This window comes from Pteronotus mesoamericanus, unplaced genomic scaffold (assembly GCF_021234165.1).
Source record: "Pteronotus mesoamericanus isolate MK-2021 breed Mesoamerican mustached bat unplaced genomic scaffold, CSHL_Meso_final contig_182, whole genome shotgun sequence".
NCBI classification, from domain to species: domain Eukaryota; kingdom Metazoa; phylum Chordata; class Mammalia; order Chiroptera; family Mormoopidae; genus Pteronotus; species Pteronotus mesoamericanus.
Window position 1 is genome coordinate 3,843,730 of NW_026555078.1, and position 139,700 is coordinate 3,983,429.

The window sequence follows — 139,700 nt, forward strand, 5'->3', positions numbered from 1 at the left end:
TAAGAACCAGGTCAAAAGCAAGGACAGTTTGTTCTTTTTGTTGGTAAACATTTCCATTGATTTATAAAGTTGCCTTTGGAAACAAAGTAATAAATATGCAGTTACAAACTCTCAAAGCAGTGTTCCTTCCAGCTTTTGGTCTGGAAAGAGATGGCTTCACGGGTGGGGTGGAGAATTACCCAGGGAGAGCGATGGCTAGCGTGCCTGGATCTTAACAGATCACACACTGTGCCTGACTTAACGATTTTTTGATTTTATGATAGTACAAAAGCGATACACACATTCAGTAGAAACTGTACTTCAGACTTTGAATTCTGATCTTTTCCCGGGCTAGTGAAACATGGTGAGATACCCTGTTGTGATACCAGGCGGCAGCCCCAAGCCGCAGCTCCAGGTCAGCCCTGCGTTCAGGGGGACCACCCATGTTCTGCAGTGGACCGTCGCCAGCACTTTTTGGATACTGTATTTTGTTTTCTCATCGCATGATGTCTACCAAACACTCATCTATGTCTCCTGGTGAGAAGAGGAAGACCATTTTTGAGACAGAACTCCAGGTAATTGCCCACCTGTAGGTTAAGTGTTCTGAGCACATGTGAGGTAGGTTAGACTAAACTCTGATGTTCAGCTGGTTAGGTGTATTAAATGTATTTTCTACTTAAAATATTTTGAACTTCAAGGGTTTTGGGGGGCATAACCTATCTTAAGACGAGTGGCATCTGTACTTACAGTTCCACCAAAGCCTGCCTGCCGCCCCCCTCCAGTCTTTCCCTTAGAGAAAGTGCTGTGGCTCGCCTCTCGTGGGCACTGAGTCTAAGCCGATAGACTCTACTGGGAAGGGGGCCCCAGGTGAGCGCTGGTGGGCCCGAAGCCTGGAAGCACAGCACAGGCGAGCCTCAGAGGGGTCTCTCCAGCGAGTCTGCCAAAGAGAAAACTGCTTTTGTGCATGGCACATGGGCTGCGCGTGCGGAGAAGCTGCTTGCGCTGGGCCTGAGAGCCCGGCCGGGGCTCGGGGCTCGGGGCCCATCCCACAGCCTTCAGAGCGGCCGGGGTGCTCAGGCCCGTGCCTGCGCTCACGCTCTTCCATCTGGGAGTGGGGATGCTGACACAAGCTCTGCAGCACGCTCCGCCCGCCTTCCACTGTGCGTTCCCAGAGCCCAGCACTCCTGCCCGGAGCAGGGCGCGACACTGGACTGATACAGAGAGAAGGGTCAGATTTATGTTCCTGTGGAAAAGTGACAGAGTCAGTTATCTTGGGCCCTTGGGTTCAAATTCCAGCCAACGGCAGGATGGGAATGTGGGTCCCTGCCAGGAACTGGAGCACCCTGACATGACCTGTGTGCCCCAGGACATGGAGCGGTCTGCTCCCCAGCCCCTGTGTGTGGTCGCCGTCGGCGGACCTGCCGGGCAGCACCAGTAGACACTAATAAATCCCTGCAGAATAGAACCTGTGAGAAGGCCTTTGACAAAGTACCCCATGGGGCAGTCCCACTGCCCTGTGTCCTCCATTTCCTCCCGCAGAGGGGGGAACCTTGCTGGCAGTGCCCCGGCCCCACCGGGGCTCCGTGAGGTCCTGAGGCAGCACGGCGAGGTTACTAGGGGGCACATCCCGGCGGATGAATGAGGAGGCTGCCAGCCGGGGCTCTGACTCCCAGGCAGTTTCTGTAACAGAGGTCTCCCTCGGTGCCAGTTTCTTCGGCTTGCCTCCGTTCTTTCCCAGCTACCTTCTCGCCAGCCCGTGAACCGAGCAGGAGTGGAAACAGGGAAAGAAGAAAAAAGACCACCTTGCGGAACTTGTCTGCTCAGCTGGCCTCTGGCTGCACGTGCCGCTGTCTCCACCTGAGTGATTCTACTGCAGGGTCCGTTGGGGATGAGTGTACAGCCTCTGGGTCCCAGCTGCTAATTCTTCTGGAGCAGTTGTCCAAGCGGGGCTGGCGGCAGGACCCTGAAGGGCCAGACAGGCAGTCCTGGCCCTGAGAGGGAGAGGGAGCCCCAGCAGCTGGAACGTCCTGCTGAAGTCCCCTTTCTAGGCTTTGGCATAAAAGTCCCTTCTCTTCTTCTTCAGTTGGGGGTAAGAATGCAGTCCTGCTGGGAATGTTGAGAGCCACACTGAACCGCCCACCCTCAGGCCGGCCTCAGCGGGCCAGTGCTTCGTCCAGCCAGCCATCAGAGTCCAGTCCAACAGTTGATTGGACTTGATTCTTTTTTAGAGAACCGTAAGTCACTTAAGACAGTTGACCTTGAGCTCTTCCTCCCTTACAGAGAGGCACTGCCCACGGTGAAAAGAAACCAGAGGGCCCTGGCTTATTTGTTTACAACAACAGAACGTCAGTGCGGCAGAAACTCCTCCAGATGACGAACAGGCCCAGGGAGGGGAGGCGACCTACCCGAGGTCTCGAGGCACTTGGAGCAGAGCCAGGTGCCTCTGCCCAATATTGCCCAACTACCACAGTCCGTAATTGGTAAGCCTCATTCTTACCAGGGACTGTGCCCAAAAGGCTGTGTGTTCTGTTTTCTAACTACAGTCTAAATCGCTTAAAAAATGGAAAAGCCGTAAAGTTCCATTCAGAACGCAGTCCCCGTTAGGTGACAGGCTCCACTTCATGGCCTAAAATTAATCGCGTTTATCAGCGGCATAAAGGATGTTGTAGTGGGACGTTTTATAGAGCAGGTAAACGGAAGGGCTGGCAGCCTCGGGGAACACGTGGTGGTTCAGGGCCGTGTCCGCCTCGTCCACGTACTCCACCTGCAGGGCGATGTTCAGCGCCTGAGACAGGGCCGTGATCTGGATGTGGTCACACTCCGTGGCCATCGGCTCCACTTCCTGCCAAGGCCAAAATGGGAAAAAAAGCAGTTTAGGAAGGAGGCCTAGCAAGGACCAGCGAGAAGGCCAACCCTGGCTTTTGTGGTCCTGGGTCAAAGCATGTCAGCCACGGAGCTTCTGTTGATGGCCGCCAGGCTGGCGTGAGGCCTGGCGCCAGATCCCGTGCAAATCGCCGGGTGTTTAAATGTTGGCGACTAACCTATACGTCATAAACAAAACCCATCTTGGGGCATATGTGACTCCTCAATTATGTCAACGGTCTAGTCCAAGCCCCTATTTCTCAGATGGGAAATCTAAGGCCCAGAGAGAGAATCGACTTGCCCAAAGCCACACAGTGCTGGCGGTTCAGGTAGGGTGCATCTGGCCGGCTTCTCTGTGCTCTTGGAATTGCAAATACAGAGTCCTGTCCAAGTGCCCTGGCTGGGGATGCTGGTGCTAAAGGCTCCCAAGGAGAGGGAGGGGCAGAGCCCAGGGCTGGCGCCCCGTCCCCAAAGCACGAGGCCCCGGGGACCTACGTGAGTGCAGAAGTCCTTGATGTCCATCTCCTCGTCGATGAAGTGTCGGAAGAAGTCCGCGCGGTTCTTGATGAAGGCTGAGGTGAGCAGGCGCAGGAACTGCACGATTCTGTCGGAGGCGCTCTGGTCGTTGAACACCCTCAGCAGGCTGGACACAGAGCCGTCCTTCTCCACCAGCTCCACCACACTGTAAAACTGGCCCCCGCGGCGTCAGCCAGGGCAGGCGCGGGCCAGGTGCACGCTGCCCCACCCCCTGCCCTGGGACTCCCTCCAGCGCATTTTCAATTTTCAATCCTCAAGTCAAGGTGCCAGAATCAATCAGATCCCACCAAAGCTAAATAAGAGGGTTAGACATACTCCGTAGCGAGTGACTTAGCTCAGAGTCATGTTTAGGGAACAGCAGTTGGGGTCTCCCTCCATCACTATCAGGCTAAAATGCCCCCCACCACTACTGGGATCTGGGAGAGGGGTGGAGAGGAATTGGGGGGAAGGAGGCTGGGCAGGAGTTCCCAGCTTGAGAGCCACCCTAAGGAGGTGCCTCCTCCCACAAGGAGGGCAGGGCTCTGGCCTCCCCCGCCATCCCCCACATCCCCCAAGCAGGAAGTCCTTCCCTAGCTGGGAGGAGCAAGTGAGGCCCAAGCAGAGCTGGGGGCTGTGAAGGGGGTCTGGCCAGCGCCCCCGCTCCTGTCTGCTCTGCCAGCGTGAAAGGACCTGGTTCCCCGGCCGCCACACCCAGGTAACTCACAGCATTGAAGAAGTTTCGGAACGTGTGCTCCTCGAAGCCGGCAGCCAGGAGGTCATTGGGGGTCTGCAGGACACGCTCTTTGAACCTAAAGGGGTAGGCTGATGCTTAGTGGGAAACACAAGGAGCGCTGCTGTGATTGTCAACAGTCATCCCACTGTGGCCAGCTGTCCCCAGCACAATGACAAGGTGGGCGTCACAGGTGAAGGACTTGTCTGCCTTTCAAAGCACTTCCACATGGACCACACACTGACTTGTTCTGCCCTCACCAGGACATGGGCATCACACCCATTTCACAGAGAAGGAAGTGAGGTGACCACTGCCTGCTCTGGACAAAGGTCTCGGCTCTGCCCCTCCTCCCTGTTCCCATGGTTCGTGACCATCTCCGGCCTGGGCCACGCTTAGCCTTTCCTTGCTCCTGGTCCCTTCTGCACAGGGACCTCCGAGTGACCTGCCACAGTCTTCTGCCTCGGCACGGTGTGCAGGAAGGGCCCTTGCCTAGCTCGCCAGCCTCATAGCTTCCCTCCTGCCCAGCGGCCACGCGCCACGCGCTGTTTCCCCTCTTAGCAACACAGCCAGGGGGAGGGTCTGTCTGCACTCACAAGGACTAATTATTAAGCTTTCAAGAATTCAGCCATCCAGGTTAGAAACATGGCCATTATTTAAAAATCAAGTTATGTAAACTTTTAATTAAATTATACTAAGTGTGTTTCGGCCCGAACAGCTGGGAATGGCACTGTGCTGGGAGTCCCAGTCCCTTTGTCACGTTGCTCTCAGGCCCTGGGCTGCAGGCTCCCCTCTGCGGGTGGGTGTGAGGTGCCTCCCCGCGGGGTGCTGTGAGGATCTCTGGTCACTGTGTGAGGCCGTGATATGAACAGCTCCACTCCCCCTCGCCCCGGCTCTCCTGTCCCCACGCCCCACCCAGCCACGACCCCGAAACCTCCGCAGCATTCCCAGAGCCGTTCCTCACCAACGGCTGCCGACCCCGCCGTGCCAAGCACTGGGGACACAGCGATGAGTGAGACACGGGCAAGCACGCAGGCCAGGACTCACGCCCCTGCAGCGTGAGGGAGAAGCAGAGCGGCATGGGGCCTGGGAGCGCAGGCTCTCGGTGCGACCCTGGGCAGGTCATTTAACCTTTCTGAAGCTCAGCTTACTCACCTGTAAAATGGGGTTAACGCCAGCCTCGCTCATCCCGCTGCCGCCGCCCACCCCTACCTGGGTGGCTCAGACATTTCAGACGAGGCATCGCCGACATGGCGCTCCCCACCTCCCCAAGCCTCTCTGCGGCAAGTGGCTTCTCTGTCCTGGTGAGTGTCAGGCCAAAGACCCGGCAGTCATCCTGGGCGCCCCCCTCTACTCATTCCACACACCACGCCACGCTGTGAGGGGATCCTGCCGGCACCGCCTCCACAGGTATTTGGAGTGGGACCACCTCTCCTCTCCTCCGGGTCTCTCCCTGCATGCTCCCCTGCTGCGCCCACCCGGTTCTGAAATTTAAGATCCTTAGGCAGCCCCACGTGACCTGCCCGCCTTCCCTCTCCAACGCTCCCTGCCGCGGACAACCCTGCCGCCTTCCCTGCCGACCCTTTCCCCACACGCATCGCCCTTCAACACGTCAAATGCTGCCCTCCCTCGTTAGGGCGCCAGCCCTGCAGGCAGTGTCTTTCGCGTCTCGTGTTCACTGCTGCATCCCCAGGGCTCCAACAGGAGCCGCACGCCCCTGTTGGGCGAGACTCAGGGAGGGCAGGGGTGAAGGTGAACAGAGCGGGCAGGGCTGGGACCGAGACACGGGGTGAGCTGGGCTAGCATCACCCTGCTGAGTCGAGACAACGCCCTGAACTATGCCAAGTTATCCAACTTCCGCTGCTGGGCAAACAGGCGCAGCGTGGTCAGGTAACTTGCCCGAGGTCACACAGCAAGTAAGCAAGAGAGTGAGGCCTGACCTCCGAGCGCAGGGCCTCTGCAAGTGACAATTGTGGGGGGCGCGGGTGGTGGGGAAGACCCACTCACCATGCTGCCTCGACTTGCAGGCTGCAGGAAGGTGGGGAGGGGAGTGACCTGAGACCGCTGACTCTCTGTCAAAGGGGCTCAGCCAGCCTGTCATTCAGGAAGTGAAATGAACGACTCATTCAAAAATACAGAACAGGTGGCTTAATCTCTACCCGCTGGGAGAGAGAATGTATTTGGAACAGGAGATGACGGCCTTCACCTAGCGGCTCTCACCCCGGCCTGACTCCCCCAGCCCCCAAGGAGATACCTGGCGATGTCTGGAGACATTTTTGATTGTCACGACTTGGGGAAGGGGGGTCTAGTCGGCATCTAGTTGGTGGAAGCAAGGGACGCTGCTAAACGTCCTACAAGCGCAGGACAGGGGACAGCCCCAGGACAAGAGCGATCCCGCCCAAAATGTCAGCAGTGCCACCTTGGAGAAAGCTGCCTTAGCAAAGGATTTCTGACACCACGCTCCACAGATCAAGCCTGAGTGCTCAGTGACTGTTAGGTCACTGGTTCCATCCCCAGCCACGTGTGGCTCTCCCTCCTCCACCACGGCAGGCAGCTAGGCACCGCCGGGCATCAACCCCGCTGCCAGCTCCCTCCCTGGGTTAAGCAGGCTGTGCCAAGGAAAAAACCCTCAAGGAACATCAGCACCGAGGTCACAGAGAACACAGCCTCTGAGCCAGGGAGCCCACTCTCCGCCCCACTCACTTGAGGATCTCTCTGCTCTTCCCCAGCAGAGACTCCAGGTAGGAATAGCCCAGGGCCCGGTAGAAGCAGTTCCCGTCCCCCTTGGTCTTGCGGATTGCGGTGAACATTTTGCTGAGTTCCTGTGGGGAGACCAGGAAATGTGGACGATGTCTTCAGCGACAGCCCCTCCTGTCGTGTCCTGCCAGGGCTGGTCCGCCACCACCCCAGGTAACACCGGCTCCCCCCGAAGTCTGCCTGCCCTGCACTGTCTCCCAGCTCTCCTTCATCCCACAAATAGGAAGGAACGCCAGGAGAGTCCTTGTGTCCGGCACTGGGTGGTGACCGGGGGCCCCGGCCCTGCCCTGGGGTGCCCTGCGCTCTTGCAGGGGAAGACACAGAGGAGACCTCGACATGGGGGACAGCGGAAGTCCGGGGGTGGCCCCGGGGCTGACTGGGAGCAATGGCTTCAACACCAGGCTTCCCGAGAGGAGCAGGAGGGGCGTGCACGGTGGGGCGGGCCACACGAGCGGAGGCAGTGATGGGTTCTGCATTGCGGGCCGGCCGGGAGGGTGGCCTCCGTCCTAGGAAGCAGCCTGGCCCATCCTTCAAATATTCCTCAAAAGGCACGGCCCCCTCCCCACCCCCCGCTGTCAATGTCCCTCTGAAATGGCCCCGAGTCCCCTTTGCTGCCTCCCCCATGAGGCTCCAGGTCTGACAGCAGAGGTGGTTTCCAGGAGGTCACGGAGTCCCTCCTCACCCCAGACGAGAGGGCTCGGAGCTGCGGGGCCCACGGAGGCAGGCCGGCAGGGATGGCCGAGAGCCCCCAGGGACATGGCTGCCAGTGCGCCGCCCGGCCCCGGCCCGGCCCTGCCCACGTGCAGAGAGAAGCAGACGCCTGCCGCGCCAGACCCCTGTTCCGGGAGCTGTCCCTGCTCTGTTCCGGCAAACCCCTTCCCGGATCCCCGCGGGCAGGGCTCTCCCTCCAGAGCGGTTACGGTGCTGCCCAAAGCCCAGCCTGCTCATGCACTAGCTGCAGGACCGCGGGCCTGCTGGTTAACTTCCATGCCTCAGATTCCTCAGCTGGAAATGCAGGTGATAAAAGTACTGACCTGCAATGTTGTAATGAGGCTTCAGGAAGTAAATAAAGCACTTAGGATAGTGCCTGGCATCAAAATTTTCTTTCATTTTTTGCAACGAAAGGATTTCTCACTAAGGCAAATGCCCAACATCGAAATATTCTGGGAGCCCTTTAATTTGGTTAGAACCTGGTCCAAATGCTAAGCCTTTTAGCCTTCACACTGGCACCGCCTCCTCTGCTCCCAACTCCAGCCCGTCTCATCCAGGACCCTGTCCTCCGGACCCTCTGCCTCACCTGGATTTTCCTCTGGTAAATCCTGTTTTCAGGATGATCCCGGAGAATTGAGAGAATGTCACATTTTTCTGATATCAGGTTGAAAGATGTTTCACTCTGAAAGACAAAGAAGCAAAGCTGTGACAATTTCAAAAGCAAGCGATGGCCTTCACCAAGTACAAAGCCTCGGAACTGCTAGTTACCCGACACAGTGACTGTTGGCTTCCCACAAAAGGCACGTGTGGTGTCACCAGGCCCCTGCACCCCACGCTCCCTGGGCAGGGTCCGGTCGGCCCCATCGAGGACCGGGACCATCCTCTAACTGCCGAGTTGATTCATTTTATAGAATATAATGCCTCAACCCTAGTGGGCCTTCGTGCTGGCGTGTGGTTTGTCCCTTTGTCTCCCCGGTCCTTCCCATCTCTCCCTTACATTCCTCCTTATCGTCATCCAGCGGCTCGCGATCATCCAGCGAGCCCCAAGCCCAGGTTAGAAACGCAGAGGGTAACACCAGCTGGATACACCCTCTACTGGTGGGAGTTCACATTGCAGCCCAGCTCAGCGTCTAGGTCAATTCCAACCAGAGGGACTATTAGCCACCTGGCCCAGAGTCCGGGCCTCAGGAGAGCCGAGAAGTCATCTGGCAGGGAGCAGGTGACAGCAGAGCCAGGGAAAGTGCAGGGGCCCTCTCTGACCGAATAGGCGAGCCCCCACTGGCCATGTCTCTGCCTCCTGCTTTTCCTGCCCAGACTCGGGGCTCAGACAATTGGGAGATGCACCTGCACCTCCAATGCCTCCCCAGGAACGGCTCTGATTGCAGCACAAAAATAATGTAATTGAATTGGTGTTAAAGCCACTGGTAGTTAAGAGTTTAAAATAGGTGGCCCTGGTACCTGCACGTAGCCCAAGGAGACAATTCTCGCACATTTTTGCTAATGGAAATCAGTTTTCGTTATTTTATTGCCGTCGTTTTTGACAGGCTGCCCCCCACCACAAGGGCCTTTCCAGGGCAGCCTCTCAGGCTCCTGACTGGCTAGACAATGACTTCAGCCCAAGACCCCTGCACTCACATCAGGGACTTTTTATTTTTAATCCTCACCCAGGGACATTTTTCCCCATTGTTTTTAGAGGATAAGGAAGGGAGGGAGAGAAAAAGGGAGAAAGAGAAGCCTCAATGTGAGAGAGAAGCGTTGACTGATTGCCTCCCATACACGCCCAGACCAGGGTCCGGAGCGGGACCAGGGATTAACCCGCAACCCAGGCACGTGCCCTGACCAGGAATCGAACCCGCACCCTTGGTTACAGGATGACACTCCAACCACCTGAGGCACACCAGGCAGGGCTCACAGCGGAGCCTTGATGTTACAAAACGTTTTCCAGCTGGACAAATGTGTCTGGATTTTTGACGACTAGATTTCTGTAGAGCTCACCACCAGAAGCACTAAGTGACTTCAAGGGTAACCCCTGTCTCCTCATCAGACAGATGCCAAACTTCTATCTGACACCGAGCTCGTGCAGCCCCGACTCCTGTACCCAGTATCCAGGACAGAGGAGAGGCGCTACAACTAAGAGAAAGCATTTCTGGGAGGCCTGGATGCCCCTACCCATCAAAGCCACATGGGCCTCTCTTGGCACAGGGCGGCTTGTCAAACCCTCTGAGACCTTCTGTTCACCTGGCTGATTCCCCAGGGCCCAACCCAGGGCATGGAGTGTAGCAGGGGATGAGATGTTTGTTGAGTGAATGAATAAAAGCTGCCTGCTCTCTGCACCCACTCACCTTCCAGGCAGAGACTCCACCTGGCCCTTGCATACGTCTCATTGTCACCACCTGACGGCTCCTCAACAGCCAGGCCTCGGGCCCACTCCTCTGCCCACCAGCCTTGTCAATACACCCTTGGTGGACCTGCGCGTGTCCTCCAGCCCGGGCTCCAAGGTGCCGGGGGGTCTCCCACGGGCGCCCAGGGCCCCAGCGGGCAGGGCCGGCCCTCGGCCAGCCCAGCCTCCCTTGGAGGCTCCTCGGCAGGACTAGCCTGGGCTGTGAGTCACCTCGTTAAACAGGCCCAGCCGCCTCGAAGCCACTCACGGCGTGGCCTCACCTCCAGCTACCGACTCCTTCACGGCGGGGGCCAGGTCCTCCAGCCTCACCCACCAGCAGGGCAGGGCCCAGGACCTGGTCAGTGTCCTCTCCCAGAAGGTCCCCATCATTTCCAGAGGCTCCCAGGGGCTCCAGCCCTGGCCTCACCTGCCTGAGGCTGGGGTCTCCAGGGGGGTCTCCAGGGGGGTCTCCAGGGGGGGCTGGTCCAGGGGCTGAAAGGAAATGCCCTTTCAAATGTCTACTTGAGGGCGTGATGTGTGGTGTACAAATATGTGGAATGATTAAAACATTTTTACTGAGGTGAGTAATCAAAAATGTTTGGAGGCCAAAGATTTAGGAAAGCCCTAGAGCCCCGAATTAGTTTCCTCTGGCTGTGTAACAAACTAGCACAACCCGGGGACTGGAAACAGCATAGATGTTGTGTTTCTGGAGGCTCGGGACGCATTTCCTTACCTTTTTCAGTTTCTGGAGGCGGCCTGCATTCCTCGGGTCGTGAGCGCTTCCTTCCGCCCTCACGGCTCCTTCCCCCTCTGACCCTCCTGCCTTTCCCCTTAGGGCCCCCCCTCTGCCCCCGACGCCCCACAGTGACATCACTGGCCCACCAGGGAACTTCAGGGCCTCTCCGCATCTCGCGACCCTTAACTTCATCACGCCTGCAAAGTCTCTGTTGCCATGTGAGGCGCCCTAGTCACAGGTTCCAGGGATCAGGATGGGGACACCTTCAGAGGGCTGTCACTCAGCCCATCATCCAAATGCCCCTTCTCTGCTGTTTAGCTGAGAAAATAGGGAAGAGCCTGCACCTGGGTCCCCACATGCCTTGGGTCACAGTAATTGGCTGGCCTGACAGAGACCCTGAACTCAGACACTGGCCCCCTCTCATTTGATGCCTGAGCTTGCGCAGCACCCTACTGATGGACCCTCAGACCTTGTCTCTGGCTCTGGCCTCTCCCTGGAGACCTGGCCTCCAGCGGCCACCAGCCGCCGGCCTGCCTGACCAGTGTCCCCAGGTCACTGTGCCCCTGGCTGCTCTCTCACTCCTCCCCTGCTCCTCTCCCCGGTGTCCCCAGCTCTCCCAAAGGCCCTCCAGCCAGAGACCCAGAAGTGCCCTTTTCCCTCCTTCCCTTCCCCCATCAGCTCTGCTCCTGGGCCCCATCTGAGCTGCCACCATCTCCACGCCCCACGGAGGCTGCAACAGGGTCCCCAACGGACCCCTGGCTTCTACTCCTGCTGCCATCCCACCCCTCCTGCATAGCAGCAGGGCCAGGCGCCCCATGGGCAAACCCACCGAAGGCCCGCCCTTCCGCGACACTGTTCCCTCAACCTGGGAAGGATGGCCCCCAGGCTCACGCCGCCTGGCCTCGCCCACCTCTCTCCCTGAGCTCCAGCCACACGACCCTCTCTGAGTTCCTCCGCCAAGACGCACACACTCCCACCTCAGAGCATCTGCACCTGCTGTTGCCGCTGCCTCTTCACGTGGCTCAGGTGATGTCACCTCCACGGGAAGGCCTTCCCTGACCACCCCACCCCTACTGCTTTGACTTGTTTCATTTCTTCTGAGCACTCCCTGGCATGTAGGGTCTCTCCCTGACTTGCAGACAGTCTGTCTCCCTCCGCTAGACTGTCAGCTCTATAAGGGGCCTAGTCATGCCTGCCTGTCATGACTAGATCTCCAAAGCCTGGTGCCCAGTTATGCTCCAAAACAGCGGGATGACTGAGTAAATGGACGAGCTGGCCTCAGACCACAGCCACTGCCGGTCCTTGGTCCACTGCTTTGCCAGAGAGATCATCGAAGTTGACCATCTCTCATTTGTCAAAGATCCGGTATGCCTCTCCCCATCAGCAGAATAGAACCCAATCCCATGGCGCAGCATGTGAAGCCCCTCACAGCTTCTGACCCCACCAACTTTTCTAGACTCCACTCTCCTGCCTCCCCCCAGCCCCCTGCACCCACACAGACCGTCACCCTTTCCTAGAATGTTCTGTTCTCAACCAGACTTCCAGGCCTTCAAGCATGCTGTCCCACCCTGCCTGGCGTGCACCCTTCCCCTGACCCTTCCTGAAGGACACGCCCTTCCACAGCGGGGTCCAGAACCCTCCTCGGTGAAGCCTGGCTCGCCCTCCCCACCCTCCCTCGGAGGGTGCCGGCTTCCCGCTGTGCCCCCTCCCTGGAGCTCTCGGCCAGGCCTCTCAGGCCACGACTAGTGGCTCAGGAATTGCTTGTGCCCAGCTGTGTCTGGACCAACAGTCATTTGGCTCCTAAGAGAGGGCAGACCCTGTCTTTCCCATCAGTGCCCAGCACGGGGTCTGACTAGAATGCTTGCTGGGGTCTTGTTTGATAAATGACAGAACAAAGCCACCAAAGGGCCCTGTGGTGTACTGTTCACTACCAATACTCCTTCCTTCACCCAACGTTAAATGCACTGGGAGGGAGCCTGAGACCCCTCGCTACCTGCAGCCCCTGCTAGTGGCAGCTCCTGGCCTGGTCCTCATCCCAGCCCCTGTCTTCCCAAAGGACTCTGTGTCTTCTCCCTGGGGCCCTTCCTCCAGCTGAGCCCACGACTTTGAAATGGGAAAGGAAAGGAGGGGCTGTGTTTTCCGAAGGCTCTGTCCTCTGTGCACCGCACACACCGACCACCGCACACACCACGCAGCCCAGGGCCCGCCACGGTGCCTAGCAAACGCAGGTGCTCAGTAAGTGCCGAGTGAATGGAAGAGAACAGGCGCTGCGCAGCCTGGGCCCCCGTGACTTGGGACACTCGGGGGCCTTGGAGACGTCCTACTCAGTGGGTTGATCACTTCATCCCTTTCCAGGCACCCGAGCCCCCCAGTCACCAGGTGAGGATCTGCTGCTACTGACCCGCCTGCCCTTGGCATCTGGTCTCATGGGCTCTGGGCAGACGGGGTGCGTGTGTGTGGGGGAGGTGATCAGAGGTCTCACGGTGCAGCGCAAAGACCGGATGATGGGTTTCCAGCCCCCACTATCCCTGCTGTTTTCTCAGCTATCCAGTGGTGGCCAGAAGGAATGCCAGTGTCCAACTCCAGGGGGGCTAAACCCACTATTACCCCATCTCAGGCCACCCCTAGGGGGCGGTGCAGAAATACCTGGGTGCCCCTCCAGGAGCAGCAGAGGGAGGTAAGCCCTTGGGCACTGGGTAGAAGCAGGAAGCTGGTGCTCCCAGATGCCCCCGTGGCCTCAGGCACACCCCAGCAAAAAGCCGGTTCGTCCTGGGCAGCTCTGGCTCAGGTGGCCTGGCCGCTCGTGCCACGCCACACCCAGAACCTGTCGGGCCGTGACCCGGCTTTGACCCATGACCCTGCCCCGCAGCACCCGGCAGTGGCGGCCCATTTCCATGCCCAGACACGGGAGGGAGGAGGCCGAGCACGAAGAACCAGGTACCTGTGTGCACCTGTTTCCAGGACTGTTACCAGAGGAAAGGCCGCATCACCTCATGCAGTCCTCACAGCAGCCCATTGTGCAAATGAGCAGCGTCGTTTTAGGGAGGGGACTGGATGGACCAAAGCCTCTCAGCTGCCCAAGGGGTGGAGTGACATGTGAACACAGGCTGTGTGACTCCAAGCCACCATAAGGGTCACCCGCCCTTACACGCTACAGGTGCCCTGGAAGAGGGGTCAGGGCGAAGGGTTTCAGGCAGTCATCGCAGCCAGTCCCCTGAGGATTGCTGGGCCCCTCCCCCAAGTGGGGAAGGCCTGCTGATGCAACACAAATGGCACTGGACTGTGAGTGTGGAGGCCTGGGTTCAAATCCCAGGGCTACCACAACCAGTCCCAGTCCCCTTCCTGTCTGTGCCTCAGTTTCCCCCTCTGCTCAAGCCCTAGGCTTGGCTCTACTCAGTGGGTCTCTGGAGCCCTTTCTGCTCAGGCAGGACTCTGAACCAGGGGTTCCTCTAGTCTTTGCTTTGCCCTGACTGCTAACTCACTGCCTCACAACTTGAGACAGCCTCTCTCCCTGACTCCTAACTCCAAACACCTTCTGAGGATGATGGACAGAGGGAACGTTTAGTGACCCAGCCACCTCTGCACCTCATAGGGTTCACTCGCGGTGCTTGGAAGAGCGGTAGGGTCTCTGATGGCTGAGCTGCCAGACTGGGGGTTCCTTAACAAAGAGGGGGCAACCCTTAACCCTGGAGCCTCCCCCTGTCCTGGTCCTGTTTGAGGGCACCTACCTTGCGCCGGCCGGGCGGCACCCTTGGGACGCCTGAGAGGAACGCTCTGGGAGCAGGGGTAGGGGGGAGGGTGGTCATGGGGGCCCGGCTGGGTCCCCTTTGCTGTGCATCCATGGGGGGCGGCAGAGAGCGTCCCGGGCCCTGCAGGGCCTTCAGAGGAAGGAAGGGAGTCTCCAGCATCCCTCCGGACTCAGTGTTCCCGGGGGTCCGAAAGCCACTGGTCCAGCGCTGGGAGCTGAGCCTCGCGCCCGACCCCAGTCCCGCAAGTGCACGTGCGCCACGGCGGCGACCCCGCCTACCTCGCCCCCTCTCTGCCCCCCCTTCTGCCCTCCTCGCGCCTCCCCCCACGACCACTGACCATAGTGACCGGAGCTGTTGGTCCAGGTCCCGCCCCAGCGAGGAGCGATCCGGTGCGGGAGGGCGCCGCGGGAGCCACTGGCTGGCTTCGCCGTTGGGTTGGGCTGCGGGGGCTTCGAGGGCGTGGGGGCCAGTGGAAGAGAATGCACCCGACCGCTCCGAAAACCAGAGGCGAGACCTCCACTGTGTCCCAGCAAGACACACGCTCCGCGATTGACGCCTGAGGCGGGCAATCAGAGGCCGGAGCACTAAACGTCACAGAAAGTGGGTGGGACTTCACGCGCCTTCAGCCTATGCTTTAGGGTCCATTTGACAGGGTACCGCCCCCTTTTAAAGACACAGAAACCTTTTAACTAACGAAGGAGTTAGAGCGATGTGGAAAGAAAGATCTTCATTAGTAAAGGCTGTAAGGCTTTTGACCAAAAACTGCAAATGGAGGTCTTCTGAAAGCTTAGTTGGCCCTCATTAATTCATAAACAAGGTCATCAATTATAGCTTACTCAAAATCAGAGGACAGACACGTAGGGAACACGTGTTCAAAACATTAACCGCCTGCCCTTGCATAGCTTCTAAATACTATTTTATCCCATTCCAACTCATGAATCAGTAGGTTGCCAGGCACTCAATTAATGTTTGTTGAATAAATGAATTTCTAGGATGGCTGATTCTGGGCCTGTGGAATTACGTGGCTACATAGGAGGCGCAGACGTGAACCAGGTTTGGTGACTCACCTGGCCAGCTTGTTATTACTGCACATCAAACAGAGGAATGTGTGTCATTTAAACATTTATTCCCCAGCCCTTGAGGGGCATCAGGTGGGGAGAGAAGGTGTGCGGGGAAGGGGACTACAGTGCATTGCATGCACCATTTTTACAGGTATTAATGCTTCCAGGAGCAGGTATTAAGCAATTTCCCGCTCCAGTCTCACCGCCCTGCCCCAGCACCAGACTGGACTCCAGGGCAAACAAACACCATGCCTTCCAAGTGCATCTATTTGAGGTGGGGAGTGTGGGTTCAATGGAGGCTCAAGGAGCAATAACACTAATAGCTAATTTTTACAGAGCACCTACTGTGTATCAGGCACTGTTCTAAACTCTCAACCTATAATATCTTTCTTAATTTTCTCACCTCTGCTTTATTGGAGGCAATTCACACAGCACACAGTGGGAGTCGATCTCAGGCAGCCTGACTCCAGAGCCGGTTTTGAAATCATCGAGCATGTGACCGCAGGGACCCCCGGGGGCAGGACCACACTCCCCTCATCCTCATTTGGGAGAGCTTCAGCGTTTTGTGTCTTACAGCCTCAGAAGCCAGAGGGACGACATAAGCAGCCCGAGCCGCTCAGCTAGGAAGCGGCCCAGCTGGGCTGGATCCCCGGACTTTCGTCTCCTCGTCTAGCTCTCACTCCAGGCTTCACGTGATGGAGGAGTGCCTGAGTCAGATGTGGTCACCTGGGGCGCAGGTGAGGGGTCTGCTGGGGAGAGACAGGGAGGGCTCATGGGGGCATTGCCTGGGCCCTGGTCTTAGGCTTAGCCCTGGTCACACCCGCATCCGAGGGTTAGAGGTCCACAGGAGGAGGACCGTGAGTGAACTGGGGCTTCTAGGAACCCTGAGCTGGATCGCACTAAGCCCTGAGCTCGCGGCCCACTTTCCTCCCTGCCACAGGCTGCACCAGCTCCAAACGGAGCCCACGTTGCTGTGTGGAAGGAGCCCTGGGCCAGTTTGCGGCAACGCCGTGCCCCAGGCTGGGCTGGCTCTGCCACTCAGCGTTGTGTGGCCTCGACTGACTTCCACGCCCTCTCTGACCTTGAGCCTGGACTCTTGCCTGTAGTTCATGACTCACAGCTACGCTACCTTCAGCCTGTAGCACCAACTCAAAGGAGACAGACGCCGGGCCTGGCTCCTGGGCTGTGCAACCCCAGGCAAGCCTTTGACCTCTCTGAGCCTCCATTTCCTCTTACGCACAGTGGTGTTAGTCCCTCTCACAGGGTTGGTATGAAGGCTGCATCAGTGAGGACAAGCTCAGCAAGGTTCCTGGCACACAGCAAGTGTCCCATGCATGTCACCTCTTGTTCTTAGAGTTCTTTTTACTATCAAGCCATTTCCAGTTACAGTGACAGTTGTCCCACAGGGAGTCATGGACTCGAGTTAATGTCCCTGCTCAGCCACCCGCAGCTCTGTGACCTTGGATGAGCCACATAACCGTTCTGCGCTACAGCTTCCCCCTTTGTAGTACGGAGCTAGGAAAGCATTGCTTTCTAGCTCATGGTTGCAGGGAGGACTCGGTGAGTACAGTGGTCTGTAAGCAACATTCTGAGCCACCATGGGGACAGACCTCAGGAGCCTAACTCTTTTGATTCACTCACATGCGCCCACTCATCCAATACAGAACACTTGCTCTGTGTGAGGCCCCGGAGAGTTAGGGGCCCAGGAGATGAAGCTCCTGCCTTCACTTCCCCTCCCACAGTGCAGCTGGGGACCCAGAGCTCCCTGTCTCTGGGTTCTGAGCAAAGCATTTTAGTTGGTACTGAATTGTGCAGAGGACCCAAGCAGCTGGCAGCGAGAGATAAGTGAGCTGTGGCACCAAAGCACATGGGAACCTTGCAGCACCTTCCAGAGATGCCTAGTAGGAACAATGGGGGACATACCAGGGCCAGGCAGTTCAGGTTTGAAGACATATGAGATGTTCCTATGGGCTGGCCATGTTTACAACCTCCGAGCCCGGGCCCCAAAGTAGCCTGGCCGTTCCGGGGCCAAGAGCAGGGCTGGACAGGGCATGGCCCCCTGGTGAGGGGCTAGGAGGCAGGCCGGGATGCCCAGCGCCTTCAGAGCTGGGGCCGCAGCAAGGAAGCCTCTTTCAGATGTTTCCTGTCATTCCTGTCTGGCCAACTTCCTTCCCTGGAGAAGGAAACTCAGGCTGGGACACCATGTTGTACAGCCAGAGACGAATGACGGAGACCCATTCAAAGAGTGGGGCCACATGCAAGGAAGCAGCGTTGCCAACCAAACTTGAAGACAACAGGCAGAGGGCCAAGAACCTGGTCTTCGGCGGCGTGAAGACATCCCCGTCGGTGAAGGCCTTGAAAATTAGTTTTGTTCTTGGGGACACCAATGGTTAGGATCAGTGAGAGTCCAAGAAGAGTTAGCTTCCAATTAACTTTTCCCATTTCTGAATAAAGCACTTTCTCTGGTTATAAAGTTTAAGCATGCTCATTACAGGAACTTTGGAAAATATACAAGAGCATAAGGAAAGATAAAAAATTGGGGTTCCACAGTGCAGAGCTAACCACTGATAACTAACCACTGTGGTTAACAGAGATAACACTGCTGACAGGTCCATCAGGTGGGCAGGTCCCCAAACGCTGGCAGTTCTTGGGTTGGAGAGAGCATGGAATTTGGCGCGCTGGTGTGTCAGACAGCTATCGCTGTGACGCCGCAGGACAGACAAGCTTAGGCTTCCCTGGCTCACAAGGATAAGTGTTTATTTCTCCCCCAGGTCAGCGGGTTGGCTGAGAACGGAATGGTTCCGGTGGACCTATGTGTCAGGTGGGACCTCATCTGCTTCACGTGGCTCATTCCTCTGGATACAGGGGCTTCCTGTTTCGTGACTCGGCTTGTGGTGGCAAAGCCCCACTGCACGATGATGTCTTAAGCCTCTGCTCGAGTCATAATCCACTGCCATCCTAGTGGCCAAAGCAAGTCACATGGCCCATCAAAGGTTAAGAAGGGGCAATGAATACTCTGCCCACCAGGGGCCTCTGGCAAGAATGTGGATGTGGATGCCACACGGGCTGGGGACTTGGGACCACTACTTCGATCTGCCTCGCCAGGCGGATCTGAAGTTCCCGCACTTCTCCCCAGGGCCAGGGTCCTCCCACCTGGAAGTGCTGCTTTAGGGCAGTTCCCTCTTCTCTTTTATATACATGATTTTTACCACATTGGATTTGTAGTCTGCTTTTTCATTTTTTCTTTTTTAGAGTAAGTTTTTAACGATTTGGAATCAATTCAGCTCACTTTGGTTCATGTCCCCAGCCCCATTGCACTATGTATTCCTACATTTAAATAGCATCAACACGATAGAGCAGCGATCATAAAGCGAAGAAATGGAACTTGACTTATTTCAGTTAAGCCATCCTATGTAGACAATTGGCTATTTTAACTTCTGCTTAAATTTTTTTTAATTTTATTTTATTTTTCAATTACAGTTGACATTCAATATTATTTTATATTAGTTTCGGGTGTGCAACATAGTGGTTAGACATTTATGTAATTTCAAAGGGATTCCCCCTCAAATCTATTTTGTAACTACCAATTGGTACTTCTTCATCGTCTACTTTTCTAAAATCCCCACTTTTTTCACTTAGCTTTACATCCTATTTTTCTTTTTTCTATTTTTTGGACTTGTAAATTATGGATGAAGAATTATAAAATCACGAAGTTTGGGCATCATTTATTGAATTCTTCCTCTGAGATACTTAGGTTGTTTCTAGTTTGGCTACTATAAACTACACTGTGGTGGACATCTTTGTACAGCCACTTCGTTGCATCTGCAACAAATAATTCTTGCTGTTTCAGCTCCAGGCCCCACCCTACTCTAATAACAGGAGCTTGACTTCCCTTTGGGGGAACTACACCTGTCCCTTTCTTTCAGTCCATGAAGTGCGTGCGGCATACCCCACTGGCTCCAGGAGAACGGCCTCTAGCCAGGAAAGATATTCTACTCACTAAAACTCAAACAAAAATCTGAGCCAGGCCTGGCCAATCAGAGTGTGGAACCCCCCTAGTTACAGAGATTGGTTAGAATAGACACGGTAGGTTAGGTCTGACCAATCAGGGATTTATTTAAAAGGAGGCACATGACCCAAGGTAGCCCGATCAGAATGAACTCTGGGACTTGCCCAGGACTTACTGGGAAAAGAGATTCTCTTTTCCTCCGACTTTGTTAGATGGAATATCGTTTACATTGAGCCTGAGAATAAAGCCAACGTGTAGAGAGCAGAGCCCAGAGACGAAGACAGATTGGATTCTGTTGACACTGGGCTCCTGAGGAAGCTGTGGCTGAAGCTGGAATCCTGGCCTTTCAATTTGAAAATCCAGTGCAGCCCTGGCTGGCGTGGCTCATGTGTGTCTCAGTGGATATAGCGCAGGCCTGGGTTGGGGGTTGAGTTGCTAGGGGAGGCAACCAACGGATATCAAGGTTTCTCTCCCTCTCTTTCTCCCTCCCTTCTCCCTCTCTAAAAATAAAGTCTTTAAAAAAAAAAAAAATCCAATTCCTTCTCTTTTTGGCTTAAGCCCAGTTGAGTTCAGCTTTCTGCCATTTGGAACCAAACAGCTCTGGTTTTAAACTTAAGTTTCTTAATCTAGAATTACTGAGCCAAAGGACATCAAGATTTTTTAAGCCTCTAGAGACCTTTTATCAAATTTCTTTCCAGAGAGTTGATTATGCAAAGAACACCACAGTGTAGGAAAGCCTAAATTACAAGCAGTAGTATTTTAGCTTAAACATCTGAGATGGGCAGAAATTATATGGTTTAGTTTTATTTTTAGTGAGCTGAAATATTTCTCATGTTTATAGACTATTTTTACTTATTTTATGATTTGCTTAATATGAACAACTCATGTCAAAAAGTGTTCCTTTTCTAATTTCTCAATATGTCCCCCCAGTTTATGGCCCTAAAATATTTTCACGTGTTCTGAGGTAGATGTATTTTTTGTGTGTGTGGTCATATTATTTTCAGGCGTCACTTCTGTTGCTTTCATGATTCCGAAGTCCCTCCCGACTGAAGACCAGGTAAATATGGACCAGGCTTTCTTTTTGACATTTAGACACCTGTTATATTTCTCACCCGGCGCTTGGAGACCCATCTGCATCAGAACCACCTGGGAGCTTGTTCGATAGTCGACTGATAGCCAGGCAGGCCATTGATGCACCAAGGATCTGTTCTGATTATCCTGGTTCCCAAGGGGTGACAAAACCTCTGAACTTGGCCTACAAATGCACAACAGGTGCACAGCAGGCAGATGGCAGGAGACAGGACGAGAGCCTGCTCCCCATAGAGCGCTGGCAGGCAAAGCTGCAAAGCCCACGAGCCGTGCCCTGGGCCCATGGGGGGTATTACATGCAATACACTGCAGGAGGTTAGACAGGCTATATGGAGTGGGGGTGGCCCTCCCAGAACGCCAGGTCCAGCCCCATCTTGCAGGTGGGGACCTGAAGTCCAGGTAGGGGTGGGGAATATGCTCCAGGAAGGTCAGACACCCGGCTTAGGCATTTAGGATTTGCCATGACTCTAAAGCAGTGGTTCTCAAAGTGTTGTCCTGGGACGGGCAGCATCGGCATCACCTGGGGTCTTGTTGGGTCAGAAGCCCTTGGGGTGGGCCCCACGCTGTGCTGGGACAAACCTTCCTGAAGTTCACACCGAAGAATCATCGGCCTAACGTGCACCCACATTACAGGGAGGTGAATGGGATACTTAGATCTCTCTGGAAAGCTGATGTAGACTGAATATTCATGCCCCCCGACCCCCCAATCCTAACCTCTGATGTGACCATGGAGACTTTGGGAGGCGAAGAGATCCTGAGGGTCCTGCTCTCATGAAAGGGATTGGTGCCCTGACAAAAGAGACCCCAGAAAGCTCCCTCGTCCCTTCCACCACGCGAGGACACAGCAAAAGGACGGGCATCTGCGAACTGGGAAGAAAGCTCTCACCAGACATTGACCTTGATCTTGGACTCCCAGCCTGCAGAACTGTGAGAAATAAGTGTCTGTTGGTGAAGCCGCCCAGTCTACAGTCTTTTGTTACAGCAGTTCTCATGGACTCCCTCACGTGCGACTGAAGTCCAAACCTCGTAGCCTGGCCTTCGGGACCCCACGACGGTTTCCCAGCCCAACTCCTCAGGCTTCCCCTCCGGTTCCCCATCCCGCAGCCAAACTGGACATCCTCACCTCCATGTCTCCTCCCCTTTCTTCAGCCCTCCCCAGTCTCCTCCTTCCGAAGTCTGACTCAAGCCCCACCCGAGAAGCCTTCTTTGCCACAAAGGCCTGTGAGATCAGAAACTCAAAACAATGATCCCTCCTCAGATCCCCTTTGTTTCAACTGCTCTTAAGACTTGATCACACCCTGGCTGGTGTGGCTCCGTGGATTGAACGCTGGCCTGACAATCCAAAGCTTTCAGTTGGATTCCCAGGCAGGCACACGCCTGGGTTGCGGATGTGCACCCTGTCTTCCTCCCTCCCTTCCCCTCTCTTTCAAAAAATAAAAATAATCTTAAAAAAAAAAAAGAAAGAAAAGAAAAAGACATGACCACACTCAGCCATCTTTATTATATTTAGCTCCCTAATCAGCTCGGTGCCAAGACCTACTCGCCCTCCGAGCCCCACCGTCCCCTTCCCCACAGCCCCTGGATACGGCAGACCCTCGCTGTTAGGTGGCTGAATAGCAGCATCCATCTCTTTGAAAGTAATCTGCTCACTCCACACAGTCTGCAGCTCGATGGTTGCCCTTACCTTTGAACTATTACCTAGATCAAGGAACATGGGCAGATCTCCAGAGACAAGTTCTTTTCACAGCTGCGGTGGTTGCTAGGATGATTCTACCCCAGGGACACAATAAAACCAAACCAGTGCCTTCCACGCAGACCAAACTTTTCCAGCCTTGACCTGGAATGCCAGTCTGGAGAAGGGACTCCCTTAGATGTCCTCTCACCCAATTTCACAGGCAGGAAAACCAGCTCGTAGAAGGGCTTCGCCTTGTCAAGGCCTCCCTAAAAGTAGCGTTCAGTTCAGGCGCGCTGGGACCCTCAGAGGTGGGCAGAAGGCACCTACTTGGTAGTCACCTTCTGGGACCAGGGATGAAATGCACCCCCCAAATTCCGTGCCCCACCCCGGTCCGCTGTGTGCAAGGCGAGCTCCCGTACCTCCCACAGCTCCAGGTGGCTATTTACGAGAGCTCCTGGGACTCAGACACTCCCTGTAGCCAGACAGCCTTCCAAAGCTCCTCGGTCTCAGAGGGACCCCCCGATGACAGAAAGGGAGGCCTGGCTCCTGGTAGCAGGCCTGGCAGCTGCCTCCCACACAGGAACCCTCCTTCGATCCCGTGGCTCCAGGGTGACCTCACCTTAATCCCTGCCAATCCCCCAGTATGGGGAGCTGCGCCTCGCCCTCTCCCTGCCCCCAGGCTGGCTCCCGCCCACTCGGGGGAGCTGGCACTGAGAAAAGAAGGCCCAACGGGTTGGAGATGCTCGGGTTGGTCGTGATGTGGGCGGGGTCTGAGTGCCACCCACTGGGTCAGCTCAGGTGCAGCCTCCTCAAGTCCAGGTGCCGGGAAAGGGCGTCCTTGGGGTTAAACCTTGGCTCCTTGGACGTTTCTCAAAGGGTCTGGGGTGCTGTCTGCACTGCTGGCCCTCGTGGCTGTCCCCTGACTGGCATGTCCTGGGGTCCATGAGCAGTGAGATAAATTTCACAGTCTCCATTTTGTCCAACATAAATTCCTGGGGGAAAAATATAAATCTCTCATCTGGCCATTCCTTAGATCCTTCATGCCACTTCCCAGGGAGCAAGGCACCATCAAAATCTGCCTACATCTCCTTCAGCTTTCACAAGGGCCCTGAAGTGGACGTGCGATCGGTGACGATGGGCCCATGAGTCAGCCTAGGTCAGAGAGGTTAAGTGGCTTGCCCGAAGCTGCACAGCCCCGTGGCGGCAGAGCAAGAGGACTCAGAGTCTAGATTCTCACGTGGCTTCTTGGGCGTGATTGCCTCTGACCACGGCTTCCTCCGTGAAGCACACCCTGGCCGCCCTCGCCGCCCTCTCTGAGCAGCGTTCGTTTCTTGAAGACAGATGGCCCTTTTTCACCCCCTGCCTCCAGCCATTTATCTAGCACGGTGCTGAGCACAGGCAGGTGACTCTCAACCTAGGCTGAGCGATTATTACAGGAGGCCGTTGGGACCCCCTGACATCGCTGTGGAATTTCTTCCTTTTTCTCGGGAAGACGGTGAAATGAGTACACTGTGACTGTTTAGACAAATGCGCCCTCATTCAAAATTGCATCATTCCTATCGCAACCTGGAGGAGTTAAGCCCCAGCGGATGCCACAGTGCACTGCCACAGAGTGGCCCCGATGCTGCCTGTGATGTTCTTATGAGAAGCCCTTCCCGACCAGGCCGCGGGCTTGCTCCCTGTTGACGGCTGCTACTGGACAGCGCTGGGTGCAGAGGAGCTAGGGACGCTGTCTGAATGTCCCCGCTGAGCCTGCCTCAAGTGAGGAAAGCGAGTCATGCCCTGGGAGGAAGCCAGGGCTGAAGAGGCAGGCGGGGAGGGCAGCGAGGCCAGGTCCTCGAGGTGCTGCTGGCCCTCGGGCCACACCACGCCTGAGACCCAGCCACCAAACGCCCACACGCCATGCGAGGCGTATATGCCTGTTAGGAGAGTCTAACAACCTCAGAAAAGAAGGACAAAGTTGTAGGACTCACTCCTTCTGATTTCAGAACTTACCACAAAGCTACAGTAGTCAAGACAGTGTGGTACCGGCGTGAGGACAGACAACTGGATCAATGGAATAGAATGGAGAGACCAGGAATAAAACTTCACACTTGTGGCCAATTAATTTTTGGCAGAGGTGAGGAGACAATTCAATGGAGAAAAAATAGTTTTTTTCAACACATGGCATAAGGACTACAAATTCTTATGCAAAAGAATGAAACTGAATTCCTTTCTTATAAGATATATAAAAATTAATTAAAAACAGACCATAAACCTAAGTATTAGAGCAAAAACTATAAACGTCTTACCCAAAAACTTAGGTGTAAGTCTTCATGACCTTGGATTAGGCAGACAATAGGCTTTTAGACATGATACCTAAAGCACAAGCAACCAAATAAAAAACAGCTACACTGAATTTCATAAAAACTATCAATTTTCTGCTTCAAAGGACACCATCAATATGAGAAGACAGTCCACGGAATGAGAGAAAATCTTTTCAAATTATCTAGTGTAGGAGGGACTTGTGTCCAGAATAGATAAAGGATTCTTACAACTCTACAATAAAGACAAATGATCCAATTTAAAAATGAGCAAAGGATCTGAATAGATATTTCTTCAAAGAAGCTATACAAATAATCAATGAACACTTTATGAAAAAGTACTCGATGTTTAGTCCTCAGGAAAATGCAAGTCAAAATCACCATGAGGTACGATTTCAAATCCATCAGGATGGCTTAATTATAAAACACAGACAATACTAAGTGCTGACAAGGAAATAGGGAAATTGGAAGACTCATACATTGACCATAAGCTTGTAAAATTATGTAGCCACTTTGGAAAACAGTATGACAGTTCCTCAAAATGTTAAACATAGAATTACCACATGACTCAAATTCCACTCCTAAGTATATACCCAAAATAATTGAAATGATATGTCCATATAAAAACGTGTCCATGAATGTTTAAAACAGCATTATTCATAATAGTTAAAATATGGAAACAACTCAATTGTCCATCAGCTGATGAACAGATAAACAAATGTGGTCTATGCAAGACAATGGGCTATTATTCAGTCATTTACAGGAGTGAAGTATCCATTCATGCTACCATACGGATGGAACTTGAAGACAAATTTGGGAAGTGAAAGAAGCCAGGTGCAAAATGTATTTTGGGGGGTGATGAAAATGTTCAGCAGTTGGATACTAATGATGGTTGTGCAATTCTGTACTGAACACACTGAAGTGTGAAGAGTTATGGTATATGAATTATATCACAATAGAACTATTATTAAAAATGTAAAAAGACATGCTCTGCTGCCAGCAGGTGCCGATCTGATCACATGCTCTCTGTTACCGCGGCATCTGCATTGTGAATGACAGGGTTTGGTCCCCAGGAGGCGCAGCGAGAAGGGAAAGCTCCGTGGACTTAAGTTTAAATGGAGGACCCTGCGCAGAAGCTCCCTTGGTCACTGAAATGCTCCCTGCCCCCAGCATATGCGCGTGGAAATGAGTGATGTCTTCCGTAGGCATTTTAGTGTGTGTGTTTGCAGGCGTGTCAGTGTATGGTGTGTGTATTGTTAGGTGTGCAGAGAGCACATGTGAATGTCTTTATGAGTGTGTACACTGTGTGTGTATGAGTGTGATGTGCCAGGGAGGGGTTACGCATAAAGACCAGGCAGGACAGGAATTCCTTGACACCCATCTCCAACCTTGCACCTAATAGGTGCTCATTACAAGCTGTTGAGAGACTAATAGAGCCCTCGAGACCCATCGCACCGGTGCCTGTGCAGTCGTGGAGAGAGGGGCTTGTGGGGAGCTAAACACGAAAGCACTGTGGGCCGAGGCCCGGGACAGGCTGAGGTTGGGGCCAGCCTGGGAGGCAGAGGGTCGTCACCTGAATCAGGTCCAGCTTGGAGAAGAGGCCCATGCTCTTGGGCACAACACGGGTGGAGGAGCAGCACTGCTGGGCCATGCTGTTGATGGCCTTTTGCACGTAGTTGAGCAGCTGGTTCTGCAGGAGAAAGAAGAAGGGGAGGAGCGGGGAGGAGACAGAGCAGGTGGAAGAGGAGGAGGAGGAAGAGGGTGGGGAGGTGGTGGCTCAGGCTCTCTCCCAGCATCCCCTGGTTCCCTGGCCCCAGCTCACTCAGGTCAGGCATCCTGGAGCCAGGAGCCACCTTCTCGTCCTGGGCTGTGCTCCACTCCCGAAGGGGCTCTGGTCAGCCCCTCCCCCTCAGGGCCTGCGGTCCTACCTGGGGCAGGGGCTGGGAAGGGGCGGGGAGGAGCTCAGTGCTCCTCACTTCAGACAGCGCCAGAGGACCGGACTTCAGGCCTCCGGGGTGGGGCTGGGCCGCTGCAGCCTTGCTTCCCACCTTAAAAAGACCCAGAAGGGGCTCTAGACACAGTTGCCCATCTACTCCCTGTCTAAGGTCCTTGACTGGAGGTCAGCAGCCTACAGACTCCAACTTTCATGTCTTCCAAATTAGGATCCCACAGGGCCGGGGAAGGTCTTAGCGCACCCTGCCCAGGCGGGCTGTGCCCAGAGCAGCCCTGTGCCCCAGAGCCCCCTCTGTGTCCTGCCAGCAGCGCCTGAGGCTGCAGGGCCCAGTTTCTTGTTATGGTGAGGGCTGGGGCCTCGGGGGGCGGTGGTCAGAGGGTGACTAGTTCACATCTCCAAAGCCAGGAAGAAGCAGCTCGAGAGCTTGAGCTCAGAAATCCTGGCCCTTGGTCATGAACGTCAACCACAGCTCACACTTCTGAGCATCAATTTCCTCATCTGTGAAACAGGTGTGGGTAAGAATCGAGACCTAGTTAGGAGAGCCTATTCTGGGTTAGGCCGAAATGCTCCCTGGTAATGAATTACCGAAGATAGTGTACAACAGCCACTCACTTAAATGTTATTGTTTTATTATTAATCACAAGCATGATAGAAGGACTGAGTTAGCACCCAGCACACGCCAGGCCCTGGGACAGGCCAAGGGACCCAGCTCCGGTTCTTGGTAGAGCTGGGTCCTTAGCTCTCTGTGGCCTCTGTTTTCCTATCTGTAAAGTGACACTCGCCCGTCTTAGAGAAGCCTTTTGGAAGCTAACAGTCAGCATGGCGAGCAAGTGGGTAAGTGGCGGGGGGAGGGGTTGGGGGGTGAGGAGACAGCAGCCCCTGGCTCCTGGCCCCGCCCCTGGGCCAGCACACTGGACTCACGTGACAGCTGCCTGTGTCTTCCTGGTAGGTGACATCTTGTTCTGACTGCCCCTGCTGCCTCTGCCCGTGGTGGCACCTCTTCTGCAGCTGACACAGCTGGATCTTGAGTCTCTATGGTGAGAAAGGCCGGGTCACTTGGGTGCAGCAAGCCTGCCTAGGTCCCCAGAAGCTCGCAGCCCAGGGTGGTCCACGTGATGTTGGGGGCGGGAGATGGGGAAATTCTGGGAGGTCAAGGCCATTCCAAGCACAGGCGAGGCAGCAGAGGACACATCCAGGCCGGCTGGGGTTAGAACCCCGCCTCAGCTCGCAAAGCGCCTTTTTCCTCATCACAACCAGAGCCACCATCTGTGCCCTCCTGGCCTCAAGGCCAGGACACCGGGGACAAGGTTGTGAAGGGCCTTCTGTGTGCATGGCCACAAGGCTGTGCTGAGCACAGTCCCACCCCCAGGCCCCATGGGGTGTCTTCAGAAGACAGGACATACACAAGTGTCTTCACTTCTCTGAGCCTTAGTTTCCTCACCTTGGAAATGGCAAGAACAGTTTGGCTGGGACTAAGGGGCAAAATTTAAGGGGGCTTCAAAAAAAATCTCAGCAATTAAGATAAATAATACTTTAATGCAATTTTTAAAAAAATCAAAGTTAATGCAGAAACAGTCCATGATGAACAAAATAGTAACATTTTAAATAAAGATGGAACCTAACTGCACTAACGCACTCCCCTCGGCTCAGCCCTTGGAATAGAAGCACCTACCAGAAGGTGCTGGGGTGAGATTGAAATGAGGTAAAGCATGTAAAATGCTTATCCGGGTGCCCTCCACCCCTGAACAGTCCTGGTTTTCTGGGGGGTAAAAAAAAGGTACAAAATGGTGTAGGTCTCAGTGCTGCCACAAGGGGGCAGACACTTGCTGCCAATGGCGTGCCATGGTCCTTTGCAAGAATCAACCAACCTGTCATTCTTCCTCTCCCTCTGGTGTCCCCTTCACCTCTGTCCCCAGGCCCCACCTGCAGCATGCACATGTTTCATGCCATGCCTTTGATGGGGCATCCTCTGCTGCCTGGAACGCCCATTCTTCCTGGGGAAAGTTCTACTTATTACAAGATTGACCAGAAAGGAAAGAGAGAGAGAGAACTTCTTGGGGGCACGAACTTTGCAACAGTTTGAGTTCGCTGCCTCTCAGCAACCTTGCAGCTAGGTTTCATTGCCCCCATTTGACAGATGAAGAAACTGAGGCCCAGAGGGGGTCCAGACTGGCCCAGGGTCATGCCTTTAGTCCGAGGCTGAGCTGGAATTTGAACTCCAGTCTGCCTGAATGCAGAACTCATGGCTTTTCTACCATGAAGAACACCTTTTCAACGCAAGATGAGCCTCAGGGGAAACCCCAAGTCAGCCAGTGGAAGGGGAGAGAAAAGCCTAGGGAGCTAGACTCTGTAGCGGCAGCCCCACCAGAGCCCTCAACGGCCTGCCCACCACTGCTCCAGGCCTCCCCAGAGGTGCTGAGGGAAGGAGGTCCCTCTCATCCCAGCTCTCTGAGCCGAGGGGGATGGGCTGTTACCAGGATAAGAGCTCTGTGGCTCTCCGTTAGGGACTCCAGGCTCCGGTGGGCGGCCTGGTTCATCTTGGAGAAGGCCTGGAGATGCTTCTGGATGTCCTGGCTGACAGCGAAGAGCTTCCCATAGTGCTCCACCAGGGCCTCCACCAGACCCTCCTTCTGGGCCTCCTCCGGCTCCTCCCTGTCACTGTAGCCTAAGGAGACAGTGCCCTGTGGGATGGGTGGGCAGCAGAGCTGCCGCCCCCCGCCCCCTGCTGTGGCTGACACTAATAAGGTAGATGGGACCTTTGCTGTTGCCCAGAATTCCAGCCGGAGCCCAGAGTTGGGAGATGCCAGACAGTCCATGCAGGGCTTACTCTAACACAACGGGGCTGGTCCAGCAGCTACCTCCCACCTCTACACAAGAAGCATCCGCATTTGGAAGGCTACCTAGTGGAATCTCAGATTCTGCATCCAGGCTGCCCAGCAAGACAGGAGACTGCCCCTGAGGAGAAACTGCTGATTGGGGGAGACTGAAAAATAGGGACAGGAATTGTTTTCATCCTGTGTGACAGAGTCCCCAGCTCTGACAGTCCGCATTCTGGATGGGTTGAACAGGGCCAAGGTGCTGGATTTGGAAGCTTCAAGCCCCATGCTTGGCCTGGAGCTCCGCACCCCTCCTTGGCCTGGTGCACAAGGCTTTTTCGTGCTGCTCAACCCTCCCGGCACATCTCCCAGCAGCCCCTGCCAGTTTCTGGCTCCGGCATGCTGGAATTCACCATCTCCCAACCCACCCTGCAGGGCGTGACTCCATTTGTGTGCTTCCCTCTGCCTGTGATGCCACTCCCCTTTGCGAAACTCATTTGTGTCCCAAGAGGAGCCATCTCCTCTGTGAAGCCTTCCCTGACCTCCAGGGCTGGGTTCTTGGGGCTCCCACAGCCCCACTGCACTTAGTGCAGTGGCTGTGAAGTCAGACCAGAGACCCAGCCCCACCACTTCCTGGCTGGGTGACCTGGGAAAATTTCTTAACCTCTCTGAGCCCAGATATACAGGTCTCAGAAGCTCATATGGCAGAGTAAAAAAGATTTACTAAAGAGCTTAGCATAGAGTGAATATTTAATAAATGGTAATAGTTATTTTTCTTATTATTGGTGATGTTGAGATGATAATATGATGACAACAGAAATATGTGTTTGTCTCTGCTTCCCTTTCCCAACAAGTTTCTAGCACTTGTAACAGTACACTCTGGTATACATCATGATAAAACAAAGCAAAATAGAAAAATCCATTCAGGTGTCTATGCAATTTTAGTTGACAATAGCAAAACACAAACCAAAACCACAGACAAAAGAAACACTCATAAAAACAGTTCACAGGCACTGGGTGCCACCTAAATGTCGGGCCCCGTGCCCCCTGCTTAGGAAGGATGAGCTCACCTAGCCCACCTCACTGCGGCTGCTCCCACTGTACAGCTACAGAAACCATGGACTTGAGAGCCTGCTGCAGGCCACGTGGTTGGCACTGGCAGGCCTGGGGTTCCCAGGCAGGCTGGCTCCTCACCTGTGCCCTTCTAAACACAGTGGCATCAGCCTTTGTGGATCCCCATTCCAAGAGGAGCTCGAGGCTCAGGAAGACCCCACCCTGTGCTCCAGCCCTGAGTCCAGGAAGTGGCCACAGACAGGACAGGCTTCCTGAAGAAGCTACAGACATACCCTTGGGGATTTTCACAAGGACCTTAATCAGGTAGTCTTCAAAAAGCTTGTGCTTCTCGACCTCTCTCTTCAGTTTTCTATGCCTGTGGAGACATTGTGGTGAGGTGTGAGCCAGACACGGGAATGTGGTTGGGAGGATTGCAGATCGGGACCCCTGGCAAAGCCACCTTCTGTGGTCTCCTGCTGAGAACTGTGCTGGCGGGCAACTGGCCCCACCCCCCAACCCCCACACCATCAGTGGGCCACTGACTTCAGTCTCTCCATCCACATTTTACTGCTGAGCAGACTGAGCCCCAAAGAGGTCGGAGAGATGCCTGTGGTCCAGCTGGGAGGCAGGGGCCCAGGAAAGGGTGAAGTCAGGTCATTCTGGTGCAGGGGTCTATGGTGCCTCTCCTGGAGGTGAAGCAGGCGGTGGGTGGTCTGAGTCCCTACTGACAGGTGACCTGGCAGGTGTTGTGCCTCTCTGTACCCATCTATAATGGGGTTAATGGGAAACGCTCCCTTCAAGGCTGGCGAGGCCTCTGCCTGGGGAACCTAGCACATCGCAGGTCCTCAGTCTGTGGCCGGGGGTCCCGGCAGCCCCTGGAGGGGAGATGGCCCCATGCTGACTCTCAGGGGATCCTCAAGCAAGATGAGCCTCCAATAGGAGCCACCTTGGGCCTAGTCAAGAGCAGCAGACAAACAGTCATAGTCTTCTTCTACTAATGTGGGGCCCTGTGAACCACAGTGCAAACATTTTTGGGGGCTCTTACAGAATCTGATGGAAGGGTTGGACCATTTTTCCTTAAAAATTGCTCAGCAACATCCGTCTGCATCTAATTCAGGCATTTGCGGGCAGTCTGAAATTGGAGGGCCGCCTGCGGCGGGGTGGGGAGGGCCCAGGGTCTCCACGCAGGTCCTGGTGGCAACCTTACAGGTTGATTTTCGAGGGGCCAGGCTGACAGGGGCTCAGGGACGGCCACCCGCAGCCCTGCTTTTGTGATGGGAGACCCTGCCTGAGGAGGGCTGGGACTGGGCCAGGGCCTGAGGTCAAAGGACAAGAGACAAGCCCCCACCCCCTCACCATGGCTGCCCCTCCCCCATTTACTTCCAGGCTTGCGTGCCTGGCCCTTTAGCTCAGTCCCAGCCACTCAGCCCACTGTCGGTGGAGCTGGGCATGCGCAGGGGGCACAGCAGGGCCTGGAAAAACTCGTACCTGGCCTGAAGCCGGCAGAGTTCCTTCATCAGCACCTGCAGGTATGTGTTCTTGTCACCAGAGTCGCTCCGGCCAGCCCCCTGGCCTGCGTCCACAGCCACTGGCACTGCCCTCCCCGTCCCAGGCTGCTCTTGGAGGATGAGGGCCATGTGAGCCCGGCAGGAAGGAGGCGAATGGCCACAGAAATGCGCAGGGCAACAGCTTTGTCCTTCTGATGCTCCGGACAGTCATTGGAACCCAGCTGACACTCTTGCTTCATAGAAAAGGACACAGAGGCTCAGAGGGGGTCTAGTGACCAGCTCAAGGATGTACAGCAGGACTGTGTTTGGACTCGGGGTTCATTCAATCCAAAGTCTGAGGTCTATGAGCTGCACCCCAACTAGGGAGGGGCCAAACGCGCCAGTCACTAGCAGCATTATGACTCTGCTGTCCATACGTGGGACGGCCTTATCACCACCAGGTCCCAAGGGCTCCAAGATGCCTGGGACTTCCAACAGGAGCTGGTTTCCAGTGGTATCCAGGATAGGGTCCCATTGGGGGGGGGGGTCAAAGAGCTGCCCCCATAGGGAGAGTCACCTTTGTTAATTCTCTCTACCCACCCGCCCTCCACGGTTTATGCATTTAACCCACATCACAAACTCAGAGCCCATACGGAGCTTGCCGGGTTAGACTGCAGACAGAGATGGACGTTTTGCATAAGCTTGTGGTCAAGCTGTGAAGAGGGTCAAGTTAACAGGTAGTTTTGACCCAGCCTTGTAACCGGTTCCTGGGCCACTCCCCTGAGTCTGGCTCCCAGTTTTGACCAAAAAGAGAAGAAAGTCTCCCTAAGGGTGCCACCCACTGGCCATCTCCTGGACCAGCCCCAGCACAGGGGAGGAGCAGGGAGAGGAGGGGAGGGGCCCCACGCTCAGCCCTTCCAGCCCCGAGCAGCAGCTCAGACACAGGTACTTACAGGCGCGCAGGGAGGGGGGAGGGGCCTGGCTGACTCACTCACAACTCCAGGAGCTCAGAGGCACCGCTGGGCCTCGACATCACAATGCTGGCTTCTGTCTTCCTGACGTGCCTGCTCCAGGACCCACCTGGTCAGGGCGGGGGTGGGGTGGGGTGGACAGGGTCTCCGTGGCTCTGCGCTCCTCCCCACTCCTGCCTACCCGTTCAGCCCCCAGGGAGAAGGGGAGGAGAAGCATTGGTGACTTCAGGGGAAACCTGGGCTTTTTTTGTCCAGCTCGGTCACCGGTGGGCAAGGTGGGGTCGTTCTTGATGCCCCCACTTTGTGTGCTGCCCAATTCCCCTGGCCTGTGCTGGGACTCCCCTTTTACCTCCCGCTGCCTGATTTGGGGTGGTTGCAGCTGGAGCATTTCCCCAGCTGGAACACTCAGCAACCCATGAATGCTCAGCCCCGCCCATGGCTAAGACCATGCCTGGCCCAGGGCTGGGGGTGGGGGCGGGGAGCGGGCAAGCAAAGGAGCCTTCAGGACCTAGCCTGGGCCCCAGAAGGAGAAGATGAAGGGCGGAGCGGGCGTGGTTTGGGACGCTCTGGGGAAGCTGCCAGCAGCAGCCAGGGCGCGCAGGCCACCTGAGGCCAGGCTCTCGGGTGGCCTGCAACAGAAACCAGCCAGGCTGCTCTGGGCCAAGAGGGCACCATGGAAGGCTCCAAGGGAGGGCATAGAATCAGAAGAAAAGCCGAAGACCCAGGCTTACAGAGGACAGGGCTCAGGGCGCCCCTGGAGATCCATGCAGCAGGAATTCAAGGGCTACCCCACAAATGAACTCTGCCCAACAGCCTCCCATCGGCTTTTCTGCCCTCAAGAATCGACATCCTTGGAGAGGTCGCCCAGTTGGCTGAGCCTGGGTCATGGGCCTGCCCCTTAGTTTGAGTGACAGTCTCATCAGAGGAGGCTGTCACATCACATTGGGGCTGTAGGTTCCCCAGAAAAATCGCTCTCTCACCCCATGCCATTGGCTGGAGAAGGAGAAAGGGGTGCTGAGCTCACCACAGGGGGGCTCAAGTAAGCCTGGCCAAGGAGCACGGTCTTTATCCCGAAGGCGAAGGTGGCAGCAGCTGGAGGGTCTCCACGGGAGGCACGTTTAGAAGCGCCCACTTGGCTCCACGTGGACGAGAGGCAGGGGGTGCAGGCTGACATTTGTCAGCACGGTTCTAAGCACTTCCCCTGCACAGGGTCACCTAATATGACACGCCCACGAGGTGACACTGCTAATTCCCAGATGGGGAAACTGAGACCCCCAGAGGTTTAATAACTTGCCCAAGGCCTCACTGTTGGGGAATTGCTGAGCTGAGATGTTAATCCAAGAAGTCAGGACTCCAGAAATGCCTGGCAGGCTGAGTTGCGGGGACTTGGAAACTGACCCAGTGGAGGTCCTACAGGGCGTGACTTAGAGCTGGGGGTGGGAGGGCAGCTCCTGGGGAGATGCCCAGCAGCTCAGGGCCCTAAGCCACCGGGCCCAGCACAGCCACAGGCAGGGATTTGAAGCCACTGCTCTTGCCCAACGTCCTGTGCTTGGATTGGAACCCAGGTCTGCAGACTCCAGAACCTGCACTTTAGCTCCACCCTGCTCCGTCCCGCCCCTACTGCCCACCTCAGAACCCTGGGCACTGCTCTGGTTCCTCCTCCTCCTCCTCCTCCCTCCCTTCCCCCCTTTCCCCTGCCAATTGCAGACCCCGCCCTTCTGTTTAGGGGAGGAATCAGGGGTTTACATTGGGGCTGAAAGGAACTTTAGAAGAGAGAAGACCAAGGCAGAGAGAGGCGGGACTGGCTGGCCAAGGCTGCAAAGCTGGTGAGAGGCCCAGGCATCAGACCTCCCAGCCCGCCTCCATCCCCGGGGCTTCGGCGGGGTGGGGGGGGGGTGGAGGGGAGACCCCAGACAAGGCTGTCTGCTCCAGACAGCAGGGGACCTTGGGAGCTGGCAGCCCTCTTCAAGGGCAGAGTCACAATTAAATGGCAGTAGAATCCCCCTCCCTTTAAAAAACAACAGTCTTAACAAGGACTCCTGGGGCTGGAATTTGACCCTAGAGCTTGAGTCTCACGGCACTTGCGGAAGAACGGGCCAGATCAGGTCTCTGGCCCAGAATCCCAACCCCGACTGCCCTGCAGCCCCATGCGCCCCTGCGGAGGTCCCAGCCAGCCTTCCCCAGCAGTCGGCGGGGCCGAGGATGCAGAGCCGGCCTGCGGGGCCGGCAGGACTGCCAGCTGCGTGACCTTGGGGAAGGTGCATAACCTCTCTGAGCCTCAGCTTCCTGAAGTACAACATGGAGGTAACAGCACCCAGGAGTAAATGAGATAATACACATGTAACATGTAGCATCAACTCATTTTAAAAATTAATGTGTGTGTGTGTGTGCAAGAAGAAAGTCTAGAAGGGTATGAATATACTTTGCAGACCTTATATTAGGGCAGGGGATGAGGGGACACGGCTATGATCTTAGGACCCTTTCCTGAGAGAGAGTTTGACGGAAGGAGGGGCTGAAACCCAGGAGCCCTGTGCTGGGTTGGCTGCCAAAGGTGGTTTCAGAGAAGGGCGGGCCTCTCTGTTCTGCTGGAAATGCGCTAAGACCTGACAGTGCTTAGATCCCCTCGACCCTCCCCTGAGATAGACTCTCAGAGATCAGTCCATTCCCCTTCCTCCCGCCCTGGGTACAAGCAGGAGGCAAGTCCCAGGGCCCAGGAAGCTGGGCTGTGGCTGTTCCTCCTGGGATACCCCCAGCCTGGCTCCTGCACCCTCGTCCTCACTCTGCACCAGGGAAGGTCTCAGCAAGGCTCACACATTCCACTTCCAAAATTGCTCATGTCCATCCACTGGCCCACCCTGGTCCAAACCCCCATCTCTTCAGTGTGGACCAGTGCAACGCCTTCCCAGCTGGTCACCCAGCTTCTCTGTCCCCTGCAGGCCACTCCCCACCCAGCAGCCAGAGAGAGCTCTCCTTAAAGTGCAAATCCAGTCTCCCATTTCCCTGCCTAAAACCAGTGCTGTGCAGGTAAATAATTCACCACCTTGCCGCCCAGAGGACGGCGCTTGATGTGTGATGCTTGCCACTTTCCACAGTGTAAATTCTCCCACCAGGACTGACTTCAAGCTGCTAATAAGTAACAACCTGCTTGCTAAAGTCCTGAGGATTTAAGAGGGGTTTTTTTTGCAGGAGTGAGTATGAGTTGTCCATACTGCATCCCCGGTTTAAAATCCTTCAGCCATTACAAACAGAGGCCAAGACCTGGCTGACCGGGCCCTGAGTGATCTGGCCCCCACTTGGCCATTCCTCCCACGCTAGTCTTCCCCCGCGCCGCCCCGCCCCGCCCCAGGGCCTTTGCACTTGCGGTTCCCTCTGCCCAGAGCACTGCTTGCCCAGCTCTTCCTACTGCTCTCTCAGTTGCCTGCCCTGCAGGCCTCAGACGCTGTGAACTCAGAGCGGCCTCCCTGACCATCCTGGGTCTCCCTGACCCCAGCTTCCTCTTGGTTCCACCTTGTCCTCATTGAGTTCTGTTTTAGCACTCACCACGCTGGGTAGATTCTCACGCCTCCGGGACTGCGCTCTCCCTGAGGGCGAGGGCTGGGACTCCACGGTCCCCTGTGTGCACAGCAGGCACTCAGCTCTGGCTGTGAGTCCTGGCTCCCTTGCTCACCATCTGCATAACCATCTGTGAGTTCCTCTCTTTGAGCCACAGTTTCTGCATCTGTAAGCTGAGGACAATAGAGCCCATGCGATGGGGGGGGGGGGGGGGGGGAGTTGACAGGACCTGAGGATAACACAGGTAAAGTGTTCATTACCGCGTCTGTTATTACTTGGGCCTCAGAAAATGAGAGCCGCCTCTTCACTTGCATATGGTCAGCAACAGGCAGCTTCCCCCGTGAGGGTAGCCGTGTGCCCCACTGGGCCACCCCAATGCCTAGAATAGGACCCCTGCCCTTCCTCACGTTGAGTCCAAATATGTCTCCTTGCAGTGTCCCTCCTTTAGTCCTAGTTCAACTGCTTCCCCATTCAGAGCCTCTTGCTGTTATAACTACTTATTAACGTTAGATTGGTGGAGCAATATTGCGGCGCGACAGGAAAACTGAAGGCAGATGCGCCCCCGCTTGGCGACTCCTCTCCAGTCAGGAGCTGCCTGGCCTCAGGGAGTCCCTGGGCCTCACTGAGCCTCAGTTCCTTCCTCTGTGAAGTGGGGTTAACCGTAGGACCTACCTCCTAAGCAGCTGTGAGGTTAAATCAGCTGATATACCATGTACTGAGCCCCTAGCACGTGGTAAGCGCTCCAAAAAAGCCACGGTTATTACTATCATTCTGCCCGGTGCAGGTCCACCCCTAGATCTGACCTTTGTGGCCTTTCCAAGTTCCCACTTGTTTCTGTTGTACTTCAGGCCAGGCCCTGGCTTGAACACTCTCTAGCCAAACTGGAAAAAGGGCCAGTTCTTTCTGGGTCACCCACCGCACCTTCAGCCCAGGCCGTCAGAGGGTGACTCAGCACTTTCCAAACTCTCCCGGGGGGTTACCGGGCCCTGGGGGGTGGTCACTGCAGCCCCCGCGACAGGAGCTGCCGAGCAGGGGCTGCGAGTCCTCAGCTGGGGTGACTTCTGCCAGCTCTCTGGGTGGCCTGGGCCCAGCCCTCTCTTTATTATCGTTTTTCTAGGGAGTCCTGATGTTCTTAAAAATGCTGGCGGTGGCGAGAGAATGTAGCCAAGGAGACCCGCAGTGAGGAGAGAGAACCAGGAGGCATGGTGTCCTGAGAGCCAGGAGGAGGGGGCGGGGTCGAGTGATTCCTAGCCCCGCTCCAAGGTCCCAGCTCGGGGTGACTGTAGGGAGCACCCACGCCTGCGATTATGTCACCTTTCACGGCCAAAGGGATTCTGCAGATGCAATCCAGGTTCCCATTAGTGGGCTGTGAGACAGGGGGCTCCCGTGTGGGTCTGATCCAATCCCACGACACCTGGAAAGGCAGAGCATCGTCTTGGCCTGGTGGCAGAGCGACAGGTCTAAGTGCCTGGGGTGTGCGGGGGTCAGGTGCGCGAGGCCGCGATGGAGCCCTCAGGAGGCGAAGACCCAGGAGATCTCTGAAACTGTCTCCCGCCCATAGTCAGCAAGGAAAGGGGAACCTCCATCCTACGGCTGCAAGAACTGACCTCCTGCAACAATCTGAACAAGTTTGGAAACAGCTTTTTCCCCAGAGACTGCAGATAAGAGCCCCGGCCTTGACTTCAGCCCCCAGAGACCCTGAGAAGAGAAGCCGGTTGGGCTTCCCAGGCTTCTGACCTACAGACCATCTGGGCTGGGCCGGCAAACACCTTACGAGAAGAGCTACGAATTCGGGGCCAGCTCACAGGAGCCGGGGGTGGGGGGGTGGCGGGCTCTAGGGAGCCAGCTGGGCATGAGGAGCAAAGTCAGTGCGCATTTCAAGGGCATCATTGGACCTGGGGAAAGGAGAGGGCACCTGGGCTCCTCTGACAGAATCGGCAACTAGGAAAGAATGAAGAACTTCTGTAAATTCCTTCCACAGCAGCCGTGGGGGGTGCTCCCCTGTGTGCAACTTACCAAGTCCCAGAACTAAAGGCCAGTGACTTCAGAAAACAGTGCCTGCGTGTTCCACATCCAGATTAAATGCATCTCCAAGATTGTCCAGGCTAAATAATTGTTTCCAGACCCAATGTTATCGTTCTTACACATTTTTTCCATTTGATGTAAAACTATCAATCATGGAGGAAGCATAGGTCCCCTTAATGTGACTTCTGAGGGTCCACGTGTACCTTTGCTTGGTTTTCTGTTACGTAAGCCCCTCTTTCTTCCTCAAAGTTAGAGCACTGTCTCAGGCTTCTTGAAGCTCTGCTCTGGGGCTACAGTCCTCAAATATGCCCCAAATTAAAATCTAATATTTCAGAGATTCTAATTCCTCTCGTTGACAGACCTGGCCCAGCCCCAAGTCTTCCAGGGCCAGGAGAGGTCTGCATCCAGAGGCGATGCCAAGGGCTTCCATGGAGGGCCGCCCGTGGGCCCGGCCAAGCATTCCAGGGGCCCCCGTAACTCCAGGCTGGAGAGCAGCACCCACATTGGGCATCATTGCCATGGCCAGGGGAGGCAGGGGCCTTCCCTGTACTGGGTGTCATGATAAGTCACCAGGCACGGCCTGCGAGTCCTATGTAAGTGGGCAGTCTGTGCCCCCAGGCCTGGGTCCTGAGGCTGCCAACCCCTCTGACCCAGGAGCAGGGTGTCTGGGCCTTGGCCAAGGTCTGGAGACTGGTGGGCCTTTTTGAGGATGGTCTGTCTCACTCCCCCAGAATCTGCAGCTGCTGTCGAGAATCTCAGGGCCTCTGGGTGGGGGAGCCTGGTCTTACCCAGGGTGGGTGCCATTCACCCATGTGCCCACTTGGACTCCCGACGCCCTTGATTAATCTGCACTTCTTACCTGGCCCCTGCGCTTTGTAGTTTGCAGAACCTTTCTGCCGTGTGATCTGGGGATCCTGCACCTGCGCACAGAAACTATGGTTTTCATGTTCTGCTGTTACTGTCTTGAAGCTCTTACTAATTTTTGAACAAGGAACGTGAATTTCCATTTTGCACCAGGCGCTGTGAATTTTGTAGGCATCCTGGTCTTATCTCCCAAGGAGCACTGAGCATGCCCTCTTCACAGGTAAGAACCTGTGCCTGCCTCCAGGGTCGAGGCCCTTGCTCAGTCAATGGAACTGCAAAGGAACTAAATTTGCCTCCTGAGACTGAACAGGAGGGGTGATTTTCAGAACCATCCCCCGTTTTCCCAAAGAGCAGCCATGGCACAAAGCTGTGATCCCTTGTAAGCCCTGGGAGGGCTGGACAGCCTGCGTCTCCAGCTGTCTCCTCAGGGCCCGGCATGGTGCAAGGCCACATGTTCAGTAGGCACCCAGTGGGTGTCATTAGGTGAACAGAGAGTAGCCTGAGCCTAGAAGAGGAGGTGATTCTCTCACTCAAGGTCTCTAGCTAGGAAGCTCCAGGCCCAGCCTTCCACTCAGGTCAGCGCACGCCGAGCCAGCTGCTCAGCCGGCCATGTGCCTGCCTGCAGGCTCTGTGACCCTGCGTCTGGCGGCCGTGGGCTTGGGCTCAGGTGGTGGACACAGCTGTAGGTGGGGATTGACCCCTGCCCTATCCCTTCAGGGGAGAGGTCAAAAGAGGGAGGCAAGCGTCCCCTGCACATTTGCTGAGTGCAGCAGACACGGAGTGCCCTGCTCAGGTGCCCCACCCTGTCCGCTCAGCGCACACCTCCAGGTTCCCACCTGCCTGCACCTGTACCCAGGCCCCATCTGCCAAGGAGAGACCACCAGGGCCAGGGGATAACACCCTCCCAGGAGCAGCCCTCAACCACCAGCCGATGCGGGGGTGTATGAACGGCCCGGCTCCGCCCTCCATTAAGGGACTGCTCTGAGGCTCTGCTCCGCACTGGCTCCCAGAGTTCCCTGCAGCTTCGGGCCGCAGCTGCTCATAGAGGTAGCGACCTAAGAACGTTCCCTGTCTTGGCTGACTCCCCCTCCTGTCTCCCTTGCCTCCTCCTCTGCCATGTGCGGTAGGGTCTCTTCTCAAACCTGCCGTGCACACGCAGATCCTTGTCTTGGGGTCTGCTTCCAGGCCCAGAACCCAAACCAAGACTCGCAGCCTCATTTCTTTGGGGCTACCAGGAGTCCCCTTCTCCCAGCCCTCCTCCCAAACTCTCCAGGGCAGTCGTTTCCCTGGGCAAGGGGGACCTCTCCGTGAGAGCAGAGCGGGTGTTGTCGCTCAGCCTGCCCACAGTTAGAAGCGGCCAGGTGAGCACGTGCTGGCCAGAATGGTAGGAGAGTAGCGTCGGCCGCTCCCACGCCCGGCCGGCAGGGATTGTCCGAGCCGCTTCCTCTCCCACTGGAATGTAACGGACATGATGACCCCGGGGGTCGCACAATGATAGGATGGCAGAGGGGGTCGCTGGACCATCCTTGTGAGGAGCGCCATTTCCGAAAGAAGAATATCGGCTGTGTGTAAATTCCCAAGAGAGAAACATAAACGACCGTGTTTGAATCAGTCACGTTTTAAGATTTGTTACAGCAGCAAATCTTCAGTAATTCAGAGGGCGAGAGGCCGGGCCTCAGAGCTGGGCAGGCCTCAGCTCAGTCCTGACCCTGCTACTTAGTGTCCGAGTGCCATGAGCAGGTCATTCGTTAACCTCACTGCGGACTACCGTAAAGCAAGGACGGTCCTGTTTTATGGATGGGGAAACGGAGGCCCAGAGTCACATGGCTAAGAGGTGACAGAAAGGGAATTCAATCTGACCCCCAGCCCAGTTCCAGAGGGGTTCCAGGTCCTTCTAAGCCCTCTGTCTCCAAATGTCCTAGTCTTGGTTGTCAAACCCTTCGGGACTCTGCTGTGACCCAGAATGCCTATGCCCATGGCTCCAGGGGCACTTTAGGGGCTGATGCCAGGTAACTGGAGCGACATCTCAGTCAGTCTCATCTCACCTTTAGGCGATGGCTAGGTTCCTGTCCCCAGGGAAGCCCTTCCACATGAGAAGGAAGCAGCCCCCGGGTCCATCTCTGCGGGGCACGTTGCCATGTTTTCAAATCCGCTGAGGCCTCTGGTCAGGGGTGGCTGGAGGTGCCCCATGACCTGAGGAGCACAGTGGCACACCATTCAGGGGCTCTGCAGATGGGATCACCAGATTTAGAACGAAAACTACAGGACACCCCGGCAGACACAGACACCCTCCCCCGACAGGCACCAGGCTGCCTGGGTCAGAAACCAGGCCACTGGGCACGGCAGCCTGGAGATTATCTTCAGGCCCCAGCAGTCCGTCTCTGGGACGTGCGGACCAGCAGACACCTGATCCCCGGGCCAGGCATTGCTGCTAATTATAGGCCGGGGGGGCCAGCTGGCCAGCGGAGAAGGGCCACAAAAGAGGCCCTGCATCAACATGAAAAGCCAGCTTTCCTCCCAGGAGCCCAGGCGCTGGCAGGGCCTGTAGCTCAGGGCGCCCAGCCCCAGAGCACAGCCCCGGCGGTTGGCAGGCCCGGTGTGTGTCCAGATCACACGCTCTCCCAGGCCAGGCCAGCAGCGATGACAGTGCAGTTTGGAGCTGAGGCCGTTCAGCGTTGATGGCACCAGAAACACCAGGAAGGAAGTAAAGAACAAAGAGAGAGAGAAAGAACATTTAAAATCTAAACCCTGTATTAACAGAGTGAACTTGGAGATGGGTCTTACGGTGTCTGAGCCTCGGCGTCCTTGGCTTGACACAGAGCTGGGCACATCCGCCCCTCGGGGTGTGGGGCAGCACACGGCTGTCCCATGCCAGGCGTCCCCAGGGCCCTCCCAGGAGTCAGGCCCACCAGGCGTGCACAAGGCCACATGTGTGCCTGTGCATGAGAGAGCGTCCACATGCACAAAGATCAGCAGCAAAGACATGCGTCACAGAATTCTGCCCAGCAGCCCGCTGCTTTGAAATGACCCGTGACGGGAAGACGAATACCAGGATTCGGAGATGTTCCCCAAGTCATTGGTATCCCATTTCTCATTTCTGGTGTTGAACATATTTTGGGGGGTTCGGCTCGAATTCCAATTGATTTACAATTAGAGTTTTTAATCTCAGAGAACAGAGGGGCGTGGCGGCAGCAATGCGCCGCCACTTGGTCTGGTATCAGAGGCATTCTGACTTTGGAGTGGCTTGTGTTCTTAACAGCCCCACGGTGCAGCCCCTTCCTTCTTTTCTTGGGGCTCTAGGCAGAAAAAAAGATTTCCATAGAACTTTCCAGAAGGGCCAAGGCTGGCACCCTGGTGGCTAGGCCTCAGCTCTTTCTAATGTGTCAGGCGCTTCTCACCTGACGTGTACAGCAAAAGAGAAATGGAGACCTTTTAAGAAAGCGAGAGACTTCAACAGTTACTTCATATTTTTATAAGACTTGTTTATTTGCCAATTGTCCTGTCAACTGGTGGATTACAATCTCTTCTCCTGATTTAAGAATGTAAGCTCTGTGTGTGATCTAAGCACGGGTGCCCGTGTGTGTGCGCGTGCCTGTGTGTGCATGCACGTGTACCCACCAGCTTCCAGCGGGGGCCTGGCCCTCGCAAGGTTGAGACCCACCAGGGCCCCTTCCCCCCATTTTTCTGCTTAATGGAGAAACTCCAACCTTCATGGTGACAACTGAGCCTGCCCATTCCACTTTGGTCAAACCATGATTGCATTTCCCTCTGCCAGTGACCTTCAGGGCTGGTTTACGAGCCCTGGTCAATGAGCCACCCCTATAATAGTCGCAAGCATTTGAAATCCAAACACCTGGCTGCCGACAGCAGCTGGTCCTGAAATCCACAGGCGCCGTGAGGGGCGGGAAGAGAGCCCCCGCCACCCCTGCTCCGCCCAGTGCAGAGCTCCTTCTGCTCCTACAGGGCCTCCTCCCACGATCCGCCACCCCGCCGGCCCAGCTTTCTCCACGGTGGCACTGTGGACATCGGGCCGTTAATTCCATGGGGTGTGTGTGTGGCAGGGGGCTGCGGGGGGAGATGTCCTGTGCTTCACAGGATATTTAGAAGCATCCCGGGCCTCTACCCACCAGATGCCAATAGCACCACCCCATCCTCACTTATAGCTACCAAAAAATGTCTCTAAGAATTGTCCCCAGTCTCTGGGGGGAAATTGTCCTCAGTTAAGAACCATTGTTTCCAACCTGCCACTGTCCCCTCCGTCTCTATCAGGATATTTGAGGTAATAACAGCCTCTGCTGTTCATAAGTTTTTATTCTAATACGTACGTATATAATAAATATTAATCATTGCAACCTTCTTATGAGATATGGGTACTGTTACTTCATCTCATTTTATAGATTGGGAAGCCAAGGCTCAGAGAGGTTAAGTAACTTACCCAAGGTCACAGAGCTATCAAGTGGTGGAGCTGACAGGTGAGTCCAGTATGGGCTCTTAGCCACTGGGCTCCACAGGGGCATCTGGGGCAGTCACCTCCCAGTCACAGTGAGTCTGTGCTGGGAGTGACCCTAGCTTGACCTCTTGGAAGGGGAACAAGGAGACACAATGATGTTGACACCCAAATTGCTCGTGCTTGGAGCCTCAAGCTGTTCACCAGAGCTTGTGGTCTACTGTAAACCACAACCTCCCCACCCCCAAGCATTTCTGGGAGTCCCCATGGGGAGCAGGCATCTTAAGTGTGCCCATGAGGAAGCCCAGCTTGTCTTCTGGGTTTGTCCCCCTCTGGCGTGGTGGGGTTCCTTCCAATTGCTCCAACACCTTAGGATTTAGGGCCTACGGCAAGAAGTGGTTATCAGCCACTCAGACCACGCTGCAGGCTGGGGCAGGGGCTAGTACGGGAAAACACCGAGTGGATTTCTGGAAGCTGTGGCTCCTGCAAAGCCTCTCCGAGCTCTCGCTGTGCAGGCCCAGGCCCCCTTCCCTCAGAAGAAGCGCACTGGAGCAGGCGGACCCCAAGCACCACCGCATCCTCAGTTATAGCTACCAAAAAATGTCTCCCTTGTTCTCTGCCCTTCCAGTCCTGTGGGGACAGAGGCTGTGTGGACGGAGGTGTCACCATCGCGGAGTTCTGGCAAGTCCCACAAGGGCATCCTTCCTAGGATGGCCGTTCACGGGCCTGGGTTCCAGAAGGGCTGGTAGCTGGGGGCATCTGCCCATCCCTCCCACCCACCGATGAGAGGACCCCTGATCCGCCCGCTGCGCGTCCACGCGGCCGCACACCCGGAACCCTGGCCGTCCTCGCCGGAGCCTTGCCCAGACTGCCAGGCCAGGCTGACACCTCTGCAATGTCACACCACGGGCTGCTTCGGATTCCCTGAGGAGCAAGGCCAAGGTGAAAGCCAAGGCCTGAGAGCAGTCAGCCGCCCTTCAGCTGGGCGCCGCTGCACAGGTGCCAAATGGGTGACAGCTGCATATCTGGGGCAGCGACTTTGCTCCCCGTGAGCTCTGTCTCCAGAGGGGCTGGGCCAGGGACTGCATTCCAGGGCCTCTGCCTTCTCCCCTCCACCGCAGTTATGGGGGAACGGCCTGTGACGTGGCCCCGGCGCTGTCCGGAGGACCAAGGGCCAGCCCGGAGCCGCGGCACCCGGCAGGATGTGCAGTGTCCCCGCGGCCAGGGGCTGATCCCCGGGAAGGGGGTGGGTCTGCTGCAGCTTCGTCTTGTGTAGGAGAGGACTTTTTCCTCCAACTCTGCTCTGAGCATGTTTACGTTCGTGCAAAACCTGCTCCCAGCAGCTAACTTGGGCATGCAGGCCACACGGGGTCTAACTTTGTTCCCGAGTTCCTGTGGGTGACTCTGGCACGGTGAGATCAAACTGCAGAGAAGCCAAGTGACCCAGGCAGCCCACAGAGGCCTGAGTGTCCAGGTCGGATCCGGACCTGCCTGACCCACAGGGGAAGCTGCCTCTGTCTGGGCCCTGTGGGCGGGGAGGACGAGGTCCCACGGATGTGTGTCTCCTGAGTGCTGGGCCCTGGGTGCTGGGTCGTGGGTGGGCTGTTTGAGCCCTCGGAGCTCAATGAGCCCCTCTGACAGCCATGGGGGAGGGAGTCGTCACCCCCCGCCCCCCGGAAGATAAAATTGAGATTCAGGAAGGTTCCGGGCTGTCATCATGGGCTGTGGCAAGCAGGGAATGAACTGGGATTGTCTGACGTGCTGGGAACAGGATGAGGTGCTGCCACCTGTGACTGACGTGGGCGGTACCGCCCAGCCAGGACGATGTCGTCTGCACAGGGCTGGCCCAGCGTGGCCCAGCATGTCCCCACGAGGCCCAGGACACCTCCAGGGGCAAGACAGTCACTGGAGAAAGTCAGAGCTCGCAGACAGACAGCACTGCGGCCAGGGTTTCCGCTGCAGGTGGCTCCTTACCATGGGCCGCAGCCGCAGCACAGACCGCAGGATCCCGCTCTGCACCTGGGGTGGGACAACTCGGTGCAGCCAGTTGGGGATGGTTGGAGATTCTCACGAGAGGGAGTGGCGTTTAGCACATGAGACTGTGGTGCTGGCTGAGGCTCAGCCATTTCCGTCTGTCTTGGCCACCTTGTCTGAAGGGTCAGTCATGACCCAGGAAGGCCCCAGCCAGCTGCGAAGAGCCCCGTGTCCCACGATGGAATTTGCACCTTGGATCTGCGACTGTTGATGAAAACCCTGATAGAAATCCTGCTGTTCCGGCCTTTACACGCATGTAGGATGTTGGAGAGAATGGGGCCAGGATCCGGCGGCGCTTCCCCTGTTCCCAGGGGCCCTGCTGGTGGTGACGCCTCACTCTAGTGGTATGGCCCCACATCTGGGGTGTCACAGGGCATGTGGCCGACCTGCCCTTTTCTCCCACAGGAGGGGTGGAGGTGATGCCCTCACTCCTCTCGCCTTAAATGGAAGCCCTGTCTTCTCTCCCTGGAGTTGGCCTTGGCCCTCTGAGCTGGGAGGCTGAGGGGGGTGGGTTCTGAAAGTCCCCGGAGAGAGACACGGTCAGTTGACCACACCCCAGGGGGCACAAGGCTCATTTTAAAGAAAAGAAGAATAGGAACTTCTCTCTGCCTCCCTCCCACCCTCCCAGGACTCAGGGCCTTTGTGTGTCCTCCCCCCAACCCCCGCCCTCTGCCCGAGTTCCTTCCCCTCCAGCACGCCGCCCAGTGTCTTGTCTGTTCCCCTTCATCTCTTAAAACCAAAATAAACTGATACAGAGGCAGCCAGGGCTGGCGGCCAGGACCCAGGGCTGCAGGGGTGCTTGTTTTAGCCAGTGATATTCTGTTGCTGGGTTGGAGCTCTCCCAGCACTTGGCACTGACCCCTATGCTAGCTCCTCCGCCCCACCCCACCCCCCTTCACTGAAACAGGTGTCGCCTCATAAGGAAAATGTGCAGGGCGTGGTTCCCTCTCTGGGCCTTACTAGGTGTGGGGCTCGGTGAACTGCCTCCCCAGCACACAGACACGTGCACACAGCCATTTATTCACGGGAATTTAGATGAAAATAGCATGAAGGAAAGCGGTGTGTGTGTGTGTGTGTGTGTGTGTGTGTGTGTGTCCAAGAGCCAAGCTGAGGCTGGCGGACAGCCCTCCCCTATTCCGACCCAGGAGCTGTGTGGCTTGAGTGTGAGCACACCCGTGCAACAGCTATTTAACGAGCGCCTACTATGTGCCAGGCACTCTTGTAGATACTGGCAGACAGCAGTGAACAGAACGACTATTCTAGCTGGGAGACACAGGCAATAAGCTTATGACAAATAAATATATAATAAGTAAAGGGGGCTAGACACGGAGGGAGACAAGGCTTTATTTAGGATTCAGAGAGCAGGGCCCTTCTGGGGCCACGTGTAAGTCCTGGGGGCTTTCCCTTGGGGGCCACATGTTCCTTGCTCTGCTGCAGGTTGACCAGATGTTTGGTTTCTGCCTCTGCATCTATTCCTCATTTACCCTTTTCTGTCCCCATCAAAACCCTCCCTGGAGGCCTGCCCCATAGGACCACCTGTGGGGCCTGTGCAAAGTTGGGGACCCCGGAAAAGCTCCAAAGATCACTGTGGCCAGGGCTGCTCAGATGCTCAATGTAATTGGTCATTGGGGACATGCAAATTAAAACTGCCACAAGATACCACGAATGCCACAAGATACCATGAATTTCATAGAATGGACACTGTGAAAAAAGATGGAAAATACCACGTGCTGGGCAGGACGCGGAGCACCTGGATCCCTTACACGTGGCTGATGGGAACGGAGATTTACAGCAACTTAGGAAAACTGCCTGGCAGTTTAACTAGAGCAGAGCACACGCCTGTCCTACGACCCGGCAAGGCCCCCCTTAGGTGCTATCAGACAGAAAGGGGTACACACATTCACCAGAAGACGTGTACTCAAGTGTCCCTAATTACCCCAAACTGAGAGTTACCCAAATGTCTGCCAACAGTAGAATATATTGGGACATATTCATATTCATAACCCAGAATACGACACAGCAATGAGAAGGAACAGTCCATAACTACTTGAAGCGGCATGGACGACCACCACAGTGTACTGTTGAATGAAAGAAGACACAGGGATGATCGGTTCATAGAAGTTCAGAACAACCTGTGCTACCGAAGGTCCAGAGAGTGGTCCCCCTTGGCAGGGGGTGGTGGAGTAGAGACGGGGGCAGGAATGAAGGGGAGGTGCTGGGCCACTGGTAATATTCTCTCTTAGATTTTAGATGCTGGATATGTTCAGTTTGTGAACATCGATTGAGCGGTGCACTTATGAAATGTGCGCTTTCCTGCGGGTGCGGGTATATTATATTTTAACAAAAAGTATTAAAAAGACACTGTTGTTCGGGCCTTGACTCCAATGAATGAAATAAGAATCTCTGGGGTGGAGGCAGGTGCTGTAACGTACAGCCAGCGTTGGGAACACTGAATTAGCCCAACCTGCTCATGGTGGAGGTGAGTAACCCGGGATGGGCCAGCCTGCCTTTGTCTCAGGCTCTGTGGACCTGTCCCTGCAGGGTCATGCCTCCCATCTGGGCTGAGCTAAGAGCTGGGGAAAAGCACGTAGTCACCAGTTTGTGTCCATAGGCTTGTGGAGGCCACTTGTTCTGCCCAACACCCAGGTCACCCTGACGTGGGAGACAGAGCTGTGGATAAAGCAATGGCTCTGCAGCAGGCAGACCTGGTCCAGGTCTAAACCATCCCTTGTACATTGTGGGGCCACAGATGCGCTCCCCAGCCTCTCTGAGCCTCGCCTCCCTCATCTGTGAAATGGGGCGCTGCTGGCACTTGCTGCAAAGGCTGTGCCAGTGCAGCAGGAATGACATCGTCACCTATTCGTCAGCGTGCCCGGCCAACTCTTCCTCTGCTGTCCATGTTCCCAATCACTCTTCACCCACAATTTGGGCTCTTGATTTGCAAAAGCCAAGTCCAGGGATAAGTAAACAAGATTTAGAGAGTGTCTTCAGTTCTGTCAGACACTGACAGAAGTTTGTCCGGCTTGGGAGGGAGAGGCAAGGCAGGGGGTCACCTGAGGAGGCCAAATCTGGGGAAGGGAACTGTGATAGAGAGAGAGCAGAGGGCCTGTACCCACCTCCAGCAGCGCAGCAGAAGCAGCAGGACCCCAGGGACGCCGCCCACAGAGCCCGCTAGGACGTCTTACTGCCAAGGAGAATCCCCGAACAGTAAAGAGAATCAGACAGCCCCTCTCCGCCCTTCTCTCGTACCCGCATCGTGGCACGCGGTGCGGGAGGGGCTGAGCTTGAGCTAACCTTGAGAGGACGGTCCCGGCTGGAGAGATGCACAGGTCAGCAGGTGCCACAGTGGCTGGGGGACAGCCAGGAGCTGATGCTGTCGTCCTGTCCTCAGCACCAGGTCCAACCTCCAGAACCTTGGCCTGACCCCAGGGAACACTGTATTCACTGAGATTTATTTTCTGGTGGAATATTCCATGTGAGTCTAAAGGCCTCTTGAATTCTACTGAGTTTGAGTTGATAAGAAATCATTTTAATAGATAGGAAATCATAACGCCAGCACCCTGCTATAAACCCAATTCCCCCTCAAGGAGACGGGGCCTTCGAAATGGAAGGTCCTCTCCACTGAGAGGAACGGACTCTGCAGCCTGGGAGGCCTACATGGGAAAGTCAGCACCTGGACCGTTCGGCGTCCACTCCCGGATGCTCAGTGCATATGGCTGTGCGCGTTGCCTTTGCTGCTGACACTGACATCGCACGCAATTTGCTCCCTGCGAGAACGGGGATCTTCCTCCCTAGCCCTGGAGGAAGGGCTCCTTTGCACTGCGCTGCGCTGCGCGGCACATTTCTGCCTCGGGCGTGCCCCACGCTTGTTTGTGTGTTTGTTCCCCCGCCCCCTGCAGCCCCAGCCCCATTTCATGGCCTCCAGCGGCCGGGTCCCTGGTACCTCCAGAAGTCAGGCTCTGCCACCTGCTAGGCGCCCAGCGATTTCTGCCAAGGGCATTTACCCCGAATCCTTTCATCCCTGCTCCCATCTCTCTTTCCTTCTCTCTCATTCAGTGCATCTTCCTTCCTGCCTTCTCTCATTTTCCCCTTTTCTCTCTAGATGCCTCTCAGTCCCCCTTCTTTCTCTCTCTCCCCCACCCTCCCTGTCTCCCCTTCTTCCTTTTATTTCTCTCCTTCCGCCCCTCTCTCTTCTCCCATTGCCTCCGCCTCTCCTTTCTTCCAGTCCATGCTGCCTTTTTCTTATTCCCTCTCTCTCTTTTACTTTTTTTTCCCTCCCTCTTTTCATCTCTTAAATGGCCACAATTTCTCTCTTTCTTTGTCTTTTCTGGTTTCTCTAATGTTCTTTTCTCCTTTCCCTTCTTCCTACATTTATTCCTAACCCTCTCTCTCTCCTTCCCAGCTTTCCCGTTTCCTGTTTTCTCTCCATCATCTCTCTTCATTTTTCCTCTTTTCTTTCCTCTTTTCACCCCCCGCAACCCTTGCTCTTGTCTCTTTGTCTCCCCATTCTGTCCCTCCAGTCTCCTGTCCTGCCTCTCTGTCTCTTACCCTCTGCTTCTCTCTCCCCTCTCACTCCCTCCTGGGTACTTCCAGAAACATACCCATATATGGCCTCCATGTCAAGGATCACAAATGATGACGTCACGTGAGGGCCAACACTCCGAGGTGCTCTCTGAAGTGAAGCCCGTGGCTGGTGCACCCTGGGGGAGCTGAAGGCAGGACCATAGCTTCCTCCGCGCAATCTCCAAACAGGAAATCTGAGATTCATAACATCTTATACTTTGGCTTGCTATCATTGGTCATGCGGTGGGCCCGAAATAAACTCCCTGCTTCAAGGGAGAGCGTTTCCGAGCTGCCAGGCAGAGCGGCCAGACGCTCAGGGCCCGGGCGGAAGGAGCACTCAGGGAGCATGTGCTGAATTCAGACACTCTGAGGAAAATCCTCCTTGTCGCCCCCGAACGTCCCCTTGTTTCAGAGCCTAGCAGGTAATGCATGCTTTCAACTTCCTTATGCAGACCTTGTGTGAGGGTGTCTGGCTGGCTTATTCAGAACCTCTTCTAGTCAAACTACTTTCTCACGTCTCTCTCTCTCTCCTGTTGATTTGAGTTAGAAATCACACTAGTGACTTTCATTTCGGATCTGGGGGACACAGAATCAGCCGTTTGCATGTGCTTACCCGTCCTTGTGGAGGACTCTTGTTCAGAATATAATTCTGCTTGTGCACTTCTAAAAATGGAAATGCAAAAGGAGTTATCAATGATGCCATTGTTGGTTCATAGGCCTTGGGCAATATGTATCAGACAAACGACTTGCAGAAATGCTTTTATTCTGGGTGAATAGATATTTTCATGCATGAGTGCATCCATTTCTTGTGACATTTGTGGAGTGCCTATGTGTGCCCAGTCTCATGGGGCAATAGCAACCAAGTTGCCATGGGCTGGACCTGCAATGACTTGGGGTTTAGGAGAGGAAATAGAATTTGGAAACAAAAGCTATGGCTCAGTGTAAACAAGGAGAAATATTACGAGGGAATGCAGCGGTGCAAGAATACTGTGTGTGTGTGTGTCTGTGCGCGCGCGTGCGTGTGTGTGTGTGTGTGTGAGAGAGTGAGTGTGTAAGTATGAGGACACCTTCCACCAGGAGGGGGCTTTTGAAAGGATGGATGGGATGTCATCAGGCAGAAGGGCAGGGAGCGGGACTTACAGGTAGAGGGACAGCTCGGCCAAGGCAGGCAAGTCAAGGTGGGTCTTGGAGTCTGTAGATACTGCACCGTGTGTGAAGTTGGGGTGAAGCTGGGGAGGAAGGAGCTGGGGGCAGATGCAGATCCTTCAGGGCCAGTGAAGATGGAACGTAATCAGATTGGGTGGTTTTTTTAATCTGCACCTGAGGACGTGGTTATTGATTTTATAGAGAGGGGAAGGGAGGGAGAGAGAGAGGGAAACATTGATGTGAGAGAGAAACATCATCTGTTGCCTCTTGCATGCGCCCCTGAATGGGAATCAAACCTGCAGCATTTTGGTTTGGTTTGGTTTGGAGCACGATGCTCCAACCAACTGAGCCACACTGGCCAGGGCATAGTCTGATGTTTTCTGAGCAGAGGAAGGGCAAGCGGGGTCTGGCTTCAGGAAGCCGAGGGAAGGGCCTGGAGTGATGAGGCAGCGCGGCGCGGCTGTCAGGGCGGCCAGGTGAGTGATGGAGACCCAAGCTGGACAGGGTCCGAGGCCACCCGCACAGGACAGAAGAGCCGCTTCAGTGAAGGGAAAGCTCGTACACGAGGCCGGAGCTGGAGGGAGCTCGCGGGGTCCTGGCAGAACCAGCGGGGCCAGCACCCCAGCGCCAGCCCTGATGCCTGCACTCAGGAGCCAGGGCAGAGCACGGTGAGGAGGCCGGGGGCGGGTGCTGCAGTCACTTTCACAACAGTTGGATGGGTCCCGACAGCTGGTGGCAGGCCTGTTCCTAGCACGCCCGCCTCAGGGGGCTGGCAGAGCCCTCCACCTGGCACCGTTCTGGTTGCATCATCCGTTCTTGCACAAACAGGCTCGGCCATGAGTGCCTGTGGGGGAGGGGGTCCTCTTCCTCCTCCCCGGGGTGGGGGCCCCATGTACACCACCCCCGGTGACCTTACGATGGATAATAGCACAATCAACATCCATGAGCATCCACCGCGCCCTCGCTGCGAGCCCGGCACTGGGCCCGGAGCTTGTGGCGGTTTCTCTCAGCGACTCTTCCCAAAGGCATCGTGAGTTAGAGGTGAATGCTACTCCCATTTGCCAGATGTGGCCACTGAGGGTCCGCGCGGTTAAGGGTGTTTCCTAAACCAGACAGCCAGGAGGTGTTGAAACTGGAGATCAAATCCTGGCCTCTTGGTCTATTAGCCTCCAGTGCCCATTTTCAGAGCCATGGCCCCCTGCAGCCTCCCAGGGGACTGACACAGCAGTAAAAAGACCCGCCCCTGGCACAGTCCGGGCATCCTAACTTGCCCACGTATCAAGGATGGGCTCGGTCCAGGAGCACCTTCCCAAAAGAGACACAGAAATATCTTAGGGCCTGAGCAGTGTCCTTCTGTGCCTGAGCTGCCGAGGGTCAGGCTGCCTGGAGGAGACAGCTGTCACGGGACCGGTTGGTGTCTTTACCTCTCATCCTTAGCACCGTCTCTTGGACCAATTAAAGCCCAGGAAAACGAATGAGGTCGTTAAGAGCTTTGTGGTTGAGAGAAACGTTTGGGGAAGGTGGTGGCGATATAAAAGTGAGTGATTCCGTACCTGCGTGAACATTATAAAGAAAAGGACATGGAAGAGAGGGGTAGAAAGAGAGAGAAGATAAGGAAAGCAGAGAGGGAAGGGAAAGGATTTAACTAAAGGCAGATAAGGGACGCAACAGAAAGGAGAAAGATCTGGGGTGATTTTTGAGTGACCTCGATTTGAAGATTTGCAGCCAGGCCCGTGGCCAGGCCTGGGTGAGGGGGGGAATGGGGACTGCGTCCCTGCCTTTCCTACCCAGGCCTTCCCACGCTGCAGTCTGGAGCTAGAGCTTCCAGAACCTTCTGCTGCCCAGGGGCCAAAGTGAGGATCTCTGCTCTCCTTGTGCCCAGAACAGGGCTGGGCAAGCTGCACTGGAGCTATGGTGCAGGAGCAGTGCTGTGGGGAGCTCAGACCTGGACCAACAAGCCCTGCCCCTCTTCACTCCGATCCCAGGCTGTTGGCACAGATGGCAGGACCTGGCATTCCCCGAGCCCTGGGCAGAAGCTGGGTCAGGGGCCTGGAATCCTATGTCCAGACCTGTGTACGGCGGACCCCATTGATGAGTCTGGCGGCTGAGGGAGAAGGCCGGGGAGATGGGCTGGGAGAGGCGTGGGAGGGGTAGCTGTGCTGGGGCCAGGTCCCTGGGCCAGGACGGGAGAGAAGTGTCCTCCACCTGGGGCTAAGGTTAAGGTGACCCATGGGCCTGGAGATTCAACAGCTTGGGGCCCAAAGAAGTAAAATGGAAACTTGACATTCATTGATGTTTTTCTTAGCTGGTCCTCACGGCAACTCCGCTTCTGCCGGAGTCTTGGGTCAATGCCCCTTCCTCCTCCCCTTGCCCACAACAGGCCCAACATGCCTGGGGGCAGGGTGAGCAGGAGCAGAGCCAGCTCAGGACAGGTTCAAATTCCTGGCCATCATTGCCTCCTCCCTGGGTGACCCTGGGCCAGTCATGCCCCTTCCCTGGGCCTCAGCTTCCCCTCCAGCCAACAGGGAGAGGAGGCCTCATTGTGGGGTCAGCTGAGGCCTGCAGCCCTGAGCAGACCCCCGTAACATCCAGCAACCCTGGCCCCAGCTCAGGAGCCTAAGGTCCTGGCGCCTGAGGGAAGCCAGGAGCTCGTAACCAGCATCAAAGTCTGGGATTAGTGATGGTGGGAGGAGATATTTACCATCTTCAGAGTCCGCACAAAAGGCTTAAACTCCCAGCAGCTGGGAGGCCCTGGGCCCCAGCAGCCAGCGGGCAGCCAGCGAGGCCTGCCAACCCTGCCCCATGACAAGGCCCACCTGGGGCTTTGACCTGGGCCACTTTGCGGGGGTCAGGTGAGGTGGCCTAGATTCCACTCTCCACTCCCCCCAAGCCTGGCTCACCCGTTAGCCAGAGCAGAAATTTCCAGAGAAACTAAACCCTGGCCACTGCCCAAACAGTCATTGTCAGAGGGTCTGACGGGAAGAGGAGCGGGCAGGCCTGGTCTCCATGCACTCTGCCACTCACCATCCGGGCCTCAGTCTTCCCGTTGGGCCAATCAGGCCAATCTTACTCCTCGCCCCTCAGGGGGACTGAGAAGGTCAAATGGTGCAGTACCTGAAAGTGACCAGAAACAGGGCAGGGACCCACAAGCACCAGCTATTTTTAGAGTTTAGGTTTTAAAGCAATAAGACCAGGAAGAGGAGAGAGCACGTCAATGGTCTATGGCCATGAGCCCTCCAGCGAGCAGTGTTTCCTCGGCCTCCTCAGGACCCCTCTTGACCCCAGGGAAGAGCAGGCCAGAAAGATAAGCTTCAACATACACTTCTTGGGCATTTCAGGGAATACAGTTGAGGGCGCTGGGGGCCGAGGACCAGCTCAGGTCAATTCCCTTCTTCACGTAGCCCAGGCGAGGCTGAGCCGCCAATTGTTAGAACTGCCTTTGATAGGCAGGTAGGTAGGTAGGTAGGTAGGTAGGTAGGTAGGTAGATGGATGGATGGATGGATGGATGGATGGATACATAGATAGATAGATAGATAGATAGATAGATAGATAGATAGATAGATAGATAGATAGATACTTATATATAAATTGCTCTTCGAAAATTTCCCAACTCTGTAGGGAGACAAGCCAATAGCAATAGAACACAAGTAGGGTTCTTGGACACAGCTCAGGATGCCTCAGCCATCAAATCAAGGGCTTCCTGGTGGAGGAGATGCATGAACGCCATCTGGTAACAAGGCCTGGTAATTGGCCTGGTAACAAGGCAGGGGAGGGAAGGGGTGGGAAGGTGAGGAAAGGGGAGGGGAGAAGAGGGAGAAGGGAGGGGAGGGGAGAGAAGGAAGGAAAAGGATGGGAAAGGGGATGAGCAGTGATATTGGCTCCATCTACAAACAGCATGGGGACGGGAAGGGGCTTGTCCAGGCTCACACTCCTGACCCAAGTCCCTGGCTGAGGGGGTGCCTGATGTCCTAGAGGATGGCTGCCAGTCCCTTCTTGTCCTCCCGCCCCCTCCCAGCCATGTTTCCTACACCCAATTTTTTGATAAGACACCCAGGGAGCCACTTCCCCCACTGAAGCCCCGCAAAGAGCCACGGAGACCCCTCCCCACCCCCTGGGGCCAGACCTCTGGCTACTGGGGAGTCCAGATTTGAGGGGAGGGGAAGAAACTGGGGGGAGGAAGGATCACTTTTTCAAATGCTGTTATTTAATCCACAGCTCGGCAAGGGCTCCTGCTTCTGTGCCCATTTCACAGATGGAGAAACTGAGGCCCAACTTAAAAGAACACTGTTTTGAGTGCTTTTCATTTGTCAATTCAGGGGACCTTGTCATAGCCCCTGCTGTCCTCATTTTACAGGTGCCACCTGGGAGAGGCAGGAGCTCCCCTGTTCGGGAGCCAATGTTCAGGATGCAATGAAGGAGGCAAAAGAGGAGCCTCTGTGCCCCGGGGGTGGCCCCGTCTTGCTTGTTCTGAGCTGGCCTGAGATTGGCCACCCTTGAGCACCGCTCCCTCTGCAGACAAAGCCCACTGGACTCCCGTTTCCCTGGGAAAGGCTATTTTTTGTCCCCATCAGCCTGCCAGAGGGTCCCCTGAGACTGCTGGCCTCTCTCCAGGACTCGGGCCTGGAACTTGGCCCAGCCCCCAAGCAGAAGCCCCAGAAATCAAGCTGGGCAGCGTGAAGATGAGGGGAAACCAAGGCCAAAAGAGGGGGGAGGCATCACCCAGGATCTCTATTTCCCACCCCACCCTCGCCTTGCCATGACATAGGTACTCTTATTATGCCCATTTTACAGGTGGAGACGTTGAGATTCTAAGAAGTCACACAGCTAATAAATGATAATACTGTGATTTGAACCTCATCACGCTGACCCCACAGGCTATTTCATAACTACCTGCTTGTGCTAAGGCTGAACTGCCCCATCTGCCCTTGGGGAGAGACCCCTCCAGTCCCTGACAGACATCCCAGCCCATAATTGCGTAGGCCCAGCAACGGGGAGTATCCCCCGAAACAGCCTGGTGTCACGTGAGGCCCAGCACTAAGCCTGTGCACACTGAGCCCTCTTGACTCTACCTCCAACCCTAAAATAAAAGCACTTACTACCAGCGTCTCCGTTTTGCACATGAGGATTCTAAAGATGGACAACTTACCCAAGGACCCTCAAAAACTGAGGATCTCAGTGGGGAAAGCAAGGCATGGTCAAGCTCACCGTAGGGTAGGGGAGTTTGCCCCCTCAAAGGCAGAAGCCCTCTCCCTCAAGGTCTCTTCAAGGTCAGCCCTCACCTCGTTCATCTGTGTGGGCTAAGAACGTGATGCGATGCTCATGGTACAGGTGTAGGCCAGGTGGCTGAGCTGGATGAGGGTGGCAATATTACACCTGTCTGCTCAGATCCCGTGTGTGTGCAGCATGTGTGTCAGTCACTTAGATCCGTGTTCTTGGGATTCCCAGAGGAGCACTGGATTTGAGTTAGGAAGACTGGGCCCCAGATCCCATCTTTCCAGCTGTTCGTCTTTGTGCAAACCCTTCACGTCCCTGACCTTAAGTGCCTCACCTGTAAAATGGGAGCATCAATTCCTTGAGGAAGGAGTGGACAGGTTGAAGAATTAATAAGTTAATTCAATAAAAAACGCTCTTCCCTTCTAGGGCTGTTGCAGGGCAATACCATGAACTTATCAATAAATGGAAAAAGGCTCTGAATGCCATCCTGAACGTGGGGGAGGGCCTGGCAAGTTTGTGCCTGGCTGCTGGAGATCCACTGCTCCAGGCGACCATCACCTGGCCGCCTTTACCTCCCTCAGCATCCGGGCAGGGGAGCACACAGCTGTCCGAGAGCCTCTGATCGACCCGTACCAGGGCCAACAGCTGCTTTGGGATGAGGCTGGAGGGGTCCCCATCAAATGCTTGTTTTACCCATCACAAGCTGCCCACACATGTTGTAGCCCATGAGTTGCTCCTACATCATGAGGAAGTGGGTTGTCTCATTCTTATTTTTGCCGATAAAGGAACGAGGTCCACAAAGGGGAAGTGAGTTGACCAAGGTCACATAGCTAGGAAGTTGCAGAATTGAAACTAGACCTTGGCATTCCTGACATCCATATCTAAGGTCCTTCTACTCCTGCCTGGTTCCCTATTCCCCCATGAGCAATGCTAAACTCTGTGCATATAGCAAACCTGTTGAGATTGTCATTGGGGACCCTCAGGGATGGTATGTGGGGTTTGGTTTAGCATAAAGCTAAACCAAAGATCTCTCTGAGTTGCAGGAGTTAGAACTGAAAGGGCTCTTGGAAACCTGTGAGCCCAAATCCTCCTTTTGCAATAAGAAAACTGAGGCCCAGGAAACGACAGGGCCTCGGCCGAGATCACACAGCACTATAGTGCCTCCAAATGTAACCACTAGCCTGACTTCCATCACCGCAGTTTAGTTGGCCTGTTTTTGAACTTTCTGTAAGTTGAATCATGTGGCTATGTTCTTTGTTATTTGACTTCTTTCGCTCATTGCATTTGGTGACATTTTTCCTGTCATGTGTAGCAGCAGTGTCTGTTCCATTCATGCATACTACCCTTCATGTGAATGGACACAGTGTAGTAATCCATTCCAATGTTCGTAGACATTTGGGGAGTTTCTGATAGGTTTTATGATGAATAGTACAACGCTGGCTGTAAGTTTTCTTGAACTTGCCTTTTAGTGGACATATGTACATAATTCCCTTGGGCATCGAGCTAGGAGTGGAATTTGGGAGTCACTGGACATGTGCGTGGTTAGCATTAGCAAATGCCATCAATTTCCCAGCTGGTTTCACCATTTGACACCCCTGTCAATGGTGGTGAGCATTCTGGTTGCTCCACGTCCTTCTCAGCACTTACTGCTTCCCACCTTGTTCTCCTGCGTCATTCTGGTGGGTGCACAGTGGTGCTGCATTGGGGTCTTAAGTCCAATTTCCCCCACACTGTTAGGGAGTTAAACGTCCTTACATCTGGTTATTGGCCATTTGGATAGCCTCTTTGTGAAGTGCGAGATCTAGTCCTTTGGGTATCAGTTACCAGAGCCACAAGAATGCTGCACACAAAACACCCCAAATGAGCATGTAGTCTCATTCCCTGGGGCTGCAAGGCCACTGCAGGCAGGCTGGGTAAGCTGCTCAGCTTCAGGCGCAGGCCCTGCTGGGCGGGGCTTCTCTGTGCAGGTGGGGCTCAGGCTGCCCTAGGTGGGTTCACTCTGGGGCCCAGCTCAGGCAAGTGCCTCCAGGGGGCGCTCTTCTCTCGGCGATGGCAGAAGAGCAAGCACTACCTCACAGGCACATATCAAGCATTTGCTCTTTCATGTCCACCAACATTCACTGGCCAGAGCAAGTCCACAGTCAAGCCAAATCTCAGTGGGGAAGAGGGGAGACTCTGCTTCCAGGGGGAGGGGTGAATAGTTGCCGAGCAAACCAAATTACAGCACTGGTATTCTGAAGAGACCTCATGTGATTCTAATGTTCAGCCAGGGCTAAGAGCCACTGACCTAGTCACGCTGCATGTCAGGCGGTCAAAACAAAAATCAGGCTTAGTTGATTTTACTTTATTTCCTAAAAGCAGTTGACTTAACCAAAGTCCATTTCTCCTAGAGGCGGCTGGCCTGCCTTCCTTCCTTCCTTCCTTCCTTCCTTCCTTCCTTGAAGAGAGTCCCTGGAACTAACATGACAAATTATTTAACACTTGATTTTAATGAGATCATGAGATTTTCAGTAATGGGGCTGTGTCTGATTTGTGTCTAACATTCTCAGCCCCAGCCCAGTGCAGAGGAATGGGGAGATGCCGGAGTGGGATATCGCTGGCTAATTGGAAGGAAAGAATGTGAGCGCTGTTGTGTAAGCTCCATGAGGGCAGGGATTTTGGTCTGTCGGGGGTCACTGCTGTAGCGCCAATGCTTAGAAGAGTGCCTGACGCAGAGTAGGTGCTCAGTAAGTCATCTCTCAGTTGATGGAGCACGCATGCATGCATGCATGGCTGTCTGGGATGGAAGAATGAATGGTGGATGAGCGGATGGTTAGATAAATAGATGTGTATTTGGATGGATGGGAGGATGGATGGAAAATAGATGGGTAGCGGACAGATGGAATGATCAGAGGGTGGATAACGAAGGGACAGATGGATGTTGGATGATTAGATAGGTAGACGAGTAGATGGATAGGAGCATGAATGGTCGAGTAGATGGATGATTAGCTGGTTGGATAAATTGATGGACAAGTGGACAGATGGGAGGGCGGATGGTTAAATGACTGGGTGAGTAGACAGGTGGACGTGTGGGAGGATGAACAAAAGGACAGAGGAGTGAATGGTTGGATGGATGGTTGCTAGGTGGGTGGACTGGCAAACAGATGAGTGGAGGTATGGGTAACAAATGAGTGCTTAGGTGGATCATGTAACAAAATGAATGGGTAAAAAACGGTCGTGCGGTTGCCAGAAGATAGCACAGCCTTCTCAGCGGGTAAACATAGCTATTTTGCAAAACTCTTAGTGACCAGGAAGGTTTGGGTCTCCTCACAGGGTTCTCTGGTTGGCTGCCTCCACCTCCCCGCTGAGGACCCCCCGGAGGCCAGGGGAGAGGTGCAGGAGGATGGCCACGGAGGTGAGCGCCCCGGGCGGACAGCGTGCCATCGGGAACGAGGAGTACAGCCTGTACAGCAGCCTGAGCGAGGATGAGCTGGTCCAGATGGCCATTGAGCAGAGCCTGGCCGACAAGACGCGGGGCCCAGCTGCTGCCGAGGCTGCCGCGTCTGCATATGCCAGCCGCCCACCTGCCCGTTTGTACCCAAGGACCAGGTAAGCAAGGAGAGGCCAACCGGGTATTGCCATGGGGCAGATCCCAAACACTGTTAATCCGAAACCAAATTATCAAGGACTCTAGGATGTCTTGTAACACCTTAATGACCTAACACTTATCACCTAAACTTACTGAGCTCCGACAGTGCCACGTACTGTGTTAGATGCTATGTATACTTTTCCTCATTTGATCCTCTTAGGGACTTCTAGGGGGCTCTGGGCTGGGTTCCCATTTGACAGATGAAGAAACTGAAGCTCGGGGCTGAGCAACTCGTCCAAGGTCACACAGTGAATGGATGGGGTTGCTAGTTCCAAAGCCCATGGCCTGGCCTTGCATGGCTGGCTGTAGGTTTCGATGCTGCAGAACTGACCTCTGAGCCTGGCCAGAGCTTCCAGCCCCCTCTATGCTGCCTCCTGGGGAAAACGTGTCTGAGGAGCAAATGACATGCACTCAGCAGGGCCATCCCACCTCCCCGTTCTGGCTCCCCTGTTGCAGCAGGGCCCAGGCCCCCAGCAGCAGGACCATCCAGAGCAGCACCAGGTCACACCAAGAGAAACAGGACACGGGCCACAATTGCAATTCCACATGTACCATTCTCAGTGTCCTAATAGCCACACTGAAAAGGAAAGAGAAACAGGTGCGATTCATTTATGCCTAAAACATTATCATCTCCACATCATCAATATAAAAACTATGCAAGAGACGCTTCCATTCTTTTGTGTTTTCATAGCAAGTCTTTGGAACACAGTGTGTATCTGCGCACTCAACACATCTAATCCAGACCTCCGGTGGCTCCCTGGTCTCCGGTGGCCCGTGGCTGCCGTATGGGACAGCGCGGACCGAGGGGCCTCCTTATCTGCAGGAGATGGGAGCCAGAAACGTAATTAAGCATTGGCCCGTAAAGGCTTTTAGAAAAGACAGGCTTACATTTCAAAAATGCTTTTGCTCATCACTGAGTCCCAGTCACGTGTGTATTAGGAAGCGGGAGCAGGGGGAAGGGCATGGCTGAACGATTCTGCCGGTGTTATCTTGGGGCGCGGACCTCGAATCCCCTGTCTCCAGAGCCAGCTGACTCCCTACGCGGCCTTGGGCAAGTCACTTCACCTCTCCGAGCCACACTTTCCTTTCCTAATAATAATAGTAATAACAGCAACAACAAAAAACAGACCTTCCCCAATGTCCAGCCCCCGTCGACAGGGACGAAGGTGGGTGATGGTGCGTCTCAGCCTGTCCCCCGATGAAACCTACCAGGGTGCTCCCCAAGTGACTTGGGCCCTTGCCCAAGGGGCTGGACCACCTCTGCCAGGCGGGCTGGGCAAAGGCCCAGGGTGTCTGTCACCAAGAGCCCTTCTAAAGGGGACAGCAGGCAGCCTTCTTGGACAGCTGGAAGGCTCCAGGTTACTGAGCTGCCCCTGAGAACATCCCATGTTGGGACCAACCTGAAAAACAGAAGCCCAGAGCCAAGGACTCACAGGGACCTGTGCCTTAAGAGGCCCTGGTTCCTGTTTGGGCCTGTTCAGCCTACGTCAGACCGCAGTTTCCTCTTTCTCAGGAGAGGACCTGAGAGAAGAGCAGCCTCCCAGCTGTCAGCGCAGGTTGGCACATCCCTAGCCCCTGCAGCCTCCCCCCAGCATGCGAGCTCCCCCGGGAGTCCTGCCCACACTTAAAACTTAGAGCCGAGCGGGCCCCTGAAGGCTAGATGCTGACCTCTTCCTTCCTCTAGTAGATAAGGAAGTCAAGACCCACGGGGGGCTGGTGTGAACATTCGGCCAGCATCCTGAGAAAAAAAGCTCTTAGCGAGAAGTAAAATGACTTTCCCAAGGTCATGTGGTCCTCACCCAAGATCCAGCTCAAGCAATGCAAGGGAGAAGAATTCAGCCCTGTTTCCTGTCCCTTAAAAAAAAAAAAGTTATTGACTCTATTGGGGTGACATTGGTTAATAAAGTCGTATGGGTTTTTGGTGTAAAATTCAGTAATACATCATCTATACATTGTCTTGTGCACTCACCACCCAAAGCCCAGTCTCCTTCCATCACCATTTAACCCCCTTTACCCTACTCTACTTCCCCCACCCCCCCTTTCCCCCGGGTAATCACCATACTGTTGTCTGTGTCTAAGAGATTTTTTTTCTTTGCTTAACCTCTTCACCTTTTTCACCCAGCCCTCCCCCCCTTCCCCCGACAGCCGTCAGTCTGTTCTCTGTATCTACGAACCTGTTTCTATTTTGTCTGTTAGCCCATTTCGTTCATTCGGTTCCATCTATGAGTGAGATCGCAGGTACTTGTCTTTCTCTGACTGGCTGGTTTCACTCTCGATGCGACCGGAAACCTTTCAGGCCCAGTCCTGCCTGCCTCTGTCTCTGGGCCTGGGCCCTGCTGCGGAGGCAAATCCCACTGGTGTGATTCTCATGGCGTTGTCCTCCTCCCCCTAGCGCTCACCGTGCTTCTGTGTGCCCAGCACACAGCCACTCTCTGAGTCCCTACAAAGCCACGTGAGCTGGGTATTCTGTGCCCTTTTTGCACGCGACAACACGTCCGCCCAGCAGAGCCAGGACCAGAGCCGAGCTCATCCCACTCTGAAGTCCAGACCCTACCCAGCTCGGCTGGCTCTGCCAAGGCCACTCTCTGCTCCCTGTCCCTCCTCCGCCACCTCGGACTGGGGTTTGGGTCTGCACATCCCACCCGCAGGAATTCAGGGCCCCAAAGACAGACACACAGCTGCGCTCTCACATGAGATACGGTATCACCCTTAGGACCTGGTAGAGCCCTTCTTCACTTCCATCCCCAAATATCATAGTTTCCACCCAACTAGACCCAGAGCAGGTTTAGGAGCAGGACATCACCCATGTACCCAGGGCCCCCACATGGCCAGCTCCTCCTCATCCTTCAGGTCTCAGACCCAATGTCATCTCCTCAGCAAATCCTGCCCTGACCACCAGCCCAGGCCAAGTAGGTCACCCCTCCCACTCATCTGCTCACTTGGCTGTTTCCTTCCTGCCCATGGCTTACGGCTTACGCTCTCCGTGCAGCCGCGCTAACCTGTGAACCCCTGGGGGCAGCGTCTTCCCCGTCCTCCCGCCTGCGGAGCCTCCTGCCTCACACACGCCGCAGGCACCTGACCCAGGGAGCCGGTGATGAGTGAATGGGCGAATGAAGGAATGAACGAAGCAGCCGCAGCGTGGAAAGAGAAGTGGGTTTTGGAGTTTTGAACGCTTCCCTTATCACTTTCTGGCTGTGTGACCTTAGGCAAGTTTTTTAACCTTTCTGAGCCCCAAAACCTGCCAACTGGTTGTTAAAATGGCAATAGCAACTTGCCGAGCTGCCTTGTAGGTTCCTGTGAAAAGAAAATAAGATGCAAAAGGTGCGGAAGCCCCAAATCCTGCCGCTTCAATTGATCTCTCCCCGCCTCGAGTGCCCACCTCGTGTCTGCCTCTGTTTCATGGACAAACATGTGTGTCACCTTAACAAGGCATTATCTGGCTTCCTGAGAGTGTCCCCAAGTACACTGTGTGACCCTCTTGGGGACAGGGAGCAGCTATTCCTCACTTGTGTATCCTCGGCAAAGAGCCTGGATCACTGTAGATGCCCAGTGAATGTTTTCAGGCAAATAAGTACACTTTGAAACTGACAAAATTCTTCAGGAATGTAAGTTATTGTCACCGTCTTGTGAGCAAAATGACAGCTGTGGACATAAACATCAACTGAGTCTTTGGGAGCCTAGAAATGAAAGCCAGGTCACAGCCCAGAAAAAAATATGACATTCCCTTTTAGAGCCATTTCCCAGTTGGCTTCTCTCCCACGGCAGTGGAAGGAATGAAGTTTGAAGTGTGTGTGAGGATCATTGAGCCTTGGCCTGCTGAGGGCTCCCTGGAAGGCAGACCCAATTTCCCATCCCATGGAGAGGCAGGGTATGTGCGCCACTGGCCAGAGAGGAACAATGCAAGGACTCCAGGGTTACAATGGTGGACCAGCCAGAGTGGGTCCAGGAAGCTGAGCCTTCAGTCTTTGAACTTCTGCATTTTATTTAAGGGTGCATTTCTGAGAAGACAAAGGAGGAAAGCGGGAAGCAGAAACTTGCTTGGGATAATGTGTGCACTGTGTAAACACTTCACTGCGCGCTTCTACCGTGCCACATGCCTGCCTGGCATCTGGATGTGAATCAGGCCTGGCCCCTGCTCTCCCCAAGCGCGAAGGCTAATGAAGGTGAAGGCACAGAGGTACAGGAAGGGTGCAGCAAAGGGGCTTGTCTCAGTTTCAGAGGGACGCAGAAAAGGCCTATTCATGCAGTCCAGGAGGTGGGCTTTGCAGGGCGAATAGGAGTCCACCGAGCAGGCTAGAGGAAGCAAACTTCTTTGAGCCTCAATTTCTTCTCCTGCAAAAGGGGGCCAATTACACCTCCTTCACAAGGGAGAGTAGAGGATGAAATGAGATGCTTTGTGCCATGTGCCTACGACAAGGCTTGACGCCTAGCAAGCGCTCCACGAATCTCGGCTATGCGTGGAAGGCAGAAATTGCAGCTGGAATTCCTGTGGTTCTCTAGGAGTCCTCTCTGGCCAGCCCAGCAAGGGTGGCTCGGCCAGCGGGTGAGCAAGAAGCAATTCTCCTGGGTGGTGGGCCGATTCCAAAGGCCGGGGGGGGGGGGGGGGGGGCATGGCTATGGCAGGCGAGCTCTTCCTCTCCCAGCCCAGGCAGGCGGAGGAGTGCTGGTTCTCCGGGAATCTGAGGTCCCGGCTTGCAGCACACAGCACTGAGATTACCATAGGGGACATCACCCCTCCGAAGGCTTTGGTTTGTTTGTTTTATGTCATTCACTTAAATTTATCAAGTGCTTACTATGTGCTGGGCACCGTACTCCTGACACCCGTGTGTGACATAGGGTTGGTACGAGGACCAGGGGAGAGCGTGGACACAGGACCCGGGCACAGAGGTGGCCATGGGCAGACTCTTGTGTCTGTTGGCTGTCTCCCCTGCTAAGAGGCCTGCATGCTTCCTGCGCTCGGCCAGGTCCAGCCCAGGTTAACACCCTTCCTGGGTCGGGGCCTGCACTTCTCATGAACTCAGCCAGGGCTCGCGGAGAAGTCAGTGGGCATTGCCATCAGAGCTCCGCTCCCACTCTCCCCGAGTCTGCCGCCAGGACCAGCAGGGCTCCCGGACAGGGGCCGCTGGGAGCCAGCGATGGCGCTGCACCCCTGACACCCAACCGGCCCGCCTGTGCGGAGGCCGGGGCCCTACCTGGGCCTCTTCGAGGGCATGACCTGCGCCCACATCCTGCCAGGCCCCCTCACCTCTGATGAGTCAGTGGAGTGGTTTTCCCCTGCTCTGAGCCTGAGACGGAAATGGGGCCCGTGGCTCCGTGAGCAGAAAGAGTGCGGAACCCAGGTGGCAGCCTGGCTCCCCCTCCGGCTTGAGACTGACGGCTCAGCGGCCCGGAGCACTCCCCCTGCCTGCCCCTAACACCAGGTTAACGTCCAGTTCCAGGGCTTCCAGAAGGAGTCCTCCTGCCCCTGTTCCAGCTTCTCCCCTGCGGCTCTGAGGTTGTATGTGTGTATGTCCTTGTCTCCCACCTCTCACCGGCCCCTCAATGCCTTGAGGATCAAAGAAAAGAAGTGTCCCATTGGTCTGCAACCCCAGCCCCAAGCACAGAGCTGGGAAACTCTTATTGAACAGAATTCAGTTTGCATATTTCCTCCTCTGTGATGTAGGAACAGCACCGCCCCCCACCCCCATGCTGGTGGCCAACGGTGGACACAGGGCACGACCCCAGGGGCTGGCATTGTGGCCATCTCGCTGCCACCCCCAGCGCCTCGCTGTCTCGCTTCTGCTGTGTTATTGTCGTACTGTCAGAGACAGGCCTCGTGCGGGGCTGAGGCCTGGCCTCCCTCAGGGATCGCCACCCTGCTGGAATCCCTCTTAACTCTGGGAGGGAAAGTGCTCGGGTGTGTTTCTGCCGACCTGCCTGTGTTGGATCTTCCCGCGGTGCTTTGTTCTTGCTTTACAGATGCACGGATGCTTTTTGACAGTAGAGCAAAATGCTAGACAGAGACCCTGCTCTGTTTGTCCTTCATATATTTCTGTCGTTTGCAGCACACAGTAATGTGCCTTGGAGCTTAGTAACGTGTAGTAAAACTTAAATGATATTTTAAAAAATGAGAGGCCACACGTGGACCAATGATGGGGGGGCTGGGACCCCGGGATCACATGGAGACAGAAGCCTGCCCGGCGCTCCCTCGTTGCCGGGGCCAGGCCAAGCTCGGGTAATAACACTGAACCCGGGGCGTTTAGGGCCGGGGGCGTGGTGTCTTAGGCCTGCTGACACGCCAGCTTCCATGTGAGGTCACTTCAGCAAAGGCTCGCTGGCTGCAGCAGCAGAGAGGAAGCCCTTGGTCTGGTCCTACAGCCTCGTTTTGCAAAGGAGGAAACTGAGGCACAAACAAGGGCAAGGGCTTGTTCAAGGCCTGTCAGGGCGGTGGTCTCAGAGATGCAGGGAGGACAGAGAGGCGGGAGGAGACCAGGCCCCTGAAGGAGGGAGCGTGGTGTCAGAGACTCTGTTCTGGAGGGACGCAGGAGACCAGGCCCAGCCCGCGGGGGGCCCGCAGGGGGCCAGGGCCTGACCTGTGGACGTGGGGCCAGCGTGGGCTGTATGTCCCACTCTCAATTCAGCCCCACTAACCCAGGCTCGTGGAGTGGCCACCACACCTCCTCTCGCCCCTGCCATCTTCCAAACAGCCTGATGGGGTGGGGAAACCGAAGCTCCGAAAGGCCGAATGATGATGAAGTTGATGGTGAACAGGACCGAACACCCGTGTGCTTGGCCTCCTGCAAAGCACTTCACACCTCTCACTCGGTCAGGCCTCAGCAGCCTCTGAGACTGGGCTGTTTCAGACACCACGCCCGGAGAAGCTCAACCTGTCTAAGGTCACATGGCCAGGAAGTGCCGGGGCCGGGATTTGAACCCCTGTCATTCTGACTCCAAGCCCTGGCCCCAAAGACCTTCCTTGGGCATCATGTGCTGTAACCTTTACACTGTTTGTTTCCAGCCCCGGAGCCAGCGAGGTGGGGGCAGGGGCAAAGACCGGCTTGGCCTCCCAGCTTCACTCCCTTGTCCCCCACCCCCACGAAGCCCTTGTCCATCCCAGAGGCTGAGCCCCTTTCATCCTGGGACCTGCTGCTGACACTTCTCACATCCCCCTGGGTGAGGAACGTCACCTTGCTTCATATCTGCCTCCCGTGTGGTTGGCTAGGAGAGGGGACTGTAGGAGTGAGGTTGAGGTTAACCTCATTGTTGTCTTATATGGTCATTTAAATCTCCCAGGGCTTCCTCCAAGGGCCAAAAATAATCCGAGACACAGCAGCTGTGTCCAGCACACAGAGAGGACCGGGCCATCTGCTTTGGTTCAGAGCCCTGCGTCTGTCAGTCAGTCTCTCCCCCTCGCTCTCCCTCCATCCTCGGTCCTGCCTCTGGCCATGACCCGCTTCTCATATGCACAGTACTTTTCCCTTTTTCACTCCTGCCCTGCACCCTCCAGGTCGACGGCGCCTCCTGAGAACCCGCCGGCCTTGGGCCACTTGGGCCTGTTCCAAGGGGTCATGCAGAAATACAACCGCAACAAGACCTCCCAGCTGGCGTAAGTGACCCTGCAGCCTGCCCTGAGACCGTCCCAGTTCACTCTCGCCTCTGGGGTTGGTGGGGTGGGGGTGGGGGTGGGGAGCAGGCCAACAGTCCCCAGATGGGGGGGCACTCTGAAGGGACCTGCCAGGCACAGCCTTCCTGGGTGTGTCCCCCTGAGACCCAGCTGCTCCTGTTGAGCCTGGCTTGGTGGTCACAGATGCTGTCCTCAAGCAATTGCCAGCCAGGCTGTGATTGTCATGAACCCCTCAATGGTCCCAGAATGAGCCTTCTGTGCTGGAATGGCCCCATGCGGCTCTGAATCAGGGGACGCAGCAAGGCAGAGATTTGGGGAGACAGCCCTTGGAACCGCAGAGGCTCCGAGGAGCTCAGAGCTCGGGCTCTGTTTGTCTCGGCTTCTCCTCACCCCTTGCCATCCCTGCGGGGGTTTGTTTTGCTCCGTTGCCTCCATTTCTGCCAGGTGCTAAAACCCAGCCATAATCCGAGCTACAGGAGGGGTTCTGTTTGCCAGGCAGCAGGGTGCTGGGTGAGGTGTGTCCGCGGGAAAGTGCTCTGTGCTGTTGGCTTCTCTGCTCCTCGCGCTGACCCCAGAGGCAGCGAAAAGCAAAAGAAGGGCCCACCGCTGGAACCCCTATTTCCTTGCCCAGTTCTGTTGTGGGGAGGGGAGGAAGCAACTGGCCGATGTTTTCTCTCTCCTCCCCAGCCCTTTTCAAGCTCCCCGCTCCTTGGAGCTGCATGTGGGATTTCCACTGTGTAGGGAAGGGAGACCCGGGTTCTGGTCTCGGCCCTGCTGAGGTTCGCTTTGTGGCTGCCTGGGAGTCGCTGTGCATCTCCGAGTCTCCCTTTTGTGAAAGAGGCTGGAGAGGACAAAGTGGCCTCCGGGGCCCTGCTCGGCTCCTTCGTCTCTGATGGCCTGCCGCCCCAGCAGCCACCCCCACTCCCGGGGCAGGCACTTTGGCCGAGCAACTAGAGAAGCCATCAGTAGGGGGCGCCTGAGAGCCCCAGGACCCTCGGACCTCAGCTGGAGGAGACCCCGGCTGGGTGGCGGGTCCTGGGAGTGTTCTCATGCTGCCGCATACCCCCAAGGCCACAGGAACGGCCAGCCTACCTCCCTTCCACTTCAGCTGTGGTCCCACTGGAGACCTTCCAGGCGGGCGGGACACACACCCCACTGGGAGTTTTCCTGACGCCAGCAGGGGCTGCGCTCGCTGGCCACTCGCGAGAGAAACTCATCAAGGTGGCAGTGATGGCGTTGATGGGGACTTCAGGGCTTATCTGGTCAGTTACCCATGGTCCTTGCTGGGTCTGTAACTTCGCCGGCATCTATGCTCTGAAGCTATTAATAACTGGAGAGGCTGAGAGTCAGGAGGAAGTCTGCTCACGCTGGAGGAAGCCGGTGGGAGGGGAGAGGGGCTGGCCCCGGGGACCCTCGGGGCCTATCCTGGCCTCCGGCAGGGGTGGGGCCCTGTCTCACTTCTCCACCTGGGAAACGGGACAGTGTATGCAGAATGTTCCCCAGGGTGGGTCGAGGAGTCCTAGCAGCCCTGGTCCTCACTGACCCTCTGTCTGAGGATGGGGGCAGGGAGCTCAGTGAGTGCAGGCATGCGTGGATGGAGGAGAGAACGAATGAATGAATGAACAAGTGAAGTGGTTTTAATGAGCAAAGCAAAGAAGTTATTATTTGTATTAGCCCTCTTTTTGGCATTCAGAGTTTACGTTGCGAAGACTTCAGAGGTATTAATCCTTCAAGTGTTCCAGTCTTCCAGCTGCTGAAAGTTCTGGGGTAGGGGTAAAGGTCAGGAGCCAGGAGAGGAGCTGGAAAGACCTTGGAGACATGCTCCCTGCGAAGAGTCCCCTCGGAGGGGCTGTGCCTTTGCCTCAGAGCTGCTCCGAGCACAGACAGGCCCCCCCAGGTAAAGGTGCCTGGTCAGTGCCCAGACGCCATGCTCAGGGACGGTGTTTGATGGCCTCTAAGGGCTCTGAGGGGTCAGTGATCTATCCCTTTGGAGGCTGGCACCCTGGGCCTGAATCCTCTTGGTGGGTGTGGTCTTGGTGTAACATTAGAGGCAGCCACTGAAAATCGCAGGAACAGGGGGTCCCTGAATTCCCTTTCAGCCACCAGTGAGCTTTGTCTAAAAGGGACCCCCGGTTTCCACCTGTGGACGTGAAGGAACTTGTCATGTTTCCACCCATTTCTAGCAGTTTCCCTACATGGCGCCTGACCTGGAGATGAAAGCTGTGAAAACGCCCCAGGGTGCGCACAGGGGGACTGAACCCCCGCAAGTCTTGGCCCAGACCCCCCGCCTTTCCCTTCGCGGGCCCGTGCATCCTCTAGTGCTCCACGGAGGCCACTGCAATGAGTGTTCTCAACAAGATACAAATCCAATTCCCAAAGAAACAAGCAAAACTTTGATAAGACAGAGGCTACCACCTTTTTGGAAATAGAAGGGATGAAGATGTAAAATAATTGTTGGGGTTCCTGGGTTCTGAATTCTTCCTTTCTCCCTCCCTCCTCTTCTCTCTCTCTCTCTCTCTCTCTCTCTCTCTTTCTCTCCCTCTCTCTCTCTCTCTCTCGCAAAATATTTATCGAGCACCTATTAGGGATCGGGCCCCTGAGCCGGGCTCTGGAAATTAAATCATGAGACATAAAAGGAAGACACCGCCCCTGTCTTCCTGAAACTCCTAGTCCCGTGGGGGAGGCAGACTGTGGTCAAACGTGTAAGGGCCAGCGGTTCTATGAGGGCTTGTGATTGGAGGCAGGGGAATGCCGACCTGGGCGGGCAGGCCGAGGAGGCTGCGATGGAGCTGAGACCCCAAGGGGCGAAGGTCAGGGCCGAGTTCCCAGGGCATGCCCAATAGGTTAGGAAGGATTAGTCTCCTTACTGTGGAGGACACAGGCTGCAGGGGGGCTGGGCACCTGCCCCAGACCAGCAGGGACCAGCAGGGACCAGCAGGGCAGAGGGACCACCCCCCCTCCCCCCCAGCAGCTTGCTCCACTCCTAGCTGCCAGCAGACCCTGCCTTCCCACTGGAGAGAGGCCGCCTGGCCCAGCCTCTGCCCTACGGGGTCCTGAGGACTGGCCCACGCTTGTTTCTGCAGGCCCGTGGACCCTGTGCTAAAGGCCATCAAGGAAGACAACGAAGAGGCCTTGAAGGCTCTCATCAAGGCGGGGAAGAATCTCGCGGAGCCCAACAAGGAGGGCTGGCTGCCCCTGCATGAGGCGGCCTACTACGGCCAGCTGAGCTGCCTGAAGGCGCTGCATCGAGGTGAGGCGGCCGCGCTGGGTGCAGCGCGAGGTAGGAGCGGACTCAAGGGCAAGGGCTCCTTCCTCGCAGAGCTTCACGTCCTTCGCCCCACAACTGGGTGAGGGGGGCAAGGCAAGGTGCCACTCCTATTGCAGAGTTAAAGTCACCAAGGTGACAGAATGAAAATGCTTTGCGCCCCTGCTCACAAAAATCTCCCCCTACCTACCCGACCTCTCCAGGCCTAATTCCTAGAAAAGGACCGAGGGAGGGCTGACTTTTGGGAGAGTCACTGCCAGCTCATTCTAGAATGTTCTGGGGGCTGAACTGGTGTGGAAAATACTGCAGCTGTGCCCAGGCCCGTCAAGACTGTCTCCCAGAGCTGTGGGGCCCCAGGCAAATCATGCCTCCTCTCCGAGCCTCGGCTTTCCCCCATAAGCCAGATGTGGGTGGGTAACACCGCAGCAGCCCCGACCACGGACAGCGACCCCTCTCTAGGGCAGACACAGCAGCACGAGACAGCTTCCAGCAGTGGCTGGTAGGACCATAAGGGAAAGACAGGGTAATCCACAGGAGGAGGCCCAACCAGGGAAGGCTTCCCAGAGGAGGTGGCACCTGAGCTGGATTAATATGACCAGGAAGCTGAAACAGCCCTGTGAAAGCTACCGAGTCCAGGGCCAAGATGACAAGGGCAGTCTCGGTGGTAAATTTAGGCAGATGCCACACGAGCCTGTCCTTGGCATTGGGAGGAAATTCTGACTACCTGTGTGTTGATGTGGGGCACGGGGTGGGACGGGGGAGAGGCAGGCACCTTCCTCCTTCACAAATGTAGCGGGCTGCCCTCCCCAGCCTACCCAGCGACCATCGACCAGCGCACCCTGCAGGAGGAGACGGCTCTGTACCTGGCAACATGCAGGGGACACCTGGACTGCCTTCAGTTCCTGCTCCAGGCTGGGGCCGAGCCCGACATCGCCAATAAGTCCCGAGAAACACCCCTCTACAAAGGTGAGTCCCCCGTTGGGCTTCCCCAAGGAGGCGTCTAGAAATTAGGTGGGCAATTGGGAGCCTTGTTCCTGAGGTGCATCACCCGCCGCCCCTTGGAGGCTACTTCGAAGGGGCAGCCTCACTTGGACGTATAACCCAGGCAATAGAATCTTTCCTTCGGGCATGTACTCTATCAACATTTTCCAAGTCCTCCGTGGGCCAGGCCCGCTGAGGAGCGCTGAGGGCTCACGGTGGCAAGGAGCCGTCCACGCCTGGTGCCCCCCCGCCCCCGCCCATCCAGGAGCACCGACTCACAGGCAGTGGTCAGCTAGGGGCAGGGAAGAGCATGGCTCAAGGCACCTGGGAGAGCAGGCAAGGGCCCTGATGTGGGGGAAGGGTGCCCACAGGAGGGCGTGCCTGAGCTGAGCCTGGACAAGCAGGGGAACAGCATAGGCAAAGATAAAGAGGTATGAGAAAGAATTTGTACCTCCAGGATGTTTAAGAAAACCTAAAACTCCTGGCTGAACCAATTCAGCATCCAAGGACATGAGGCACCCTAGCAAGTGCCCAGAGTCAAAACCTGAATGATCGTAACAGCCAGCATGTATCGAGTGCTCACTGTATGCCAGGCACTGCCCTCTTATTCATGGTCATATCCTCCTCCATAGGAGGCAGGCACTGCTAGTATCCCCACATCACAGGTGAGGACCTGCGGCACAGAGACCTGCGGTAAGGCGCCCAGGAGCACACCAAGGGCAGATCTGGGATTTAAACGCAGGGAGCAGTGTGCCAGCTCCGCACTCTGAACTCCGACCCTGCAAAGCATCTAGTTCACGCCCCCATGCTTACACAGTCAGCTGTGGGTCTTACAAAAGGGAGATAGCCTTTACACTTGGAAAGGCTACAGAAGTCCCCGATCTCCCATGAGCCTGGTACCCAGTACCTGGAACATTCAGTAGGCAGCATACCCTGGGTAGCTGGTGACTGGGTCCCCTGCAGACCTGCTGGGGAAGTGTCTCCCCTAGAACCCATGTCTACCCAGCCACCAGAGCCATCACCGGGAGCCTCAGCTGTCCCAGAGAGGGTTCCCAGGATGCTGGGTGATTCACAGCTGAAGCCTGGGCCTTGGTCCTGCACGAGCTCCAACTGTACTAAGCACCATGCTAGAACCTTCCATGCCCGTCCTCACTCAGTCCTCCCACAGCATCTCTCAGGAAGGTTTTGTTATCTCTGCTTTACGGGCGGGGAAACCAAGGCTTGGAGAGATGGGGAGCTTCACCTGGGGTCCTGTTTGAAACACGACACAGGCAGCCCCCACTCCTTCTCACCAGCCCCCTGGCTGACCCCGAGATGCTTCCAGGGGCGGTGAATTTGGACAAGTGCCAGGCTCCCTGGTGGTAACTCTGACCAGAGCTAAGAGTACCTACAGGGTCTAGAGAGAGAAGAGGATTAGAGGGGGGGCTTTGGGCAGGTTGAGAGAGACTTGATGAACTGTAGGCAGAAGATCAATTTTACCCGAGATTAAGTGAGCAGGCTTCGAGGAGGTGTGTTGAGCAGGTATACGACCCTGTCGGCCTCCTCCTCCTCCTCTCTTGGCCTTGGCAGAGTCCTGAAGCAAGTGACACTGGAAAGGGATATGAGTGTAGAGCACCCTGGAATATTCCAGGGGACAGAGATTTTCCTAGACTCAACAACCTGGGTTTGACTCTCAGTTCTGCCGCTTTGTGTGGTCACTTAACCTGTCTGGGCTTCATTTTCCTCGCCGGGGAAAAGGGATAACAACACAATATATTTTAAGGGCAGTTGGGAGAATTAAATTAGTTAATCATGTAAAGTGTTCAGAGGAGAGTGCCCAGCCCATAACCAACACTATACACACGTCCACAAATACCATTGCTTCTTCATACTGCTGTTACTTTTAGTCGTCTATCTCATGCGGGGACTGAAACTCGGAGCAGAATCAGTGGATGTTTGCTGAGTGAGTGGCTGATGAGTGAGTGGACAAACGAATGACCCCTCGGCCGGCCAGGTCGTGCCAGAGGCCCTGCTGACCCCCTTGCTTCCCCTGGCACAGCCTGTGAGCGCAAGAACGTGGAGGCGGTGAAGCTTCTGGTGCAATACAAGGCAGACACCAACCATCGCTGCAACCGAGGCTGGACGGCCCTGCATGAGTCTGTTGCCCGCAATGACCTGGAGGTCATGGAGATCCTGGTGGGCGGAGGCGCCAAGGTGGAATCCAAGAACACCTACGGCATCACGCCCTTTTTCGTGGCCGCCCAGAGTGGACAGATGGAGGCGCTGAGATTCCTGGCCAAGCACGGTGAGTGCCAAGGGTCCTTGAAGTCCCTGAGGGGTACAGCTGGGAAGGGTCTCAGAGATCAGCGCTAAGGGAAGGCAAGTTCAGGTGTCCTCCTGCGGACATACCGTGACTGAGTAGCTTCCTGGGATGCCAAGGGAGATTCTGGGGTGGTGTCTAGGCTCAGCGGGAAACACTTGAGATCCACCAGTGAAGCCTGAAATTGGGTGCAAACTTGGCGGGGGGGAGGAGGAGAGGAGTGGAACACCTGCCACATATTTGCGATCTCTAATCTAGCCCGACATCCTTGTTTTGCAAATGAGGAGTCTGAGGCCCAGAAAGGGAGAGTGAGTTCTCTATAGTCACAAAGCAAATTAGTGGTGGAACCAGCCAGACTCTGGGTCTCCTGGCACCCCAACAACTTTTATTTCTGCCAAGCCCTACTTCAGGGCCAGCAGGAACCTCAGACAACATCTAGATCACTTCTCACTTTATAGTTGATGAAACCAAGGACCAGGATGAGAAAGTGGTTTGTTCCAAGTCACACAACAAATTAGTGGCAGAGCTGGGGTTTGAACTCAGGCCTTTGTACTCTTTGCCTGTAAAAAATTTTTATTCACTTAACAGAGGAAGTAAAACAATATTGCTTTGTGCTGTCCCAGTAGCAGAAGACCCTGAGACAATGGCAGATGTTCTTTTGAGTAAAGAGCATTATATTCTAATCCCCTCAAGAACACCTTTGATTTCTTTCCTCTCTCTGGGAGGTGACCTCCTCTCTCTAGTAACAGAGAGGCCAGAGGCAAGCCAGACCCAGAGACAGAGTTGGAATACTTAGCTGAAGACCTACTATGCGCCAGACACTATGCTAAGCATGAACACAGATTAGGCCCAGTTGGTCGTCTTCATAGCCGCGTGGGATAGGCAGAGTCCTCATCCCTTTTTGTAGATAAGGACACCGAGGCCCAGAGGTTAAATGATTGGCCACAGTCAGAGCCTGGATTCCGACCACGTCCATCTGACCCCAAACTGCATGTTCTTTGTACCCCACCAAGCCACCCAGTCCTCAGGAATGGCCCTTGTGGGCCTTTGTTCAGATACGTGTCCACTGAGCATGTGTGAGCAGTCAGGGGAATAGACCCAGGGCACATCCTTACAGCGAGGGGACGGATCAGCCTGAGGACAAAGGGGCGCAGGTGCGTGAAGGGCAGGGACCTGGCCAACCCCACACACCCGCCGAGCTCTCCTGCTGACACTCTGCGTCAAGCTCTGCTCCCTTGTGGGCCGAGTCCATTTTCAAATCCAAATACAGGCCCTGTGTGAGCGGCAGCTGCGCTAGCGGGGTCCAGGCTTCCCAGGAGCCTGCCTGCGGGGCTCGCGACGCCGGCCAGGGCCGCCTCTCCCTCGAGGCGGGGGGCTGAGCCTGCCCCTGTGCCGGAGCCCCTGTCCTCGAGTACTGCTGCCAGCCCGCTGAGCACCTCCTCTCGGCCGGGCCCTGTGCAGCGATGTCGCCGCAGTCTGTTCAGGCTACCATAACAGCGCCACAGCCTGGCTGGCTCACAGACGACAGGAGCTTCTTTCTCACAGTTTCAGAGGCTGGAAGTCCAGGGTCAGGGGGCTGGCAGATTTGGTGTCTGGTGAGGGCCTGTTTCCTGGTTCATAGACAGCCGTCTTCTCACTGTGTTCTCACGTGGGGGGAGAAGGAAGAGACTCTCTGTTGTCCCTTCTATTAGAGTACTAAACCCATGCATGGGGACTCCAGCCTCATGACCGAATCACCCCCCAAAGGCCCCAGCCCCTAACATCATGACACTGAGGGCACACATTCAGTCTGCAGCAGACATTGACTGATTAGTTCTTCCAGTATCCCCAATAGTAGGTACTATTGTTCCTGGTCCACAGATAGATAACGGGGCTCCCACAGGCTGCCTAAGGTCATGGAGGTTGTAAGCCAGAAAACAGAGGCTTCAGCTGGTCCTTGTTAGTCACATGAGCCTGTGCTCATGCCACTGGACCAGCAATCAGTCATTAGAAATAAAAAATGACCAGAATGCCTGAGGCAAACCGGGTGCTCGGAGAGCGAGGAGCGGTGGCTATCAGACGCTTTCGACGGCAGCCCTTCCCGACAACGTTCACTGCCATCTCGGCCCTGTCTCCTCCTCCCAGCGTGAGGAGGGGCCGGTGAGCAGTCAGGGACCCCAGTGTGTGCCAGTCCTCTCCCTCCCGGCAGGGAGACGGAGACGGAGGAGGTGTAGGAGGCTGGGCTGAAGGGAGGCAGTCCCCAGGCTCGACTCCGACCTCTGTCTGCCTAGTGTAGTGCTGTCTTCAGAGGACACAGGAAGTAATTCCTCTCTTACTCTTGGAAGTGGAAGGCAGAGGCTCTGTCCTCTCGAAGAGCTGTGAGGGCCTTCCGCAGGCAGGGCCTGGGGCCTTTCCCCCGGGGTAGGGTTAGGAGCGGCCTCTGCCATCAGACCGTCTCCCGCAGCCTCTGCCGGCAGACTGCTGGGGCTCATGTTCTGGCTCTTCATTTATGAGCTGGGTGGCCGACGGCAAGTTGCGCAGGTTCTCTGTGTTTCATGACGCAGAGACAAGAGCAACACTGATCACGCAGGGTTACATTGTGGATTCAAAGAGACAACATGTGTAAAGCACGGTGCCCGGCACGTAGTAAGTGCGCAGTACGTGCCAGCATCATTGTAGCAGCTTTGCCTCCCCGCCCCCGCCCCGCTGCCCAGAGGCCCCAGCCCAGGCTGGCAGGCTGCAGGGTCTCTGTGTCACAGGAGGGAGCCAGAGGTCCTCCAGGCAGGCCCCTCCTATTGAAGGATCCAGTGTGTCACGCGGTAGCACGGCCCGGCATAGACACTGCATCGGGGACCGTGGCCACTCTGATGACTGCCTTTGTGCCCAGGCGCGGACATCAACACGCAGGCCAGCGACAGCGCGTCGGCCCTCTATGAGGCCTGCAAGAACGAGCACGAGCTGGTGGTGGAGTTCCTGCTGTCCCAGGGCGCCGACGCCAACAAGGCCAACAAGGACGGCCTGCTGCCGCTGCATATCGCCTCCAGGAAGGGCAACTACAGGTCAGCTCGCCCTGAGCACCACCCCGCCCTCCGGGGCTCCCACCGTCTGCCCCCAGGATAAGGAAGGCTCAGGTCAGAGAGGAGGGCACCTGTGGCGGAAAAGGGGAAAAGCGCTCAGCCACTAATGAGCCAGAGGGAATGCCCACAGCGACCACAAGGATGATGATAACCAAGCAAATACGTGGCACTTGCCGCCACTTTCCATTGTTAATTGGTTTAATCATTTTGATGACTCCACTTTTAATGATCTTTTTAACAAACCTGCTGAGGTAGGTACTGTTATCTCTGTTTTTCAAATGAGGAAGGTAGAACAGAGAGGTTGAGTGACTTGCTCAAAGCCACACAGCTTGCAGGCGGCAGGACTTCACCTAGTCCCAATTCTGCAGCAATTCCACCCAGGGCGCCAGATATGAGTCGGGACTAATGGATAATTCTGGTGGGAAGGCAAAGATAATCTCTCAGGCAATTAACAAGCACACACACATGCCTACAATAACACAAATAGTGCCAGGGCTAATAGCTAGCCTTTATTGAACACTTATGATGTGAGTCCTCTGAGCGAGATGAGAGAAGCTTACGCCCTCAGGGAGCGATCTGGTAGGAGGGAAGATGCGCGGGTATGTACAGACACACACACACAAATTCATGACACAATGGGAGAGCGCTTCACGGTGGTCCTGGCACACGTTGGAAGCAGAGGTAGAGCTTGTCTGCAGCAGCTTACGTGAGCCGATTGTTCCCACTGATAGCCTGAGATTGGCCATGGTGTGAATATTTACACCACAGAAATCAGTGCAGGCTACAAATCATGCCCAGCCCCCACCCCCAGCCAGTTGCTAAATCCCCACTAGCTGGAGGGGGCCAAGGAAGACTCGCCTCAGAAAGGGAACTCCAGTTGCCCCTCAAGGATGCACAGGGCGCAGGAATTTCCACTGGACCAGCGTTCCCCAAACTTTGACCATTCACAGACTCCCCTCCTGGTCTGAGACAGCTATAGTCTCATTGTTTAGTATTTTCCTTTAAAGAAATTTATTTTTTTACCTAGAATAAATTTAGTTTCAAAAGGAAGCATGCGCCACACTATTAAATTGTTAGTTACCAATTTACAGTTAATAAAAAACCTTTCACCTAAAATCCCACCTGTGCACCCCAAGCGGCACCCTTTGGGAAGCTCGGCAGGGAGGAGGGGGACGCAAACGGCTGCGTGGCGGGGTGTTGGCTGTCTTTGCTAAAGCAGAGGGCACTGGGCGTGAGAGCGGCATCCCGGAGAATGAAGGGGAGACACAGGGAGCCCCCAGCCCTACTCTGCAGGCCGCTGCACAAGTGGCCCAGCAAAGATGGCCCTCGGCGCCCCCGGCCCAATGTATGCACAGAGGAAACCCCGCCTGCTTTGGACCACAGAGCAGGCTGCGAGGCAGACGGAACTGGGTTAGAATTCCCGCTAGGGCCATGGGGCAGGTGGCTTAACTTTTCTGAGCCTCAGTGCCCCCCTCTGTGAAATGGGAGGCAGCCATACCCAAGCTGTAGGGGCCGCTGTGGGGACCGGTGAGATGGATGTTTGTAGACACGAAGTGGAAATCGGCACCCAGCAGAGCGCCCCCCACAGAGGAGGGGCTCGGGGGGGGGTCTGCATTCAGCCCCTCTGACACAGGGGGAGTACACTCCACCCTCTTCCAGTTAAGCCGGGGAAAAAGCGAGTCAGGCGGTGGTGATGGGCAAGATGGCACCTTTTTCTGCCACTCCAGAAAGATCCGGCATCAGTCAACAAACATGGTTTATCTCGAGCCTGGCCCCAGAGAGATCCCAAAAGTGAAAGAGAGGAAAGGGGCTAGCCCTTCGAAGCCTCCTGGGTCCCTGGCTCCCGTAGGTGCCTGGCGAGCACAGTCACTCTGGGCTCTTTCTTAAATGACATGCCCCAGAACCACTGAACCAACATCTCCAGGGAAGAAGGAAACCAACCTCAATTCTTGAAAAAAATACCTGAGCCAACCAGATACAGCCCAGTCATGCTTTCGGGGGAACCACCGATTAATCCAACCTGTGCTCTTGCAGGGGGGAACTGAGGCCAGAGGGGAGAAGTGGCTTGCCAGAGAGCCGGGGCGGTCGCTGGGCACCCTTCAGTCACACCCAGGCGTCCGGCCCCGGCCGGAGGGGAGCTGCAGGAGCACGGGGTGCGCCTGAGGGTCAGGGCGCAAGGCTGGTCCTCGCTGGAACCACCTCTGGGGGCGGTTTGTGTCGCCAGAGTCTCCTGTGTGGATTCATGCCGACTCCCAGAGCGACTTCCCTGCTCATTCGCCCTCCGTTCCAAGGCCCTGCTCTCCTCTGTCCCCCAGGGCTGACAGGAATAGGGCCACTTTTTGAGGCCTGCCCAACAAAGGGTCCGAATCGGCTTCCCAGCAGCTCCTGGCCCTTGGCAAGGCCTGTGGCCAGGCAAGCCCTTCACCCACTCCCTGGCCTGTGGCACATCTGGTGCTCCCCATGCCGGCCTCCCATGGGCTTCTTGGGGTCTGATGGGACGTCCCCCAGCATGGAAGGCGGCTCAGCGGCTGGTCTCAGCGCTCACCGCTGGTGCGTCTCTTCAGCACGCTTGACTGGGGAGAGTGACGTCCAGGCGTGGCTGAGAAAGGAGCCCCCAAGATCCCAAAGCCTCAATCACTTCCAAGGCATATTTTTGCCTTCTTAAACTTCCAGTTGGGCAAAGGCACCTGAAGAAATTAAAGCTTAGAGCCAAAGACAGATTTGTTAAGAAGCTGTGTTAGATAAGAACAGACGCCCCAAGATTCCTTTGAATTTAGAATATCATCAAAACCAGTGGTTGTCAGCCCTGGCTACACGCTGGACCCCCGGGGGGCTCTAAAGTCCCAGACACTGGGGCCTCGCTCACCCTCAGAGATTCCAATGTAACCAGCCTGGGCTGCGGCTGGGCTGCAGGGCTCCTACAAGGCGCCCAGACAGTTTGTGCGGCCTGGGAGAGAACCAGTATCGTAGAGTCTATTTTGCGGCGGACGCGAACACAGACGTGAATTTTGGGCCTCAGTTTTGACCCCCTTTTTCTTAAATATTCTTTCTATTTTACTTCTAATTTATACTATCTTTGCAAGCCATTTACAACTTTTTCTGGAAAAAGGAAGAATAGAGAACAGTTAATATGTTAAATTAAAATGCAGCTTATAAAGCACATTCACAAGCAAGTTAGCATCTGCATTAATTAAAAGGGAAACTGAGGCTTGGAGCTCAGGGCCTCACACAAAGCAAAAGGGCAGAGCCTGGGCACAGGCCCCTTTCCCCACCCCCATCCCCCTCAGGAAGCTCATTGGCTGCCTGTGTCTTCCAGGGAGACACCCCTGGAATGGACCCCCTACAGTAGCCTCCCGGGCCCCAGCCAGCAAGGCCCAGGCATCTGCATTTTTAGTGATTCCCTGACTGGTTCTGAGTCGCCCTGCAATGCAAGCTGGCAGTCTGAACCCTCAGCAAGCTCCACTCTGGGTGCCTGCCCCTCCTCCTTCACGGAGGGCCCGCCCTCTGCTCCGGCTCCGGCCTCTGCCGGAGGAGCTGCGGACCCCTGGGTGGGAGTCCCTGTGTGTCCTGGGGAACACCCTTGAGCCTTTGCTGGCTCCAGCAAAAGCATCACAGGGACTAAGAGAGGAGATAACCCTCCCCCAACAAACACTCACACTCACACACACTCCCAAACACACACACACACACACACACTCACACTCACATTCACACTTGGCAGAGCTGACACAGCGCCTCTCGGTGGTATCCGCAGCGGAGTCGTCTGTGGGTGTGTGGGCGGCCGGTTCCCTTGTGAAAGTCTAGTTCACAGTCATATTTACACTGAATGCTGACAAAGGTCACGCCGCTGTGACCCCGTGACCCAGAACGCCTCTGCATCGGGAGCAGCAGGGCAGCGTGCTGCATTCACCCTGGCGGCCAAGATACCAGCAGCCGCCATTTATTGAGTGCCTACCCTGTGCAGCTCAGCTTAACGTGTAAGATCTCATTTATCCTCAGAGGCAGCCTCCGTGAACGTATTATTAAGTTGCATGTTGCGACATGGGCAGAGCAATCCCACCTTGCTGGGTTGTTATGAAGAGTAAATGAGATAAAGTACTTAGCTCATAATCCTGTTCAAGGATTAAGCGTAAGGATGAATGTGTAAAGCACTTCGACAGGACTTGGAGCACAGCAAACAGAGATACTATGGTAATGATTGTGCAGGAGGGGAAAGTACTACAACAACAGGTAGGGGCTCAATAAAGGGCAGCTCTCATCCTCATCCTCACTATTACTATGATTACTTCCCCTCCGTTATAGATATAATTCACAGAGGTGAAGTAACATGGGACGGCCTAGCACTGAGAAAGCCGAGCTGGTGGTGTTGCCCGGGGCCGCTGCCCCAGGCGGCACCCCCCCACCCACCCCGCTCCCCTGCGCTGCTCAGGACAAGCTGCTTAGGCTCAGCGCTCTCTGCTCTGTTCCCCGGTGCTTGCCTGGGGCTCAGGCGGGCAGGCAGCGAGGCAGGGCAGCAGCCGTGAGGAAGCTAGAATCCTGGTGGGAGTCAGCGCCTGCAGCAAAGAAAGTGGGGATCAGTTACTGGTGGGTCCCAAGAACAAAGCAGGGGCCCAGTTATCAGGACTAGGGTCCAAGATCACCTGCTGAGCTGCTGCTCGGGGACCCCTTGAAACAGTCCTGAGCTGGGTCTGCTCTGGTCTCAGGGCCTGAGCTGGCAGGTGTGCCACAGCCGCCCCCGCCCCCGCCCCCCGCAACTGGGGAAAGGAGGAGGGGCAGGGAACCGAGCCTCTTAGACACTGAGGGTGCTGTTGGGCAATGGGCCCCTTTGTCCCTCTACATAAGGTGCACGTTGAGCAGTGAACACTCTGTGGTCCCAGGACCTGCCCGCGGGAGACATGGGAAAAAGACCCCAGCCTGTCCTCCAGCCCACAGGATGGGCTCGGGGAGGGAGGTGATCACATGGATGGATACGTAGCCAGCATGGTTGCTCCCCAGTGTCAGGGGCATTGTGGAAAGGTCCGGCCCTGGACGTGCTGGACATGCACTTTCTGGCTTGGCTCTGCCATCTGCCTCCTGTCCAGCCTCACTCTTATCCCCACGCCACAACTGGGCCACGGTGTCGCCCTCTGTAAAATGGGATGGCCGGACACACTGGTCTCCAGACCACATCCAGCATTACACACTTACGTTCAGATCGTCCTACAGAAGTGTGCAACACTAAGGTTATTATTAACAAGATGCTTCTGGGAATCTAGGCTGTGTCCAGTCACGTTCCCACATCTCTGCCACTTCCCCTCCCTTCGGCAGGGGATTGTCAGAGACCAGCTGTGACCTGCCACAGATAGCAGCCCTGTCTGGCGGGCAGCCCCGGGCAGACCCTCTCGCTGTGCTTTCCCGAGCTCGGGCTGGTTACGGCTGTTAGCGAGCATTTGTTGCCAATGGCCTCCGTCCAGGGTGAGCCCCCAGCCCTGCCTTTGACCAGCACCTCTACAGAGCAAGGGCAGGCCTCCTGTGCCTGCACAAATAGAAATTAGTAGGCAATTAGCCCCCCTGTGTGTGAATTTCCTTTTGAGGTTTTAGATGCAGATTTTAGGCAAACACAGCGTTACCAACAATAATAACATTTTCCACTGGGGCCCTAGCGGGAGGTCACTGGCATCAGATTTCCAGGAAGCAGGGAAGTCAGCATGCCAGGAGGCAGAGGGGCGTGGGAACAGGCCTGGTGGCACCAGCTGGCCAGGGCCACGGCCACCTTGGAGCCCACATGGGGCTGTGAGGTCACCTGTCATCAGGGATTAGGCAGATTAGGGTATGGAATCAGGACTGGAGCTTGTTCCCGCAGGTGGCAAGGGTCCAGGGGAAGAGAGCAAAGACAAGGGGTCAAGCCCCCAGAGCTGCTGGACAACCTCTGATTAGTCACTTGGTTTCCCCGAGCCACACCAGTTAAAAGAGAGCCACAGACCAGCTCTGGCTACCCCACAGGGCTGCAGGGAAGGTAAAACGGAACAGGCAAGTTAATGTGCCGTGAAGCATGCAAACCCCATGACATATCTGCTGTCACCCTGACTGCTACACAAGGGGGTGGTTAAGAGTGTGGCCCTCCCTCTAGGGGGAGTCAGGCCACCTGAGTTCAAATATTGGCTCCATTACTTACTGGCTGTGTGTTCTTGGGCAAGTCACAGGTCCTCTCTGGGCTTCTGTTTCCTCAACTGTAAAGGTGGAGAGTGGTAGTGCCCACTCACAGGGCTAATAGGAAAGTATAACAGATTAATGCAGGTTCAGCGCTAAGGGCAGAGCCTGCTTGAGCAGGAGAGCGTAGAGCCAACGAGGATTGACCAATCCACTCCAGGCCACAAGCAGGGCGGAGAGCCTGGGAGAGGCTCGAGTCAGACTTCACCATAAGAGGCATTGAGGCTTACAGGACAGGGGAGGTGGCTTCCTGGTCACCCAGTCCCACCACTTACTGGCTATGTGCCTTTGAGAAGGTTTGAAGCTCTCTGAGCCCCAGTTTTCTTATCTGTAAAGAAGGGATAGCAGCAGACCCACCCTCCCCAAGGTGGTGACTGTGAAAGAATGGCTGGCTCCTCAGCGCCCCCTGCCCGTGGGCCCATACCCCACTATAAAGTAGTTGTGAGTGGTCGAGCCTGGCCCCTCGGCGCCCCCTGCTGGCAGGGCTGGCCCCTCGGTGCTGGTCCCTCCGTGACTCGCGCCTGCCCGCTCTGTCTTGCAGGATCGTGCAGATGCTGCTGCCGGTGACCAGCCGCACGCGCGTGCGCCGGAGCGGCATCAGCCCGCTGCACCTGGCAGCCGAGCGCAACAACGACGAGGTGCTGGAGGCGCTGCTGAGCGCGCGCTTCGACGTGAACGCGCCGCTGGCGCCCGAGCGCGCGCGCCTCTATGAGGACCGTCGTAGTTCTGTGCTCTACTTCGCGGTGGTCAACAACAATGCGTACGCCACGGAACTGCTGCTGCTGGCTGGCGCCGACCCCAACCGCGACCTCATCAGCCCCCTGCTCGTGGCCATCCGCCACGGCTCCCTGCGCATCATGCAGCTGCTGCTGGACCACGGCGCCAACATTGACGCCTACATCGCCACGCACCCCACCTCCTTCCCTGCTACCATCATGTTCGCCATGAAGTATCTGTCGCTGCTCAAGTTCCTCATGGACCTCGGCTGCAACGGCGAGCCCTGCTTCTCCTGCCTGTATGGCAACGGCCCGCACCCGCCCGCCCCGCCACCCTCCAACAGGTTCAGCGACGTGCCTGCGGGAGACAAGGCACCCAGTGTGGTCCAGGTAGGGGGTGTGGGCGCCTAGGGAGTGTGGCCCGGGCCAGCACTCTTCAGAGATAGCGTGGACTTCGTGGACTGCACTGCCGGGGCATGGTGGTTCATTCGCCTTGGAGGCAGTGTGGTCTGGTAGTTCATGCGCTTTGGTAGGCATGCAGACTGGTAGTTGTCAGACTTCGGCGGCAGTGGAGCCGGCAGGTTACCATGCTTTAGAGGTAACAGAACTTAGTGGTTCACACGAACAACAATGGAATCCTTTTTTTTTTGGTTCTTTGTCTTGGAGAATTTCAGGAAGGAACAGTGGAGCAGGGTACTGGTAGGGAACTCCGCAAAAAGGAGGGGTTTCTCACCCCCAGCAGCCCTGAGCCTGAAATGTAAGGTTGAACGACCAGGATCAGGATGGAGGTAAGAGCAGGCTGGGCCAAGGTGAGGTGCAGAAAGTCAGAGCAGGCCCCGTCCACAGCGATGACCTCAGGGGTCAGAACCTGCCGTGGCTGGTGTGGTTTGGTGGACTGAGCCCCAGCCTGCAAGCGGAGAGGTCTCCTGTTTGGCATATGCCTGAGTTGTGGGCCAGGTCCCCAGGTGGGGACGTGTGGGAGAGGCAACCAACTGATGTTTCTCTCCCTCTCTTTCTTCCTCCCCTCCCCTCTCTCTAAAAAATAAGTAAATAGAATCTTAAAAAATAAAAAGTCAGAACCTAAAATGATAAGGAAGTTAGAAATACCCTTCATTTGGAGATAATTATAATGGCTAATAACCATCATTGATGGACCACCTACTGTGAGGAAAGAAATTTATGTAGGTTTCACCTTAATTTTCATAAGCCTTGAGGCTGGTGTGATACACCCATTTTCTAGACAAGGAAGTTGAGGCTTGGAGAGGCGATATCCTGTGTGGATAAGAGGAGGGGGCTGCATCGCAGCCTGGGTGCAGCCGGTGCCTGCCCTTACACGTGTCCCCTGCCCTCCACAGCCTCAGGTTGCCACCTGCGGGATGAGCTTGCTAAGGCAGTGCCCTTGGTCCTGGGTGTCCCAGCGCGCACATGTGCTCTCTTTCAGTTCTGCGAGGTCCTGTCCACCCCCGAGGTGAGCCGCTGGGCAGGGCCCATCGTCGACATCCTCCTGGACTACGTGGGCAACGTGCAGCTCTGCTCGCGGCTGAAGGAGCACATCGACAGCTTCGAGGACTGGGCCATCATCAAGGAGAAGGCAGGTAGGGGCTGTCACCGATGCTAGCAGGTCTCCCTGCCTGGCTCAGGGCCCGCGCTCGGGCTCGGGGCACATGACCGTTACTGACTTTTGATGAGCACCTGCTCCGTGCCAGGCCCTGCGCTGTGTGTCACTGTCACGTACAGTGTCTCTGGGATTCTTTGTTTTGTACATGAGGAGACTGACCTGCAGAGATTGTGTCACCTGAGCTAAGGTCTCCCCACTAATGAGCAGCAGAGCTGGGATTCAAACCCAGGTTTGACCAACCCGAGTCCCTCCATTAAGCCTTTCCAGGATATTTTAAAGAATTCCAGCTCCCTAAGGCACAGCAGTACCTCGGTACTTGTCGTTCATTCGGTCCGGAACTTGGGATGAGTGCTGAAACCGACAAGTACTGAACGTGACGAGTGATGGAGCATTTTCTCTTGTGGGCCAACGTCATGGCTTATACAAGTTCTAGCAAGTGCGACAAGTCCCGAGCAAGCGCCGAGGGCTGAAACACTTTTTTCTTGTCAAAATGCGACGAGTACAGGGTTTGACAAATTTTGATGAGGACCGAGGTGTGGCTGTGTGCTGGCATGTTTGGAGCCATTTGCCCACGCTTGTGGGCCTCTGAGAAACAGCACAGTGAGGTCCAGGAAAGGATGATGACCTGGAGTGTCTCGCACTGTAGAGTACATAGGAAGCACACAGGCAGCTTGTTAAAAATGCAGGTGCGAATTCAGCAGGCCTGGGGCAGGGCCTGGGGGTCTGTGTTTCCGTGTGCCCTCGAGGCGGTGCCCGTGCTGCTGGTCCACAGGCCACCCTGAAGCAGTGCCGGTCTGGGAGGCAGGGCCCCTGAGCCCTGGGGCCAGGAGCTTGCTAGGGGACCGTAGGCCTCAGCATCCCCGTCCGAACAGAGGAGCTTGGGCAGACTTACGTCCAGCCCCCTTCGGCTCTGCCAGCCTGAGGTGCCTGCGGCGGGGGTGGGGGGGGGGGGTCGGGGCTGGCGCTGGGGTCGTGGCGACAGTCCAGCTGCTGTGTGCCGTGTCGGTGGGCCAGCCTGGAAGCCCGGCTGAGAATCCGCTGAAGCACCATGGAGCGCACCTGGGCAGGGGAAGCGTCCGAAGCAGTGGAACGGGGTGCTGCCGCTGGTACTGAGAATCGGGCACCGGCCCAGGGGGGTTCCAGCTGCCCTGGGCTTTCCTTGGCTCGGAGGGGCAGGGGCTGACCCGTGGCGAGCTGTTACCATGCCGCTGCTGCCAGCCACGCACTCAGTGGCTCATTGCCCATCCAGGTGTCCCGCGTCCCAGTGCCCCAACTCTGACTTGCCAAGTTCCTCCTTGGTCCCCATACCCCTTTGAACTAAACCTACTGTAGGCGTTTGCATTTGTACAAACGTCTGGGAAGCACTTGAATTGAGACCCTTGATGAACTCACTGGGCCGGCGGCGACAGCGGGAGGGAGGCATTGATTTGAGCACAGCTCTGGGTGCTCGGTAAACATCGAGTTCATGAATAATTGGTTCCTGGCACCGTGATCCTCCACGGCCACTAGAGGGTGGAGCAGTCCATGTTTGGATGTTGGCCTTGCCCCTCACTATCCCCTCCTCCCACCCTCCCTAGAGACGACTAATCCCTTACAACTAGGCCAGATCCCAGGGGAAAATGAGCAGAACTAAACATTTAGTAACAAGTGGAACAAATCGCCCTTAACTAACACCTATTTTGGTTACCTTAAAGCCCACCCTCCATCTGCAGAACACTCTCCGTGTGCCCTTTCATCCAGCGCTGGGACGTTGACATCATTATTCGTGGAGGAAGGGCAGAGAGGCTCTGAGAGGTGGCATGAGAAGCCCAGAGTCTCCTAAGTCATCCGGGTCACCAGCTCGGCCCCGGTGGCCCTATGCCCTCTGCACACCAGTGGCCCTTTGCCTACCTCCCCATGAGTTCAGTCTTTGCTCAGCTGAGTAAGGGGCCACACTTCCCAGAAGGCAGGCTCTGTCCTCACAGACAGGCAGCAGAAGGGCCAGAAATGCAGGGACAGCACATTGTCACCTAGTGAGGCAGCACCTCACTGGCGTCTCTCTCCTCCCTCCGCACTCCCTCTGCACCCCAGTCCTCCCTGGGCGGCCCTGGCCGCCTCGGCTTGCCGCTGCTGTTTCCCCTGCTTGGAACGCCCCTGTCTCCCTTCGTCTGGCAAGTCCTTGCCCACCTGTCAAGACGCCACTCAGATGGCAGCATCTGGCGTGAAGTGGGGGGTGGGCAACGTGGGCCACCGGGGCGGCACCTCTGGGTCTCAGACCCGAACACGCAGCCAGGCACAGCGAAGGGGTCGGCCTATGTTGGTTGAATGACTAAATTGAATGGCATTCTTTGATTCAGCAAACACCTTCCCTGTGCCAGACCCTGATCCCAGGGCTGAAATAAATGACCCCATTTCTAGTCACATCACTGACTAGTCCCTGTCTCTACCTCACTGCCCCCCGTCCCACCAGCTGAGACAACTCCAATGTGTGAGGAGGCGTCCCTGGTGGGGTTCTGGGGCCCGCGGGAGCTGCCCAGCCCTCGTGCCCTGCCCTGGCTCTCTGCACCGCCCGGAGCCCAGAGCTGAATTCCATCCGTGCAGACATTTATGAGTTGACTCCCCAGCGTGTCGTGAGGGCTGTCGAGGTCCGGCTGTGCAGGCAGAGGAAGGAGCAAACCCTTTGCAGAGTGCAAGTGACAGATCAGTGCCTCTCTCTTTCCTTTATCCAGAGCCGCCGAGGCCTCTGGCTCACCTTTGCCGGCTGCAAGTCCGAAAGGCCATTGGGAAATACCGCATCAAACTCCTGGACACGTTGCCGCTCCCGGGCAGGCTGATTAGATATCTGAAGTACGAGAATACCCAGTAATTGGGGCACGTGGAGAAGGAGTGCTCCTCAGACTGTTTCACTGAATCTCAGGACGGGGGTGTCCCCAAATACAAGGGGACCTGGTGACGGACGAGGCCGTGAGCAGCTCCCACTGAGCTGGGGCAGCCACCGTGACCTCGCCGTGCTTCTGGGCCAGAACAGTGCCCAGAGCAGAGAACAGACTGTGTCAAGTGGGAGGAAGTCCGTGTTTATTTTCCAACGGATGCGTAGATCCCAGACCTTCTTTGCCATCAGGAATGGCAGGAACCCCCATTCCTGGGGCGGGAGAGGCTGGCAGCGCAGAACTCGGGGTGGCTGCCGGGGAGCACCTCTGGGGTGAGCCTGCCTTTCCTGGACAGCCTCGCTGCGGGGCTGGCCCGTGCCCCTTGCTCTGTGAGACTTTCCACTTGGCTTCTGATGGGGGTGGGGGAGACCCTCAGTCCCAGACAGCTTCTTTGGGTACAATAAATGTTGCACAGATGCCTTCTGGCCCGGCGCAGTCCCTCTCACCAGACGCCCCCGGGCCTGGGGTCCTCAGCCTGGCGGGAGTGGGGGTGGGGCAGGGGCTGGGGACAGGGCACACAGACCCCTGAATGCATCGCCTTGGTTTGGGCTTCTGAAAGACCCAAGAGAGTGTGTGTCCTTCACTCACAAGAAGAGATCCCCAACCCGAGGAGAGAGGCAGCTTCTTGCACTGTGGCCAGAGCCATCGAGGGTGGTTTTCCGTCTTCGTTCACTCACCAAGGAGACAGGAACTTTATCACAAACAGGGTCTCAGTGTCCACAGGTCTCCCTCTCCCCTTCACTGCCTCCTTTAGTCCCCACGTGGCTCTGCGGGGTGGGCCAGGCCCGAGCTGCCAGCTCCCCTTCGAGGGAGCAGGTGAGATAGTGCTTTCCTGTCAGAGTCCCCTGCACTGAGACCAGTGCACCCTGTTTCAGTGGAAGTTGCAGTGACTCACCAGTGTCCTCTCTTCCCAATGTGACTAAAACCGTGGGAGGGGACACCAGAGCAGGCCACCCCGCTGAGAGCCTGTGCAGGCCGCCCCAGGATCTGGAAGAGCCTTAAGCCAGGTCAAACGGCCGTTCTGGCCTCGGAGAGCGAGCGGCTGGGTGGGTGTGGGGAGCTCAGGCTCGAGGCTCAGCACTGCCTTGGGCTCGTTCTTCGGGGGCCTTGGGCTCATCATCGTCGTCGCTGTGGCCCGACAGCCTTGTTGGCCCCTCACTCTGGCTTTCCATAGAGCCTGGAGGCCCCAGTGCCTGCCTGAAGGGGAAGAGCCTTCCAAGCAACACTCCAAAGCCACGGGTCCGAGGGGACTCAGCAGAACCTTGGCCACTCGCTGGTGGTGCAGATGGGAAAACAGGCCCGGGGTGGGGGGCACTTGCCCAGGTTCACACCGCAGGTCCCTGCAGTTCCGGCCTCGGTGTGGCCATGGTCCCACACTGCCCTGCTACAGTGGCCCAGAAGAAGCCCTGACGGAAACCCGCGTCCTCCTGGACGGAGGATGTTCAACCCTGTTGGGGATGGGGTGGGGCGGGGCAGTCAGCGATGTGACAGAGCAGAAAGAGGTTCAGGTGCATTTGGGGTGGGGCTGGGTATCAGGTAAACTCAACCTATGTAATGTTTCAGGCCACCTTAGGTCCTGGAGAGTCCTCATAGGCTGTGGCCCCAGGCACCCTCAGTGGGAGGGGGTCTTCTGAGTGAGGCGCCCTCTGGAGGAGGTTAGGTTGAGGAGGGCGGTGGGACAGGTGGGGAGGGAGGGGTCAGCACTGTCCATGCACCCCATTTACTTGTAGGATGTGGGACCCCTGGGCTCGGGATGCCCTGGTGCCACATCCGGGTTCTTGGATCATGATGTACGTCCGTGTCGGTTGGTCACAGCCACTGGTCAGGGCCCCTTTCCCCAAAGTGTCTTTCCCAACCTTGACCTTCCCAGGTCCCCGCCCCCACCTCCCACAACCCAGCAGCTGAAGGGGGAATGCCCGGCCTGGGGCCCCCTCCCAAGGGTCCTTCTGATTGGTTGGTACTCGGGCTGTGCAGTGGGCACACCTTTTGACCACCGCTCCTAGATTTCACAGCCGTCACCCTCCACAGAAACCCGCCCCACCCCTATGCATTCCAGCCCCCCGGGGGGGCGGAATTTCAGCCCCAGAAGCATCTCCGCAGCATCTCCAACGCTTCAAGCCCTGGACGCAGCTCCACGCCACGAGCAGAGCATGTCGGCCGAGGGGCTGGCACTCAGGCTGTGAGTAGGAGGTGAGCTCCTGGGTTTCACCCTGGGCCAGCCCGACGCCCTTTCTGGTCAGGGGAGCATTGGCACCAACGCCTTCCGGGATGCATGTTTTCCCCAGGTGTCTCCCTCAGGGGGACTCAGGGGGGCAGGCGCTTCTGCTGAGCCACATCTCCGTAAAGGTTCGGACGAGGTCCCCGGCGTCTGAATTAACACACTTGCAGCCACGCCCCTGGGAAAGGCTGAGTGCAGCTGGGCTGCGGGGCCCAGGCTCAGTGGGTTTGGGCAGCACCCACCCCGAGAAATCACGCCTCCCGGAGCCACACACTTTGTTTGGGCGGGGTGGGGGTGGGGAAGGCTGGAATGACCCAGTCCATAACGTCACCGAAATATTAACCCAGCAGGACCTACAAACACTGCTCAGGGGAGGCGGCTTTGGGTAGGTGCGGGTTTTCATCACTTGGGTAGTGGTGCTCAGAGGGCCAGGCACTCACATCACCCCCACAACGACCCACGAAGCAAGTTTGTTTTCAGTCACATTTTTCTGATGGGGAAATTTCAGCACAGAGAGGTTGAGTAACTTGTCCGAAGTCACACAGCCCAGTAGGGGGCAGAGCCTGGGTTAGCGTTTTTAACACTGTGCTGTACTATGTGGGTCTGGGGGCCCTTGTGGTGATGCGCAGGGGAGAGGAGGCTCCCTCCCCCCGTTCCTGGTCCCTCCCAGGACCAGGCCAGAGCGGCCTGGGGTGAAGGTCCTGGCTGAGGACTCCCTATCCCGCGAGCCGGACAGCTACTTAGAACGACGACTCTGCCTGTGCCACACAGCCTCTGCGGCTCCAAAGGCTCCAAGAACATCCGACAGGAGCCACTTCCCAGCGGGCACGCCGCCTGACCCCGTGGATGGGGCCCCCTGAGGAAGCTGGAGGACAAGTACCAGGGTGGGAGCAGCTCTCGCTCATCCCGGAGCCTTGTCTTGGGAGGGGTTCTGAGGCCTGAGCCAACTGCCAGGCGCCACATCCCCCCTCTGACAGGTGGCCCAAGGAGGCCCCGAGAGGAAATGTCCAGCCCCGCATCCCATGACAGGGCCAGGAACACAGCTCTACCTCCCCTGGGGCCAGACCCCTGTTCCCCAGAGCTGCCTGCCCTCTCTGCCACGGAGGACCAGAGCGTCCTCCCCTGGTGGCCAGCCCAGTGCCCATTCCCAGACTTCGCACAGGCCCTCGGGCCACTCCCAGCTGGCCCACCGCTAATCACTTCCATAAGCAGCCCTCCTTCTGGCTGCAGCCAGCACTTCCGGGGCCTGGGGACCATTCAGCTCCCTGACACCCAAGATGTGGAAACTGCAAAAGAAACGTCTTTATTCTTTTAACCTTAATATGTACAAAGAACAACAAGAACAGAACTGAGGTTGGCTTACACAGTGGGTGGCCGATGAACAGATTGAGTAGCCCGGGCTGCTGGGGTGGCCTGCAGACCAGGGCCAAGCCCCGCCGCCCGCCCAAGGTCTGTGCAGCGGCAGCGGAGTGATCTCTCGGGCCCTGGCCTGGTTGGAGAGGGGCCAGCCGAGCCCAGCCCCGCTGGCTCCCAAGGCGACTGCCTGAAAAGCCCATGCCCCGTGCCTGCCCTCCCCACCCCACACACATTAAGGGGGGTCCTCAAGGGGCCACACCGCTGCCCAGCCCGCGCCTCGCAAGGAGAGCTGCTGGGCCCCCCAGCGCCCCTGCAGGCCGGAGGTGGGAGCCGAGGCCCTCCCAGCCCAGCTAGAGGTAGCCGAAGACGTTGAAGATGGGCGGGGGCATGGCCGGCTTAGTGGGGATAGGCTTCAGAACCACGGGCCTGTAGACTTTCTGCCCCGGGCCATCCACATCTTTGCAGAAATGGGCCAGCTCCCCGGGGGAAGCTGGGCTTTTCCTCCACAGGCCCAGGCTGGGGACCGGGCCCTGAGGCAAGGCCCCTGGAGGGCCGGGGTAGATGGGCTGTCCATGGTACTGGAAGGGGCAGCAGCTCCAGGCATTGACACGGCCCACCAGGGAGACTCCGGGCATCTTGGGTGGCTCTTTTTCACCCGGGGCCCTTGGGGACATGGGCACCAGGGCCACCTCGGGCCCTAAGAGCTCCAAGCCCTTGCAATGTTTCTTACCCTCATAGGGAGGTCCCTCTCTGGGGCCCAGTACCCCCTCCAGCCCCACGGGGTAGCTGTGGGTGGGCCGCGGCTCTTCCCAGAAGGAAGCGGGCAGCTGTCTTTTCCTCATGGGCACCTGGCCAGGCCTGGCAGCTTCTGGATTCTGCTCTTGCAGGGCCTGCTCCTTAGCGAGACACCCCTCCCCGTAGGGGCTCCCCTGAGCCTTCTCCTTGCAGTCCCCACCACCGGCAGGGCCAGCGTCGGGGCCGGAATTGAGGGGCAGCCTCCCAGGCCGGTCCTCGGGCCCCCTTTTCAGGTGAGGCTCAGGCCCTCGGCCAGGGAGGCCGCGCGGAAGCCGGGAATACTTCTGGGAGAAGCGCTTGAGCTGCTTCTGCAGGTACTTGCGGTGGTCCACAGAGCGGCGGCAGGGCGCGGACTTGTCCAGGGCCGCCTTGATGTCACTGGACGCCAGGTTCACGAAGTTCAGCAGCATCTTCACGTCGCTGTCAGACGCCATCACCAGGGTGGCCACTTCACGGGGCTTTCCATGAAGAGGGTGGTTCTGCTAGCAGCCGGCGGCTCCAGGGAAGGGCACAGACCTGACCTGGGGGGACACACAGGCCATTGGAGTCTCTCTGAGCAACCAGCTCAGCCCTCCCCAAAGGCCAAGTGGCTGCAAACAGTGGCCCCGGCCCCAGCACCCCTCAGTCCCGGACTGAGTCCCGGGCGGTGGGACACCCTCGTAAGCCGCTAAGCATTTCCGGAGCAGCTGTGATGAACACAGGCTCAAACCCAGTCTTCCGGGGTCTGGTGCTCTCCACTTGCAGCGGAGGCTCAGAGAGGTCGGGCGACTGGCCCAAGGTGACCCAGCGACAAGTGGCATTGCTGGGGTTGGAGCTCAAGTTCCCTCGCTCCCGGCCCACAGTGTCTCCCACACACCACGCTGCCCACGTGCGCAATGTGCCAACAGAGTTTTCCTTTTCTGAGCAGAGGTGACTGCTCCACTTTCAAGCAAAGCCAAGCCCCCTCCCTCCCTGGTGGCGCCCTCCTCCTCCCACCCCTGCCCCCAGCCCTGCTAGCATCAGCCCCCCTCCTCGGTCCCCACGCTCCACCCCCAGCTCTCACGCAGGACAGGCAGGACCCCTGTCTGGCACTCAAGCCCAGGCCTGCCTGGCGGGCTGAGCTCAGGCGGTGGCAGCGGCGACTCCCCCGCAGAAGCATCTGCCGCAATTTCATGCCTCCTGGGCCACCTCCCACAGCCCCTCGCCCCTCCCCCGGGCCCCAGCCGGCCCCACACCCCCACCCCGTCGGGCCCAGCCACCGGCCTCCACACTGACCGAGGGTGCGGGCCCGGCCCGGCCGCCGACGTGGCCCCGCTGGTTCCCGCCGCAGCCCCGGGCCAGGCCCGTGCAACCGAGAGCTCAGAGCGTCAGGCTGGAGGCAGTTGTGCCGCCCTGGAGTGGGCTGAATGGAGGACAAGTCCCCAGAGCTGGGGGGCCCCTCAGGCCAATCAGGAGCGCCTCTCCAGATACAAAGCATCCCAATCAGGCGGCAGCGCCCCGTTCCCACATTCTTTGCCGTCACAAATTGTCACCATGGGGACCATCACAAAAAAGACAGCTCCCAAATGCAATCATTTCCCGGTAAATTTCTACCCGTCGGCTCCACTCTCCCCCTCGGCCTCTGCGCCCTCCTCCCCTTGACCTCGGCTCCCTGGTTTCTCGAGGGGGCCGCGTGTGCGCGCGCGTGTGTGAGTGTGCGTGCGTGTGTGTGTGCGTGCGTGCATGTGTGTGTGTGCATGTGTGTGTGTGTGTTTAAAAAGTCCCGGACTGCGCAGGGGCTGGGCCCAGAAGAGACGGGCTTGCCGTCCTCCCCCACGGCTCCGGGCCTGCAGCTGCCATGCTCCAGTGCAGACAGACAATCGGACGGTAAGCCGCTGTCCTTGAGCGTTGAGTGGCTCTCTCCTCTCCTCTCCCTCTCTTCTCCCCGCCCCGCACCCCGAGGCATGGGCTGTGGCAGGCCGTGAGGGCCAGCAGCGCACCAATGTGGGCAAAGGTGTCCGGGAAGGACTCCCTAACGAGGGGCTGGATATCCATGGGAAGGCAGCCGGAGCTCTCAGGAATCTTGTCTTTATGTTTGCTTCCTCAATTGAGCTGCACAAAGCCTGAATTGCCCATTCAGCGCAGCCGGACAAAAGGTTGGCGTTGCACGGTCCCCTTGCATTTGTAGTCAAACAGTTAGGGACTTAAATCGAGTCGTCATGATGGAGAAAGAGGTGGACAAAGCCCATAGAATTGCCATCAGCAAACATTTTCCTGTGTCATATTAGCCAGTCTCCATGGCTCCCCCTGGCCTGGGGACAATGGCACAAGTTTGCACACTTGGCTACTGTCACCGTGCCAACGCCGGCGGGGCCGCAAGCAGGGCCGCTCTGAGCAAGCAAGGGAGCCCAGAGCAGGCCGTGGGCCCTGCCCACCAGCTGGCCAGAGGGAAGGTGAGGCCAGCCGCGGAGGGAGGCTCCTTGGGGGATGCGGACCAGCCAGGCCTCCCTGTAAGCCAGCCAGGTGGGCTCCTGCACCCCCAGACTGCCCCCTCTTTCTCTCCTTTCACTTTCTTTCCTTCACTTTCCTCTGCCACCTCTTCCTCCTGTCCCCTGATTGGATGGACGGCTGGTGGTCTATATACCAGCCCACACCTTTGCGCCACAACCTAAAACGCCTGGGACTCCTCTCTGAGGTCCCCCCTCCCAGACTGGGACACTGAACCTCACCCAGACGTGATGTCCCCATCCCCTCCCGCTGTCCGACAGACAGCTGCCCCAAGCCACCCCGCCCCCGGCCTAGGGTCCCTACCGGCAAAATGAAGGGTTTGGCAGAGAGAGCCAGTCTTGGAGAGGTGGTGGGAGGTATTCTGCACACCCCCTCCCCCTGCTGTGGGGGTTGGGGAAGTGTGGACCGAGACAGAGGTGACCTTGGACTGGGGCACTCTGGGTCACGGGCCATCACATGGCCTAGGGCCTGTGGCAGTAGCCCTCGCGTGGATGACAGCCAAATCGTAGTCATTTGAAGCCCCTGAGTTTTGGGGGTTACCTGTTTCTGTGGCCTAACCCAGCCCACCCTGACCGGTACAGGCAGGAACCATCCCTTCTGCTCCAAACCGCCCAGCATACACGGATGGAGAAAATGCCCAAGGTCGCCGGGTCAGGCTGGCACATCTGCCATCTCATCTCCAGCCGCCTCCTGCCTTGGGGCCTGGGCGCACGGCCCTGCACGGGTGCAAATCCCCCCAGAACGTGGCACCACCACCTCCTCCATTCTTTTCTGCTGGGAGACCGGCCGCTACCCACCCAGCCCCATCCCCACTCTGTCCTCCTTCGGGACCCGGGCCTGCTTCTGCGGGTCCCTCTCCCTGAGCCCTTTCTCCCTTTGAAGAGCATCGAGTCTTCCTCACGCCGCTCCGCCTGGTCTCAGTTTTCCTAAAGTTCCATGGCACCTGCAGTCGCTTCAGTCGCTGACATTGCCTGCTTGTGACGTCATCCCCTGGCTTCTCAGCCCATAATGAACCCGCAACAGGTCGGCGAGCTCTGTGGGAGTCAAGTCGTTTCTTAAAAAGTCTTCCCCTATCTCTGAATGTGCCCTGTTCTTCCCACTTTTTGAGGAGAGAGGGAACGAAAAAAAGAAGAGAAGGCAGAGGAAGTGGAATGAATGAACTGATACTTGCTAAGCACCTAATATGCGCCAAAACCATAACCGTGTACAATGGTACATGGAGGGCCTTGCCTGCTCCTATGAGGACGCTCCTGTTGCCTTTTACAGTGAGGAACAGGAGGTGGAAGACACTTGCCCGAGGATCACAGCCAACGACGGGCAGAACTTGACCTTGAAGCGGCTGGTCTGCACGCAGAGCCTGAGCCAGCCCCAGCAGAGCCGAGCCAGCCCCGCCAGTGCCACGTCGCTCCCCTGAGCTCCCTTGAAGCACCCGGCCCCGGCGGAGCGCTGCCAGGTTTGCAGGCTGCGAAGACCAGAGATTTTACAAAAGTCCGGGGTTCAACTCTGCTGTCCCTCCGTCAGAGCGCGGCTGCCCACGTCCAGCTCAGGAGCATGTGGGTATGGGAACTGCAGCTGTGGGAGATCAGGCCGGGGGAGGGAAGGGAGCTGCTGCACGAAGAGCAGCCTGATTCCCAGGTCCTGCCCTGACCCGGTCACGCCCCAGGCCTCAGGCCAGGCTTCTAGGAGCCGCCTTTGACCCCTGCTGGGAAGGGCTGCTCCCTGTTTTTCTGAGAGGCCAGACAGACAGGTGGAAAACAGCAATAATGCCTATCCTTCAATCTCAAGAGCCGTTCTGGGCAGGCAGGGAACTATTTTCCTGATGTACAGTTGGTGACACGCCCAAAGACCTCTCCCTCTTGGGCCCAGCTCAAGCTCAGAGCTGCTCAGCCTACCCTGTTCTCTCAACAGCCTTTGAAGTCCGGCTGGCACAGCCGGGAAGACTCCCAGCTCCAGCATCCATGCACCCTCTCCCAGGCCTGTGTTTATAGATGCAAAGATGAAGTCAGACCTTCTCAGGGCAACCCAGAAGGTCTTTTGTAACCTGACCCCTCCTGGGTCCTGCACAGAGTAGCCTGTCACTAACCGTTTCATGAGTTAAGTGCTTGGCCCACTCCACTGAGTCGATTTTTTTTTTTCCTGCGGACTGGAAGCAACGGTTCCCTGACTTCCTTCTCACTTACTGTTTGCCCCACCCGGTGAGCCCCGCGCGTGGGAGCTCGGGCAGAGCAAGGGGTGTGTCTGCTGGCCCATCCTCTCTCTCCAGCCACTGGAATGGCCTGGGCACAGGGCAGGCCTTCACCAAGGCCCCTTGCGGTTGCTGCGGTTGTACTTGATGGTGAATTCTCTGTGCTTCTTTGGGGCTATGGATGCCTTGAAAGCATGAAGCGCTGTTTCACAATTGCATCCCCTGCACCACAGCAGGAGTTCTAGAAAGCTCCGTTAATGTCAAGTGAGCGGTGCTGACTTGAACCTGAGGATCCCTTCCCAACAATTGGCTGTTGCCCGCATCGATCTCTGATCTTCCAGATGTGCTAACTATGCCTCAAATTTATTCCCACCAGTCAGCACCAGGGACTCCCAGCTTCCAGTCAACTCCATTCAGCACCTCCTGTGTGTCAGGGCCCAGGGGGTGCAGGGTGGGCTTGCTTGGCTTGCTCCTCTGTCCCTGAGGCAACTTGTTTGTTGGAGAGGAGATTGACTTTGTCTTGATGACTCAAGAGCCACCTTCTGCCCACCTGCCAGTGAGACAGAATGACAGACCCTAACTGTCCTTGGTTTCCCAAACAAGCCACTAGGAGCCACTTGTCCAGAATCTCTGGATGTCATCTGACATTCTCCACTTGCAGGGTTTAGCTTGCACATTTGCAGAGGGAAACTGAACATGAGAGGGCAGATGACGTGCACTGGTCAAGCCAGTGGGACCGGGGAGGTTTCTTGGGGGGCGGACTTGCGAATTCCTTTCATGCAGAGGAGCCCATTAGAAACTATGGTGCGGCAGCCCCATATGTAAAACAGTGACGGCCATGTGCTGTGAGTACCAGGTTATCTTATACGCGCAAAGGCGCACTGTCCACTTATTTTGCAAACGATGGATTAAAACAAGGATACTGTTTTGATGATAGAGAACTTTGATATCAGGGGCTATGGATTATGGTCTGACATCATCCCTCTTTTGTTTTGGTTGCTGAATATTTAGAAACTCTTGATTTTGACAACAGCCAAAATGGTAATGTTTTTAAAGCCTGTCTTGCAATCAATATCAGGATAGCCATCAAATGACTACTCAGAACTCACCATTTGATCAAAGTCTGTAGCGTGTATTAAGCCATGTGTTCTTCCCAGTTGCCATGATTACGGTCTTTAATGGATGACGAAACTGAGGCACAAAGCTAGAAAACTTGCCCAAGGCTCTCTGGTCAGCAAATGACAGAGCTGGGGCCTGGGTGCCGGCAGCCAGAGCCAGGCCCTCGGTCCTGGTCACCGCAGGATGCTGCCCCCGCTGGCGACTGCCCCGCCACACATGCCCTCACTGCCTCGCCGGGGCTTTGCCAGCCCAGAGATGCGGACGTGCCCAGCCCTCCCGGCCCTGCCGAGTGCTGTCCAGTCACCAGACTCAGAAAACATGCACAGGGAACACAGCGGCCTGACCAGCGCCTGTGTTGACGTGTGACACAGACGTCACAAGAGGATTTATGTAACTGACCTCCTTACATAACAGGGAGATTTCGGTCCAAGACCAGCCCGAGGCGTGCCGTCAGCTGTAATCAGAGCAGACAGGCTGCCCTGGGATGGGAGGCTAATGGTTGAAATGAACCTGTTTGGCCGCCCGGCCGAGGGCTTCCTGCCCTGCTGACCTTGCCTCGGAACTGAGGCTTAACGCCAGTGAGGCTGTGCCCGCAGAGCGGCCGGAGGCCACGTGACGACCCAGAGGCGTCCCAGCCCAGCCCAGCCAGTCCCTGTGCCTCTGGCCGCAGCCCAGTTGCGGTGACAGAGATGTCATAGTTGACGTCCGCCTTTTCTTCCCCTCTGGCTCCAAAAGCTGCCCAGGTGAAGCCTTTCCTGGGCACATCTCACCCGTGAAGAGGAGCTCATGGGGCAGGAACAGTGTCATTGTGTCCCTGTTGGGCGTCCCCCAGCAGGCCACTGCCCCCCGTTCTCGCCCCTGCCCTGTGCGGATCCCCGCCACCCACCACACGCTCATCACCTTCGCTGTATCCTCCGGCGCCTCTCCGATGTGTCCCTCCACCTGACCCGGCGCACTGGCCAGGAACGAAACGTCCGTTTAATCTCAACTGCCAGCTCGGATTTGACTAGTGATGGCTGGCGGGTGCCCGTGGAAAGGTTCCGAGGGCCCTGCGGGGCTCAGCCATTAGAAGGCCCTGCTCGGCTAGTGCTGCCTCCTGTGGGTGGCGGGGGAAACAGGCTAGTTCTATGCCAGGTGCCACCGGGTCCGGGTCAGGATCACAGGGTGCGAAGCCAGGGGCGTGAAGCTTGGCGCCCTGGTGACCCAGCTCTGTGACTTTAATCAAGGGGACAGTGTCCCAGAGAAGGGCAGTGACTCCCCCAAGGACGCAAGTGCTCGCCTTTCCCTGGCCACAGTTATCGGTTCAATTCGACCAGCTGAGACCGAGGGCGACAGGCATTTTGGAGGATGGAGACCAGGAGCGGGAGCGATGCAGTGCAATGGGGAGGGGGAGCGGAGGGAGGGAGTATATTTGCATGTGTATTTTCATGCAGTAGACACATAATAAAGACCCACTGAATAAATGAATGAATGAAACATAAAGTAAAATGATCGGGTGGCTTCTGAGCCACATTGGGAATCCCAATAGCCAAGTGTCACAACAGCCTGTAAACAGCAGGGGCCCCCTTGGTGCTCGGCCCTCCTGGCCAGAGCTCTCCCTCGACCGCTTGGCACAGACAACACCCTCTGGCCATCGGAGAGGAGCCCTTGCCTCCGGGAACGGGATTCCCTGAAAGACAGGTGTCGGGAGCAAGGGCTTAGTTCCCCTGAATACCACCCTGTGCCAAGGGTTTTACATCTGCCCTTTCATTTAATCCTGAGTGAATGATGAGTGAATGAGGGCATAAACGAAGAACGAACAAGAAGTTTCTGCGGTAGGCGTCGCCCTTCCTGTCTGACAGATCAGGAAACTGGGGCTGGGGAGGTAGAAAAGCGCTTCCTGGTCGCTGAGCCAGGCGGCAGAGGGGCGGGATTTGCACTCTGTCTGTGTCTACTCCACAGCGCCCCTCAGAGGAGGCTGGGGACAGGGCATTGTCCCCTCTTGCCTGTCTCTGGCCTCACAGATTCCCCATCCGCCCCCTCCTGCCTGGAATGCCTGTCCTACTTTGGTAATATACAAGGGACTCCTTTCCTTTCCTTTTTTTCTTTTTCTTTTTTGTCATCTAACATTCATTTTCTGGCCTCTGATCACAACTCTGCCTGTAGCCGAAATCCAGCACCAGACACACTTTTAGAAAATCCTCTGAGTAACATTTTGCCACAAGAGAGGGACATTTGCATAATCAGCCAGCTGCGTTCAGGCCTGCCGGTGACTTCTGTTCCCAGGGCCCCGATCAGGTAGCAGGGGCGTAAGAAGAGTTACTATGGTGAAGTCAGTGGCCCCCTCACCTTCACCCCCCGCTCCAAGGCTGAACTCTCCTGCCAGCCTTGGGTGGCATTCCAGGACTTGGCACATGGTAGGCACTCCGGGGCATGGGCTTGTCACTTGGAAACAGATGTAATGTCCCTCCAAAGTCAGACAACTGCATTCCAGTCCTGCCTCTGCTAATCCGGGCAGGTAATTTCACCTCTCTGGGCCTCGCTTTTCTCACCTGTAAAATGGGGGTAATTCGTCCCTCTTCTGGTTTGCCGGGGCCGCAGCGGAAGATGGACCCCAAGGATGACTTGAGGCTGACCGCATAGTGCCAAGGGCTTGACCACAACCAGCCCTAAGTTCAAAGACATTCGTGAAGGGCTGGCCTGATGGTTCCCATCTGATCCTGAATGAGGGCCAAGACCTGTGGATGACAAGGGTGATGGCAGCTGTCCCCCAGCTGCCACAGGTTCCTCCCCTCGGGCTAAAGGGTGAGTCCAGGTGGCTTGAGCTCTGTCGGGAAGGAGTGCAGGAAGTTCCAGTGTGGAGAGAATGCAGGCAAAGGAGGGAGGTGAGGAGACACCGGCGTGGGCTCGGCGATGCAGTCCACTCCCGGGCCAGGGCAGCAGCTGTGGGCTCAGCGGGGGCTCAGCCAGGGCCCAGTGAAGCTCGGAGCTGGGGTTCCGGCCCCAACTCTGGGATCGGGTGCCTGGATGAGCCCCGGGCTTCGTCCTTCCTCCTCCGCTACCCTCAGACCCAGTGTGTCTCACAGCCCTGTGGGACCCCCTGTGGGCTGATGAACCCCCCCGTTTCAGCCTCCAGCCTGGCCCTCTCCCTCAAACCCCAGAGTCACACCCAGCAGGCTCCTCGCCCTCCCCCCGGGAGGCCCACAATTCTCCAGCTCCGCACGTCCACCTGGTCCTCTCCCCACCCAGCTCAGCTCCTCCCGCAGTGTCCTCATCTCGAAGAACGGCAGTCTGCCCCTTCCAGCGGCCGAGGCCCAAACCGCGAAGCTGTCACTGACCCGGCTCTCATGCTCACCCGTGCACACCCTCTTGGATCTACTTACAAGCTACATCCAGAATCTGATCCCCCCCACCAATAAAAAGGAGCCTAAAACCTCAACGCTGGGCAGGCTTCTAACTCCTGCTGGACACCCGCGGGCAGTGCCGGGAGCCTCTGCCGTGACAGCGGCTTCACTCCCACTGCCTCCCAGCCCGGCCCTGGGCCCATCAGGGGTGAGGTTCTTTGAGGCCAGTAAGCGCCAGTCAGAGCTTTACACTCACTGTACGGCAACGCACAGGGACTCAGGCTCATGCGCCAAATCCTCTACCTACACCATAGAGATCCTCTGAGTAACCCCCTTTTACAAAGGGGAAACTGAGGCACACGGCGCTTTGCCCAGGTTCACGCAGCTAGGAACCGGCAGACCTGAGATCTGAACCCAGGTCCACCTTAGCTCAGAGGCTCCTCCCCCTTCTCATTCATATCTTTTGAAGGACCAGCCTGGGGGGCAAGAGGGAGCATCTTTTATAAACTTCTTAGTTATCCCCATCGCTTCGGCCAGGCCACCAGAAGTGTAGGTGTGCCAGGTAAACTGAGGCGGCATGGGGCACTGGATTAGAGCTGAGTTCCGGGGTCAACCAGCACTGCTCCTGGGTAAGCAAGAGGCCCAGAGAACCTTGTTTTGATGGCCAACAGAGCGGCGGCCATGATTTCTCTTCCTGCGAAGACCGCGTCTTTTGTGTGTGAGGTTGCTCTGGGCCTGGATGTTCTACCTCTGATTCTTTACTTCCTGCCTTGGCTGCCTGCCAGGACCCGAACGGCTCCCGTGAACTCCTTCCCTCCAGAAGGCACCTTGAACATCAGATAAAGATGGCGGGGACCCCAGAGACGGTGAGAAACCCCAGGAGAGAGGGGGAGCTTCAGAGTCACAGACCTGGCTTCGAGCCCCACTTCTGTCACTGACCAGCAGGGTGACCGCCTAACCTCTCTAAGCCTCAGTTTCCTCCTCTGAGGCAGCACCCACCTGCCGTGTCCTTGAAGGGGGCAAAGCGAACATCTGCAAGTGCTTAGCCCCGGGCTGGCCTGTGCTCAGCATTTCCACTTGTGAGAGTCGTTCATGTCATCCAATTCCCTTATTAATCAGATGAGGACACTGAGGCTGAGAGGTGAACGACTTGATGGAAGCAACCTGGTGAATCGGCGGCATGGTCAGGACTAGCAGCTTGACTCCAACCCCGGTGCTCCCAGCCTCTCTTCCTAGCCCGTTTTCACACCCTTGGCTGAGAAGAAACGCAGGGTTCTCCTCTGAGCCTTCCACCTTGGCCTCAAATGGCCACAAGAGGGCGCCCTTGAATTGCTCAAGGTTCGAAGAGCTCCAGGACCCATCAATCCTTCAGTCTGCCTGCCCCAACAGTCACGGCCTCCTAGGCCGGCGTCCTGCCCTGCTGAATTCCGACGAGACACGCCCCCTCCACCCCCAGCTCCTTGAAGATATTCCGAAACCCCGGCGCTTTCCACTCCCCTGCCTCCACCCCCCACCCCCCACCCTAGGATGATCTAGTCTTCTTTTCCTGAGTAGACTTGGGCTCCCCTGAGACTCCATATTGGCTTTGCCAAGCAAGGGTTGCACAGCTGGCTTCAGGATTACAGGTAGATTGTTTGGTTACCTCTTAGCACCCATCCACAGTCCCATCCATCTATTCACAACATCCGCTCAGCACCAGCTGGTGGGACCGGGCCGGGCCAGGGGAGGCGGAGGAGGGCAGAGGGGAGGTGATCCATGCCCACGGCCCTGCCTCATGGAGGGCACCGTCTCATGGGGACGAACTTAGTTCTAACACGCAGTGACAGGACACGCTTCAGTGTGTTAGTTGGAAGGTAGCAGAAGGGCAGAGGGTCGGAGCCCCCAATCCGAGTCCTAAAGGACCAAAGGAGTTGACCAAGCAAAGAAAGCCTGAAGCTCCAAAGAAACCCTGCAGCGAGACCTACGCCGGTGAATGAGGACCGCCCTCTCTGGGCTGGGCCTGAAAATGGGAGTAACACCTACGGCGCCTTCCCTGAAGAGCCGGAGAACGTACGATGAATACAAAGGGCGACAGGCTGGAAACTCTGAAACACTGCACCAACGCGGGGAGGCAGGTCTGTATTTTCCCCTTTCCCGAGGCGTCGGTCCACCCCGGGCTGTGTCCAAAGAGCTCCCGGCTCGAGCTCTCCAGCACCGCACTTCCTCCCCTGACCTGCCTGCAAATGCCGCGTTGAGACCACTAGGGCTGCTGGGTCACCAATGAGAGTCCCTGCTGGCTGTGCTGCTGGCCCCGCCAAGGCTGTCCTCATCTCTCCCCATCGTTTTAGTCGACACACATGAGAAGTTATTTCCAAATTTCATCTCCAAACAGAGTCCTCCTGGACTGGGGCAGGGTGGACTAGGAAGGGAGCCCCTGGACCCTCCATCCTCCCCGTCCACGGGACCAGTGGACCATGGTGACCTCCTCTCCTCGCCGTGCATGGCCAAGCATGTAATTCCCTGGTTCCCCCCCAGAGGGCAGGCTGGAGCTGCTTCCTTAATAGTCACTGGGATCTCCCCCAGGCAAACAGGGAAATGCTGCCAGAATCCCATCGGCTTCTCAGGGGACCCTGGTCCACCTGGCGCGGGATCCCCTCTCATCCCTGGGAGTCCAGCACCTGCTGAGGGACCTGGGCTCTGGGTCTCAGATCAAGGGTCGGCAGGGGCCGGGGAAAGATTTCCTTTCCCTGGCCGGGGAGGGGAAGGGCCGCCGGCATTGGCTCTGAGAGGCGGGAGGCCCATGCGCTGTGCCCGCCTTGCACCCTTGCCAGGCCTCTCTCCCCGATGCCTCTCCTGGGTACCCATTTGAACCAGATTTCACCGGATTTGAAGCCTGAGATGATGATGTATGTCAGAATTTTAAAAAGCCTAATAATGCCCAGCGCTACCACGGATGTAGAGAAGGAGACACTTAAGCCTTGCTGATGTGAGTGTAAATTGGTATTGACTTTTTGTGGGGCATTTTGTCGGAATCTATTAAAATATGAAATGAGTCTGCTCTTAGACTTGGAGCACAAAGATTCGGGCATGCGGATGTTTGCAGATATCCTGTCTGCAACTGCAAAAAACAAGCAAACAAAAACAAGGACATAAAACCAGACTTGGAATGTATACAGTGTGGTAGTGCTGGAGTGTGGAATGTTCCACAGCCACTGGAAAGAGTGACATAAACCTACAGGGGCTGACTTAGAAGGGACTTAGGGTGGACCATCTCATGAGAAAAATAAAGTACAGAATTGTGTGTGTAGTATGGCCCCATTCATGTTAAAAACAAAAAAGAAAGCAAAGTTAAATGAAGTAAAAGGGAATGCTCGGAAAGATTCTGGGGAGAATGCACCCAAGAGTGATAGCTGGCGGTTTGTGAAAAGGTGTAGGGGGAGGGTTGTAGGGGGGGTTATTTTTCCATTTTTAATCTTGTATACATGTTGTTTGAATCTTTTCTCAATGAGCACATACGTATGTATAATGTTTTTTGTCCCAATTAAAAATATATACGTGGGCATGTGTGTGGTAAGTGTTCCATTTTGCTCCAGGGCACCCCCACCTCAGAGTAGTCCTGCTCAGAACCTCTGAAATAGGTTGACACAAAAATCATTTATTCATCAAACTCTTCCCAGCAGAGCCCCTGGGTGCTGGGGACAGGAGAGCCATGGTCTCCGCAGGGAAAGGCAGGTGAACAAGTAAGGATCTTACAGCATGACAAGAGCGACGGGGTTTTCACAGAGACCGTTTCCCTGGGTGAAATAAGGGGAGGCTTCCTGGAGGAAGTGGTGCTTAGAAGTCTTAGAGATGACTGGGTGTATCGGGTGGACCAGTGGGAGGAGACACTTCCCAGGAGGGCAGGTGTGGATGTCTAGTGCACTTGAGGGGCCACAGTGGGAGGTGATGGACGATGGGAGGTGGGAAGGGGCAGGAGGGTCGCAGGGCTCACCACTGCACCCCTAGCTGTTGCTCTGGCAGCAGGGACTCAGCCGACTGCCAGCAGAGGGCGCTTGAACCTCTTCCAGCTGCAGGATGGAGCTGCTGGATGAGTTGATCGAAAAGCTTTCTGTGACCTGGGCTGGGGGAAGCCGGGCTCTCCAGCCCATGCTGGAAGGACACAGGTCACAGGGGCGCGAGCGGGACCCCGACCCGGGCGACGATGACACGACGCAGGGGGGAGAGTAGGGAGGGGTGAGAGAGGGCAGCAGCCCCATCCGCCAAGAGGCCACTGGGCCACAGGCGGTGTGGGCGCAGGACTTCGGGCAGTCCTACCCCTGGAGACTTCCTGGAAGCTGCTGCTTCTCTGCCCAGATGCGTGTATTTGAGTTAAAAAGAGAGTCGACTTCAGGCAGAATGTGAGTAAATGGTGGCGCGGGAGGCTCGTGGCCCCGGGAAACAAATGGCCGCCGTGCAGTACAGGGTGACCCAGCTGCCGAAGGCTGGACCAGCATCGGCCTGGGGTGTCTGTCCTGCGGCTGACGGCCTCTCCCCGCTGTCCCCTCCACCGCCCGCACAGCACGCGTCCCCGTTCTCTCGCTCTAAGCCCTTTGCTCGTCCCCAGGCCACGCTCCAGGTGCTGGGGTTCCCCCCGCAGCGCCCCCAGGTCTTCCCCTGCTGCCCAGCAGAGCCGCCTGGAGCACGGGTGCGTCTGGGCGCCCCGGGACGCTGGGACAGAGCCGGAACCCAGCCCGTTCCTCCGTGGGGGGAGCGGGTCGCCACCACACCGCCAGTCCAGGCGGTGGCGACGGGCCTCACGCAGGGAGTTCAATGGGCCATGAGACAGGTGGGAATGGCCTTTCTGGGGAGAAAAATCTAAGCCGAGACCCGACTGTCAAGGCAAAGCCAGGCGCAAGAGTGACAATCTCTAGAGAGAGCTCCAGAGGCAGGAGTGAGCATGGGCTCTCAAAAGAAAGAAACCCACGTAACCCCTAGATTTTTGACCCGAACAGCTGGGAGAACGCGGGGGCTCTTCTCCGAGGAAAGGAAGGCAACGGAAGCAGTGAACTGGTAGGAGGACATCTAGGGTTAAGGCGTGGTCTTGGTCAGTCTGAGATGCCTGTTAAATGTGCAGCTGGAACGTCACACAGGTAGCTGGAAATACGAATTTGAAGTCCGGGGCGAGCGCAGAGGTGGAAGGCCATGGTGGGTCGGTATCTACAGCCTGGGGACCGGCAAGGTTGCCGAGTTGCATCCAGGGCCTTGATTTCTAAAAGCAACTGAGAAGCTAGTGCCATTGAGAAAGATTTAACTCTACTCGAGTCGCAGCGTACCGCACCAGCCCCGCACCAGCCCCGGGGGAGCTCGTGGCTGGCTGGGAGGCCGCCCGGAGCCAGCGAGGCCGGCCACACCTTTCCTCTCCTTACCAGCTGCAGGGGGACGGGCTCCTACCTGGTCTCCCGGGCTCTGGCCCCTCCCACCTGAAGCCAGAGCTGCATTTCCAAAGCCGCTGCTCCAGGCCCTGGTCTCACTGCCGCTGTGAGATTCGGTTTGCTGGGAGCCATGTCACCTGTGCATTGTCACCGCTAGTAAGTGTATGAATAATTTCAGTCGTTTCTAATGAATGGCAGCAGATTTGAAGTTATTGCTCTAATAATACTAAAATAGGTTGGGGCCTTTTGGTCGCATGTAGTAGACTTTGTGGGTCTCTGTTTCATATTCTCCTTTTTCTTTTTTTACAACCCTTTAAAAATGTAAAAACCGTTCTCGGTTCAGGCAAGCAGAGACAACCCCTCAGGCTTTAGGCGCCTGCCCCCTGCCCTAGAGCCTGGTACCTGCATCTAGACACAGACGGGAAAAGAAAAGTAGGCGACACAGCCACTTCCAAGCCTTGGCCCAGCAAGGGCACACGTCACTTCATCTGATTAAGTAGCCTCAGACACATTATAACCGGGGGTGGGGTGGGGGGGACAGGGGACCCAGCCCCTGGGAAATGCGCATGCGTGACAGGAGACGGGGTCCCCTTGCTAGCCATGGCCCAGAAGAGGGGCAGAGGCAAACATGGCCGGCAGTGGGCCTCATTGTGTGGAAAGCTGGACACTCCCGCTGGCTTTGGGCGCACATGGGATTCCGGGAGAGGACTTTTGGAATGGAATGTGTTGAAAAGCAGAAAGAGTCGGTTCTTTCCCCTCACCCGGGTGTGTGGGGGCCCGTGGGGGCCCGTGCAGGCCCGGGCGTGGAGGCCTGGGGCACAGACTCCCAAAGAGGCCTGAAGCTGGACAGCGACTGGACTCCAGCTGAGCCACCTACATTTATGATAATTTTGGGTGGGAAAAGAGGTTCCTGGCGCAACCTTGACCTGAGCTGGCAAACGGTAACAGGATGATTTTTCTTTGGGTGTCTTAGAGGGAACGGGCTTTGAGGCAGAAACTTGCCATTATTTCCAAAGGCCTTGGTGGTAACAGTCCACACTGTGAACAGATTTCTGTTCTTGTGTTATTTTCAGTTCTTGAACCTATGTAGTAGTTGTAATGGACTATTTTTGATGTCATACTCTGACTTTTTCTTTTCCATTACCCATTACTTTTGTTACCCAGATAATGTTAGGCAGAGACTTGCCATTAAATAAAAGATTCCTTTCTTTTCCACCGAGCTCCACCTTTGGAGATTTGCCTGGTAGGCGGTGAGCAGGAGGATCTCCCCTACTGGTTGGGTTTTGTAACATGGCCACCGAGCGTGGCTGTCTGCCAGGAAGAAGAGGCAACGGATTTCTGCTGAGCAACAGAAGTCTCCGCACTACCTCATTGGCTCTTATAGGTCACATGATTATCATTTAATAAATCTATGAGTGTATTGGTTAGTTTTTGCTGCACAACAAGCTGTCTTAGTTTCCTAGGGCCATCATATCAAAGCACCACTAACTGGGTGGCTTAAAACCACAGGACTTGCCGCCGTCACTGCTCTGGAGCCTGGACGTCTGAAAGCAGGGTGTCGGCAGGGCCCTGCTCCCCCTGAAGTTTCTAGGGTAGGACGTTCCCTTGTCTCTTCCTAGTTTCTGGAAGTGACTGGCCACCCTTGGTGCTCCTTGGCTTGTGGCTGCATCACTCCAGCCTCTGCCTCTGTCGTCACACGGCCGTCTCCCTGGGTGCCTCCTCCGCGTCTCTGCCTCCAAACCTCCCTCTCCTTTCTCTTATAGGGACGCCAGTCATCGGATTTAGGGCCACCCTAACCCCTATGACATCATTTTAACTCGAGTACATCTGCACAGACTCTAGTCCCAAATAAGGTCACATTCACAGGTATGGGGTTAGAATGTCAACATATCCTTTTGAGAGGCAACTTAACCCATTATGCTGCCATTCAGTCTTCCCCAGGACACCCACCCTTTCCACTGTCCCACATTATGTGTGCTAGGCTGGCAGCACGCCCTCGCTAGAGACCCCTGACTCTGCCACAGCAGCCCCTGCAGGTCTTGGTGGAGGAGTCCACTGCTTGGACCTGATTCTGGGGAGTGAGCACCCTGTCCCTGAAGGTGTGCAAGCCAAACTGGGTTGGGAAGTGGCTCAGTTGAAGGAGCTTAATTCACATTTATTAACAAACATTTTCTGGCTAAGTGCCAAGAACAGAGGTGCTCACGCCCCGAGGGGAGACGAACAAAGGTAATTGCCTCGCAATGTGGTAAGTGCAAGAGTAGGAGTGGATAAGTGCAAGAGGCTCACACGAAGCCGGAGTGGGGGCAGGGTGGCCGGCGGCGTTCTGTGTGGCTCGAGTGAACACACAAGGCCAGGGGCTCAGAGGCGGGGCTGGCAGCGGCAGACATTGATGGACACGGCCATCCCCTGGGGTCAGAACTAAAGGCCCAGGGTGTGGACGGGCCACGAGGGAGAGAGCAAGAGGGAGGATGGGACGGCAGGGGAGGGAAAGGAGGCGGAGGGGAGGGGGTGCAGGAGAGAAGAGGGAGAAGAGGGAAGGGAGAGAATTATCGAAAGACCGGTCCCCAAGAATCGAGCTCAGGGCAGATGGAGCGACAAAAACAAGCACAAGGCATAAATAAGACACAAAATGATGCTGTGTGTTTCCTATGAATTCTAAACTATGTAAATACATTTTACCTGGACTCAAAGAGCCACCACAAACTGACAATAGTGGTTTCCTCCGGAGGGCGTCCCTGGAACAGAGGGAGGTAGATGGCTGGGGGGGGGGGGGGGGGTGTTCTAACTGTATCTGTCATGTCCTTGATTTTGAAGGAGAATGTACTCATATGCTATTTGTTTTGCCTCCTTTGCACACAGGACAAAACAGCTGGGAGTGAATACACCAAAACAGCAGCAGTGAGCAGTTCCAGGTGGTGGTTGTTTAACCTTTACTCTTAAAAAGAGCACGCATCGCTTTTAATGAGAGAGAGAGAGAGAGAGAGAGAGGTTTTTCTCTTTAAAAAATCTGGAAGCAAAAATGCCAAAATGTCACATACCAGCATGTGAGGTTGTCAGGATTTTCCTATCAGGGTTTTTCTGTTTGTCAAATTTCTGTAGACTAAAATGGGGCAAAGGGCATAGACCCCAGCGTTCGGGAGAGGGCAAACCCAGAGCAACCCTGGCGAAGGTAGGGGAGGGGGCAAGGAGGATCAGGAAGAGAAGAGAGAGAGGGAGGGAGGGAGGGAGGGAGGGGTGACTCCCAAGAGAGTGGGTCCCTCTCTAGGAAGGGGGGGTGGGGGGGCGAGGCTCGACCCCACAGGCAGAGCCTTGCGGGGGGTAACCATCCCTTCTTCCCAGGTTATAAACCCTGCAGCTTTTTCCTGCTCATGCCTTTTGGAAAGAATAAGACGCGGTCCATCTTCGCCCACACATTCGCCTCACCCCTGGGAATTCTCTGAAACGGGGCGAGAACCCAAGTGGCATTTGTTGCCGTGAAAACACAGGAAGAAAAGCCCTGTCAGCCGGACAGTGTCCGAGTCCCAGGCGGCTCTCTCCTGGCTGCAGCGCCTGTGGCATTAACACAGGCAGGATGGCCTTAGGCCACCCGATTAAGTCAGCAGCCCTGGTCCTGGAGTTACAGCCTCATCCTTCAATCGGGCTTTAATTTGAGCATCTTCAAAAAGTGCCCGGCGAACAGGTGAATCCAGGAGGAGTGTGAGCACGTTCAGCCGGTCTTTCTCCTTTGCCCACGGAATGGACAAAGCACATCTCCAAACTCAAGGCATCCGGCCCCTCTCCCCCAAGTCCTGAAACTCAGTCTTGAAAAAGGATTATTTTAGCCCTATCATTGTGTCATCCGTTGTCCCTACTCATAACAAAGAAGATTCTCATAGCTGAGAGGATGCCCTGGATATCTGACTCAGCCCCTTCACAGACAAGTGGGGCAACTGAGGCCCGCAGGAGTCCTCCCTGGCTTGGGGCCCAGCTTGAGGCCACTCAGAGACTGTAGAATGCTAAACCTGAATCAAAAGGGGCGAACCCCTCCAGGGGGCACTGGTGCCCCTGGGGGCCCATCCTGTCTCCACAATAAATGGAGGGGCCTTTGCCACTTAGGGGCACTCAGGTTGGGGGACCTGTGCCTGGCGCAGGTCAGGACACTAATGGTTTCCAGGGTACCTGTCTGCAGTTCCCAGAGCCGCCACCAGGTGGTCCCAGGCACTGCCAGTCACAGCTTCACAGTTCAACCAGACTGGCCGCACTCCCAGCCCAACACTGAAACCTCAGGTCTTAAATTTTCAGAAGGTGCAGGAGTACAGGGGCTGTAGGGAGATGCCTATGTGTGTCCTGAACATGCCACCTCCGGTCTCTGAACCTCCCTTACTCACCTGTGAACAGGGGTGCTTCAGGTGAGTCTCCGAAGTCTCTTTCAGTGTGGACTTCCGGAGTTGTCCAACTAGGGTATGGCCCCTTTCCTTAAGGAACTACCAGTGAACAGGAATGCTGGGGACATCCACACTGCCTCTGGGCTTCTTCTGGGTGTGCTCTTAACAGGAGAGCCCGTTGCAAGCACGTTGCAGCTGGAGCCGCTGCGGGCGATCGCACAGGCTCCGCCCTGCACCACGGCAGGCTCTGCCGTCTCTTCGGACTAGAACCATGCAAAGTGGCTGCCCTGCTGACAGCCTCTGCTGTTCCACGGACATGCCACACGCAGAGCCCCTGGAGCGTCTGCTCCCCGGGGCCTGGAGACTGTCCCCTCAATGTGACTGGAGAGAAGAGGAAGAGCCCTGAGTCAGGAAAACAAGGACCTGGGTTCCAGGCCGACCTGCTGTGTTACATGGCAAGCCCTCCCTTTCTCTGGGCCTCTGTCCCTTTACCGGCAGGTAACCGGGACGAGCAGGCCTCTGAGGCCGGCCCAGCCTCTGTGCGCCCACTGCCAGAACCACTCATCTCTGGGGAACTTGCAGCAGCACCCATGTGGCTGGGAGGGGTCATGGTCGCTGCCAGGGTCCTTGGCAGACTCCAGCGTCATGGTCTTTCCCGGCCTCTCTCCGCCCGTCCTGGGAGCCAGGCCTTTCCCGTGGGCCCACATGCTGCGGAGCAGAGCCTCTGCCGGGCTCAGTGCAGCCCGCGTGCACCGGGGCTCATGTCCTGCATCAGCTGCTCCCCGCCAGCCAGGGCCGCAATCCAGGGCGCGCCGACAGTCTCTGCAGCTGGGCCGGCTTCAAAGACCAGCCCACCCAACGGCTGGGTGGTCCTTGCTCAAGCCCTCATTATCCCCTTTAAATTGCAGGAGCAAAACATCTGGATTTGCTGCTGAGGAAAGCACACAGGCCATCACCTTGGGGACTTTCCAGCCCAGGAACGAGGTTGGTGGGATTCGTTGCTTTGCAGAAACCCAGCCCCATTACAAAGCCCTAATTAACTCAGTGAGTAGCATGTCCTCCACTTAGGAAACAGCCTAGGAATCCCTTCCTGCGCTTCTGAAGTCATTCCGCAAACACCGGAGGCCGGCCCTGGGCTAGATCCCAGAGGCCGTGCACAAGCACCCGCTCCAGGAACTACTCAAGGTTGCTCACAGCCCGCCTGGCTCACAGCTCCCTTGAATCTCGCACAGCCACCCTGTGAAATAGGTTTCGTTCCTTCCCCCATTTTGCAGAGTGGAAAACTGAGGACAGGAAAATGAGGTGTCTTATCCGAGATCCCACGGCTCTGGACTAAGCTAAGCCACGGGCTCCAATCCCCAGGGGCTTTGTTCCACGCAGACGCCGTGGCCTGCGGCCAGCACCTGTGGCCTGGACCTCAGCTGGCTCATCCGCTCAGTGACAGGGAGGGGAGGCGTAGCCCAGCTCTGACGTGCACGGATCCTTTGATCTCCTATCTGCGGGGGGATTTGGCAGACGGGAGTTAGATATAATATCAAGTTGGCAGATCCGGAGCATTAAATCAGAAAGGACCCTGCCTGACAGGCCAACCGGGCAAGCAGGCGTATGGGCCAAGCCTGAAACCCACACGACTCACCCTTAGAAGCTATAAACAAACCGCGGTCCAAGTTCCCGCTGCCCATCATCGGGCCAGTGAGCTGACGTCTGCCGTCCCTGAGCCAAGTTTCAGCCTCCAAGCAGATGCTCCTTTCTCCCCACAGAGCCCCACGTTGTAAATCAGGGCTAGGCAGGGGCCGAAGAGGGGATATGCCAGGCCTGGCTACGCAGCAGACGGCATGTACGGCGCAGCGACAGCCCATGGAGTGTGTAGCGAAATGCGTAGGCCTCCCCGACAGCAAGGGAGCTCCAGCCCCGGTCCACCTGGTCAACTGTCACTGTCCATGGGCCTATGTGTGGAGCTCCGGGCCACAGGCGGCAGAGCTACAAGAAGCACATCAGGACACAGGGCCTGCTGTCAGCCAGGACGTTCCCTTTGGCTCCCCAGGGCCCCTCCAGAGCCAGCCCCACCCACCACGTTCTCTGGTGTCCCAGGAGGGCGGTCACTGGATGCCTTCAGTGACTTCCTGATCTTTGCCCCTCAGTGGTTTCCCACAATGGTGGGCATGGCACAGGCTCGGGGGACAGTGAGGTTACGTGTTCAGCCCTCCTGCTCTTCTTCTCCCAACAACGGCCCCTCCGCTCAGGCTGCCCTCTCCTACTGCCTCTCCCCACGTTTTGGGAATGGCTCCCTCTCCTTGCCCTTCAGGCCTGGAGGTGACAGCAGCTCGCAGGGTGGCCCCCTCTGAGACACTGCACCATCCCTTGCTGATTCCAGAGACGTCAACTTTAAGATGCACTATTTTTCCAACGTCCTAGTAAGAAAGAATAAACCTCTGCCACAATGACAACACAAATGAGACCCAGAACTGAGGACACTTCTCTTTCATTTTAAATTTTTAAATTTTGTATTTATTGCGTAAACTGTTTCAGACTTGTTTAGATCTAGAGTCTTTTTAAATCATGTGTCACCCTTGTGCACACATTAAAAGGAAAATATAAGCAAAATAAGTCAGCAGGGGTGTTCCCAAACTTCGCACTCAGAGCCCGCCCTTGCCTCCGAATCACCTGTGTGCACGTGCGCTCACACGGTGTCGCCTCAGGCCACCATGGGCACCGGTTCTTAAAGGTGCATTCCACTGTCATCTCTGAGATTGTTTTCCAAGCCAGTAGTCAAGTTCTGCAAATTTTCATGTGCATGCATGGGCAATGGCTACTCTATTATGACTGTCACCTGTCAGCGTCAACTGTAAAGAGCACCTCCATGCACAGGTGATAAAATGTGTGTCAGAATCAACACAACATGAGTTTTAATTACATTGACCTTAGACAACTCAATTTACCTCTCTGGGTCTTTGTGGCTTCATTTGTAAAAAGGTACATTTACCCAACCTGATCTATAGATTCAATGCAATTTCTATCCAAATCCCAGCAATTTTTGTGGATAATTGCAAACTGGTTCTGAAGTTTGTTTGGAAAGATAGAAGACCCACGAGAGTCAACACAACACTGAAGGAGAAAAACACAGTCAGAGGACTGACGCTACCCAACTTCAAGGCATTCTATAAAGCTGTACTAATCAAGATAGGTTTTCATTGGAGGAAAAATAGGTAAATAGGTCAAAGGAACAGAAGGGAGAGCCAAGAAAGAGACCCATATAGTCACACTGATCTTCAACAAAGGAGCAAAGGAAATACAGTGAAGAAAAGATAGTTTTTTTCAACAAATGGTGCTGGGACCGCTAGATATCCAAATGAAAAAAAGGAATCATGAACTTAATGTAAAGTACAAAGTATAAAATGTCTAGAGATAACAAAGATGAGCTTGGGTTTGGTGATAATTTTTTAGATAGAATACCAAAAGCATGACCCATGAAAGAATAAGTTGATAAATAGGAGATCATTAAAATTATAAACTTCTGCTCCATGGAGGGAAAAAAAAACCCAAAATACTGTTAAGAGAATGAAAAGATGATCTATAGACTGGGAGAAAATAATTACAAAACATATATGTGACGAAGTATCCATATATACAATGTACAATGAGCTCTTAAAATTCAACAACTAGAAAACAAATAACCTCATTTAAAAATGAGCAAAAGGTCTGAACAGACATCCCCGCAAAGAATATAAAAAGATGGCAAATATGCATATGGAAGACGTTCAACATCATATGTCATTAGGGAAATGCAAATCAAAATAACAGAAAAAGACGACTACACACCTATTAGAAGGGCCAAATCCAGAACACCGACAACATCAAGCGCTGGTGAGGATGTGGAGCAGCAGGACCCTCATACGCTGCCTGGAAGATAGTTTGATGGTTTGTTACAGAGCTAAACACACTCTTCCATATAGCCCAGCAATGGAGCTCCTTGGTATTTGCACAAAGGAGTTGAAAACTCATGTCTACCCAAGAATCCATGCAAAAATGTTTATAGCAACTTTATTCCTAAGTCACCATACTGGAAGAAATCAAGATGCCTTTTTAAAAGGTGAAAAAGTAAATAAACTGGTTCATCCATACAATGAAATATGGCTCACGTGTAAAAAGAAATGAGCAATAAAGCCACGAAATGACATAGAAGACCCTTAAATGCATATTGCTCTGTGAAAGAAGCCAGTCTGAAAGGCTGTATGACATTCTGGAAAAAGCAAGACTATAGACTGTATAAAGATCAGTGGTTGCCGGGGTTTGGGGGAAGGAGGAGTAAATGGAGTAGAGGGAAATTTTAGGGCAACAAAACTATTCCGTGTGATACTATAGTGGTGGATACATGACATATGTGTTCATCAAAACCCGTAGAATGCACAGCTAGTGAACCTCAATGAAAACTATAGACTTCAGTTAACAATAATGCATCAGATTAGCTTATCAATCCCAGCGAAGGTACCACAGTCCTGCAAGCTAACAACAGGGGAAACCACAGGAGTGAGGGAGCACATGGGAAATCTCCGTACTACGTAAGGGGACACTGAGGTCTCACACCCCTGGGGAGGCCAGCGTACATTCGGGAGGAGCAGGCACATGTGTGCATCGGGGGGGGGGGCAGCTCAGGGTGGGGGGACCTTGTCCAGGGGCCCAAGGGCTTGAGAACGCCAATCCAAAAGCTGTGGTGTCTGCGGAGGGGTGGCGGGGGGATTTTCAAGGCAGTCTCTGGTCTGGCCTGGGAGAGGAGTAACCTGGTATCTCCCCGCTGAAACACTATTTTGGTTTCAGCTGTGGATGATTCTCCACATCCCTCCCCATCCACCTCCTAAACAATGTGACTTTGCATTGACCACACAGCCTGCTTTCACCAACAGAATGTGGTAGAAGCGACATGGAGTCAGCCCTGACCCTAGAGCTCAGAGGTCTTGAGTGTTTGTACCTTCTCAGACCATGGTCAGCAGCCCCAGGTGAGTGTGCCTGGGGTGACCTGCGCAAGAACAACTGACCACATGTGGCAGCCACGGGTCATCTTGCAGAGGCCGTTTCAGACCAGCCATCCCTCCGGGGATCTTCCAAGACTGGAACAGACCAGCACAGCTACCAAGCCAACCCACAGTCTTACAACAAAGAATAACAATTGGTTGAGCTCCTAAAATCAGTGGTTTTATTTAAGCAGCCATAGGAATCCAGATATATTTGCTGTCTCTCATTTGCATAGCTATGATTATATAAAATTGGGTAAACAGGTATCTTCCACTTAACTTTGTTATCCTAAGTATGTTTCTATGTACATACATGTTTTTATAACAATCATGTTGATAATAATCTAATAATAAGTGTTTAAAACTAAAGGTTGACAAACCATGACCTGTAGCCGGTATCCTGTTTTTATATATAAAGTTTTATTGGAACACAGCCATGCTCATGAATTTATACATAGTCTATGGCTGCTTCCAAAGTACAAGGGCAGATTGAGTAGTTTCAACAGAGACCATGTGGTTCAGTAAACTGAGAATGTTTGCTCTCTGGCTCTTTACAGAAAATATTAGCCAACCGCTGTTTTAGATATGCTTTTGACCAATTCTCTTCAAAAGGATTGTCATGGAAGAATGTCAATCTTTCTACATCCAGCCCTTGCTGTTTGTTTTTGTTTTAATCTTTGCACATTTTAAAAATGAGAAGCATAGTATCTTTTCTTGTTTCAGTTTGAATTGCTTAGGTTCCAGAGAGCCAGAATATTTTTTCCATTGTTTATTTCCTGAACCACTTATTTTGTCAGTTCTCTATTGCTCATTTATCTACTGGAAGATTGTTTTGTTTATCAATTTATGTAAGCTTTTTATGTAATTAGAATATTAATCCATTTCTGTCATATTTGTCACAAATCCTGAAAAACTCTTGCAGGGACATTTCCATCGTTTACATTACTATTATTAATCATCCATAAAAACAGCTAGCAGAAATTAAAGCATCAGATGCATTCTGACTGACTTTAAGGATGCTATAGAACAGTGGTTCTTAAATCATGTTCCATGGGCCCTAATGTAGCACTCAGGGTTCTTTTAGTTGTAAATAAGAGAAAGCACAGCTCAAGTAGGCTTAAGCAAAGTAAAAAAGCAATTGGCTCAGGTAACCGTGAAGCACGGGGTCATAGGTACAGTCAGATCCAGGAGTCCAAATACAGTCACTGGGATCTGCTTACTTTCTTCCCACCTCTGGAGTCTGCTGTCCTGTTTGGCTTCGTCGTTGGGAAGGCTCATTCCCACAGATGCCCACAGGCGCGGGCTTACGCTCAGCCAGCCCAGCACCCTCAGTGCCGGGCGCAGACTTCTTGTTCAGCGTGTCTAGGAAAAGCGTCAAGGCTGCACTCTGGACCTGGTCACGTGGTCTTCCTGAGCCAACCACTTTGACCCGGGTATGGCACTGGTTGATTGGACCAGTTTGGTTGATGGAATCCTTGCCTGAGAAGAGATTAGGGCAGCAGGGGGTCCTCAGGGGAAAACCAGGTGCTGTTGCCAGACAAAGAGGCACAAATATGGGCATACAGAGAAGTGACATCTCTGCAGGTGCCCGAGGGACCACACTGGGAGCCAGGGGGCCAAAGGCGGAGGGGCTCTGCTCTCCTGCCCCCTTCAGCCAGATCTCCTAGCTGTTTATCTGCTTTATTTCGTGGGCCTGCTGCTAAGACGCTGTGCGGGGAGCAGTTGCGTGAGTATATGAGAATGGTTATGCCATTAGTGAGCAGGGGCATTCTTGGTGAACAAAGGGAAGCATGCCAGCCTGGAGGATGCGAGGCCCTTGAACCCGCTTTTGCACGTGGCCCTGGAGAACCCGCAGCCGGGAGCCTCTGAAGGCGTGCACGCCACATGCCTGGAGCGGGCGTTCACTGGGCATCTGCGTCCTGGGCCTGGACTGCGGAAGAACAGGACAAAGACCACGCTCAGCACTCACCGTCTAATTGGGCAGCTGGCACCATGTAAGTGAGTCAATGTTGTCCTGCGTTACGTTACAGTGTTAAAAACAAGACAACAGGCCCCAAACGGAGTCGCTTATGCCAAGCCCCGCATCACCAAACCGAGACTTAGCTCCGGTTTCGGCTCTCCCAGAAATGAGGGCTTCAACCAATCAGGAATTGCCTGGCCAGCACCAGCAGGCCATCGCCCGATAGACCCCTGCCGTCCCCTAAGGGGAAGTGGCCCTGCCACAGCCAGCGTGCTTCTGGCCTCCTAGTATAACTTCTGGCTCTGCTCTCTTCTGGCTATAAAACTCCTTCCCTGTGTACAGCTGCTTGGGCCCCATTCTATCTGCTGCATTGGACGCTGCTGCCCCATTGGTGAATCAATGAATAAAGCCAATAAGATCTTTAAGATTTACTCAGTGGAATTTTGTTTTGTTTTGAACAATAGTCAAATAACGTTCCATGCTCTGGAGGAAATGCCGTAGGAAAATACGGTGAGGAGTGATGGGGGTTGGGGCCACCTTGCCTGGGATGGCCGGGGAGGGCCTGTCTGAGGAAGTGGCCTTTGATCGGGTGTCCTTCAGAAGGATGCCTGCAGGAAGAGCCACGTGGCAGAGGCAGTAGCTCAAGCAAAAGCCCCAAGGCGAGACTGTGTTTTGTGTGTTTGAGAGACAGAACACTCCACGGCTTCGGAGCACACTGCGTATGGGGGAGAGCGGATGAGGGTGGGGAAGGGGACAGGGCCAAGGGCTGCAGGGTGTCACAGGCCTTGGCAAGGGGGTCAGAGTCCTGGTCCAATACACAGAGGGTGGCTGAGGGAAGCGGGAGAGAGCTGGCTCCATGAAGACAGAGCTGGGTGTGGCTCAATGACGGAGATGGGACGAGTTTCGATACCAGCTCACTTGAGAAGCCTTTTCTGACAGTCAGTGGCATCCAGTGACAGTATGGGTGGCCTGTACATGATGAGCTCTCTGTCCCCAGAGGTATGCAAGTAGGGTACAGTCGTGAGACAGGCTAGAACAATGCCAGGAGTGGATGATTCTATGAAATCAGCAAGGAAGATAGAATCAAACTTGATAATTATGCTTAACAAAGTTAAGGTGTCAAAGGACCCACTTAAAACATTTTAGCAGCAGCCTGCTGTGATCAGAGCACTCTCTAGAAATGATTTATTTACATATAAAAATGAGACATTTCCCAACAGCCTCGAGACAGCCCCTGGGGGGAGGCTCCCATTGAGTGGAGGCTCCGCCCCCGCCAGGCTCCGGGCTCGGTGGGGGGCTGATTGCTTCTCCCCGGGGCGCTGTGGCAGTGCGGCCCTGCCAGCCATCCTGAGTGTGACTTCTCCAAAACAAACCTCAAATCAGCATGGAAATGTGCGGCTGACCATGAAGCACAGTCAACATTCTTATTCCAAGAATGCAAATGGACCCCTGCACCCAGGGGTCTGGAAGTGGCAAACTTGTCCTGGTTCCAGAAACACTTTTCTAAAGGCTCAGCTAGTTCCACCCTTTCAAGCCCAACTTGGGGAAACTGAGGCTTGGGAGTCAGATCGGAGAGTGAGGGAAAGGTCAGAATTATAACTCACTTTAATTAAATAAGGTGACTTCGCGTCTGCCTCCCAAAACCAGGAAGTTTAGCACCATCTGAATCCCAATGAACACCATCGAGTTTCCCCGGACACTCACCTCCTTCCAGTTGCGAAAATTTTGACCAGTGCCAAGCACATTTGCATATTCATGAGTCCCTTCATTGAATATACAGTAATTACCACTGCTCTGAGCCCCGTTCCTGTGACCTTAACAGTGACCGATGGTGTCTGTCCCCAGTGCTTCCTCCAGAGGAAGCCTTTCCTTTCCTGTCCCTGGCTGAGATTCTGTTATGAATACACCAGTCATTGAAAAAGCCCCGTCCAGCCACCTGGCTTCTTCCCCGGCCCCACCCCACCTCCTGGAGCCTGACCCCACCTGCCTGCCCCACCCCCAACCTGTCCCCCGGCACTTCCAGCTGCTTTCGGGCGCCGAACACCTGACTTCCCCCTCCAGGGCCCTGCCGCGTGCCCTCCGGTGCGGGGCTTTTCCTGTCCAAACTCATGCCCTTGCCGCCGAGGAGAGAGAACTGCCTTCTCGCCCTGCTTGCTGTCCAGACAGGATGCAAGATGATGGTTATAAACTTATTTGTTTCAGTTGCACAAACATAAAGGATGGAGACCCAAACAAAAGCATTTGAGAAGGCCACCAGACACCCATATGTTCAGGGAAACTCTTGAACAGCAGCCAGGCGGTGGCCACCGTCAACCAAACTGCTTTGCTGTTTTCAACATTTCCAAGCCCATTAGCCGGGCCAGGCGCTGGGGGCCTGGGGTGAGGAAGGCAAAGTCCCAGTCTCTCTCCAGGAACTCCCAGGGTGGCAGGACTCAGTCACGGAGGCAGACAGAGCCCACAGACGTGGAGGCGGCAGTGGCAAATCTAAACACATCCGCGAACGGAAGGAACGATGCTTCTGCATAGTTGAGACCCCAAAGGGTCATAAATTACTCATGTCGGCCATCTGCACTTGTCGGTCACCTCCTTTAAGTCACTTCCATCGGAGCCTCAGCTGCCTGGTATTTAAAAGGAGGAGATGGGTGAGGGCAATCCAGAACAGGGGCTGTGGTAACATGTCCCCGCATGACCCATGTCCCTACTACCCCACCCCAGACCTCTGCCTAGGACCGCTGCCCCAACAGGATGCAGCGCTCTGCCTTCCGGAGCCCCCAGCTCCCCCTCCACCCCGCCCCCCTCCTGACCTGCCGGGACTGGGTCCTGGCTCACCTGGGGTGCCCTTCTTTCCTTTACTGCCCCTGGGCTTCACCTCCTCCTTTGCAAGGTCCGTCCTCAGGGAAGCTGTTGCTTGTCTTGGAGCAAGCTCTTTCTCTTCTGTTATAAGGTATAACTTATTGGTTTATTTGTCAATTCATACTCAGGACAAATGCAGGGAAAAGACCTAATTCACCTTTGTGTCTCTAACACCAACACAGAACCTGACACACACTCAGTAAGCATTGCATGAATCGATGTGTGAATGAATAAAGGGATGGAAGGATCGATGGATGGGTGGATGGGTGGATGGGTGGATGGTGGATGGGTGGATGGAGGGATGGATGAGTGGGTGGGTGAATGAGTGAGCGAACGAATGAGGGCACATCACCGCCAGCTCTGTGCTATTGCATGTTGTCATATTGGCACCAGCCCATCTGTCTAAAGCTGAAAACCTTTCTTGCTAGAATCCCTTACTGTTATGGGTTAAATTAAGTCCCTCTAAAATTCATATGTTGATGTCCTAGCCACCAGGACCTCAGGATGTTACTGTATTTGGGAATAGGGTCCTGGCAGATGTAATCAGTTAAGACGGAGTAGGGCGGGACCCTAATCCAATGTGACCAATGTCCTTATAAAATGGAGACATCTGGGCACAGACACGCACTCGCAGAGAACACCGCAATAAGACAAAGACAGAGATGAGGGTGATGCTTCTACAACCACGGAAACCAAAGATCCCAGCAAACCCCCAGAGGCTCGAGGGAGGCCAGATCCTCCCTCACAGCCTCAAAAGGGACCACCCTGCCCACACGTTGACCACAGACTGCCAGCCTCCAGAACCGCGAGAGGACATATTTCTGTTGCGGGAGACGCCCAGCCCGTGGTATTGTTACAGCAGCTCAGGGAATCAACGCACCTTCCTGTTAGGTATCGCCGGGCGACACACTCCTGTGGGATTGGAAGGGGCCCGTTATTCCGGAGGGGCCGTGAGCATGGGGATTGACAGGTAGGCCCCCTGGACACTTAGACACGGCGCCTCCCCAGCTGCCCTGGGCTCCAGGGTCTCCCCAGTCTCCTCAGGGACGCTGGAGCCTGGGGCTCGGGCATGGTGACTGCTCTCCCGTCCGCCGCAGCCCCAGCTGCCCCCGCACTCAGCAAGCTGCCCGCTCTGAGGCAGCCTTATTCCTGAGTCCCCTGCAGCGACTCGGTGTCCTGGACCAGGCTTCTGAACGCCGCGCTGATGGCTCAGCGCTCTTGCTGAGCCAGAGACCTGTCAAGCGATGCCCTCACCCTCTAACACCCCACGGTCTCCAGTGAACAGGCCACCAGGAGGGGCCAGCAGAGCCCTGAGCTGCTCACTCACAGGGACAGTCAGGGTGACAGGCGCACTGACAGTGACTTTTCATCGCTTGGCTGTCACACTGGCCCACCTGAGAGAGCCGTCTTTCCGGGGTGACCTCGTCACTCACTCACAGAAGCAAAGGCAGAATCCAAAATACCCTGCCTGCTACTTACAAAGCTGCAGAGGGTGAAAAGGCTTTTCTAGTGCAGGGGCGGGGGGGTGGGGACCACTGGCCACAGATGCCACATGGGCTCCAGGGTGGGTTTGCAACCAGCTCCCATCGGGTCCCCACCACACTCTGCCACTTGCCCCAGCTGGTTGTCCTGGAGGCCCAGAAGGAACCTGGTGGATCCACACCAAGCGCTCAAGGCAGTCTCAGACTCTGAGAATGGCCGTGCTTGCCCTTGACCTGCCTTCCACCCCGAGGGGCACTTCCCTCCCCCGTTGGTGCCTCCAGCAGCTGGGGCCCCAGCATGTTCTTCCCACCTGCCTCCACACCCCTGCGCCCAGCTTCCTAAGCACCTTGTCTGGCCACGGGCCAAGAGGCGAATGTTATTATTCCCACTTTCTAGAAGGGAAACTGAGTCCCGGAGGGGTTAAGATGTGCTCGACAACACACAGGGAGTAGGCAGGGGAGCTGGGACAAGCCTCTGCTTTCAACATTAGAGTGCCAGCTCTGTGGAGTGGATGTTCGGATGTGTGGCTTAAAATGCAGGCTCCACCCCCACGGTTTTGATCCCACGGGTCTGGTGGGTCTGGCGAGACCAGCGCAGACGACTCTCTGCAGCCTGCCTGCGGCCGGCACCTGGGAAGGGGTGTGTTAAATGCTGCTCTCCACAAGGAAGTTTTTTCCTCACTTGTCCCATGTTCTCCCAGCAGTTTGCCCACAGGAATGTCTCCCTCTGCACACTCCCATAGTGCGCTGTGGCTGAGCCCCTTTTTGTTGAAAGCGGTTCAAATCCCAACTCCTCTGCTTGCCAGCTCAGTGACATTAGATGAGACATTTAACCTTGTCTTGATTTTTCTCACCAGTAAAATGGGGAAAATACTCAGAACCTGTCTCAGCATGAAATGAGCTGATGTACAGAAAATGCTAGGACAATGCCTAGCACGTCAGAAGCTCTCAATAATCATTAGATATTATTATTACAGCCATCCTTGTGGTTATTACAACTAAGGAGCGATTTCAAGTGTGTCTCTCTTGTCTACACAATAAGATTCTAAACTGCTGAGGCACAGAGTGTAGCACAGGCTCAGCTATGTAGTAGATAATATATATTCATGAGTACATAAATGAATCATTACATACATAAATAATCAAATCTCAATAATATAGGAGGGCATGGATAGCGATCATGGCGACGAGGCTGTAAATAATATTATTGATCACTTGTTGATCAAGTGACATATATCAGGAGTCAGACTGAGCAGTTTATAGGAACATCTCATTAACTCGTCACACTGGCTCAGGAGATAAGCACTACTTGCAGTGAGAAAACTGAGGCACAGAGAAGTTAAGCCCTTTGTCCATGTTCTTGAGCTACTAAGTGGTGGTATTTTATCCCAGATTTTCTAGCGCAAAAGCTCATGCTCTTCGTCACTCCATTGTGTGCCAGACTTTTCTTGCTAGACAGGAAGTTTCTCCAGGGGAGAAACTGTAATCTTGTTCATCTTTGTTTCCCTATTGCCGGGCGTAGGACTTCACATCAAGTAGGCGTTCAAAAAGTGTTTATTGGGTGCGTTCTCATGGATGGATGGATGGATGGATGGATAAGTTGATGCGTAAATGGATGAATGGGTGGGTAGTGGGCGGTTTGGTGGGTGGCGGGTGGATGGGTGAGAGGATGGCTTGATGGGTGGATGTACGACTGGGTGGATGTGACTTTGGGAGAGCAGGTGAGTAAATAATTGAGGGTTTAGATGGATAGGTGGGTGAGTGGGTGAGCAGGGGGAAGGTCGGGGAATGAGCAAGCGGAAGAACGGGGAGATGGGTGAGGAAATGCATAGAGAAAGAACACCCTCCTGTGTTACGCCACAGGGTGACACTCGAAGAATCTCGAGACTGGGAAAAGTTGGAAACAGATGTGCATTTGGAGATAAAAGAAGCTGCAAAATAGTTGTTGGCAGGGCTGTTCCTGGAAGGGAGATGGAGGCGGGGAAGACACCTCTGGGTTACAGGAAGAGGCGTCACCTCATTCAACATCTTTAGTCTAAAAGGGCCCAGGGCTCCACGGTGAAGGCACTAATTGGATTTCATTAAAGCGAAATAGATTTCCTAGCACTGGAAAAGCTAGTTCATTAAGTTAATACACGCTCTGCCGGCAGAAGGCACGGAGAGGACCAGCCCGCCACGGCCCGCCTGGGAACGTCCCACCCTGATGCAACACTCGGGTTCTGAGCACCGGCTTTATGCCAGCGCCTGGGCTGGGCGCTGGGTACACAACAGTGAATTGGATAGAATCCCTGCCTCCATAACTCCTAGTCTCAGGGAGAGACAGACATGCAAGGGGACAGGGCGTGCCCAGTGACAGGGTGCCAGACAAGGGTGAGCAGCATAGAACGTCTGGCCTGTGCCACGGGGAGTCCCAGGGACTGGGTGGCAGTAAGGAGTGGAGGTGGGCGCAGCTGGTGCAGCTGGTGTGAGGTGCATGGGCCATGGTTCTCAGGCGGAAGGTAACTGTACAAAACCAACAGAGAAGAGAAGTGAGGGGGTTGGGGTTCATCCAATTGTTCAAAAAATGTCTACTGAACGTCAGCTTTGTGCCAGACATGTTCTGAATACGGGACGCTCACTGGAGAAGTTTGACGTGGGGCTGGAGCTAAAGGCAGTGATCTAGGCCAGAATCTAAAACAGAGGAGTTTTGAAAAAGCAAAAGGTGGTGAATGCCCAGGCCCAAAGAGGGCACCCAAAGAGAGTTGGGGGAGTGGTTCATTTTAGTTCATTTTGCCTCTCTGAGCAAGAACTCCTTCTGCAGCCCCATTGCCAGGTGGCCGCCCATCTCCCACTTGCATGCTCCAGTGACAAGGAGCTCACTATCACTCAAGGAGGTCTTGCCTGCCTGTGCAAGTTCTTGTGAGTATGTGCTTTTGAAGGTGGACTCGAGCCTCCCTCTCGGTTTTAATCCTTTGTTCTGGTTCTGTCTTCTGGAAAACAATTCATCTTATTTTTAATTTCTGAGATGTGACCTTAGGGACAAGAAGAAGAGGAGATGCTCAAATGTAAGAGACGTTCCTTCTTGTCTGCTTATTAAACACCCCCAGTTCTGCCAGCCACTCTAAGTTGCCTGAGGTGCTACCGTGGCTTATTTTGTCTCTGGGCTGCAGCCTCCACACTGAGGATCAGCTCACAGTAAGCCAGTGGCCGTGCCTGGGGTCCCACGTGGCCAGGCCTGCTGGCCACCATGGCCCCTTTACAATGAGATTTGACCCAGTTGAACCTTCCTCCTGGAATCTATGTGCTTTGTCCTTGCTCTTGCTTTTCTGTTCTCAGTCTTTGTTAATTTAACATCGTCTGGGCTCTGGGTGCGCCCCTTTCTCCCGCCAGGCATGACCCTGTGGGCTTCCAGCCAGCCAGGCTGGCTTCTCTCCTGGCCCCGCCCTGCAGCCAGCAGTACCCAGCAGGGGAAGGGCACCAGGCCCCACGATTCTCCCGTGAGCTCTGCGATGCTGGAAATGGTTCACTCAGCAGGTCTGGATTGCCCACACCCTGCACATTCTGAAGACAGGCCTGGCCCTGGCCCAGCTCCTGGGGATAGCCTGTGAACTCTTGGAATATCTGCTGACGGAGTATCCTTGGGCCATGCCTGATAGCCGACACGATGCGATTTGTAGTGAGGGCCTTGGGCCACGTGGTATCGGTTTGGCCTCTGGAGAGGCGGGAGACTGAGTTAGGGCAGCTCCGCGGGGGTCAGCCACAGCTACATGACCGAGTGGACAGCAAGGCTCAGGTGCGTGTCTCTGGTTGGCAACACTGCGTATGTGTGGTCTGTCGCGCATTGTGCTACATGAATTAAGCACTGTCTACAAGGCTCCGTCTCTCCGGGACTGTACCTTCTGCATCTTAACCCCTGGCTGATTTGAATCAGCACGCTTTCTCTGTTATAAACTATAGCCGTCAGTAAAATAGCTCTCTCTAGCCGATTGTCCACCCTCAGCGTGGTCTGAACCCAGCAATGGTCACAGCATCCACTCCATTGTATTCTATGTTTGCCCCCACGCTCACGCCCCCAGAGCACAGGCCAGCACCCCAGCTCTGCAGGCCTTCCTCCCAGTTCCCACTGTCCACACGGTTCCCTGCACCTCAGCTGCAGATGCCGCCTCGGCCCCCTCTCTCAGAGACTTCTCTGGACCTGCCTTCTGAATTCTGCCTGACAAACGACAAGCCTGGCTCTCTCAGGCTAACCGTGTATACAGGAGCAGGCCCACTTAACCAGGACAGTCCCTTCACAGGCCACTGTGGACTTCTGTGGGGACAGCAGCATCGTACAGCTTCTGTGGGCCACCCTGGGTCTCCGGTTCTGGATGGAAATTCACAATGAGCTGAGCTGTGCAGCTCGGTAGAGCCTCAGGACTCCCTGGCACCTCCCTGCTAAGTACCACTCCTGTCTGCTCACTGCTGGTTGAACCACTTCCCTTGGCCCCACAGATCCGACCCCTAACAAAGTTAAAGTCCCCGAGAGCTCTGAGTGGCCCTTCTGCCCACATCCCAGGCCATGGAGGGCCAGAGGGGACCACGGCCATGTCAGCGCGAGGGCCCCCAGAGACCCCCATGAGGAAGACTGGAACTTCCCTTTGCAGGATGGAGGCAGATCTTCAAAGAGCTGGTTTCCTTGGCAAGATGTAAGAAAATGAAAAACAGCCAAGTCTGAGAGCAAAGAGAATCCTATCTGGTGATTTCATAGCTGGGTCTGAGCCTGGCCTGGCCTCGCAGACAGGCTGGAAAGGGCACCGTCCTCATGACCTAAGGCTGCGATGAGGCCAGCTCCTCCTGCCCATCCCTTCACTCCCCGGGGTCTCTAACCTCTCAGGAAGCAGGGGGCCTAGCCCACAGGGGCTTTGCCTGCCCCTGCTTAAGGAGGCTGAGGCTGTGAGAGGGGCATATTTAGATCCCTTTTTTAAATGTAATCTTTCTCTTTAGCCAATGGGCTCAGCTTCCAGAAACAAAGATGGACTCTCAATAATGTTTGTTTAGTGATTGTTTGGTTTATAAAGCCCTCTTCCAACCATGATCTCACTTGATCTTCATGCTGATCCTGGAAACTTGGCAGGGCAAGAATTATCTCCCGCGCCCATCCCAGCCTCCTCCAGACAGTGCGCAAAGCCAGAGCGGTCACGGGGCTGCGAGGGCAGACTCAGAGCCCACGGTGAGCACTGTCGGACGTGCGGGCTCCAGGAGGAAGGGGGACCGAAGGGAGGACTGGTCACGGCTCCCGGAGGACGGGCTCTGGGCTCTGCTGTCCTGTAGCACCTGCTCTCGCTGTCCCCTCTGCCAGGAACCCCCTCCCTATCTGCTGTCGTCCTGCTCAGCGTGCAGAGCCCCACCTAAATGTCAGCTTTTCGACAAAAAATTCCAGGACACTTGTGGGCCAGCCGGTTATGGGATTCCTAGGCGGTCAGGGCTGCCAGGATGACATCACCCGGACAGTCCTTCTGCACCGGCCATTTACCTTCCTCTCTGATCCCAAGCTCCTTGGGGACAGGGCCCTGCCTTCACCTCCAGCCCTCACCGCAGGCCCTGTCCCAGAGGATGCGTGCTCTGTCCCAGAGGCTGAATGCGTGCATCAACCAGTCAATCAAACCGAGCTGCCACCCACGTATTTATTGGTGAAGCAGATTTTCCCTTTCCTTATGCATTTATTTTAATCACTCAAGGAGCACATGGTTATATTTTTACTGTAAGCAATTCAAACCCTTCAGAGAAATCCCGATTCCCCCCTTGTTCCCGCCCCCTTCATTCCAGTCCTTCCCCGGGCGGGAACCCCACTATCGGTTTGGGGTATCTCCTTCCAGTCCTCCTGATCTACATGGACACATTGTTGTTACCATGTCTAAAAACCTAAGGCTCTATGTTTTGTGCGTATCTTTGAACATAAACGATATCCCAGGGTACGTCTTATTCTGCAGCTTGCTTATATCACAAATGATAGATCTCGGATTCCTCTCTTGTCAGCCTCGGAGAGCTCCCCTTGATAGTTGCCGACTTACTATTTATTTATCTAGACTCTTCTTGATAGGCATGTGGGCTTTCCCCTATTCCCCCTCTGACCATACAGTTGCAGTAACTATTTGACTAAAATCATTTCCCTTCCCAGGCATGTGCCTTGCAGGTCCTTGTTGGGTCATCGGAGGCCTGGGCTCTGGCCGCACCAGCAGTATGAGGATGGTCAGAATTTTCAAGTGCCTGAGATCCAAGTCATGTAGTCCGATCCCTGTGTGAGATTCGTTCCCATGTGTACAACTCCCAGCCATGCACACTGCGTCACTGCCTCAACCCCGGGAACGAAGGACTCGGTACCTCCCCGGGGACAGCCACTCTCTGTAGGGTGAACGGACACTCCTGGTTTGGGGAACATCAGGGATGTGGGGTCTAAGCCTCAGATTCTTCTTCTATGGATCGGGGACAGCAGCCCCTGGTCCCTGGAAGGCTGTGAGGGTTTGAATGAGATGAAATGTCCCCTGGCCCTGGCCCAGAGCCAGCCCTTTGCAGGAGCTCACACCACCGGCTGCCTGAGTCCACCCTGAGCTATCCGAGTCCACGGCAGTGTTCTGAGGCCGCCCCATTCGAAGGCCAGCTCAGCCCTACCCCGGCCCACCCTGGTCCACCGCTTGTCCTCACGTTGCCCCTGCTGACAGCAGGTCACCACTGAGGAATGGTATTTTGGTATAGTTGGAAATGCAAACTTTGTGTCTCCTTATGTAACACAGGATTGGAAATTCACCTCCCGCCAAAGTCGCTGACCATCAGTGTTCCAGGATCCAGAAAGACTGCTGTCGGGCCCAGCTCCCCCGAGTCCCCCTGGCAGAGCGGAGCTGCCAGCGCTGGAGGAAAGGAAGACAGATCAGCAAAGGGCCGGCCAGCGCCAGGGTGCAGCTCCGCGCAAGGAGCCAGGAGGAGGGCAAGGAGAGGGCACGTTCCTAGGAAAGTCCTTGCCCCGAGGAGCCCATGGGCATCGTGGGGGGTTGAAAGAGGCTTGGCTTTGCTTCTTGTGCAATGGCAAGCAAGTCCCTTGCCCTCCCCGGGCCCTGGTTTTCTCATCCATGAAACGGGCACAGGGTTGCCTTCCCACTGGGCTGTTGCAGCAGCTCGGGGACAAGTTCTTGGTGACGTCTGAGGTCTGACACATCCGACAGATGTCAGGTCTTCCTGGTAGGACACTCTCAGAGGGTGGACATAAGTTAACAGGTTGCTCAAAAGACCAGGGTAGAGGAAGCAGGCCTCAGGAGGAAGATAAGGAGAGGAGCCAAAAGGGCAAGCAGACGGGAGAGAAGAAGGAAAAGAGAAAAAAGCAACGCACTTTCAGAAGGCCCTTTCCACCCTGTCCCCCTTTCATTCATGTCCCTGTTGGCCCTCTTGGCAGACGTGGCCTGGGCGGATCTCTGGTGGTGTCTGTGGACGTCAGCGGGGCCCAGGCACTTGCCCTGTCCTCGGCAGGCTGGCCCTGTGTCCCTCCAAGTGCACCTGCCATCAGGACTTGGAAGAACACTCGGAGGCTGCGGCATTGTAGCCTCTGGCTTTCTTAGTCTTTTTTCCGGTGGAAAAGTTTCCTCCACGCTGCCTCACTCTGACCCACATAGCTCCCCATCTTGCCCTCCCAGCACCCCGGCTCCTGGGCAAGAGCAAGGATCCCCCTCCCCCACCCCAGGCCTCAGGCCAAGGCTGTCCTGAGGAAATGAGAGAGAGAGAGAGAGAGAGAGAGAGAGAGAGAGAGAGAAAGAGAGAATCAGAGGGGCAGAGAGGGACAGAGAATCAAAGTAAGAAAGAGAAAGACCACAGAGAGACAGCACTGGAGATGGAGAGAGAAAGACACAGACCTACAGAGAGCTAGGAACTCGGAACAGGGAGAGGGAGAGGGGAGAAAGACAGACACCTACCATGACAGACGTGGGAACAGAGAGAGAGAGGGTGGGGGGCGAGAGAACCGCACTGAGGGGAGGGACAAGGACTCGCGAAAGAGGAAGAGACACAGAGATGTGGAGAGGAGAGAGGGAGCTGGAAAGACGGAAGTAGCGAGTGGGGCCAAGGCACAGAGCATGATTGTTCGGGTTATTCCGTGGGATGTTAGTGTTGTAAGTGGGGTGGGTGGGGCACGGTTCTGTTGTCAAATAAGTCAAATGAAAGCACAGGCGGATCAGGAACAGGGAAGGCGTCCCTTCTGCAGCCCGGTGCTGGGCCTTCTGCGGGCCACCGCAGGCACGGCTCTCCCGAGGGGCCCTGGGGTTTCCCAGCTAATGTCAGCGCCGCCACCGCCAGGGACAAGGACAAGATGCTGACAAAAAGGTTCAAAGAAAAGCATGGACACAGAGAGAGGCTTAGAGGTAAAACGAGAGGCAGACAGACAGAAGGACAAGGAGAGAGAGCCGCGAGAGCTGGGGGGAAGCGGGGAGAGACTCAGTGCAGAGGGAAGGCAGTTCAGAGACAAATGTGAAGGCAGAGACAGAAAGAAGGGCAGAGCCACAGAGACAGAGGAATAAACGCGGAGGGACAGAGATGCAAGCAGAGAGAAGTACCGGGCGCGTCCCCCTGAACTTCAACCCTGGAATGCACTGGAATGAAATGGAGAGACTGGCAATTTCAGCTCCCCCCGCAGCCCCCACACACCACCCTTTCAGCGGGCTGCTCAGAGGCTGTGGATCTCGGGAAGGACTCCCTGGGGAGAGAAGCTTCACCTGCAACCAAACAGATTTCGTCACCCCCACGAAAGGCCTGAAAGAGACATCGACCGAGCAGAGCGCGCTGCAGCGACCAAAGGCCCCAAGGGAGCACTGTGCTCAGCTGTTCTGGCTTCTGGAAAGCACAGACCGCGGGTCAAGAGCTGCCACCACGGCTCGGCTTGGCTTCCGGAGGGCGAGGCTGAAATTAAGCTCTGAGAGTTAACTGAACTGTTTTTAAATGATCTGCCATTAATTTTATGGGTTTGCAAGAGCTTTCCAGAGGAAAGGTCACCTGGGCGACGTCGGAGGCTATATTTCACGGGGGTTAATGCTGACTCCAGCCAACAGGCCGCCACCTCCTTCTAATCCCTCAGATTCGAGCCTGTTGTGACAAAGAGCTGTCCTAGGGGGCCTCTCTGGAGTCCCCGCCACGGCAGGTCTACTTGTACCTCTGTCCCTTGCATCTCCCTTCCCCCACCTGTCTCAGCTTCTGTTCCAGGCAACAGGTGCCAGAAGGTTCGGGGGCCTTCCCCCTGTTGCCCTGGCGTGAGGGTTCATGGTGGCCACACAGCAGCCCCTCCTCCTCACCAGCTCTTCCCAAAGCACACGTATGAGTGGACTCCTCCCCTGCTCAAACGCCTTCCATCGCCCCCATCTGCCCCACTGGCCACCCGGTCATCCCTCAGCCGCCGGGGGGACGGGTAAGCAGAATTCTCCGCCCTGACCAACCGTTTCCTTACGTGCTCTGAGGCCGGTGTCTCCCCTGTTCTCATCAGCTCTGGGGTTCTCTCTGCACCAAGTCTCATGGTAAAGTCCTACATCCCAGCACCTCAGAATGCGACCTTATTTGGAAAAAGTCTTCACAGACGTAATCAAATTAAAATGAGGTCATTAGGGGGGACCCTAATGCAATACGACTGGCATCCTTATAAAAAGAGGATTCAGACCTGGGGACAGGCACTGAGGGAGGACGGCGTGAGGAGACGGGGGAGAAGATGGCCTCTCCCAGCCACGGAGAGTGGCCCAGAACAGACCCTCCCCTCACAGCCCTCAGCAGGCTCCCGCCCTGCCAACATCTTCATCTTGGACTTCTGGCTCCAGAACTGTGAGTCAGTACCTTTCTGTTGTTAAAGCCAGTCTGTGGTTCTTCGTTACAGCAGCCACAGAACTAATCCACGGTGCTTGGCCAACTCTGACCTCTAACCCACAGCGGGATTGCACCCTCCTTTGCATCTCACCCCATGACCTGTTTGCACCCAACATTTTACCCAGTGGGCTCTGGACACAACTCCCTGCAGCCCCCACGCACGTGTTGGTCGGTGCAGAGAGGCACACTTGGGGAGCGTCTGTTGCATTCTGCCGTCGTTTTTCCCATCGTTGAGGAAAGAAGACCCCAGCACGTGGGTGATTCCCGAATCCCCAGCCACGGAGGCAGCTCCCATCCGGCAGGGCCACCACGGCGTGCCGCAGGGCCCTGCTGAAACTCAGCAGGCTCAAAATCCAACTCGTTATTTACCCCGTCCCTTCCGCATTCGGGCCCCACGACCCCCGTCTGGATTAATGGTATGAGCGGGCTCCCGGTTCCCGGTGAAGAGAGCGGCTTCCTGGTTCCCGTTCCCACTCGCTCCCACACCCCGTAGCTCATCAGCTCCAGTCCCTTCTACTTAGTTCCCTCACGTCTGTCCTCCTTGTCTCACTGCCACTGGCCAGTACCTAAGCTCAGGCCTTATTATCTCGTGCTTGGCTTGTTCCAGAAACTCCTGACTCATCCTCTTGCCTCTAATTTCCCTCGTCCCACCCACATTCCTGCCTCTGTAGAGCTGACCATGTCATTGCCTCGTTTGCCAGTCTCCACGGCTAATGAACTCTGTACCCCTGAACCTGGCCCACACCACGCTTCATGTTCTCCCCTGGACTCACCTCCCATCACCCCCCACTCTGTTTCCTCCCTGTTTCTCAGACAAGCCAGGCCCCTTCTCTCCTGCAGGCTGTTGCACATGACGTTCCCTCCACCTGGAGGGCCCCCCACCCCCAGCCTCCAACTGTGTTCGTAATTCTGTGCTAGCACCAACCATGTGATATTGTCATTTGTTTTTGTGTTTCTCTTCCATCGGCCTGGAAACTCCTTGAGATATCAGCCCAGAGCCCAGCTCTATGAACATTTGTTGAGTGAATGCATGCATGCATGGGTGGACAGATGGACGGATGGATGGACGGATGGACACACAAGTATTTATCAGCCCAGGGCCGCACACGGCGGCATGCCACGTGGCTGCAACGGCCGCGCACCAGGCCAGCAGTTGCCGGGAGCAGGAAGGAGTGGCAGCTGCGCTGCAGAGTCCAGCTCCTGGCTCCAGGGCTGAGCTTGGCCTCTTCCAGCCATCAGCTCGCTAGTACACAGGAGTTCTGACTCTGGGGTCTGCAGATAGAATTCAGGGGCATCCATGAACTTAGGTGAAACAAATTATAGCAGAGGCAACAAACCTCGGTAATAGTAGCAGTACTTTGAAATCAAGAAAAGTCACAGGCAATTTATATAATGACTACAGATATCTCAAAATATCCTTTAGGCTCATCACTACTTTTAAACCATCCCTGCAGTTGCTGTCTCGTTTGTGTCTGAGAACACAGGGAGCCCAAATAAGGCCCCAGTAGAAATGTGACTATGAATATCAGGCCACATTCATGAATTACAAGGATATTCCTATTATTAGGTGACACAATAACACTGAGGTTATGTAAGAAAGTGTCCCATGAACCCCTCTTTTTTGAGATGCAAATGGAAGTGAATCGTTGGGGATGAATCTGCGTGGCAAAGATCGGGTGGTTGTTGAAGCTGGCTGCTGGGCACATGGTAGGCCATTGTTCTCTCTACTTTTGAATATTTGCAAATTTCATACTAAAAATTTTAGATAAATTTCCAAATAAATAACAAATAGCTTCCTAGGGAAGCTGCCTGAGTTTCTGAGGAATTAGTCAATGGAAACAAGGTGCGCTAAAAATAGCTAAGAGATTTATTTGGCCTCCCCACCCTACGTCTTTGATCGGTCATCCTCGATGCTGGAGTTTACTCCGTTTGTTCTCCAGATGTCCTGGGCGGGGCTGGGCCTCCAGGGGAGAAATAAGTGTTCCCCAGCTCCTACTGGAAGGAGCGTTCTTTCAGCTTCTAATCGCGGCACTAGACAAACATGCCTTTCTCTGTCCCTCCGCTGTGAGCTTCAGTCTCCCCAAAGAACATTAATTCTGGCGCTACCTGCTTTGGCTCCCTAACAGGGTCCTTGCAAGGATCAGAAGAAATGCTGAGGCTGAAAATGCTTTTTTGTTAAGCCTTTATTTTCTTGTTCAAATGTGAGACATGCGCCGTGAAGAATATTTAGAAACAAAGAAAATAAAAGCCGCTCACCACACTCCCCGCCTCCAGTATAACTAATGTTATTACTTCAGTATATTACCTTACAGGTTGTTGTTTACCATGCATATTTTTTAATTTACAAAAACAGATTCATATTATGTAAAATTTCATTTAGTAATAAAAACACATTGGGAACATCTTTTCATACCATTCCAGATCCTTTTACAATTCAATCATCACTAGGTTTTCTATTATGCAACTATGTCAAAGCTCATTGAATCAGTCTCATTGCCTTAGTTTCAGACCTATTCATCTTTTCTGTTACACATGTACCTTGGGTCTCATGATTAGAAAGGCCTTTAATCAGGTCAGGATTATGTAAATATGTTTTATTTATTCTTTGTGGCTTCTACATTTTTAACATTAATTTTGTTTTACATTTCAATACTTACATGGAACTTATTTGGAGATCTAGTATACAACGAAAAGTAAATAAACGGTCAAACCCAGCTCTGCCACTGCGTGACCCCGGCAGGCTTTGGCCCTGGTAAGTCTCAGTTTCCTTGTCTGTAAAACTGAGTCAAGAACGTCTTCTTCTTCCAACTCTTGTGGGGCTGAAACAAGACAGTATCTGTAAAGGGTCCAGCACAGTGTGTGACTCATAGCAAACCCACTGCTGATATTATTTCTGAACTCTCTCTGCACCTCCAGCAAACCGGGGAGCAGATTCTGGACACAATGGCCCCCCCGATGCCCCTCCCCCACTCCCAGCTGCCCCTCAGAGAGCCTGGCCTCGGGAGCCCGCGTGTTTCTTGCTGACCCTTCTACCTCCAGCGGTAGCGATGTCTGCACAAGTAGAAGCTGCCGGCCTGGCCATCGGCACCAGGCTGGCGTCCCTGGCGGACTCCGGACGTCTCTTGACTCTGCTCTTGTCCTCACAGGCTCCAATTTGAGAGGCTGAGGAGCGAGTCAAATGGAAGCCAACAGAGGCTGCGTGGCCGGGATGACAGAGTGCAGTCCCCTAAGGTGAACAGCCCGATTCCATCCCTCTGCAGGGTGGCAGGGAAGACAGAGGCTTGGAAAATGACGACACCATCAGGCTGCCATCATCTCTGGAAGCTCATGAGAGTGATCAATAGCCCTCTGGCTCTCACTTTAAAAATTAAACAGGAGGACGGACGACTCTATCGGATTTCAGCCCAAACCGCTGGCAGCCCTGAGTGCCAGAACGTGCGGTGGACCAAGTGTCTGAAATGCGGAAAGAAAACATGAATCTCCATGTATCACAGGGAGAAGCCAGACTGGCCCGAGGAGGCATGTGGGCCCTTCATCTCCAGCCTCAGGACAGACCCTATGTTCCCGTGGGCTACAGGCCCAGACTGCGGCTCAGCAGTTCCGGCAAAGCAGGGGCCAAGCCCGTTTTGTCCGGCTCAGATTAGGCACTCAGTAAGTGTTAGTTGAATGAATGAATGAATGAATCCTGTTCCATTTTTCTAGCTACAAGATTTTGGGCAAACCCTCTTGAACAAGTCCAATGGCCCATCTCAGCCTCCATTCCCGCGCCTGTGAAATGGGACCAGGGATTTCTACCTGCCCAGGGTTATTGTGAAGATGAAACGGTATCATATAAGGAAAGCACAGTGGCTGGCATCTGTGCAAGGTGCCCAGGGGAGGGAGAGGCCCGGTGGGAGAGCCAGGCAGGGGCCCAGCTCATGGCGCACGGTCTGGGGTGCTGGGGCCACAGATGGCCCAGCCCTGGCTCGCCGTTTCCACTTCCCCGGCCACCTCACGTGTCTGTGTCCATCAGCATCCGTGGCGTCATGCAGAGGGTTGTGACGTGGGAGCAGCGGGTCCTTCCCTCTCCGTGGCACGGGAAGGGGACTTGCAAAGGATTTGGAGGAGGGGGACCACTTTGGAATGGTTCTGAAGGCTTCATGGAGGGAGGCGCATTTGGGTTGGTCTGCAACCGGCCTGAAGGAAAGGGCTGGGCGGGGGGCAGGAACCCAGGCAGGTTTGTGGACATGATGCGCCTTCTAGGGAGACTCCAACGAGCTGGGCTGAGGCCTTCACGCTTCATCCTCAAGGCACTGGGGAGCTATGGGAGCTTCTGGAGCAGGAGAGTGACTACTCGAAACACAATGAGGGGAAAAAGTCTAACTCATCGTTCATGACTTCTCACTTGGGTCCCTTATGGACAGAGAGGTGGGAGAGAGGATGAGGCCCAGCGAGGTGACTGGGACGAGGGCATGGCCTGGCCTGTAAGGTTGGACTTCTCCGCCCGGGAGGCATGCTCTGCAGCCTGGCAGCCGCTGGCCTGGGCAGTTCTCCAATGTCCCCAGGGCCCCTGGCACGGCCTGCCTTCCTGCTTAAATAGGCTGGGCCTCTGCAGAGCTGGGAGAGGGCTGCAAGCCCAGTGTCCACCCGTCAAACCTCCACTCAGCCGGAGGCACTGAGTCAGCCAATACAGGCAAGGTTTGCTTCATAAACACAATGAGGGAAAAAGTAACTCATCGCTCATGATTTCTCACTTGGGCTCCCTGCAAGGCCTCCAGCTGCTATTTCCTCCACCTTCATTCTTAATATAACCCTGAACATACGGCCTGATTGATCTTTCCAGACTGCAACTCTGGTTAGGTTAAGCTGCCTGCAGTGGCTAACTCATCACCATTGCATTCAAGGACTCCCTGCCTCAAGTCCAATCTCAAATGCTGCCTCTTCCAGGAAGCTTCTCTTGGTTTATCTTCTTGAACTATGTGTGACTCCTCCCTTCACAGCCTTCATGAGTCTTCACTTATACCAAGGCCCATCCCAAAGCTGGGGGTGTGAGACACAAAGCCAAGAAAGAGAAGATTCAAGGAAGAGAAGAGGCCTTCCCTCCCCAGGGAGAGCGGATGGCTTCCCAAGGAGCCCCCAGCCACTCTGCCATCTGTCACACAAAGGACATAGTCACACAGAGAGTTACCCACCAAACCTAAGAGGCCGGATGCCAGTGCTGGGCAGCTGGTGTGGCTGGTCTGTGTGTGTGTAAGGCAGCTCAGGGATGTCTCAGGTTGGCAAATTTAAATAGAGCGTTTGAACTAAAAGAGACTTCAGACCACGCAGTCCAAACCTTCACACACCAGGAGGTTCAGGGCGGGGTTATGGGGTGCATTTCCAGTTAGAGATCGTGGGAGTCACTATTTAACTCATCCAACCACTTGATCGTTTGTTCTTTCAATCATCCAACGGCCTCCTGAAACCCATGTAGATTCCAGATCTCATGCCAGACTTCAGGCGCGCAGAAATGAGGAGAGACAGCCCAGCCCCCACAGGCCACAAGGGCTTGGGGAGAGGAGGCAGAGGAGGGAGTGGAGGCCCTGCCGGGGGTGGTGAGGTGGCTGGACAAGGAGCAATCCCAAAGGGTGACCCAGAGGAGGTGCAGTCTGGGGTGGTTGCGTAGGAAGGTGCAGGAGTTTTCCGGAGAGTCCGGCAGTCAGCAGCGGACTCCCCGCACGGGGACTCGCTGCCCAGTGTCTGCCCTGCCCTGCCCTGAGCTACAAGATTTTCACATCTTCGTGCCGCCTGAGGGTAATCAGAAGAAATGGGCCCTCTGTCACCCTGGCTTGGCCCAGAAACCACAGAGCCGTAAGCCTAAGGCCACATGAGGCACTGCAATGATGTGATCAAAAAGGTTGTGTGACTTGGGGAAAGGCTGTCCTAGGAAGAGAGGCCAACAGCCACTCCGGGGCCGGCCTTGCGTTAGGTGATCAGCAGAGGCGTGTGGAGTGGCAAAGGTGTTAGGGCTCCCTGGGTCATTTCACACATGAGAAGCTGAGAGCCTCCTGCTCAAGGCCACCCAGTCAGTCAGCGGCAGAGCTGGGACTTCAAACAGGCTTCTCAGCTCCCAGGCTAGTGCGCGCCCCTGGGGGTCTCCAAAGAAAACAGTTTACTTCCTACGGAAGCCATGGGAGTTACTGTAATAGGTTATAAAAACGTTTTCATAAAACACAGAAACAAACAAAAAAGAGTGAGAAGCTGATGTGGAATATATCAAGAAGGAGAGGTTAGGCACAGAGCCCAGACAAAGTGTGCAGGTCTGCTCTTCAGTGTGCGCTGCACGCGGTTCAGCTGGGCTGCCTCCTCCAGGATGCCTTCCCTGACTGCCCTGCCCTGCCCTGGCTGCCCCCACTCACCACCCCTCATTCATAC

General features: G+C 55.6%; 4 protein-coding genes across 4 annotated transcripts; 1 reads left to right on the forward strand and 3 right to left on the reverse strand.

The window, feature by feature from the left end:
- Positions 1 to 2,326: 2,326 nt before the first annotated feature.
- OTUB2 (OTU deubiquitinase, ubiquitin aldehyde binding 2) lies at positions 2,327 to 10,319 on the reverse strand. The gene is made up of 6 exons (XM_054567598.1): positions 10,224 to 10,319; positions 8,139 to 8,234; positions 6,788 to 6,906; positions 4,082 to 4,166; positions 3,337 to 3,531; positions 2,327 to 2,821 (listed from the first exon to the last, which is right to left on the reverse strand). Exons 1-6 carry the CDS (start codon positions 10,317 to 10,319, stop codon positions 2,612 to 2,614), a joined length of 801 nt encoding a protein of 266 aa, XP_054423573.1. The 3' UTR covers positions 2,327 to 2,611.
- A 12,741-nt stretch (positions 10,320 to 23,060) lies between these two features.
- On the reverse strand, positions 23,061 to 32,014 carry CCDC197 (coiled-coil domain containing 197). Its single transcript, XM_054567599.1, has 6 exons — positions 31,866 to 32,014; positions 30,671 to 30,753; positions 28,983 to 29,173; positions 27,430 to 27,540; positions 26,128 to 26,244; positions 23,061 to 23,243 (listed from the first exon to the last, which is right to left on the reverse strand). Exons 1-6 carry the CDS (start codon positions 32,012 to 32,014, stop codon positions 23,061 to 23,063), a joined length of 834 nt encoding a protein of 277 aa, XP_054423574.1.
- Positions 32,015 to 50,475: 18,461 nt separating this feature from the next.
- ASB2 (ankyrin repeat and SOCS box containing 2) lies at positions 50,476 to 89,353 on the forward strand. Its single transcript, XM_054567099.1, has 10 exons — positions 50,476 to 50,742; positions 59,994 to 60,269; positions 67,796 to 67,894; positions 70,996 to 71,162; positions 71,988 to 72,143; positions 74,197 to 74,442; positions 77,324 to 77,495; positions 84,244 to 84,808; positions 85,860 to 86,013; positions 88,745 to 89,353. The coding sequence occupies exons 2-10, from the start codon at positions 60,064 to 60,066 to the stop codon at positions 88,879 to 88,881; spliced, it is 1,902 nt and encodes a 633-aa protein (XP_054423074.1). The 5' UTR covers positions 50,476 to 50,742; positions 59,994 to 60,063; the 3' UTR covers positions 88,882 to 89,353.
- A 3,516-nt stretch (positions 89,354 to 92,869) lies between these two features.
- Positions 92,870 to 93,748, reverse strand: FAM181A (family with sequence similarity 181 member A). The gene has a single exon (XM_054566968.1). The coding sequence runs from the start codon at positions 93,746 to 93,748 to the stop codon at positions 92,870 to 92,872; it is 879 nt and encodes a 292-aa protein (XP_054422943.1).
- Positions 93,749 to 139,700: the final 45,952 nt, after the last annotated feature.

Bases quoted from the DNA above. Each gene is read 5' to 3' on its own strand.
- FAM181A (XM_054566968.1), bottom strand. From the start codon at position 93,748: ATGGCGTCTGACAGCGACGTGAAGATGCTGCTGAACTTCGTGAACCTG.
- CCDC197 (XM_054567599.1), bottom strand. From the start codon at position 32,014: ATGGCCCTCATCCTCCAAGAGCAGCCTGGGACGGGGAGGGCAGTGCCA. The intron at 30,754-31,865 runs GTACGAGTTTTT...ATGTCTCCACAG, and splicing joins CTCTGCCGGCTTCAGGCCAG to GCATAGAAAACTGAAGAGAG. The intron at 23,244-26,127 runs GTGACGACCCTC...TTTTTCCCCCAG, and splicing joins CCAAGCTGGACCTGATTCAG to GAATTTATGTTGGACAAAAT.
- OTUB2 (XM_054567598.1), bottom strand. From the start codon at position 10,319: ATGGGGACCTTCTGGGAGAGGACACTGACCAGGTCCTGGGCCCTGCCC. The intron at 8,235-10,223 runs GTAGCTGGAGGT...TTTGTCTTTCAG, and splicing joins CCCCCGCCGTGAAGGAGTCG to AGTGAAACATCTTTCAACCT. The intron at 6,907-8,138 runs GTGAGGCAGAGG...GTCTCCCCACAG, and splicing joins TTTACCAGAGGAAAATCCAG to GAACTCAGCAAAATGTTCAC.
- ASB2 (XM_054567099.1), top strand. From the start codon at position 60,064: ATGGCCACGGAGGTGAGCGCCCCGGGCGGACAGCGTGCCATCGGGAAC. The intron at 72,144-74,196 runs GTGAGTCCCCCG...CCCCTGGCACAG, and splicing joins AGAAACACCCCTCTACAAAG to CCTGTGAGCGCAAGAACGTG. The intron at 77,496-84,243 runs GTCAGCTCGCCC...TCTGTCTTGCAG, and splicing joins TCCAGGAAGGGCAACTACAG to GATCGTGCAGATGCTGCTGC.